Genomic DNA, 144,179 nt, shown 5'->3' on the forward strand with positions numbered 1-144,179 from the left:
GGGTTGTCTAAATTAGTCATGACAAATCTTCCTATGAAAAAACTAAATTGCATTAACATATATATAAATATTTTATATTTTCAATATTTTGTAATCTCAGTAATTATATTTTAACTTTTGCACACAAACGATGCAGTTTAAATAATTTTGTAATCTCCCACAATTAAAATTGAAAAAAATGTGGAAATGCCAAAGATAGAGATTATGTCCCTAAAATAATAATGACAGGAACAATTTTTAAAAGCATATAAGAAAGTGATATTCATGGTATTGAAGTAAGTGACCATTACTATCATTATGCTTCAAATATTTTTTAAAATACAGTTGCTATTTGCAAGTCAAATGTTTAGACTGCAAATAAACCTGTGGCTTAAGAATACTATTAATTAAATTCAATAACTTGAACCATGACTTAAAAAAGAAATGGTAGGGTCTTTATAAAGAAAAATTTACCATCTTTACAAAGGAAAGTCAGAATACTTGTAAGGAAATAAGTGAAGAAATATAATTTACATTCCAAGTTCAGACTTATCATTTGAAATACTATTTGAAGTATCTTTTGGTAGGGCAGAGTTAGAATCTGAACTTTGCTTAGATATGCTGCTAAGATACTATAAAAGTATTCTAAACAGAAGTTTCAAAATCAACAAGATTTAACTCACAAGTTTTCTTTGGCCAACACTCTCTTTGGGTATAATTTGCTGTTACTCCAATCCCATGCTGTACTTAATCATTCATTTTTTTTTTTAAAACTTCCCTATGAATTTAACTGTGTAGTTTCTCTCTAGTGATGGAGATTCCATTGATCATGGGACCTCCTCTTGTTTCCCTTATATTAGACACATATTTTACTATACCATGTCTTTATCAACAGTGGAAACATAGAATCTAGATGAATTTAATATTTTTCTTGAAAAATGACAGGGCTTAGGCAGGCATTGTGTTGGGCGCCAGTAGTCTCAGTGACTTGGGAGACTAAGGCAAGAGAATGGCTTAAGCCCAAGAATTTGAGGTTGCTCTGAGCTGTGATGCCACAGCACTCTACTGAGGGCGACATGGTGAGACTCTGTCTCAAAAAGAAAAAGAAAAAGAAAAATGACAGGGCTTATTTTCCTACGGTAGTACGTTATATCCTCATCTGTTTACCAACAACAAAAAAATGTAACAATGAAGAAAAGTATGTGCCTAAGACATCAATATGACTCAGACCAATAGAGAAAAGTGATTTTGGGGACCCTGGAAAGCCAGAGGCAGAGCACTACACAGGAAGACAGGTGCTCTGTTTGGGACCTTACCTGCTCCAAAGTCAAGATAGCAGCTTCATTACCACTGACTTTTGCGTAATAAATAAAAAAAAAAAAATTTCTAAATTTGTTTTGAAATGAATAGACTGAAAGAAAATTGTTGCTGCAAGTTTCTCCTGAGTATGTGGTTAAGCCTCGGGGATTACAAAATACAGTTTCTAGCATAAAATGTAGTTTTTTACATCTGGCGAGACCTACTATGAATAAAACTTGCCATCACCTATCCTGAAAGAAATTTCCATTGTGTAGCTTGTGGGGCTCAATAAATCTCAGGGGACCCCTGCAGCATGTATTCCTTTTGTATTTGTCATCAACTAATCTTTCTGTATTCTATATTAACTAGGAAACTGGATCCACCATTGCAATATGTGCATACATATTTTTGCATGTGGATTCCTTCACACCACTAGTCCATGTCCACTACTGCAATACCACAATAAGAACCAGAACACGTTTATGAAAACCAGAAATGATGAAAACATAATGAACCAAAAAAAGACATAACTCTTAGTGTTTTCTTGTTGTGAATTATTTAAACCATAGCATTATGAAATACAGTGTTATTTGCTTGGAACAAAATCATTTTAGTGATGTGAATATAAAAAAAAATCAGTTGATTAAAATATACGTTAAATATTATAAGCGAAAACCAACATTTTAAAAAGAAATTTAAACTGAAAATAATTGTGTTTAATTTGGTGAAGATATGCCTGAGTAATTATAGGATATGTCTTAAAAAAAAAAAAAACATAATGTGGAACATTATTCAAGGACATGAAAATACAGTCCATTTATTTTAAACAAAAACTTTTTTTTTCTTTTTTTTTAGAGACAGAGTCTCACTTTGTCACCCTTGGTAGAGGGTGGTGGCATCACAGCTCACAGCAACCTCCGATTCCTGGGCTTAGGTGATTCTCTTGCCTCAGCCTCCTGAGTAGCTGGGAGTACAGGCGCCCACCACAAAGCCTGGCTATTTTTTGTTTGTTTGTTTGTTTGCAGTTTGGCCGGGGCCGGGTTTGAACCCACCACCCTCCGTATATGGGGCCAGCGTCCTGCCCACTGAGCCACAGGTGCTTCCCTTAAACAAAAACTTTTAAAATAAGGAAAAGTCTCAGTTGCCAGGTGCATACATACCTGTTCATATGAACAAAAGATTAGTATACTTACCACTTTAGCCAAGACAGTCTTAAAACAAATTTTTCTTCAACTACAACCATACTTTGTACAAATGATATGACTTTTTGTATTTTATATGATAATACAGCCATTTTTTAATTTTTGCACATACTTTATTTTTTTATTAAATTATAAACACATAGATCATGTATACATTAATGCATTTATGGGGTACAATGTGCTGATATCTATTAGGAACACTTATACCACACTGGTTAATATATCCCTCATCTCGTTTACTTAATTATTGTATTAAGATATTTATACTATATACTAATAGATACGACATGTACCCTTGCATTATACACCATGAGTGTGATCCCTCCATTTGCATATTTTATACTTAAGACTTTTACTGTCTGGCTAAGATTTATTTGTTTATGTTGGAAAGATTTACTTAATAGTGTTTGGTATGTTCAAGCTACCATCAATTGTTCGTTTCTAAACATAAACCTGAAATTAACAACTATTTACAAAATATTTATTTATACAATTAAATTTATGGAAGACCTTCAATTCTGGCCATGGGTGCAAAAGAATAGTTTTTATCCCATCCCTAATAACAAATAGAATAAAATGTAAAAAAATATGAAAATGTATTAGAAGATCTGCTAAAGTCACAGGGAGACCTCAAAGACAAGAAGTCCTGAGGGGAAATCTTGGTTTTTCAGTTGATAATATTAAAGACCTAGGGCCATTCTTCCTTTCTTTCTTCGGGATGCCATGCCATTCTCTTGCTCCATTTCTCTCTTCCTTCCCCTCATCTTTCCTTCTCTCACTCCCTGATCTCTGTTCTCTTCTTTCTCTCCTTCTCATCTCTCCCCCCCAATATAAAATAAACTTAGACTTTTATATTCTTTGAAAGAAAATTAGAAACCTAATCCTGTGATGAAGGAAAACTGTCAAGTAACATGTCAAATCTATTAAGTGTAGAGTATAAACGTCTTAACACAATAATTAAGAAAGTGCAGTGAAGGCTATGTTAACTAGTTTGATGTAAGCATTCCAAATTGTATACAAAAGCAGCACAATTTTGTACCCCATAAATGCATTAATGTATACAGATATGATTTAATTAAAGAAAAGAAAGAAATAAGTTCTTAGGGAGTCTAAAACTGATCCTTAATATAGCTCAAATAATGATTCTCTTGAAGAAATCTGCTTCTAACACTGAAAAAACTAGAAGCTAAAAATCTAGAACTTCAAATTAACACTGTAATTTTCCATCCAGAACAAGCAGATTTAATTTAAACTTTGTTAATCAGAAGATTAAACTAAATGCCAATGAACCAAAAACATGGATATAGAAATAATTCAAATGCAATCTATACATTATTAACATGATATAAGAGCATACAAAAATCCTTTGCAACAGCAACAAAGCAAACAAAAGGTCATGCAAAATAAAACCACTCCTTAAAATAAACCTTTGGACTATACTGAGTTTTCCTAACTACATGTGCTGATGTTCTAACCCTCAGTATCTCAGAATGTCATTATATTTGGAGGTAGAGTTTTTAAAGAGGTAATTAACTTGACATGATGTGGGCCCCAGTTCAATAGGACTGATGGTCTTATAAGAAGGGCAGCATAGGACACAGAAGAAAGACCTTGTGGGGACAGTCATTTGCAAGCCAAGGAGAGAGCCCTCAGAAGAAATCAACCATGTCCTACCTTGTTCTTAGACTCCTGATGTTCAGAAAGAGAAAAAAATGGATTTCTGTTATTTAAGCCAACCAATATGTAGTACTTTATTATAGTAGCCTCAGCAACCAAGAATGTCTGATTCAGAAGAACTCAAAGGAACTGAATTCTAAGGAGAAATGAACCTTTAATAGATCAGCAGGTAGGTGGGAAGCTGTAGCACCTTGCAAAGCATGGAGTAGATGTATAGTCTGGATACAAATGGGTCTGGCCTAGGCAGTGAGACTCTGGGAAAATGAGAAGAACTTGGTTAGTCTTTGAACGACAGTGTGAACTGTCTGGGAATATTTAAGTCTGAGAGAACCAGAAACTAAAGAAATGATCACCAGGCTTAGCAATTCTCTCCCTCTCTCCCCTGTTTTCAACAAAGGACCACCAAAGCTGGTAAATGGTGAGATGGGGGATATCTAGCTCATGTTCACAGTAATTGTGTTCAGGGGCACTGCTGAATGTGATGAATGCTAAGGAGCTTGAGGGAAGTTTCTGGGGTACTGGTAAAAAATAATTTTTATTTGTGAAGGATGTGTGTGTGTTTCCTTTGGAATATTCATAACTTGTGTGCTTTCCTATATGTGTCCCATACATCTAAAAAGTTTATTTAAGAACACAAATATTTAGAAACCAATACATTATTCTCTCAAAATAACCTTACAAAATTTTATATATGTATGTTCTTAATTTTATAAGTATTTTCATTTATTATTTATTTATTTATTTATTGAGACAGAATCTCACTCTGTCACCCTCAGCAGAATGCTGTGGTGTTACAGCTCACAGCAATATCAAACTCTTGAGCTTAAGTGATTCTCTTGCCTCAGCCTCCCAAGTAGTGGGGACTACAGGTGCCCACCACAATGCCTGGCTACTTTTTTGTTGTAGTTGTCATTGTTGTTTAGCTGGCCTTGGTCAGGTTCAAACCCGCCACCCTCGGTGTATGTGGCAGGCACCGTAACCACTGTGCTATGGGCGCTGAGCCAGGATTTTCATTTATATGTTCACCTATTCATCTATTTTATATATGTGCATGCACATACATGTCTATATTTACCATGAAAAACACTAGTTATTAATATTGTTTTGTTCTGCATGGTGAAATTGTCCACAAACTCACAAACATAGTTTCTCTGATTACTGTTAGTGTTATTTAACATACATATTAATAGTTTTGAGTAATTTCAGCATTTTAGATAAATTTACATTGAGAAAAGAAAAAAATACTTTTAAAACAATTCACTGAGGTTCCATAATAAACCAAACAAGGTCAAAAGGCTTTATAGTATGGGGTTAAATTATGGCCTATGTTATTCGTTTCTAATTGTTTTCATCTTTCAGTTAGACCTAAATTTTTACCAATCTCATCCCCTCATATTTTGGAATATGTTGAATATTATATAACCTATATCATAACATTGTTACCAGTATCTTCCTTTAGGAGACTATAAGACTCTTTAAGCAGAAATAATATATAAATATGTATGTACAGTACACAGTTCAGTATACAGTACTTCTTACATGCGTCTGTGTGAATATACTCTCTATATTTGTCGAATATAAAGAAAAGCACCCTGTGTAGTAAGTTCTTACATTATTTTCAGAAGAATGTGAAAGGATGGTAGGAAGTATGGAAAGAAAGGACAGGAAACAGACACAGAAAAGCTTCACTTTTTAGGGCAATGTTATAATTTCTTTCTTTGACACCCATTTGAAAAATTATGAGCTATAAAAATAAACCATTCTAATTGTTTATAAGGTAATCTCAATTCAGTGGATTAGTAGTGCTTGCTGAGCTTTTTTTAGTAGTATATATGTGTGTATGAACATGTCATATATTTTTCATATTTTAATTCACACTATCATAAAGTAAGTTTGAAAGCTACTCCATGTAACTTTTTTTTAAAGATCAAATGACAAATGTCCCTTTTGGGATGTGTATGTTGTGGTCATTTTTAATACTTTTAGTCATATATAATATATCTGGATTTACTAATCCTATTCTTTTTTTGTTGTTTTTGAAGTAGGTCAACTCAGAAACAAGACTCACTGCTTACTGTTAAACAGCATTATTTAATTATGGGGACCAAAGACCCCATTCTTGGCAAGGGAAAAACCCCCCAGAAAAAGGGGAAAATAAAAAGTAAGCTAAACGAGGTGGAACAAAGGAAAGCCAACAAGTTTACCTTTAAACTAGTTGCTACTAAATTTCTTATCTGAGCAAGTTTCCTGCTTTGCCTAGAAACGTAGCCTGTTAGGAATACAGCTTGCAATCACTCCTACTGGGTCTGTGAACACTCTGAAGGAATATTGGCCACAGAGGAAGCTGTGTGCAAGGTCTCACAAGAAACATTAACTAGGCTGTCTCCTGCCCAGTCAACAGTCAAAGCAAATACTCATTGTGGAGATTTGTGTTTGTTTGGGGCAGAGATCAAGGGAACATCTGAGCCCTGAAATATGGGCAGGAGGACTTACGTCCCTTATCACAGAGGAAGACTCTGTGGTGGTGATGGGAGGAAAATTCCTCTTTCCCACCAATTCTTCAGAGGAGATTGAAGCCAGTGGAGTTTTACTCCACAGTGAACTAGCAGGTATTAACACTCCTCTAGGAATCTGTGTGTGTGACCACAGACAGGAGGCTGCCTCCACACCAGGCTTAGGTTCTGGATTTCTCAAGACTGCTCAGGACCCTTAAAGTTAATGATTATAAAACAATAGAAACTGATATGCTTGCTCAGAGAAACTGCTGGCATCTTTGTTCCCTTCCTCAGCTTACCCTCTGGGCTAATGAGCACATAGCCTTTAATAAAAGATGAGTGTAACAAACACTCAGGGCCACCATCAGAATCCCACAAATGGATGGTGGTCCCCCTGTGCTCCCACCTTGGAAAATTCTATTCTGTGTGTCTTGTTCCTTTCTTTCTCATTGTTTCTGAGCTTATGTTTCTTCAGTTGATAGCTGCCAGCTCCACAGGTCTTAACAGACCTTGCCCTTGGGGTGGGACCCAGCATATTACACACACACACATATATTAAACAGGCTTAAACAAAATTAATTTATAAACAAAAGGTGACAGAAAAAAAACATTGTTTTCACTATAAAATAAATACTTCTTTTATATCAGTACCATGCGCTAACCAATTGCCTGACTGGAGCACTTAAAATAAATATTTCTTTTCTTTTTTTTTTTTTTTTTTTTGTAGAGACAGAGTTTCACTTTACGGCCCTCGGTGGAGTGCCATGGCATCACAAAGCTCACAGCAACCTCCAACTCCTGGGCTTAAGCGATTCTCTTGCCTCAGTCTCCCAAGTAACTGGGACTACAGGCGCCTGCCACAACACCCAGCTATTTTTTTGTTGCAGTTTGAACCCGCCACCCTCAGTATATGGGGCCGGCACCTTACCGACTGAGCCACAGGTGCCGCCCTAAAATAAATACTTCTAATGGAACTAAAAACCACATACGCTTTCAAAAATATTCTCTGGTTTGCATACTAAGATTTTTTTCCCTTTCTTTTTATCATTTTCCAGTTTTTCTTCCTTTGAAATTAGAATGTACATATATTTGTCACAAAATAAAGTTAGGTTTAGAAGAAGAAATTCTTTTTATCTATTTGATTTTTTAAGACAATTTACAGTAGTCTACCCCTACCACTATATTCTGAGCTATCCTGTGAGTCCTAGAAATAGAAACATCTTTTATAGATTTATGTGAATTTTCTTCACATAAAAACTATCTACTCTTCACATAAAAACTATCTACTAAAATAAGCTGAATACAAAATTCATGAAAACTTTGAATTATGGAATATTTGGAGCAAAACACTAATTTATTATTTCAAAACCAATGCAATAATTTAAAGCACACCAACTAAATTGTTATGTAGTTGAGAACTTTAGGAAATCTCTCCAAATTAGTAAATGATAACACAGTTTATAGTTGAACTTTTAAATCGTGCACATTTTAATGAGCTCTTCTAACAATACAGAAAATACTTAGGTTAAATTCATGAAGAAACTCAGTTTGCAGAAATAATGTGTGGACAAAAAGAAACCTAGCTTGCAGGGAATTGTGAACTAGAGCACTGACTCATTTCCAGATTTCATGATCAAAAGTTTTAAAGAACCAGTGAGAGTGAAATGTTCACTAGAACTGTCAGATGTATATAAGGAAACAGGACTTAGGATCCTCAAAGTAGTGCGGCGCCTGTGGCTCAGTGGGTAGAGAGGCAGCCCCATATACTGAGGGTGAGGGGTTCAAACCCAGCCCTGGCCAAACTGCAACAAAAAAATAGCCGGGCCTTGTGGCAGGTGCCTGTAGTCCCAGCTACTCAGGAGGCTGAGGCAAGAGAATTGCCTAAGCCCAGGAGTTGGAGGTTGCTGTGAGGTGTGACGCCACAGCACTCTACTGAGGATGATAAAGTGAGACTCTGTCTCTAAAAAAAAAAAAAAAAAAAAAAAAAAAAAGATCCTGAAAGTAAGAAGTTTGGCAACTGTGACACAATTATTTCTTCATTACAAGTCCAATCAATCTTTCTATCATTCAATTACATTTAATAGACAAATATTTCTGGTAAGATATGTTTTATATATATTCTTTACAAAATATGTCATCCTTCTAACTGTCATGTAAAGAAATTCTGAACTAAGGGGAAAAACCTTAATAGTAGGACTTTTAAAAAGGCCCAAGTGAAGTGACTGTGAACATTTGTTTATAAAAGAAATACATCCCAGACAAATGTTGCATATATTCCTGTTACTCTACGTTACAAACGTGCCTTTCTTATCTGATTACATTTAAGATGTCACAGAAATATCAGCATACAGCTCTTGAAACAGTCCCCTAATCATTTTCTTGCAGCATTTTCTTCCAGTACAAAATGCTGGAAATAAATGAAAACAAATCATATCTATCTGAGCAAAGGAAATAGTCTGCATTCACTTAAATATAGCAATTGAAGGACTATTGATTTCCATCAGAAACAAATAAATGTGAATTTCTTAGATAATCTGGTCAGTTCATATAAAATAAATAACAGATATTTTATAGCCACAAAAATGAAAGAATTTATGCATAAAATTCCACTTACATTTTTATCAGAGTACAAAATGTGGCATATAGGCAATGTACTGAATAATTTTCAATCTAAACAATAAACAGAAATGCAATTTAAAAGGTTACTTTTTTAATTTTGCAATTGTTATTTTTAAAAATGGTAATACTCTGTGTTAACAATTGTCTACTGAAATAACATACTGACATATTGCTATTGGAAGTAGTGCGTTTTAATTCTTTTTTAGAAGGAATTTAAAAATATGGATCAGGACCATTTAAAAAAAAATGTTCCTTGCCTGATTTTTTTTTTTTCTTTTTGAGACAGAGTCTCACTTTGTCATCTTCGGTTGAGTGCTGAGGCATGATAGCTCACAGCAACCTCAAACTCTTCGGCTCAAGTGATTCTCTTGCCTAAGCCTTGGGAGTAGCTGGGACTATTGGCGCTCCACAACACCCCTGCTATTTTTAGAGACAAGGTCTGGCTTTTGTTTGGGCTTATCTTGAACCAGGGAGCCTAGGCAATCCACCCTCCTCAGCCTCCCATAGTGCTAGATTTACAGGCATGAGCCACCACACTTGGTTTTTCTTTAATTAAAGCATAATTGACAGAATACTACATGGATTATGACCATTCAGCATCCACCCTACAATCCTGACTTGGCTTCATGTAATTATTACCTATTCCCTACAGTAAAAAATCGCAGGTACAGAAGGTTTGCCAGCCCTAAATAGCTGCTAACGCCTATGAAAGTGGGCTTACAGCATATAAAGCAAATGAGTGGAAAGCAACAGAAGAAAATAAAAAGAATACAGGCTCTGGCAATGACACTTTATATATTGCACCAGTTATGAAAGAAAAACTTGATAAGCTGAGCTTCATTCAAGCTAAAAATTTCTACTCTGTGAAAGACCCTGCTAAGTGCATGAAAAGACTAAGTACATGCTGGGAGAAAATATCTGCAAAAAACCTATCTGTATAAATATATAAGAAACTCTGCAAACTCAACACTAAGAAAAAATAATCCACTTAAAATATGGGCCAAAGGCCTTTAAAGACACCTCACCAAAGATACACAGGTGGAAAATAAGCATACAAAAAATAAGCATACAAAAAGATGCTCCATGTTGTAAGTTATCTGAAAATGCCGGCTGGAATGGCCGCAATCCAGACCACTGACAACTCCGAATGCAGGTGAGGCTGCAGAGAACAGCATTCTTAGTCATTGCTGCTAAGAATGTCTGGTGGTAAATCTGCTTTGAAATCCACTATGGCAGTTTCTTACAAAACTGAATATATTCTTACTGGGGATCCACCCATCATGGTCCTTTCAACACAAAGAGGCTGAAACTCATGTCCACACAAAATTTTGTACATCATTGTTTATAGCAGTTTTAGTCATGTTTGCCAAAACGTGGAAGCAATCAAAACTGGGCATTTTAAATAATTTTATGTGGCAACTCTGGAAATCATCTCCATCTTCCTTCTCAGGTTCAACCTTAGAAGTAAAATGAAAGTTTTGTCTGAATAGCGGTAGTTGACAGACAAGAGATGGCTGAGGTTTGGATTATTCAATGTGTGATAAGAGTTTTTGTTGTTGCTGTTGTTGTTGTTAATTAAATTATTGCCTTAAAGAATCCTCTTTATATTGGCAGTGCCCGTAGCTCCATTGGTAGGGCACCGGCCACATACAATGAACCCAGCCCAGGCCTGCTAAACAATGACAACTGCAACAAAATAATAGCCAGGGGTTATGGCTACTGTGGTCCCAGCTACTTGGGAGTCTGAGGCAAGAGAATCTCTTAAGCTCAAGAGTTTGAGGTTGCTGTGAACTGTGACACCACAGCACTCTACCAAGGATGACATAGTGAGACTCTGTCTTAAAATAATAAAAAAAAAGAATCCTCTTTATAAGTTATGTATAGCAATTCACAAAACACAAACTTGGTGGATTTCAACTTTCTTTATTGAAAGTCCTATTTCAAGTAGCTGTTTAAATGACTATCTAAAAGAAATACATCAGAAAACATCTTTTAAAGTCTATATGTTTGTATCTTTTCAAAATATAATTAAAGGAATATATAAGAGGTATAAGATAGGAGGCCTCCTTAAATTCTAGATAGACAATTAAATTTTAAATAATAGAATTTTTTAAGCACGTTTAGTTGCACAGCAAAAGTGACTTAAAACTACAGAGTTTCCATCTACTCTTCACCACTCTACGCACAGGAAAGAAGGTGTCAGTAAAAACTGTCCCTAAGGAAGCCCAGTTGTTGAATTTACTAGACAAGCCTTTAAACCAGCTATTTTTAGAAATATGTTCAAAGAACAAAAATGACCAAGTGTATAAAAATAAAATAAAGTATGAGAACATTTCATCAAATACATAATATCAATAAAGAGACATATAAGTATTTATTAAAACAAATAGAAATGAATTCTGGAGCAGAAAAGTACAAGAACAGAAATAAAACATTCCCTAGAGAGGCTGAGTATCAGATGTGAACTGACAGAAGAAAAAAAAAAAATCAGTGAATTTGAAGATAGGTCAATTGAGGTTGTCCAGTATGAAGAAGAGAGAGAAAAAAGAACAAAAATTAATACAACCACTGAGTTTGTGGGACAAGCTGCATTCCAACAAAAATGAATAGCCACAGAGACCAACATGAGCCTAATGGTAATGTCAGAAGAGGAGTAAAAAGAGAAAGAGGAAGAAATAATATTTGAAAAAAAAGTGACCATAAACTTCGCAAATTCTATATAAAACATAAAAGAAACTTGGTGAACTTCAAGAAGGATAAATGCAAAATGATCCGCATCTAGATGTTATATAGATATATTATAACCAAACTGTCAATAGCCAGACAAGTAAATATAATAATCCTATGGGACAAAATTTGATGTAATTAAGTATTCATCTATGCACAAAAAAAATGATTCAATTATGAATACCAAAACCACCAAATACCTGACAATAAATTCAATAAAATATGTGGCCAGACTCTGCTTTGAAAATTAAATATTAAAGAGAGATTACCAAATCCCTAAGCCATGTAGTGGAGTATCATGTTAAAGTACCGGAAATCTTTTTTTTTTTTTTTTTTTGTAGAGACAGAGTCTCACTTCATGGCCCCGGTAGAGTGCTGTGGCCTCACACAGCTCACAGCAACCTCCAACTCCTGGGCTTAAGCGATTCTCTTGCCTCAGCCTCCTGAGTAGCTGGGACTACAGGCGCCCGCCACAACGCCCGGCTATTTTTTGGTTGCAGTTTGGCCGGGGCCGGGTTTGAACCCGCCACCCTCGGTATATGGGGCCGGCGCCTTACCAACTGAGCCACAGGCGCCACCCAAAGTACTGGAAATCTTAATGGCATGAAGATGTTATTTACACCTAATTGATATCTATATACAATGTAATACATCTCAAAATTCCAGAAGTTATTTTATTTTGATGAGAATTATTCAAATTGATTATGAAATTCAAGGAAACTGAAAACGACCACGAATAGCCAAAAGTTTTGAAGTAAAACACTCATGGAAGGTTGTTCCATCAGGTAATCAGCACTCATTATAAAGGTATATGGAGGGATTAATGCAATGTGACATAGAAACTAAGAGAGAGATCAGCAAGGGAGTAGAATAGGGAGAATAGAAAAAGGTTCATCCTTGCCTCATCTGAGTAGGCTTATCCCTTGCATTATTATGAAATATATCTTTTTATTTCTGACAATATTTATTCTCTTCAAATAAATTTGTTCTGTGATAATAAAATCAAAACAGCTGTCTTGCTTCAAGTTACTATTCCCTATCTTTATCTGTATTTTTATGTTCAACCTGTCGTTACATTAACAACATATTTTCAATGTTTTTAATAATTTCTACATTACTCCATCTACTTTTCTTCATTTTTTCCCCGACTTCACTTGGTTTGGCTTTTCCCCATATGTGTTTGTATTATTAGAATACAGTTCCCCAATGTATCAGTCTATTTAGAAGTCATGTGTTGTAATTTACAATATGACATTAAAGCAGGATAACTTTACTCTCATTCACTTTGTGTTATTATTTCATGTTTAATTCTCTATATATTATAAATCATAAAAAGCAATATTTTTGTTTAAAGATTCCAGTCATTGTTTTAACTCAAATCGTGACCTAAGATCATTCCTCATGTGATTGACACTTTGATGTGTTGTCTTTTCTCCTCATCTTGAAGAATGTCTTATAGCATTTCTTGTGGTACAGATCTAATTGATATAAATATTCTCAGATTTCAGTTTTAAAGATGTGTTTAAAGAGTGATTTCATGGGATATAGAATACGGAGCAGACTTTTTTCCCCAAGACTTTAAGTATGTCATATATTCTACTTCCATTGTTTCTTATGACAAATTCCTTGAGGACACCTGAGCCTGGTGTTTTTCACCCGACTTGGGAAACTGTCAGCTGTTATTTCTTCAAATAATTTTGTTACTCATTCTTTGACTCTTTCATACTTGTATTTTAATATATTACTGTGAGGCCATTTGATATTGGTCCACAAGTAGTTTCTGTTCTTTTTTCCTTAATATATTTTCATGTTGCTCTTTTGATTGATTGATAATTATTGACCTTTTACACTGCAATATCATATTTGCTAAATATATCATCTATTTTTCTGAGAAAGTTTATTTTACCTACTGGATATTGTATTTAGTTTGGGGGCAATTTTTTGTTTCTGCGACAAAGTTTTGGATATTGATTTTTAAAAAAATTTTAATAATACTTGAAATAGTATACTCATATAATTCAAAGAATTTTCTCAGTCTTTATATGTCTTGCAAAATTATATACAATATCCTACTGAAGAATATTCATTTTGTGTGTAGTCAAATGTGCCAATTTTTTCTCTCATGGTCTCTGGATTTTAAATCATAGTCAGGCTGTCTCCAAGCTAAGTGTATAAAAGTGTTACCTTGTTCTATTTGTTTAGAGATTAGTAGCAGATGAGTTAATCAGTCAAGACCTCTACAGTTCTGATGTGTGGATTAAAAAAATGTGTGAGGAATAATGATATTGATGTATAAAATAGCAGATACTAGAAAATATATGAGAATAATAGTAACAAACAAAAGGAAATTTCATAGTCCAATGGATAAAAAAATAGTAAGAATCAAAAGGAAGGATAGAATAGTATCCTATGGGAGAATCTACCTTGTGGTGTTTTTCTTTGTAAATTCTAGTAATCACGAAAGATCAGACATCAAAATTACAGCCTCATCAAAACATGTGGTATATTTTACTATCTATAACTGAAAATTATATTGAAAGGAATTATCAATGAATGTTTAATTCTGGAAATGCAGGGTTTATACTATTTCCAATGAAATGATTTAGGAGTTTTGTTTTCTGTTAGATTTTAAACATCTTTTTGATTTATCCATGCTGGTGGACCAGTTAATTTGGTTTAATTCTTTCACTTAACATTTATACTGTCATTGAACAAAGGTAAAGATCAATCTGAAGACGGTAAGGAGTTAAAGATGAGCAAAGAATTCTAAGCAAAGATATAGGGAAAGGAGAAAAACAAAAAGTGTAGAACAGGCAAAAAAAAAAATGGGCAATGCTGAAGTTCAGGTTGTGGTCTGGGACCCAAGGTGATACACCCAAATACTATTGTAAGTCAGAGATAAGACAGACCACATACATACAAACTGAATACTAGCTTCAAATCTGCTTGGATTAAGGTGATTTGGGATTGGCATTGCCACTGGTCACCATTTAAATACAAAGGTATACCCAGAATAAATATTTTTTTTTGGAAAACAGAAACTGAGATCATCCAGCACCAGTAGTCATATACTAAATTAAACATTAAAGGTGATCATATGGAAGGAACATGAGTCAGTGGTCCTGGGGATTCTGCATATAAATGTGCTTAAGACATATTTATACAATTGCTTATTTAAATGCTTTTCTCTCTCCATATAGTGTAACACTACAAAAATATACTTTGCTATTAGGTTGTCATAGTCTACATAAATTTTAGCTGCATGCCTGATATATAGCAGTGGCTTAATGATTTTATCCACTATAGTTAAACATAAATTACTTCTTGCTGTGTAAGTATTTAAGATTTTCACCTCACATGACAATTTAAGCCTATAAAAGTGAGCTCACCAATTTCTCATTTTTTAATTTTTTTTTTACTTACAAAAATCAGTACATAATTAATGTGTACAATCTGATGAATCTGAAGATACGTAAATATACCTGGGAAACCATTACTGCAATCTATGCCATAAACCCATTCATCACTTCTTAAGGGTTTCCTCAATTCTCTTAATTGTTAATATTTTCTGATAATACAATATAATCTCTAAGCTTTTAGCAAGTATTTTAAAACGTGTAATACAGTGTTATTAATATAGATACCATTCCATACAGTAGATCTCTAGGACTTATTCATGTTGCTTGATTTTTAATCACTCAAAGCATCCACAAAACCATGCCTCTTTTGAAAATACTGTATTTAGGATTACTCACATTATCTTCTGTAGCTCATTTCTGTATTTTTCTCTCTCTACTTCCCAAGCAGACTCCTCTTTTAATACAAAAAGAAAGAATAATAAATAGCAATATCAAGAAAACCAAAATATGTAAGCCTTTTGGGGAAGTGGGAGATGGAGAAAGATGGGGGATTCAACATTTAGTTTTCACTTTATCAATTCTATTGCAGCTATGAGCAATTCATTTTACTTATGTTTTCTGTAATTAACATCAATCTTTGAAAAACTGGAGTAAAGAGTAGCTTCTGTGGTTTAATTTGGGAGCATGGCCAAGAGACAACAAAGATGTCCCTTCATCTAGAGTCCAGATATCTGAAACTCTCACTTTAGAGAAGATACTTTTTAATGTATTTGACATTCATTGAAAATAGAAATATTTTCAATAAAAGAACTGAGCTGTTGGCTCGGTGCCTGTAGCTCCGTGGTTAGGGCCCTGGCCACGTACACCAAGGCAGGCCAGGTTCAAATGCAGCCTGGGCCTGCCAACGATGACAACTGCATCAAAAAAATAGCTGGGCGTTGTGGCAGGCACCTGTAGTCCCAGCTACTCAGGAGGCTGTGACGCCACGGCACTCTACTGAGGGCAAAATAGTGATATTCTATCTCACAAAAAAAAAAAAAAAAAAAAAAAAAAAAACTGAGCTGGGTGGTGCCTGTGGCTCAAAGGGTTAGGGTACTGGCCCCATATGATGGAGGTGTCAGGTTCAAACCCAGCCCCGACCAAAAACTGCTAAAAAAAAAAAAATTAAAACAATAACAACAACAACAAAAAAAACTGAGCTGTTACCACCTTATTTCTTACCATAGCACTGACAAAGAAAAGTTTAGAGAAACTGCAAACAATTCTACCCACATATTATGTATTTTTTGATGACTCTAGTGGCATCAAATACATAGTGTAATTTTTGTAACCATGAATAATAAAATAATTCCTTCTACTCAATTTTTAAGAATATTTTAGGTATGATTGGGGAATACATATATATAGTGTGTGGAGCAAAATATAAACATTCTGCACAATTAAGCACCCACTTGTTAGTTTGGTGACTGAAAAAGCTGCATATTTATCACTAGACATAGAGTATATATGAGCTCCTAATCTTAAATATATGCTAGGTCGCAGGTTATTTTACATTTATTATTTAATTACGTCTTTAATAATACTCATAAGTTTAAATATAATTTTCTTGAACTATAAAAATATGCTCTTTCAATAATATTACATTTCTTCACCATCTTTACACACACAGATATTGCTGTTTTAGTATTAATATTATCAATTTCCATGATCAGATATATACATATGTAACCATATACATAAGTACATGAAAATCACATATGGGACACATATATAAATTTCAATTTATAGCTAAATACATTTGTGTTTTTTTATATTATTTAATATATATTTTTTCCATGAACATAGGCAGACATTATGTTTTTAACTATTTCAATGTAATTTATATATGTCCATATTTTTCGTAAGTATTTAGTAAGAACTCCTGGCCACCTATCTAGTTTCAATCTAATTTTATAAGGTGGGAAATATGGTCATATTTCCTAGAAATTATGTTTTGAAAAAAATTTGCTAATTCTGAAACTGATATGTCATAGTAACACTACATGGCTCAATGAAGACGCTCAGGTATTTTCAAACAGGTAATTTCTACTCAAATATGTTTTGTTTCTATTCTAATAATGTGTGACAAACAATAAACTATAAGTAACAAAATAACATCTTAAATAAACTGGAATCTTAGGATGCAGATATTCAGACATAAAATTTAGCAGTGAATGTTGCTGATTTTTTTTTTTAATTTACATGCACTAAGGCCATGAATTAAACTAAAACGTCTGTGAACAATTTGAAACAGGTTTTCTGTTTTTATTCTTAAACAAAAGAATAATTTATGTTTTTCTTTTAATTAAAAACATTGGTTCATATCTCATAATTCAATGCATATTTATGACAGATATATCTATCCACTTGCCAAGCTGTGTAAAACATAAAGAATTTCTTCAAACGATGCTTTGACAAAAACTATTCTAAAAGTTTATGAGTTTATTATTCTTATACTTTCCAATTTTTTGAAGACTATATTCTATTATCATGTTTCTTAGTTATTGAAATAGTCATTTCATATAACCTATTCTTGCTTCATATCATCACCTTCCATTACAGTTTTTAAATTTAAAATTAGCTATCCATCTCCTATAGTCATTTTCATGGCTCACACTCTTCACAACACCCAAAGGCCTGCTTACTATTGCAAAACATAATTCAAAAAGTAAGCATCATTAATGATACCTAAACTGTGACCAACACATCTATACTAAAAGGCTATCTTATATGGAATGAAATTTGATAATAGGTAGAATCACTTTGGATGCTATCTAGAAAGAACTAAATTTGAAAATGTGATAAATATCTTGTTACAAGGCAATTTCATTTTTATGTGGTTTTCTTTTAAGGAATTGAGTAGAGCTCAATTTATGGAGCTCTCTTTTATGAAGTGCCATGGTATCATAGCTCACATCAACCTTAAACTCTTGGACTTAACTAATTCTCTTGCCTCAGCCTCCGGAGTAGCTGGGACTACAGGCACCAACCACAATGCCTGGCTATTTTTTAGAGATGGGGATCTCGCTCTAGCTCAGGCTGGTGTTGAACCTGTAAGCTCAAGCAATCCACCTGCCTCTGCCTCTTAGAGTGTTAGGTTATAGGCATGAGTCACCATACCCGACCCTGATAGAATTTTACAAAATTACATATGTAACTTCCATATGGCTCAACAATTGTACTCTTGCATGTTATCTCAAACACTGCACACCAATGTTCTTATCGGCTTCGTTTATAATAGCACAAAAAGTAAATTATCCAAAAGTTTCAACAGGCAAATGGGTAAACAATTATGGAACATCCATACCATGGAATATTATTCATTAATCAAAAATGAATGAATTATTGATTGGCGCAACAATTTTAATTAACTCAAAGTAATTTTTCTGAGTTTTTTTAATCCAATGCCTCCAGGTTGCTTACTATGTAACTTTCTTGAACTGACAAAATTATGGTGATGGAAAGAAATTAGTGGTTGCTAGCAACTGGGAAGGTGTACAGGAGGGAGGTGGATGTTATTGTGAAAGAGAAGTACTGGATTTTTATGGTGATTACTGTGCTCTTCATGTTTATTTCCCCTAAAATATGTTGAATCTTAATCACCAGAGTATTAGTATTAGAATGTGGGGTCTTTGAGAGGTTGTTAGGCTATGAGGGTTCTGTCCTCATGGATGGGATTAGTACCCTAAAAAAAAAGAGCCCAGGGAGCTGCCCCTCTCGCGCGCTGTGTGAGGATGTAGTGTGAAATCAGCAGTCTGCAGCTCAGCAGAGGCTCCTCTCAGCAACTCAACAACCTGACTTCAGACTTCCCAGCCTCCAGACTGTAGGAAATACATTTACTTTGTTTATTAGGTATGGTGTTTTATTAGCTATGGTACTTTATTATTGGTGCTCAAACACATAAAACAGTGAAAAAACTTTTCTGTATGTTAACTGTGGTGGTAAATGAATGAATTCACATGTGAAAAAGTAACATAAAATATACAGGCAGCACAAGATAAGCGGAAAAGTATGGAAAAGATTGATGGATTGCAGGAAAAGGAAAGGAAGAAAGGGAAAAAGAGGAAGAGAACAAAAATGAAAGGGAAATAAAGAAGTGAGGAAAGAAATAAAGATCAAAATAGTATCTTCACAAGGCAACATGTTTTATGAGAATAAATGATAAATTATATCCATTTTATTTCTCTAAGTTTTATAAATTCATTTCTATAGAAACAATCATTCACATTATGTATCTATTTAAGCAAATACATTTTGAATACCTGCATCACTTGAAATAGTTTCTTCAAGAAGGGATTGGAAATACATAGGAATGGTTTCAACTGTATTTTATTAGCAATTAATATTCTGATATTAATTAGAATAATTAAGTCCAATCGATGTGCTCCCATTCCTAAAGCCTCAAAGCAATTTTGCTCCTAAGATTCATTATGAATTTTATGGATACTGCAGGATAGTAAATGAAAAGATGATCCAAAGAGAAACAGGTCCAGGGTTTCTTTTAGGGGCAAGTATCTGTCTCAATGTCTACCCTACAGAGTCATGGGGAATTGTTGACCAGAGAATTCTGAAAGACATAAACACAACACCCTCTTGCATGTCTATATCCACCCAACAATAAAGAAAATAAAATTAAGGGAAAAGACAGACAGGACAAAGAAGGAAAGGCAAGAAAAAGTGAAATAAAAAAAAAGAGATTAAAAAAGAGGAAGGGGGGCGGTGCTTGTAGCTCAAAGGAGTAGGGCGCAGGCTCCATATACCGGAGGTGGCAGGTTCAAACCTGACCCCAGCCAAAAACAGCAAAGAAAAAATAAAATAAAATAAATAAAAAATAAAAAATAGGAAGGGTCCTTAATCTATTAGTTTAGCAGAGACTCCAAAACAGGAGCACAATGATATTTTAGAAAGCCTTTAAATAGGACCAATGATCATAGCTCTTCATCAGTTTGAAAGATGGATTCCTACAAAGTTGGAGAGATAGGAGTTTCCCTCAGGGTCAAATTCTATTCTTGGGCACTTCGCTTTTCATGACTATATACAAGCTCACCCATGTTCTCCAATTCTCTTGACCTTTATAGGAGTTGAAGCCTGCCAATGCCTTCTACCCTCCGTCTATTGCTTTTCGACCTTTCTGGCTTCCTAATTTTGCTGACCATCATAATGTGCTCCAATACCATTGTCCAATGAACTAATAAGGATTTAGTCTCACACTCCTCTTACTGAATTTTGTGAGGAAATTAGAAGATATTGGATGTGTTAATCTTGGAGAAGGAAAAACAGGAAAGCTTTCAAGCTATTCTAATGGGCATAAGCTGAAAAAAGCTGTATGAGCTATGAGCTTTCGATAGGGGGTAGAATTTCTATTTAGCACATATTCTTTTTCTGAGAAGGTATTCTATGAACTTTCTCCAAGAAATATTTTAAAATAAAATTACAACAGAAGATAGGGTAAAACCCATAGTCTTGAACTGCATCTTTGACCAGTGGGTTTCTCTCATGAGAAGATTCTAGTCTAGACCATCAAAAATCTCACATGAAAGCTATAACCTAGCTACAACTTAACAATAGGGGGAAGTGGGAAAGGGGGGGGGTGGGTAGAGGGAGGGGAATCGGTGGGATCACACCTGTGGTGCATATTACAGGGGTATTTGCGAAACTTGGTAAATGTAGAATGTAAATGTTTTGGCACAGTAACTGAGATAACGCCGGAAAGGCTATGTTAACCACTGTGATAAAAATGTGTCAAATGGTTTATGAAGTGAGTGTATGATGCCCCATAATCATATCATTGTATACAGTTATGATTTAATAAAAAAAATTAAAAAAAAAATATCTTAACTAGTTTTGTCCAAAGGTAAGAGTAATATTTAGGTATATTTTAGCTAACGTCACTGCTTCCTTTCCTTTCTTTATTCAATGTATTTATAGCTCACTTTTCTATGTTAAATACTTTTGATTTGCTCAAAAATGTTACTTTAATAAAATCATGATTAGGAGTTCCTTAGTTTGTTAGGGCTGCTATAATAAAATACCTTAGACTAGCTACTTTATAAACAACAGAAATTTATTTCTCACAGTTCTAGAGCCTGGGAAGTCCAAGATGAAAGTGCCAGAAGATTTTGTGCCTGTTTGTTGAGAATTTTGTGCTTCAGAGATGGTGTCTTTGCAGCATCCTCCCGTGATAGAAACAAAAAGATAATTCCATTCCACCTAGCTTACCAGAAGGCCTGAACTCTTAGTGCTTTAGGTTCCAAGACAGGTTTTAGGGAAACGCAGAAGTTTAGAACATAGCAGGGGGATTTTAGATAAATTATAGATAATTTTTCCAACCTTAAGCTAAGTGTAAATTTGAAAGAGAAAGAGAAGAGAGAGAAAGAGAGAGAGAATGAATGAATATGGGTTTTATGAGAAAGATAATAGAAGTAATTCCCAGTCATCTTTCTCCATCATGCTTAGTATTCTGGACACTCTTAAAACTGATTATTTATTTTCTTCGGTGACTCAATTCAGAGGTTTAAATGGGCACTATAGTAAATAAAAGTTTTTATGAAATGATTGTTTGCAGGATGACGAATAAATAATAAATTTCAATTGAGTATCTAAATTTCAGCTTCTATGTCCCAAAACTAGATGTTCTCAACCTTCCTTCCTAGGTCCTGGGTCAGACTATTCCTTTTAGAGAACTTCACCTCATTACTGTGTTTCCCTGTACTGCAGTCTAAAACCAAACCCATAATTTTCTTCAGTATCACTATTGCACCTTAGGATTTCAAGTCTCATTTAGTGGAGGTTGTTTTGTTTTGTTTTGTTTGCTACAAAGTTTTAAAAAGTGATCGAAATTTTTCTTTTACATATACTCTCTCTTTCTCCTGATTCTACTCAATGGAAAACTTTTTGACAGTTCTTTTTAATGTTTTACTCATGAGCTTATCTTTAACCTTTCAATGAATTTGTTAAGTATTAGTTTCCCTCTTAAAAGATATAAGGCTGCTTATTAGTAATCTATTTCTAGTCTTTTTTCTAGGAAATCCATCCAAAACAGAGCTATTATATTACTAGCTTTACAACTTTGTAAATTTGACCCATGTAATAGGACTTTGTGCCTGACGCCGCTTATGAAATCACTAAGTACTATTAATTAAAATAAACTGTATATGCTCTACATTGACTTTATATGATTCTCTATAATATGTTCCTAAACTTCTATTTTCTATCTTCTTGCTAACGTAGCCTGATTATAACTTTAACTCACTATATGTGTATTGCAACCTTAGCTAATCCTATTTATTCCTCATAGAAAATCTTTATTTCTCCTTTAATAAGGCCAACTTCCAGGTTCCATTCTCCCTAAACTCCTCAGTGAAAATTTCCCTGACATCTTGCCTATAAATAATTCATATTTGTGAAATTCTCTGTAGAAATATAAGAAATTGTCCCTCAACATCTAATACATTTATAGTACTATATTTTTATATTTAAAGACAAGAATTTTCCATTTAATCATATATTTTAAAATTATTTTTGATAGTTACATGGTGGCTTATTCAGCTCAGCTAGATCTTGCCAGATATCAATTACTGTATCTAATCTACCATATTTGGCAGCAAAATTGTATATTTTCTTCATTTACTTAATATATGCTGATTTAATTATCATTACAAAGTTTTATTAGCATCTATGCTCCTAACAGCAATTTTTTTTTTGGTCAAATGTATAGTAATTTCCACTTCTGTATGGAAGATTTAAATTTTTTTATAATTTCCCTTCTTTATTTTATAGGAACTCACTTAAAAGACAAGACTATTTCCCTTTTGTAATTGTAAAACTCTTTTCTTCTTTTTTCTTAACAATCGGTATTGAAAAGTGTTTAATATTTGGAGACATTATGTCCTCATTCACCTTGTGAGTGCATCTATTTCTTCTAATGTTTAAAATTCTACTCACTCTCCAGTTTTAATAAATATCCATTTATTTTTATTTAAAATTATTATTGGTATACGATAGTCATATATCTTTATACAGTACATGTGATTTTTTTTCTTTTTTTGCAGTTTTTGGCTGGGGATGGGTTTGAACCCGCCACCTCCAGCATATTGGGCAGCGCCCTACTCCTTTGAGCCACTGGCACCACCCCATGGGATGTTTTCATACAGACATACAAAATGGATTAATGAAAAAGTGTAATTAGGATGTCCATCCCCTGAGCCATTTATCATTTCTTTGTGTCAGGAACATTCCATTTCCACTCTTTTTTATTATTTTCAAGTACACCTTATTATTATTTAACTTCCATGGTTTAATTGTTTTTTTTCTTTACTCCATTTGCAATTAAATTCTTCAGTGATGTAAGAATATAAATTAACACTTAAAAAAATGTCCTCCTAACTCACGCCAGCACCCTTTGTTGAAAAACAAAAATTTACCCATTGTCACTTGGAACGCACATCAAGTTGTTCATTATAACGTGTCTATATCTAAGCAGTCAATTTTTCACGATGACCTATTTATTCTTGAATAAATATTCCCATATTTTACTTAAGATAATTATGTATGTTTTAATGGTTGCCAATCCTAATACCTTCTTTTATTTTTTTTAGTTTTTATCTTATTTGCAACTGTTTTAACTTTGTCAAATACATTTTCAAAAGCTTTCTTTTGATAGCAGAATCCTTTTTTATCAAACTAAGACTATGCAGCATTCAAAAGTGCAAACAGACGAAAACAAAGCTGCTCTGGTTCAATAAGCCTGACGCCCTGATCACAAAGATTATATCACATCACATTTGCAGGATTTTTTTAAGGCCTCTTAGATTCATGCTTAAATTTGTCATTCTAGATTGACATTAATATATTTTTGCCAGATTCTCCCAAAATTGAATTTGGATTTTAGTTGCAATTGCCTTAAATCTATAAATTAAACTGAACGTAACTGACATTTAAAATTACACCTATTATTCATTTCATGCCTCCCAGGTCCCAACTCTCCTTTCCTTGCCCTACTTGTGAAACTACAGTGTTTCTCTCTTGCCAGCAGTCACAATAGTAAGCGTTTTCCGTAAAGGGTGACAGAGGGACCCTGAAGGAGATAAGAAGGGCAGTTTCCTTCCTCTTCCTTGGTGTTTTCCTTGGCTTGCTACGGTGTGTAGCACTGGGCAGTGAACACAGACTGGTGCTCTCCCGTCAGCTTGCCAGTGACTCCTGCCCTAGGCTCTCTGCCTCAACAGACCAGGCTCCCAGATCCCCTTCCACCAGCTCTGAACCACTGAGACCCAACCTTGCCTCCTGACCATCCCTGCCCTCCTTTTCCCCTCTGACCAATCATGGCTACTTACAATGAGCGAAGTGAGGATCCGACTACGAGCTTTGGCATGAGAATTCCTCATGAGGGTTTTATTCTTGCTGTTCAGCTCACAGCTCCTTGTCCATCACCTTCAGTCAGATGGCATCACAGTGTGCACTGTTCTGATTGACAGGTCCAGCCAGAGTCCCCCACCCATCAGCCTCAGGCCAGTGGCACACTGATGAGGAGCTTCTAGTCCCTGTGCAAAGCTCCCTGTTCGCCAGGCTCAATCCACCATGGGGACCCACTCTGCCCCAATCTAGCAGGCTGCAGTAACACACCTGCTAAGGAGTCTGAGTAACAACTTCTGGGAGGAGAACTTATTTCCAACTATCTTCCTTTCTTCAGCTTTAGAGATAATTTTAGAGTGCTTTTAAAAATTGCCCTTACTACCTATTTTCCTGTATGTTGTTAATATTTCTTTTTATTGAACACATCCCTTTCAAATCACTGTGCACTTTTTGTCTCCTAATTACACACTGTTAGAACAATATTTTTTCTCTCCTTTTTGTTTTCTTTCTTGTCTTCCTTTTCTAAATGATACAGTTTACTATTAGTCAAATCATTGTTAATGCATTTTTGTGATTCAACATATTTTTTTTGCTTTTAATTTTTCTTTAATTAGTTCATACTGTTTTATTTTACAAATGTAACACTATTTTATTCCTCTGGTATATGAGGTTATCTCCAATATATCTTTTTATTGGTTTACTTTTGCAAAAGAAGGTTACACTTTGCTTTTTAGTATATTTAACTTACATGATTACATTTTCCTAAACTACTTTCTTACCAGTTTTAATTAATTCATGATGTACTGTATTTCAAAATGTTTATTTGTAAATAATTATTGTTTGCTCTTTTCTTTTTTACTATCCCAGTGTCTGAGAAATAGTTCCTGTTTCAAGGGATAAATACTTTCTGCCTATGTAAATGAGTAAATGGTAGAGAGAAAGACACTTTTATAATTGGAAATGGGAGAAATAACATCTCTCAGAAACACTTGCCCTCTCAAGAGGGCTGTACTACTCAGATGTAAGATCCCCAAAAGCTATTAGGTTTAAATACAGAATTTATTTATTCATAAATGTGTTTGTACAGCCTACTGGAGGGAGTTACCAGGAATCCCTACTCCTACTGTAAGGTTCTCAGTAGAAATTTACTACTATTTTGATTCATCTTCCTATAAATGAAGAATTAAATAAAATGATTCCAGAATGTCCGTTTAAGGCTCTGAAAGGAGCTAGGGGAAAAGTAAATTGATTGACCTTAAGAGTGTTCTCACTACTAACTCTAAATTCATCCCTATTTAACTTATAACTCAAATTTTTTCTAGCTATTTTCTCAATTAAGTTCAGCAGTGTTAACCATGATAGTAGGAACTTACACTCCTTTAGTGCTTATGTGGGACCCTGAGCTTAACACCATTCCTTCTATTTCATATTTTATACACACTAACTCATTTAATTATCTCAACAACACCATTAAATAACATGATTATCCATCTTACATTAAAGATGAAGATATAATTTTCTAAAGTCACCCTGGTCGGCAGTGACAGTCTGATAGTTTATAAAGTTTACATTTAAGGCCTGTACATGTGTCAGCAAGTATCACATTGAACAAGGTTAGAGGCAGAAATATTTCCCCAGTTAAAAGCCTTGCCTTATTATTGTGCTACAGTCTTTTTAACCCTTCAAAATAATTGTGTTTTTTAAGAGACTATTAACAAACTTAAATTTTAGTGAGGACCACTCAAATAAATATCATTAAAAGATTTTGAAAAAAATAACATGATTGCAAAACAATTTGGCCTATATAATAAAAAAAAAACTAAAATATTCATTAGGATCCATATCATTGAAATGATCAATGATCACTACTGCTATATAGTCAGTAGCAAAATTGTTACTTCTATGATGAATTAGTTGTGTGATTGTATAATAGTTAAGGAAAGAAGACGGAGTTATAATTTCAAACAACAGCTTGTTAACTATATATATTTACAATAGTAGATTAAATTATTAACCTATTATGGTAATATTTAATATATAATATACTAATATTACATTATAATATATTAATATACTAATATATATTATGCTAATATAGCAATAGAATTCATAAAATTAGGAACAAAAGGAATAATGCTTAAAATGTTACTGTATAGCTGCTTCTAAGTGATAGTCCAAAATGTTAGTGAAATATGTTTTTTATCTATAAGTAAGAACTGCAAAATTGTTTATTTTGCCATTTTTTTATTTTAATATCCATGATTTATTACTAGGTTATTATATTTTAAAAAGTAAATATAAACCTCAGACTGTATTATAACTTTATCTGTTTGACAATATTAAATATTCTACATATGAAGATATATACCTACGGACATATGTTGCAAAGTTTTTAAGCTTGTTCATATGCAACTACCTGAACAAAAACTAAAATTTCAAAAATTAAAAACTTCCACTTGAAAACATTGTGATAAGGCTTTAACATGTATTGTAGTTGGAGCCAAGAACAATAAAATATTATGATGGCCTGCTCACTTTTGAAAACCACTTATGGTGAAGCAATCTTCAGTCAATTAAGTCTCATTCAGCTTTCAAGTATTACAGAAAAAGATAACTTGTAACTAAAGCATAGAATAGAAATTTGCAATGTATCAAAGGGTGATTAAATTTATATCAGTCAAGCTTGATTTATCCATATCCTTCAACTATCGACATTTTCTAAAATGTAGACAATTGAAGGAAATTTTTTAAATTAATCTGCTTGGATGAAATTGCTTTAATTTTGATCTATATTGCCTTAAAAAAATGAAAATGGAGGAAGTCTATTAAACTATTCAATCCTTTCTAATTTTTTTATAGTTTTTTAGAGCATAAGAAAAAAATAGATCTTCTTTAGTCATGTTTTTTAAAAAAACCCATTTTACCTGTTTTAGTTTAGTCATATATAAATACATTATCATCCATGTCTTTTTTTTGAAATATATTTTAGCAATGGTTCTCTCAGTCTCAGTGTAATTTTTATATTATGGTGTTACTGTATTGCTAGTATTTTTAAAGCCTAAGATAGATTAAATTGACGCATCTGAATCATTTTACTCTCAGTCTTACACCATGATGAAAATGTGATAGAAAGTTCGTATGCTGATGAATTGATACAATTTTTTTATGAGTTCAAGAATATCTATGCCCTTCCACCTTTTGCCATATTAGATTACAGTGTTCCTCCTGACCTCCAAAGGAACAATCTTGGAAGCAGAGAGACACCCTCACCAGAAAAAAAAATCTGCCAGCACTGTAATCTTGGACTTCCACCTCCATGTCTGTGAAAAATGAATTTCTGTTTTTTATAAATTAAAAAACAATAACTCATATTTGCTCCCGAAATGCTAAGACACACAGGCGCCTGCCACATGCCTGGCTAATACATAGGATTTTAAATAGGAAAATTGGCTATATATTTAAAAAATTTGCATTTGAAGATAATATTTTTAAAAGATCTACACACTACAAAATTATCCTTAAGCTTAACTATGAAAACTTAAATTATGAATATGGTTTAATCTCTATTTAATACTTTAAAGATGTTAAATTGGTTTACTATGTCTACTAAAAGAAGTTGATATAAATGAATAATTATTATTTTAAAAAGAAGTTATTTGTTTGTAATTTTATTTTTCTCTGCATATTAAGACAGAGATTTTCCCCTGCACTTGTCAAATACATTGAAATATATATGAACCCTCCACCTGTGGGGTTTAACATTATCCACTGGTACATAGAGTCAGTATCTTGTTAAAGAAAAGGATATCCAGCTGGTGGCCACTACAGAATTAATTGGTTTGTCGACAGGAAGGAACTTAACTCTGTAAAATAAATTAAAGAGGTTACTCTGAACCAATCACGTTTGAGTATGGCCAGGCGTCCTCAAACTGTGGCCCATGGGCCACATGAAGCAGTGTGAATTGTATTTGCTCCTGTTTTTTTTTTTTCTTCAAAATAAGATATGTGCAATGTGCATAGGAATTTGTTCATAGTCTTTTTTTTTTTTTTTTGTAAACTATAGTCCGGCCCCCCAACAGTCTGAAGGACAGTGAATTGGCCCCCTGTTTAAAAAGTTTGAGGACACCTGGCCTAGAGAACCATGCCAAAGAAGACTTGATCAATTGTTCTCTCCACGGTTGGGTTACAGTTTGGTTTTATACAATTTAGGTACACAAGAATTACATATAATAAAGTTACAAATCAATACATGGAAATTGTACTTTAGCCTAAAAAGACAGAATAGGTTCAAAAAAGTGGATTATAGGTTACAGTTGATTTTTATTTATTTATTTATTTTTGCAGTTTTTGGCTGGGGCTGGGTTTGAACCCGCCACCTCTAGCATATGGGACCAGCGCCCTACTCCTTTGAGCCATAGGCACCGCCCTAGGTTATAGTTGATTTTAAAGGTTCTGATTCTTTGATTTGTAATTAATTAAAGAAATGAAGCTTTGTATAGAGGATTGGAATGTTGATCTTAATAAAATAGGTTAACCAGAGACAAACCATTGGATATATATCAGACATATACTGAGACTCCAGTAAGCTGTTAAGTAAATTGATGAACTTCAGGTGTGGTTTAACCTTTGTCTTACATAGCCTTAGGCTTGTTAATGCTTACAAGGGTATATGTGAATCCTAGTAAATGTGGAATGTAAAAGTCTCAGCAAAATAACTAAGAAAATGCTATGAAAGCTATGTTACCTAGTGTGATAAAAATGTGTCAAACGATCTATGAACCAAGTGTATGGTGCCCCATGATCATATTAATGTACACAGCTATGATTTAATAAAAATAAAAAAAGGAAAAAAATGATTTTGTACCTTATTCTTGCAAAGAATAACTCCAAAAGGGACAGGGCCCCTCTTAACCAGGAGAGAAGGAAAGTCAGGTATGTCTCTTTTGGGTTCTGTTGGCCAAGAACAGTTGGGGGTTTATTCAGTCAGAGGGGAGAGAAAAAATTTATTTTAGTTCACAAGATGCTGATGGAGAAAAATCTGTATAGACATTTTGGGACCAGGGTTTACTGAAGGGTTGATTGTTCAGTGAAATAGGAAAAGAACTTTGATTTTTCAATATCCTTACAGTAAGCCAAGCAAAAGGAGCAATTAAAAAAAAATTAAACCTGTTAGAACTTCAAATTACTTTGAACCTTACAGGAATCTGATTATGGAGAAGTCTGTGTTTCCTCTTGACTATCCCTAAATTTTCTCTAAAACTAGGTTCTGATCTTTCTGATTGTTTTATATTTATAGTCACAGTAATTTGATTCTGCCTTTTATAAAATTATATTCAAAATCATAAAGAACAGAGAACAGTGAAAACCTTTTACTAAAAAAAATTGTTTGCACATACTTTTTTGAAAAATTAGTTACCAGGCTTTATTTTGGGAGAAATTTTAGGATTGTAGAAAAATTGAACAAAAATTACCTAGTTTCCATACAGTACCCTCCATTTTCCCTTATTAATTTCTTACATTTTATTTTATTATAATTTATGATGATCCAATGTTGGTACATCATTATTAACTAAAGTTCAAAATTAACTTGCTTCATAAATTCTATGGTGTTTAACAACTACGTGACATGTATCCACTTTTCACTGAAACTAAGACATCCTCCGAAAATAAGACCTACTTACAGGAAAGATAAGATGTCCCCTAAAAATAAGACCTAGTACATCTTTGGGAGCACACCTTAAAATAAGACACTGTCTTATTTTCGGGGAAACATGGTAGTATCATACAAAAGATTTTACCTCCTAAAAGTCCCTTATGCTTCATGTATTCACCCTCCTTCTGACAATATACACCTTATGTTATAAACTACTTGTTTTACAAAAAGAAATGAGAGAACTTCAGGAAGGATATTTACTTCAGGCAATATGGTGTTCCTGGTGTTCATAACCATTCATCACCTGAGAATGGCCTGGATTTCTGGAACATATATCCTTTCAAAGGAACTAAAGCATTGGCAAGAAAATTTTATATATATGGGGCAGAAAAAAAATGAAGGGAGGTACCCAGAAAATTGGGGCATAAACAGAAGGCTTTAGCAATGAAAGCCTGTACCAAAAGAAATGGAGTTAGTTTTCTCAGTTTTGCAGGCTCAAGGGATGCAGGGATCCAAATAAGAGTTTTCATGAAAGTTGAGGAATCTAAAATCTGGAGTCCAGAACTCATTAAACTGGAATCTATATGCTTGTATGTTTATTCAATTTAAAGGCGAATGAAAAATAAACCCCTATTCTGGATTTCTAGAAGATTTGTCTGTCTTAATTTGGCAGAATAAGAAAATGTTTCCTCTTGAAATTTAATGATCACAAGAATAAACTCATACTACTCCAAATAAAGAATTTAGTTGAAAATAGTTTGGTACTGATGCTCTGGACTGAATGTTTATTGTTCCCCAAAATTGATATATAAAAATCCTAATTGCCCTTGTGATGATATCTGGAGATGGGGCCTCTGGGAAGCAGACAGGTCATGAAGGTCATTCATGATGGGAGTAGTGGCTCTATGAGAAGAAACAGCAGTGAGAAGACAGCCTTCTGCAAAAAGGAAAGCAGGCCATTCCCCAGAACCCAACCCGGCTCGCAACCTGATCTTGGATTTTCAGCCTCAAGAACTGTGAGAAATAAATGCTTGTTGGTTGCTTAGGCCAAGCTGTGCGTGGCATTCTGACAAAGACAACTGATGAATATTATGTCCATTTTTCTCTCTCCCTTTCTCCCTTCCTTCTTTTCTTCCTGCCTTCCTTCGCTTCCTCTTTCCTTCCTTTCTTTTCATTCTTCTATTTTTCTCTGAGAGAAATACAAGGTTTTGAATCAGACACAGACTTTTAATTAATCACATATCTTCTTGAATTAATTCAGCACACTTCCATCCCTCACTGTCTAACACAATGAGAGCCAGATGTATGGAGGGTTCTAAAGCAGCAGTGGAGAGTCTTGAAGTTATAATCTTGGAGCTGATACCATAACTGCCTATTCTCCTCCAGAGAAGAACAGGGAGAGAACCTATCTTTCTAATGTAAACAAGTCCTTCATGAAGGTCAATAAGTGCATGTAGAAGAGAGTTCTTGAAAACTTTTAGAAGTTTCTGTTTTTCACTTTCAAGGATTATTTGTGATTTTAATATTCCATAAAACACACTAGTAATTTTTACTCAGAAAGTTCTGATTGAAAGAACATGAAAATACGCATAAAGGATTTGTCTCAATACTAATTTCTTAACATGTTTTCTAGATGCAAAAGAAAATTGTTTTAAAATGAACCTACTCATCTCAGATCTCAAATGATTCCTATATATTAATTTTTGAGAAAGTTGAGATCAAATTCAAAAAAGAAAACAAAGTACACAAGAAAACATTGCACTGTGAATCAGAGCTAACAGACATAGCAGAGAGCAGGGAACTTTCCTGAAAGGAAATTCAAAGATACAAATTATAAAATAATATTTAAGTTATTTACATGCATAAATAATAAAGAGACTTTCAGATGAAACATATTGCTAGAAATTAATAGGGATAGAAAGGGGTACATTGTATTAATGAAATGTAGATTTTTGGAATATGAAGTATAATTTTATTTTATATTGGAAGAAAACGAGCGAGTGGGGGGAAGTTATGAGAAAGAGAGAGAGAAGGGAGCAGAGAGGGAGAGAAGAGAATGGAGGGGAGAGAAAAGTAGCTGGAGACTGATAGGGCATCCCAAAGTGAGAGAGGAAGCATGTAGATTTTTAACCAGCTCCTTTACTGTAGTAGTTTAGCCCAGTGAATGCTTATTACTCAGTCATTTACTATTTCAAGATGGATTTCCTAGTTGGTAGCAATTGAAAAGGTTTGGGTGTTTTGCCCTATATAAGCATTCGAAGACCTTGATTGACACAAAGTTTGCCATCTTAAGAACTGGTCTATCAATGACCTCCCAAGCCTTTATGTCTAGCTGTCATATCAGGAAAACAAGAGATGAAGAAACATTGATTGTTTTATGGGCCAGGATAGGTGTGACAGCCTTTACCCCTGCTCATATGTTATGGCATGAAACTCTGCCATGTGGCAATGTATAACTAAAGAGATGTGATAAACATAGTTTAGCTGTATGTCCTGGAAGAAGAAAACATTAAGTTTGATGATCAGTTAGCAGTATGTGGCCTACGTAATAATGAGAAGTCAGTAGTCAAAACCAAGGCAGTCCCCTTGCGTCAGTCTCCCCCATGTCTGGGATTACAAGTGTCTGCCATGGTGCTGTTTTTTCTAAGTAGATACCAGGCCTCCCTCTTGCTGGTCTTGAACTCTTGACCACAAGCAATCCACCTGCCTCAGCCTCCCACAGTGCTAGGATTACAAGCACGAGTTTTCTATTGCTATAACAAAAGACTCAAGAATAGATTATTTACAAAAAGAGCTTTATTTATCTGGTGGCTCTGGAGGCTAGGAAGCTCAAGGTTGGATGAGCACATTGGGTAAAGGCCTCATGCTGTGTCATACCATGGAGAGAAGGTGTGTGAGCCTAAGAGGCACATGCAAAAGAGAAGAAACAGGAGGGGTGACCTTGCCTTACGACAACCCAATCTTGTAACCATTTCATCTCACCATCTTAGGTGCTAACATGAGGCAAAACAGTACCAATTTCTTGATAACGATCCCTTTTAACCCAAATGCTCTTAAAAGTACACTGTCTCTGAACACTGTAACACTGAGGATCAAACCTCAATGTGAGTTTTGGTGGTGACAAACCACACTCAAGCCGTAACATCTAGTAAAGATAAGGATGTACCTATGTGAAGCCGACATTGCATACCCAAACCTAAATCCAGGGAGAACTCTTGTAGATGTGCACTGGGCAATACATGCAAGAATTGGGATCAGCTCTGCTAGTACCTGTACTTGAGGATTTTTATCATTCCATGCCTTAAGTTTAGGTCTTTCTCCATTTTGAATCAATTTTTGTGAGTGGAGAAAGTTGTGGGACATTCTCATTGGGGTTAGATGACATCTCAGCGTGGTTTATCTCTTCAGTACAACCATATTGGCTACTGATTTAAAGCCAACATTTTATTTGTATGTAAGAGCCGTAATGTGAAAAAAAGATAAGACTAAATGTCTGAAGGCATAATAAAAATGACAGACTCTGCACTCTCTAAAGAATTATCCAGCACTCAGTAAGACACAGGAATACTCACCGATACGTTCTTTGTTTTTAACATAAGAAAACTAAAACAAAATATTACCAAATACTTAAAAGATTTTCCTGGAAAATTGTTTAGATTAGCTGTGTAATATAGATTTAATTTGCATAAATAAAAGCTAGATTTATCTTTTATTAAGACATTACATCTGGTAATTGAGAAGAGAAGAAATGACACAAAGTTGCAATTTCTGATGAAATTCCAGACTAAACCTGATCCCTCAAGAAATTTTGGAGAGTGAATTACACCCCAAAGTTTTATAATTCCAAACCTGTTCATAATTGGCTACAGCCATTCTTAGAGGATAAAGATGGGTGAAAATTCCCAAGAACTTCTAGTTTTTCATATGGGACAGCTGCAGTCCACAAGGGCATTCATGTGAAGGAATTTACAAGGGCAGGCTCTTAGGTATAAAGACCCACAACAGCAATCCCATTACTGGGCTTCTATCCAGAAGGACAAAACCTTTTATTACCAAGACACTTGTACTAGACTGTTTGTTACAGTTCAATTTACAATTGCAAAAATGTGGAAACAGCCTAAATGCCCCTCAATCCAGGAATGGATTGGCAAGCTGTGGTATACTATGGAATACTATTCAAGCATTTAAAAAAATGGAGATTTTGCAGCATTTGTATTAATGTGATGGAGGTGGAACGCATTATTCTTAGTGAAGCATCTATTTGGTTCCAGATGTCTATGTCTCTATTTTTCTGCCAGTACAAATATATTTTTAGTTGTTTTTTAAATGATAAAGGTCTTAAGTACATTTCTAGATATTTTTAGTAGATAAATAACATTATAACTGGGCAGGTACTGTTTAACGGCAGTAATCACATGATCTTTACTGTCTTTTAGATGAGTCTAACTTTTTTGGTAGGTTTGCCAATTTAAACTCTGAAATTTGTACAGACTAGCAACAGAACTAAAGATGCTAGTGTTTAGAGGACTAGACTCCCATTTGCTTCATAGAAAAGATAAATTATAGGTACTAATTATAATATCATAACTGAGCTCTAAATTTAAGGCCACTGAAAAAGTAAAGGCATATGACTATTTTTATAACAAGTACATTTTATTTATTTATTTATTTTTGAGACAAAGTCTCATTTTGCCACCCTCAGTAGAGTGCCATGATGTCATAGCCCACAGTAATCTCAAATTCTTGGGCTGAAGTGATTCTCTTGCCTCAGCCGCCCAAGTGGCAGGGACTACAGGCACCTGCCACAATGCCTGACTATTTTTAGAGACGGGGTCTCGCTCTTGCTCAGACTGGTCTTGAACCTTTGAGCTTAGGTAATCCACCCACTTCAGCCTCCCAGAGTGCTAGGATTATAGGCCTGAGCCACCGTGCCTGTCCAACAAGTACTTTTTAAATTTTGCATTATGTTTTGAATTTTAGTAATCATGTTTTCAGTATAACAGCTTTCTCTTCTTTACTAGTTTTCTGACTAAGAAAAGTGGAATGTATTTAATTTCTGTTTAAGCAGCCTTAATTTGACCTGCTGAATTTTATCAATAACAAAAAATGAACATGAAATACTGAAATTGACCTTATGCTAACAATGAATAATCTTTAAAATACTATGTATAAATCAAATCAATGAAAAAATATTACTTTTTTAAAGCTTCCCTAACAGGAGAAAAGAAAAAAAAAATCAAAAATATTCTTATTCTTAAAAGTAAATAATAGATTTAAATATTTTTGGTTACTAAATGTAAATAGATTATACAATATTTTATTAATAGAAGGAAGAGGAAAACATGAGGAAAAATAAAGAGGCTAAGTTGCAAAGATATATGGCAAATAGACTCCGGGGAATTGATTTTAATCTGAATTTATTTAATGTTCAAAATTAAAATAGACCTTGGACAAGTTGAATTGTTATGGCATTTGATTAGAGAAGATCAGCTCTCTGTGCTTTGCTTTTTTCACTTAATATAATGTTCTCCAGCACCATTGATGTTTTTGCAAATGGCAAGATTTCATTCTTTTTTGTGGCTATGTAATATTCCATTGTGCATATGGACCACAACTTTGTTATTCCTTCATATATCAATGTAAACTTTGGTTTAATTCCAAATCTTGGCTATTGTAAGTAATGCTACAGTAAACATGGGAGTGGAGACAACATTTAGATACACTGAATTTCCCATTTTCAGATATTCAGATCTGATGATTAAGCTCATGAATGCATCCAATAAAAAATGCTATATACCTTATTGCTTAATATCACTTTGGTCTCCTTTGAAGCACTACCCCTGGGGAGCTATGCACCAATGGTAACACTTTTTCCACCCTTCAAAACAATTTTAGAATTATTTTTTGGGAATGGCCATCAGAGCTATTGTCATATTACCCTTGATGTCCTGAACATTATCAAAATGTCTTGTCTTCCTCAATATTTATTATACCTTTAGGTAAAGAAAAAAGTCATTGGAGGCCAGATCAGGTAGGTAAGGAGAGGGTCCAATACATTCATCTGTTTATGAAGGAGATAGTGCCTTAGGAGCTGGTGCATTGTTGTGATGCAAGCACCATGAGCTATTAGCCAAAATTCAGGTTGTTTTCATCTAACTTTTCATGCAGATTTTTCAGCACTTCCAAATAGTAAACTTGGGTAACTATTTTTTTTCAGTTGGTACAAATTTATAATGAATCACCATTCTGACATCAAAGAGGTTGGCAACATTGTTTTGACTCTTGATTCAGACTGACAAGAACATTTTTAGTCAGAGAAAACTGGCTGAATTCCATCCTGCAATTTGACACTCTGTTTCGGGATTATATTAGTAAACCCACGTTTTGTCACTTTTGATAACATGGCCCAGAACAGTCTTGCCTCTCCAAAGGGTCTCGGCAAACCTCAACTCTCCTTGCTTTTGTTGATCAGTGAGCTCCTTCAGGACCATTTTTTGTCCGCATCTTTCTCAAGCCAAGATTTTCATTTAAGACTTTCCTATTTGTCTATCGATGTTTACTTGGTCTTCTATGTCTCTTACAGTCATCCAATGATTTTAAGCTACAATTGGATGACATTCTGCAATGTTTTTGTCAGTTTTGGTCATTACAGGCCACCCTACCCTCTATCAGTGACGCTTTTTCACCCCTAAAAAAAAATTTAATGCCTTTGTACACGTCCATGTTTTTCATGACATCATCCTCATGATTTCACTTCCACTCTTGCCAAGTTTAAGAAGAAATTCAATGTTCATTGCTCTGATTACAAGCTCTGACATTTGTGAAATGCCACACAAAAGCTTGCAACAATAATAATGAACACCACTCAGCAAGACACCACCACACGTCAGCATGAACACAACTGTGGGACACTCATGTAACAAGGCTATGAACAACACTGGGCTGTTTGTACAGTGATGCCAACGTCAGCGCATAGTGGCAAGTTCTTGAACTTAATTTTCTCAGACCTCATATACTCAGCAGTAGCATTATTGGGGCATATGGTAGCCCTAATTTCAGATTTTTCAGGATCCTCCATAGTGTTCTCCACAATGGTTGAGCTAATTTACATTCCCAACAGTGTCCAAGGGGTCTACTTTTTCCCACATCCTTGCCCACACTCATTATTGCCTTTTTGATAAAATCCACTTTAACTGGAGTGAGATGATATCTCATTAGAGTTTTGGTTTGCATTTCTCCAATGTATAGTGATGGTGAGTATTTTCTCACATACACGTTAGCTAATTTGTGTGTCTTCTTTTGAGATGTGTTTATCTCACATGCACTCACTTACATGTGCAAGCTAAATATTAAAAACAATTGATCTCTTGGAGACAGAGAGTAGAATTATCATTACTAGAGGCTGCGAAGGGTGGCAGGGAGGAAGAAATAAAGTGGGGATAGTTAATGAGTGCAAAATATAGTTAGGTAGAACAAACTATATGCGATAGCACAACAAAATGACTGCAATCAATAATAGTTAGGGTATACTTTAAAATAAATAAAAGAGTGGAATCAAAATGTTCTTAACACAAAGAAATGATAAATGCTTGAGGTGATGGCTATCCTAATTACACTGATTTGATTCATTCACATTTTATGTCTGAATCAAGGCATCACATGTACCCAAAAAAAAGATATGTAACTGTTATGTATTCAGAATAATTAAAACTAAAGAAAATAATAAACACATAAGTTCATCATCCAGTAAAAAAAGGAAGAAGGCCATTTAGTTCAGTACTCACCTGGTAAAAGAGTTATCACAATGAAATACCTGAAAGAAGGTTAAATTGAAATTGTTATAAGACAGAGTGAAATTTGAGATGACAGGAAGGTAAAATGAGTAAAATTTTTTGAATGTTTATATCTTTGAAAGTCAGGTAAGTTATTCTTTTCTGAAAACATATTTTATAGACTTTTAAATGTGAAAAAGTATCTGCAAATGATTTGTCCTTTAAATACGTGAAGACTTCCATAAGTAGATTTCTTTGGAACTCAGAAAATATTTCATAATATGCGAAATTACAAAACTATTTTACTTAAGCATTTTTTTGCAATTTTATCTTTAAAGATTTGATGCATTTTTTAAAATTGTGAATATTGTAATTTATTGCACAATATACTTTTATACAAACCTGTATTTGATTTTCTACTTCTCTATGGAATTGAACATTAATAGAATGTTGAGATAAAGAAATTCTGAAATAATTTAAATTTAGAGAACAAAATATTTCATACCATAAATTCTAGAAATAACTGACAATTTAAAATTGTAATCTAAAATTCAAAGTGCCTAAAAATAGAGAAAAAAGTAAAATATAATTCAAATATGGGCTTCTATGCTTCTAATATTTCACCAAAAAATATTAGTTCAATAAGAAAACTGGAACTTTTCTTAACAACAACACAAAAACGTCATTGGGTGAAAAATACTTTAGATCTTTATATTCATTAAAAACTGTGGATCCAAAAATGAAAACATAAAACTGTATTGTTAGCATCAATGTACAAATCAGATAATTTCTATTTGCAAACATCCTGACTTCATAACTCAAAATAAGAATTTAATGAATACTTATATTATCTTAAGACAGACATAATCTATTTTTATGAGCCTTAAAACTGTAGGTTTAAGGTTTTAAAAATGGACCACATTATGTTTTGACTCAATACATCCTGATATATTGATATATTGAGTGTACCTGATATACTCTTGGTAAGAAGGTAAATATGAAAGAGATGTGACATGTATTTATTCAACAAAGTAAAAAATGAGGTAATAATTTCATTTTAGGGCTTAGTAAAGTTATGTTTAATAGCTTTACCAGCTTAGTGTTCCCTAATTCAACATCAATTGTGAATTATAATTGTGCTCCATTATAACCACGAATTATATACAATGTTACATCCTTTTTTCTATCAAGTAGACATATTAACTTGTACTTATTAGATTTATAAATTATTATGTTAGCTTTGTCAATGACACAATTTTTAGTTAGTTAAGCAGTTATAAATGAATTAGAAATTAAAATGTTTCCAAAATTAATTGCTGAGGAAAATCAAGAAAATATACATATTTAGTACACCCTTTTAGCTTTATTCATTATGGCGACTTGTAAACATTATAACCCCAGTTACACTGATACTAGTACTGAAATTCTTTTTTGGGGGGCTTCTTCCATGACTTAGCAATTATGAATTGGGCTGCAACAAACATTCTGGTACACATATCTTTGTTACAATGTATTTTTTGGTCCTCTGGATATATACCTAGTAGAGGAATTGTAGGATTGAATGGCAGGTCTGTTTTTAGTTCTCTAAGTGTTCTCCAAATACCTTTCCAAAAAGAACATATTAGTTTGCATTCCCACTGGCAATGTAGAAGTGTTCCCTTTTCTCCACATCCATGCCAACATCTCTGGTTTTGGGATTTTGTGATGTAGTCCTGAGATTCTTATTTTCAATGTTATTTTCTTTCTTTCTTTTTTTTTTTTTTGTTTATTTTAAAGTTGAAATTATTTATTGGAAGAAATATAAACAAAAGTCGTATAAAAAAGAACATGACAATACATCATAACTGAAGTGTCATTTTCCCTAATTCAATTTAATTAATTCTTAAGTAATCCATTGGTTTATTGTATCTTTGTTAAGCAGAAAAGTCATTGTCTCTGATGATGAGCACAAGACGATTCTGGTAGATGACCCTGGGCTCATAGGTTATGCCATTGCTCAGCTTGAACTTGGGGGCAGCGGATTCCTGGATTCCTCAGAGGACACTCAGGAAGCCCTGTTCATCATACCCTACATCTGCGGAAGAGAAAAGTGAGTGCAGTGGCTCTGCAGCAGAAATGTCAGTGAATGTAAAGATATGGTACCCATCACCAACATTGTAAAAGGAGATGATTCCCATCTCCATATCCAGAAAAATCCCCAGCCGGTGTAATGGGGAGCTCACCCAGAGGGTGGTGAAAGGCATCGTGCTGGCCGTGTAGAGCTCTTTATTGACCAAACCCACAGTCCAGAAGCCCCGATCTGAAGACAGTGTGATGTTCCCTTGCTGACTAACTGATTCTTTGCAAACCCCCACTTCCCCTTATTTGCTTGTACCCACATCTACCTCCCAGTTATGCCAGCCAGAAGTGAACCGAGGGGCACCCAGGACACACAAAGAATAGTTGAATCTCTCTGGATGCTCTTCCCTAGTATGTTGGGAACTCCCACAGTGAAACATTCTCAGGTCATCATAAATGATGAGATTATTGTTGGCTGTGTCCACATCCAAGGTCATATCCACTTGGAACTTCCTCATCCTAGGGTTCATCGGTAATATAGGCACTAGGACCTTGATATTGGACACCAGCTCCCTTAAGAGGCCTGACATCACTTTTCTAAGAGACCTCAGAGCAGAGGGGACACAGCAAACCCTCTCCAAGTGGCTCCTTGTGTAGTGAGTCCATGCATTGGAGGCAGCAAACACAGCCACATTTCAGGTGCATGGGATTTTCAAGATAGTCCTGGAAGACAGGACATCTACTCACTTCTTTAAAGTGTTCAGCCATGACCCTGTCTCTCCTCTGCTAGGCTCCCTATGACTTCCACCTCTGGCCAAGGACAGCTCAGATCTCATTATTTTCTTTTAAATGAAACCTAGACTCCTCAAGGTATCTCTGATTCCCATCCAAAGTTAGGAAAACCGTATATTGGGCTGGAAATAAATTATTATTGCTGAAGAGAAAGGTCCTGTAAATTATATGAAAGCTTAATCTTCCACTGGTCAGGTTCTCATACATGTCACTTCAAATATATATACTGAATTGAAAAATTATTTGAGTCTGCTCAAGACAAAGCAAAACAAAAGCTGTGTGTCCTTAACACACAAAAGAACAGAACACTTCACATTTATGGTACTATATTCAGATTGGGTATATAAGAAATTTAAAACTTGGTTAATTTCTTATGAGTGCTTGTATTTCTCAGCTTAAAATAGTCATGCATGTGTACCCTCAAAAAGGGACTTCACAGTACATCAGACTCCAAATGTTTCTGTTCATTAATTAAAACAAAGGCTTATGTTATGCACTCCAGCTTATGTAAAGGAAAGGTGTTAGAATTCACTTACAAGGTACAGTAAGACATTTCACTGGATGCTGCAGTGATTCGGTTAGTTCCTTATTCAGTTTATTTTATTTTATATGGTGAGTGTTCCTTCCCATTCCTTCCACATGACTTTCGTCAGACAATCAAGTGTGTCTCTTCTGGAAGAAACTTTTTAACAGCTAATATGCAATGTGATGCCTTCTCTTTGATAGCTGAGTGAGTAATTCCAAGAACATAGCAGCCTCCCTAATTGGCACAAGGTGGAACAAATCTCCCTAGAAATTGAAGGTAGATGTCAATTGGGAGTTAAACAAGAAGGAAAAAAAAAGGTAATCATAATTGTTGCTGCAATATATGCTCTGTCTATTCTGTCTACACAGTCACATAATCCGGAGTGTCCACTGATTAAGTTTAGGAAGCAAACTAACAATGTTCAGGTTACAAATTAAATGAATATTAGAAATGAAGTCTATTCTGTCTAACACAAACCAAGTTTTCCTCAACTCCCATGAAGACCTCAACTCCTGAATAATTTCTTCACAAAGTAAGGAAATGTCTATCTCAAACAGTGTCTCCAGTTCTTCCAGAGCCCTTCATGAATATTGTTTGCATAGGGCTATATCATGTTCCTCTAACATTCATATTTGCATTTTCTTTTTTATTGAGAATGAGCTTGAGTCATCTCATGAGCAATGTTAAAAACATTGAAGAACATGGTGGTGCCTGTGGCTCAGTGGGTAGGGTGCTGGCCCCATACACTGAGGGTGATGGTTTTGAACTTGGCCCCAGCCAAACTGCAACAAAAAAATAGCTGGGTATTGTGGCAGGCACCTGTAGTCCCAGCTACTCAGGAGGCTGAGGTAAGAGAATCGCCTAAGCCCAAGAACTAGAGCTTGCTGTGAGCTGTGATGCCACAGCACTCTACCAAGGGTGACATAGTGAGACTCTGTCTATACAAAAAAAAAAAAAAAAAACTTTGAAGAACAGACCCATGGAGATTCCAAGCTCTCATCGTTCAGGCAGAATAAAAAATTACTTCAATGAAAACTACTCAAGAGTAATTCATATATGGTGATTATTCTGGTGATTTCTTATTGCTGATATCAGTATAATAAATTACCGAAAAGATGTATTTCAAGAACTAAAGTTTACTTAAAATAAACGAAGAGAAATGTCTGCTAATATTGACTGAATATATACCAATCAAAAAGCATTCAAACTTTTATCTGCAATTTTTTATCAACCTCCTTTTATTAAGTACAAAGACCTAAGTGTAAATATGAAAATGACTAAAAAGTAGTTAAGTAAAGACAATTTCAATTAAAAAGTTATTTTAAGTATACTAAATATGTCACACAAATATTTTTCTATGAAAGTGTCCATACCTATAATACATTAGTGATAACAAAGCCAGCCAGCCATGTTTAAAAATTGCATCAGATATAACATAAATAAGTAATGTTATTTAATTCTATCCAGCAAAACAAACAATTAAAACTAGGTAGGAATTTTAGCTAAAGACTATAATGTACACAGTATCCTATTGTTGCTGAAACCTGAAGGAGATGTTGGTCTACATGTAATTGCTCATTGTACAAAGATCTAATTACTGAGACAAATAAGATTCCCAAGAAAGAAAGGAGTACATACGACAATATATGTCTTGCTGAGAATACAGGAGAAGCTACCTCAGATCCATCTTTCCCATTAAAGAAAACACGAGGTTTTACTAAGTTATGGTAAAGCTCATAAGAAGCCACTTGCCCTGGAGGCCACTTGAGCAAGATGGTGAATCTTGGCATCAGGACATCTCTCCAGGGGCCTTCAGAATTTCAACTCTTTGTCTTAACAAAAAATCCACCGTTTCTGGGAAACAACTCAAAAATCAAATAGTTATTTAAGGAATATGATTTATAAGGGTAATTGAAATTTATTCAGAGAAAGACTGGTTGCATTATTTTGACTAATCTTACACAAAAAGAAATCTTGTACAGAGAGTGACAAAATATAAAACATAATTGTTTGAAAGCAGTGTAAAGTGACCAAAAGAGGAGAAGAACTGAATGAATTTCAACACTAAAAGAAGGTGATCCCATTAAATCTATAGGGCTTTTCCCCTGGGGGCACTTCCCCCACTACTATAAGGCAGCAGAATTGAGACTACTTAATATTTAAGTTAGAGGAGTTATCAAAGGGATGGAAATATCATTAGGGTAATACAAATCAAATCAGGAGAAGTGGCTTATGTAAACAACAATAGACTATCGAAAGCAAAAAGACTTTCACAGTTATTGCAGTTCTTAAATACGAGTTTTCTCTATGGCTATAACTAGACCAGTGAATATGTTCTCTGTGAATTGACAAATAGTCCCTTTCTCAAATGGGACAGGAAAGGCCAAGAGGGAATACAGGAGATGCTGCCTCAGATCCATCTCTCCCATTAAAGGAAACATGAGATTTTACCAGGTTGTTGTAAAGAGGTGGCCAAGACGCCGAAATGAGGTTCCCCCAAAATGGTACAATCATTTTAGTGAGACATTTTTGCAATTATGAATAATATAAAAGAAACATTTGCATATATGCACAAAGAAATTATAAAGGAACGTTTAGCACCAGAATGTCTTTAATATAAAAGATGAAATAAACACATATACTTGGTATATCTACGTAAGAGAATAGTACCCATCTTTAAATATACATGGAGAAACATGTATAGAATTTGGATGAATCTCATAAACATTATAGAGAGATATAAATAAATTGCAGAATATAATTACCTTTATTTCACTTATATAATATATAAAGAGGAAAATAAATGTATAGACTATTTAAGGATACATGCATATTGAATATGAAAAGATGCATGGGAATTATTAAAAGCAGATTCAGAATAGTGATTCCTTATGATGTTCATGAAGGGAAGATAGCATGAGTAAAAGGCTGTGACAACACTGGAAAGTGAGTACTTCCATGCTTACTATGTGTCAAATGCCTTTAAAACTTTCTTTAAAAAGTACAAAACAAGTAATTTGGCAAAATATGTTACAAAAACTATACTTATTCCACTTGATAGTGCTTTTGTATTTACTCAGAGCTTAGCATTTCTTTGGGATAACTAGTACATGAGTCATAGTTTGTGAGACTCTAAGTATTTTAGTGTGGTTAAGTCCTATAGAGGTCTAAAAATACAGATCAAGATTCGTAGCATATTCTACAGAGAATAGGAGCCATTTAATACAGGAAAAAACGGTCCTAGAAGACGTAATAGCTCCTGAGGGTGTCACTGTACTAAAACATGGCACAAAACTTGCTATAAAACTGACCAGCAAAATGTCATTAGTTACCTTTTTATATGTTTCCAAGGGGACATAGTAAAAGAAGTATTGAGGGGCGGTATCAAGTAATGGTTAAAATGATGGTTCTGGTATCATAGTGCTTGAGTGAGAATCACGGTTCAAACACTTGTTTGCTTTCTGATTTAGAGAAAGTTAATTACATCTTTGAGTCTTAATTCATGATCTATAAAATAGAGTTAATGAAAGTTTGTAAGTCTTAAGTTTATTAAGGGACTTTAGTGACATACGGGACAGAAAAGTCTTAGTGCATTCTGAAAGCACATTAGACTGCTTGATACACACATGCTTATTTTTATTACTAAGAATCTATTAAATTGATCTTTAACATAGTTCTCTTTGGATATTTCACATATTTTCTATTTTAAAGTAAATATAATGTCAACTTAATTAAATACTTATTTTACTAAAAATACAATAACCACCAGTCTTGGGATTGCCCCCAAAGTGTTATTTTCTACCAAGATGCCATCCAACACCTGTGCAAATTCACTAACATTCTGTAAAATAGTATTATTTTGCTATGTCAAAGTCAAATTTCTGGTCTCCTGACTAGAGCAGAAATGAATCAAAAGCCAAGGAGTAAGAACAACTGTATCTGAGTAAATAAAATATGTAATAGATGACCAGGAATGATCGTCCTGACAGTCATGTCCTAAAGGTCCATAGTGTGCAATCAAGAAAGAAGGAGTCAAGCCCATACTTTTATACTATTTATCACTTTAAATACTAACAGACTTGTTTTTCTTATTTCATAGTCCTCATTTAATAATAACTAGTATAAGATAACAACCACCCAGCACATTTATAGCTTTAAGAAGCTTAACAGAGGACTTAGACAGATAGATAGTTACATAGGTCAAAGTAGAGGCCAAGTTTAATTTACATGTGCCTTTACAGAACCCAGCATGAATTACCTGAAATACATTTAGTATAAGCAAATATTTAAGAAATTTGCTTATGGAAGTTTTTTGCTTGAAGAAGTCTTAAAATAAAAGCAGAGACAACAGCAGAGAAAAAAAAATCCAAAGTAATCAATGTTTGAAAAAATAACAATATACCTATTTTTATACCTTGAAGTCACCAAAAGTTTTAAAGGCAAATTATTATGAACAATGATTATACTCATTAAATTATGATTAAGTGGGAGTTAGTGAACTCTGAATTAGGGAGCAGTAGGAGTTGAAGTGTTTTTGAAGGAAATTTATTTCAAGAATTAAAATTAAGTGCTTATGGAGTAAAGTTCTCTGAGGGACCTATAGAGCAGAGCTTTAATATATATCTAATTATTTGATTTGTAGAAATAATAAAATATCTTTAACTAACCATATTACTAAAGTGGTATAACAACTAGCATGGGGGATAGATTAACAAAATTTCTGCAATCTTTCAAGAGATAACAAATATTTTATAGGTCACCATATTCACTTCTTTCAAGCTAGTTCTGCAGTTGCAAACAAATAACAAATGGCTGCCTTTGACCAGAAACATTAAGAAAGGGCTTTACCCTCAAATAGCCTTCACTATTTATTTCTCCTATTTACCTCCCAGTAATTTATATGGTATTCTATAATTTTATGAGAAAGTTAGATTTGTTTTTGTTTTTCTTTTCGGTTCTTTTTTTTTTTTTTGAAGTTTTTGGCTGGGGCCAGGTTTGAACCCACCACCTCCAGCATAAGGGGCTGGCGTCCTACTCCTTTGAGCCACAGGCTCCTCCTGGAATTCAGGTTTTTATTTCAAAATATTTAATAAAATCTTCCTTAAGTATCAGCCTTCCATATGCTTTCTAATACTGCTTATTGATTAGACATTTCTAAGATGTTAAAATCATCTCTGACCAAAGTTTGGCTTAGATTTTAAAAGTTTTAATATTATCCTTCTAATTATTAGATCAGAAAACTTTGGTCAAATTGAAAATCAATTAAATTTCCTGGACCCATCACAGAACTGAGAACTCTGGAGAGAGAGTTGAAACCAGAAAGTCACAGTAAAAATCTAGAGAAAAAGAAAGATCTAAAATCATCTGCTGGGAGGTGGAACAAAATGGTGGCTGAGTAACAGCTTCTCTGTAGCTGGGCATGGTGAGTCTGGGAAGATAAGACTCCAGGCATCTCTGGCTGGTGGGATCTGCCTATAATTATCCCTTTGAAGATACAGGGAGTCAGCAAGGGACTTCTGGACCCCAAGAGGAGGACAAAAACAGTGGAAAACTGCAAGTGGTTGCATGTGTTGATTGACTTAATCCCTCTGGCAGCCGTAAGTACAAGCAGCAGTTGAGACTACAATCTGGAAAGGCCTTACCTATGAACTGTTTTGGTGTTTTTGGACTTGGTACTCAGTTGAACTGCCTTGGGGAGAGATTGAGCAGGAATGCGAGAGAACTTTGGACATTGTCTAGGGCCCCAGACTGAGCCACTGAGCCCAACGGGGCTAATAGTATTCAGCTGTGGGTCACAGGGAGCCATTGTGAAAGAACTGCCCTGGCAAGCTCTGCCCTAAGGGTCTCAGAGCAAGGGTCGGGGGGGGAGCTAGTAACCTAGTGACTGAGCAGCCTAAAGGCAGAGACTGAGCTGCCTTACAGCCTTAACCCTCAGGGGCAGAGTAAGACTGGTTTTGGCACACTGGAGCCTTGGACTGTTGCCCTGGGTAGAGTGCCTGGCATCACAGCTCATACCAACCTCAAACTCCTGGGCTTGGCACTGCCTGGACCTCCATAAGAGCTGCTTCATGATTCCCAACCCACGACCTGTGCTGCTGGGCCTCTGTATGCCCTGACAAGGAACTATGGGAGCCGTGCAACCCTGCATCCTCCCTTCTGTACCTTCCCTGCCTCCACACTGACCCACTCATCTAGCCAGGGACTCTGGTAGCCGCATGCCGTCTGGAGCCCTCCCTGGCTCTGTGAAGAGCCCCTCTCCTGGCCAGAGACTGCTGGAGCCTCGGGCTCTCTGTGCCAAAGTCACTGGGTGCCAGGCACTCCCAGACCCATGTGCACCACCTCCTGCTCTGTTGTTGTATCCGGGTGTGCCACACTCCAGAGTTGCTTCAACAACCAGAACTCCCCACCTGGGTAAACCCCACAGGAACTACACAGGATCATTTCCTACAAAGATCCAGCAACAATAGAGTGATCCCGCTGAGTATAATCTTGGACAGACACCTCCCCAACTCTGAGGACAGCCAGAGGCAAAGGTGAAAAACAATCATGAGGCAAAATCAACAGAAAAACTCTGGCAAAATGAATAATCAGAGTAGATCGACTCCCCCAAGGATCAATGGGGCAGACACAGTACAAAATCCCATGCACAAATAGCTGAGATGTCAGAAATTGAATTCAGAATCTGGATAGCAAATAAGATCAAATTAGAATTCCAAGCAGTAACCCAAAAGATATATCAAGAATTCAATGAATTCAAAGACCAAATGATGAAAGATTTTGGCACACTGAGAAGAGAAGTTGCAACCCTCAAAGATCTGAGAAACACAGTAAAATCCCTCAGTAACAGAATGGAGCAAGCAGAAGAAAGGATTTCTGACATTGAAGACAAAGCTTTCAAACGCTCCAAAACTCTCAAAGAGGAAGAGAAATGGAGGGCAAAAACAGATCACTATCTCAGAGAGCTCTGGGAAAATTCAAAGAAAACCAACATTCATCTTATAGGGATCCCCGAAAGCGATGAAGTGGCTTCACAAGGCACAAAGTCTCTTCTCCATGAGGTTATGAAGGAGAAATTTCCAGACATGCCAAGAGATTCTGAAATTCAGATAGCAGACAGTTTCAGAACTCCAGCACAATTCAACCCAAATAGACATCCCCCAGATGCATCATAATCAATTTCACTAAAGTTAATATGAAAGAGAAAATTCTGAAAGCAACCAGATGAAAGAAAACCATCAACTACAAGGGCAAGAATATTAGAATAACTATAGATCTCTCTGCTGAAAACTTTCAAGCTAGAAGAGGATGGTCATCAACTTTTAATCTCCTAAAACAAATTAACTTTCAACCCAGGATCCTGTACCCAGCTCAACTGAGTTTCATTTATGACAGAGAAATTAAATACTTCAATGAAATTCACATGTTGAAGAAATTTGACATAACTAAACCAGCTCTCCAGGATATACTCAGACCTATCCTCCATAAAGACCAGTGTAATCCTCCACCACAACAGTAAACCCACCCAGAAACTTTTAATCAAATTCCAACCATCACCGTTGCAAAAGGATTAAAAATGTCCACCGAACTCGTGAAAGGCTTATCAATATTCTCAATTAATGTGAATGGTTTAAATTGTCCTCTAAAGAGGCACAGGTTGGCTGACTGGATACAAAAACACAAGCCAGATATCTGCTGCATATAAGAATTGCATCTTACATTAAAAGACAAATATAGACTCAAGATGAAGGGATGGTCATCTATAATCCAGGCAAATGGAAAGCAGAAAAAAGCAGATGTTGAATCCTATTCACAATTGCAATAGACTTTAAACCAACTGAAATAAGGAAGGATAAGGATGAACACTTCATATTTGTTAAATGTAATACTCAATATGATGAGATTTTAATTATTAATATTTATACACCCAAACGGAACACACCTCGATTTATAAGAGAAACTCTAACAGACATGAGCCACTTGATTTCATCCAGTTCCATAGTAGTTGGAGATTTTAACACCCCTTTAGCAGTGCTGGGTAGATCCTCCAAAAAGAAGCTAAGCAAAGAAATTTTAAATTTAAACTTAACCATTCAACACCTGGACTTAACACACATCTACAGAACATTTCATCCCAACAAAACTGAATACACATTCTTCTCATCAGCCCACGGAACATACTCCAAAATCAACCACATCCTAGGCGACAAATCTAACCTCAGCAAATTTAAAAAAATAGAAATTATTCCTTGCATCTTCTCAGACCATTATGGAATAAAAGTTGAACTCAATAACAACAGGAACCTGCATACCCATACAAAAACATGGAAGCTAAACAACCTTATGCTGAAGGATAGATGGGTTATAGATGAGATTAAGAAGGAAATCACCAAATGTTTAGAACAAAACAATCAAGACATGAATTATCAGAACCTCTGGGACACTGCAAAGGCAGTCCTAAGAGGGAAATTTATAGCACTGCAAGCCTTCCTCAAGAAAACGGAAAGAGAGGAAGTTAATAACTTAATGGGACATCTCAAGCAACTGGAGATGGAAGAACACTCCAACCACAAACCCAGCAGAAGAAAAGAAATAACCAAAATCAGAGCAGAATTAAATGTAATTGAAAACAAAAGAATTATAAACAGATCAATAAATCCAAAAGTTGGATTTTGAAAAGATCAATAAAATAGATAAACCTTTGGCCAACCTAACCAGGAAAAAAAGAGTAAAATCTCTAATTTCATCAATCAGAAATGGTAATGATGAAATAACAACAGACCCCTCAGAAATTCAAAAAATCCTTAACGAATACTACAAGAAACTCTACTCTCAGAAATATAAAAATCTGAAAGAAACCGACCAATACCTGGAAGTATGCCACCTACCAAGACTTAGCCAGAATGAAATGGAAATGTTAAACAGGCCTATATCAAGTTCTGAAATAGCATCAACTATACAAAATCTCCCTAAAAAGAAAAGCCCAGGACCAGATAGCTTTACGTCAGAATTCTACCAAACCTTTAAAGAAGAACTAGTACCTATATTACTGAACCTCTTCTAAAATATAGAAAAAGAAGGAATATTACTCAACACATTCTACAAAGCAGACATCACCTTGATCCCCCAACCAGGGAAAGACCCAACAAGAAAAGAAAATTACAGACCAATATCACTCATGAATATTAATGCTAAAATACTCAACAAGATCCTAACAAACAGAATCCAACAACACATCAAAAAATTATACACAATGACTAAGTGGGATTTATCCCAGGGTTTCAAGGCTGGTTCAATATACGTAAATCTATAAATGTAATTCAGCACATAAACAAACTAAAAAATAAGGACCATATGATTCTTTCAATGGATGCAGAAAAAGCTTTTGATAATATCCAGCATCCCTTCATGATCAGAACACTTAAGAAAATTGGTATAGAAGGGACATTTCTTTTTTTTTTTTTTTTTTGTAGAGACAGAGTCTCACTTTATCGCCCTCGGTAGAGTGCCATGGCGTCACACAGCTCACAGCAACCTCCAAATCCTTGGGCTTAGGCAATTCTCTAGACTCAGCCTCCCAAGTAGCTGGGACTACAGGCGCCCGCCACAACGCCTGGCTATTTTTTTTTGTTGTTGTTGCAGTTTGGCCGGGGCTGGGTTTGAACCCGCCACCCTTGGCATATGGGGCCGGTGCCCTACCCGCTGAGCCACAGGCGCCGCCCCAGAAGGGACATTTCTTAAACTAATAGAGGCCATCTACAGCAAACTCACAGCCAATATCATATTGAATGGAGTTAAATTGAAATCATTTCCACTTAGATCAGGAACCAGGCAAGGTTGCCTATTGTCTCCATTGCTCTTAAACATTATAATGGAAGTTTTAGCCATTGCAATTCAGGAAGAAAAAATGATCAAGGGTATCCACATAGGGTCATAAGAGATCAAACTTTTGCTCTTCACAGATGATATGATCGTATATCTGGAAAACACAAGGGTTTCTACTATAAAACTTTTAGAAGTGATCAAGGAATACAGCAATGTCTCAGGCTACAAAATCAACACCCATAAATCTGTAGTCTTTATATATACCAACAATAACCAAGCCGAAAAAAACAGTCAAGGACTCTATTCCTTTCACAGTAGTGCCAAAGAAGATGAAATATTTGGGAGTGTACCTAACAAAGGACATGAAAGATCTCTGCAAAGAGAACTATGAAACTTTAAGAAAAGAAATAGCTGAAGATCTTAACAAATGAAGAAACATACATGCTCATGGCTGGGTAGAATCAATATTGTTAAAATGTCTATACTACCCAAAGCAATATATAATTTTAATGCAATTCCTATTAAACCTCCATTGTCATATTTTAAAGATCTTGAAAAAATAATACTTCCCTTTATATGGAATCAGAAAAAAACCTCAAATAGTCAAAAAATTGCTCAGCAACAAAAACACAGCAGGTGGAATCATGTACCAGATGTGAGACTGTACTATAAATCGATAGTGATCAAAACAGCATGGTATTGGCACAAAAACAGAGAAGTAGATGTCTGGAACAGAATAGAGAATCAAGAGATGGATCCAGCTACTTACCGTTATTTGATCTTTAACAAGCCAATTTAAAACATTCAATGGGGAAAATATTCTCTATTTAACAAATGGTGCTTTGTGAACTGGCTGGCAACCTGTAGAAGATTGAAATGGGACCCACACCTTTCACCATTAACTAAGACTATCACTGGATAAAAGATTTAAACTTAAGACATGAAACTATAAAAATACTTGAAGAAAGTACAGGGAAAACTCTTGAAGGAATCGGCCTGGGTGAATATTTTATGAGGAGGCCTCCCCAGGCAATTGAAGCAGTATCAAAAATACACTACTGGGACCTGATCAAACCAAAATGCTTCTGCACAGCCAAGAACATAGTAAGTAAAGCAAGCAGACAGCCCTCAGAATGGGAGAAAATATTTGCAGGTTATACCTCCAATAATGTAACCAAAATCCGCAGAGAATGCAAACGTATTAGCAATAAAAGAACACGTGATCCCTTCTCAGGGTGGGCAAGGGACTTGAAGAGAAATTTCTTTAAAGAAGACAGATGCATGATCTACAAACACATGAAAAAAAGATTATCATCCTTAATCATCAGAGAAATGCAAATCAAAACTACTTTGCAATATCACCTAACCCCAGTAAGAGTAGCCCTCATAACAAAATCCCAAAACCAGAGTTGTTGGTGTGGATGTGGAGAAAAGGGCACACTTCTACACTGCTGGTGGGAATGCACACTAATACATTCCTTCTGGAAGGATGTTTGGAGAATACTTAGAGACCTAAAAATAGACCTGCCTTTCGATCCTATAATTCCTTTTCTAGGTTTATCCCCAGAAGACCAAAAATCACATTATAACAAAGACATCTGTACCAGAATATTCATTGCAGCCCAATTCATAATTGCTAAGTCATGGAAGAAGCCCAAGTGCCCATCGACCTACGAATGGACTAGCAAATTGTGGTACACGTATACCATGGAATATTATGCAGCCTTAAAGAAAGATGGAGACTTTACCTCTTTCATGTTTACATGGATGGAGCTGGAACATATTCTTCTTAGCAAAGTATCTCTGGAATGGAAGAAAAAGTATCCAATGCACTCAGCCCTACTATGAAGCTAAATTATAGCTTTCACATGAAGGCTATAACCCAACTATAGCACAAGACTATGAGGAAAGGGCCAAGAGAGGGAAGGGAGGGGGTGGTTAGGGTAGAGGGAGGGTTATGAGCAGGGCTATACCTACAGTGCATCTTAGAATGGGTACAGGCCAAACTTACTAAAGGCAGAATAGAAATGTCTACATACAATAACTAAGAAAAAGCCATGAAGGCTACGTTGAACAGTTTGATGAGAATATTTCAGATTGTATATGAAACCAGCACATTATACCCCTTGATTGCACTAATGTACAAAGCTATGATTTAACAATAAAAAATAATAATAATAAAATAAAATCATCTGCTTAGAAAATTCAGAATAAGAGTTGGAGATTTCTCCCCAAGCATGTAGAAAAAAGGAAAATTAAAAGAAAAGAAAAAATTGAAAAAAAATAAAATAACAGAAAGCAATGACAAAAAAGCAGAAATAGCAATAGAGAAAAATTGATAAAACCAAAAGTGAATCATTGGTGAAAATCAGTGTAATTGTTGAGACTCTAGCCACACTAACAAGAATGGGAACAAATAAACACAACAAATTAGCAATATCAGAAAGAGAGGCAGGATCTTCTGATCAATGGAAATTACAAGGACAATAAGGTAATACTAGGCCTAGCTCTATGCCCACATATTTAGTAACATAGATAAAAATGACTGATTCAGTGGAGGATAAAAAATACCAAAGACTAACTCAAGGATAAACAGTAAATCTAAATAGCCCTACATGTATTAAATAGGTTAATTAAGAACAAATTTCCAAATGAAAACATAAGGCACAAATAGTTTCACCAGTGAATTTTCTCCAAAATTTAATGCAAAAGAATGCTTATTATCCATAATGTCTTTCAGAAAATAAAACCAAAGGGAGCAACTTCTAAATTTTTTAATGTGGACAGCATTACCATAATACCAAAATCAGATAAATAAATTACATGAAACTACATACCAATACCTCTCATGATCACAGATGTAAAATCCTTTCAGTGACAAAAAAAATAAATAAATAAAATGAAAAATGTAAAATCCTTAGTGCAACATTAGCAAATAGAATACTGCAATACAACAAAAAAATTAGCTATCACAACCAAGTGGAATCATCATAGGATGTAACACTGTTTATGTTTTCAAAAATGTATCAATCTAATTAATTACAAACTAAGATCAATGATATGATAAATGAGTATATCAATAGATGAAGAAAAATCATTTGAAAAATTAGTGCTCACTATTGATAAAAATAATCTCTCAATAAATGAGGAATATAGTGAGAACTCCTTTAGCCTTACAAACAAAAGTATAAAATGCTACAGTTAGTGTCATATTTAATGGTGATTAAGGTTGGTAATAAGACAAGGATGCCCTTTCTCTTCCTCCTCCTCTTTTTAACATTGTACTCAATGTCTTTGCTAGTGAAATAAGAAAAGAAAAATAAGTTAAAACTATACATATTGAAAGGGACAAAATAAAATTGTCTCCTTGTAAAGATAGTACCCATGTATGATTGTCAAAATGAACCATAGGCTTAAATATAACATGAAAAACTATAAAAGTCCTAAAAGAACATACAGAAGAAAATATATGTGATCTTGTTTAGTGACATAAATTTACACAAATCCAACACACAATCCAAGAAATAAAATACTTTTGAGAGGTATGGTATTAACAAACAAGTCACTCTTTTTTCAGAAGTATTCAAAATGGTACCAATCTTTTATTCCATAGAATCTGTCTACAATTTATTTACTTATGCATGTGTTTATGTTGCTCAATTGTGTTAGTTTATTATCATGTATTCATATAACTTAATAGTACATAGTGACTAACATTTGATGTTAGTACATATAGATTGATCACGTTAAATTCCCTGCTTTGCAGTTGTGATGTAGTGCTCTTCCTCACCTATTTTCATTCTTTTTATTGCATGTGGTAGAATTGATTGACTCTCCCTACCTCTTGGAATGAATTACAGATTGATGCTTTGATTTGAACGATAAAACATAAATTATAAACGGTAAAGCTTCTTAGAAAATCTTGAAACACATTGCACAATTAAGCTTTTTTTCCTCTCACTTTGCAATTGACAACTGGTCACATTTCAAATTATGTCAAGTTCATCTTATACAGTATTAGAATGAAGGCTTGGAAAAGAGCCTTTATCCACTCATGTCAGAAATAGCATACAAAAAGTAAATACTTATTCATTGCTTTAAGGCCCTAACATTTTTCATTGTTTGTTTCTGCAGCATAATATAGTCTATAGTGACTGAGAAACGTATTTTTATTATATCTCATAACTTAAATGCAAGATATTCATTTTTGATAGTTTGGTTTTTGTAATTTTTCATATATTCATTTTTTATATTATCACACTATCATTTTTCTTAATGAGTATCTGAAATAAAAAATATTGGAGATTCCAAAATTAGCCAGACAATTGCTATTAGTTGCATATGAGATTTTTGTTTGTTGATAGAGGATATGAATTTTAATATTTGCAGATTTTAATTCTTAATAGTGTAGAATTCGCTGTACTTTTGCTCAAACCTTTCAACTGCTGTTCATTCTCCACTGGAAAGCCAATGTCCTTACCAAGTGTACCAATATCTATATATCCTTGGCCTTCTTATCTTTCCAGTATCTTCTGCCAATTTGTCTCTCCCTGAAGGGATTTAGACGTGAGGAAAGAGACTGACACGGATTATGTGTAGAACACCGAGGAGCGCTGATGGAGTCCTACTGATCAAACCTCAGGGCCATATTGATTATCATAATGCAGGGAGAAGTGGTTAAAATTTATTATCAAAAAATCAGCAGTAAAAGGAAGGATGTGAAAAACAGTAGAAAACATGTACCAACTTATTCTTTTTTTTTTTTTTTTTGCTGTCTTTTTTGGTTGAATGGAACATTTTTTTTTTATTGTTAAATCATAGCTGTGTACATTAGTGCAATCAAGGGGTTACAATGTGCTGGTTTCATATACAATCTGAAATATTCTCATCAAACTGTTCAACATAGCCTTCATGGCATTTGCTTAGTTATTATATGTAGACATTTGTATTCTGCCTTTAGTAAGTTTCACCTGTACACATTCTAAGATGAATCCTATGTGTGGCCCCACCCATTACCCTCCCTCCACCCTAATCTCTTCCCTCCCTTCCCCTTCCTTGGCCGTTTCCTCATAGTCTTGTGCTATAGTTGGGTTATAGCCTTCATGTGAAAGCTATAATTTAGCTTCATAGTAGGGCTGAGTACATTGGATACTTTTTCTTCCATTCCTGAGAAGAAACCCAAGTGCCCATCGACCCACGAATGGACTAGCAAATTGTGGTACATGTACACCATGGAATATTATGCAGCCTTAAAGAAAGATGGAGACTTTACCTCTTTCATGTTTACATGGATGGAGCTGGAACATATTCTCCAACTTATTCTTGCAAAATCACAAACCTTAAGTAAGTCCTTGCTTCTGAGGTCAAGTGACATTTGGAGTCTGGAGAATCTTTACCATAACCGTTTGGCCTGGTATTGTCACATGAAATGAATGCACTCCCTCTTGGAGGCTAGGCTTCTGGCTGTGCACGCACACTTCTCATATACCATTTTGGAGACTTTCTAGGTCTCTTAGACAGAAAACAAGTTTACGCTAAAGATCACAGTATGCAGAAAACAGATTTAAGTGAAAACATCTTAGTATGAGGGAGTCAGGGCACAGTTTCCCCTACATCTTCCCAGATCACTCTGCTCCAGCCATGAGATCTCCTCATTCTACCATGTATAGGTGACATGCTCCCACACTGAGGCATCTGTGATTGTTGTCCTCTCCTCTGTCACTTTCTTTAGGTTTCTTCTCAAATATGAGGTCTGACAAGTTCACGAAAAAGTTCTCATTGCTGAATATCACTATGGTCATCTTTGAAGTATTCCCCTTGGGAAGCTTTGTGCTGATGCTAGAGCCTAGTCCACCCTTAAAACAATTTTAGAATTCTTTTTTTCTGGAATGGCCATCCAGACTGTCATATTACTCTTAATGTCCCAAATTTCATCAAAATATCTTCCTTTTGATATTTCCTTTATCTTCAGGTAAGCAAAGTGTCATTGAGGGTCAGGTGAGCAGGGAGGGTGTTTTACTACATTTATCTGTTTATTGGCTAAAACTTATCTCACAGACAGTGACATGTGAGCTGGCGCATTATCTGAAGGAAGAGGTTTGCTCAAGGCCAAGAGTTTGAGGGTGCTGTGAGTTATGACACAACACTCTACCCAGAACCACAGACAAAGACTTTGTCTCAAAAAATAATAGTAATAATTATTTATTCCCCTCTGTGTATGATTTTGCAATTCCCTACTACTTGGATCTCAGTTCAAGTTCAGCAGGAGTTGTAGAATTTCTTCTCTCTTGTGTACCAAGAGTATTACAAATTCAAATTCACTGAATCCAGATGAGTTATGATGTACAGAATAATAACTTCCCAGTGGGGGCCACACACTAATCCCTGACATCTGTATTGTACATGACCAGCGATGGTGGATTAAATTGATTGCTCATAAACTGGTCTAAAAAATAGGGAGATTATCTTGCAAGATCTGGATGTGCTTACGTAGAAGAGGGTAGCAGAAGAGAGAACCACAGAAATGGTAACATAAGGACTCAGGTCAATTTTTCTGGCTTGGAGAATGGAAGACTGGGACAATGAACCACAGATTGTGGTCAGTCTCTGGAAGCTGAAAATAGCAATGAAATGTTTCCTCTCTGGAGCCTGCAGGAAGGAATACACCTTGATTTTAAGCCAATGAGAGCCATTTTTAGGTTTCTAAATTCTATAACACAATATATTTGTGTTGTTTTAACCACTATGTTTATGGTAATTTGTTACAATAGCAAGAGAAAACAAAGTTTGTAAGGCTGAGATACTGTTGGAAAGGCTATTTTTTTCCTTCTCAATATTCATCTTAGCTCCCCAGTCCCATAGATTCCCTCAGTGATTGTAGGCATCAGGCAGTGGCTAAGTACTCCTTGTCATTCATTATCTCCCTAAATTTGGGCAACACTTCCAATGAGTTATGCATAATTATTTACATGTTGTTGATCAGGAAATTGAGGCTCCAAACTTGCTTGCCAAAATTCTAACATTCTGCAAAGGCTAGATGGAGGGTTTTAACTGAGATCTTCTAATTCTAAGACAAAGTATCCATTGTATCCATTTTTAACTCTGCAAAATAAAGCAGCAGCTTGTGTGTGTGTGTGTGTAGGGGGAAGTTAAAAAGTAATACTTCCACTTTCTTGCAATATTCTTCTCATATTTGTTATCATCACAATAGCCATGTATTCCTAAGTATTACTAATGTGAAAATTTATAAAGTTGCTATTGTACAACAATGTTAATTTGGTTAAGATTAGTATATTTTTCTTTCATTTTTAATTTCTTAGAGATGTTCACATACAACTTTATTCAAGAGAGAGCTATCTCTGATATCTCTGGTCCTATTTAAATCAGCCTCAAGATTCACTACAGAATTCTTCCTTCTTTTTCTTTCTTTCTTTCTTTTTTTTTTTTTTTAGACAGTCTCACTATGTCACTCTCGTTAGTGTTGTAGCATAGTGTCACAGCTCACAGCACCTCTAACTTTGGGGCTTAAGCTATTCTCTTCCTTCAGCCTCCCAAGTAGCTATTCTTTTGTTGTGGTTATTGTACTTGTCTTTGTTGTTTAGCAGGCTCTGGCCAGGTTAAAACCCCTTTGTTTCAGGGAACCTCTATAATTTATCTAAGAAAGTCACATGTGCAGATAGTGCAGGTGCAGAGATCAAGATATTTTTGCTCTGGGATAGGAGGACAGAATTGTTTCTCATTAGTGATGCTTCATGAAGTCACTTATTTACAGAAATCTGGAACATTTTTGCTTACCTGTACATGGAGGACACGTACACCCTTGGTAAATTATAAATGTCTTCAGGCAGAGATAAGGTGTTAATCAATTTATGTTCTTTAAACCCATCTCAGTCCTTGGATTGATTAGTGTCCATGAAGAGTTTAAAGAATGCATGTTGAAGTCTTGCTCCTGTTTGTCTTTGCTGAACTAGCCTATGAACTTTCCTGACTAAATAGCTTGCTTTTATATATGTTCCTGGCTATGTAGCAGGACAGTGATTACCTGTTCCTCTTGATTACTTGTGTTGTATTTGTGACTATGACAGCTTGACCCGAATTTAACTTACATCATTGAAAGATAATAGCATGAGTTACAGCAATGCTTAAACATAAATACAAAATTAACATTTGTCAAACAACATGAGAAGAAAACAAAAATCTCCATTTCTAATTCATTCCAGTGGAAAGAATCCTTAACTTTTCTTTTTATTCTTTTTCAACATTACCTGGGAGTAGAGATTTCCTAGAGAACAGTGGGAAATTTGTAAAATTATGAAGATTCACTATCAAGTTTTGGCCAGTTCCTATAATATGTATTATTTTTGTCTGAATTGCCCTATAGCTATGAAAAACAGTTGCTCATTTGAAGGCAGACAGTAGTCAGGAATTGATTTTATAATGTGTTAGGAATGCATTAGGAAACTCAGCTTCATTAGTATAATTATGTGAATGTGGTGCATAGCCTTGGGATATTTTACTTTTTCAAAGAAAATAGTCTCTCTAGGAGACTAACACATAAAGCATACAATTTAGTTTAAGTAGTAAATAATTATGAAATATTGAGAGCTGGAAACTTTGGGATATTGATGTAAGAACTGTTCATTGAGAACAATTTTATCTATGTTAATAATATTTTTTTCTAAAATGTAATATATGAAATGTGATGTAAACAACTTTTTGAAACAAGCAATACCAAAGAAAATATAATGTTTAAAATAGTGAAACTGAGGAATTAAACTTAATAAAATCTCACATAGTATTCTTTTCATTATTTATTTCCTCATGAAGTATAAGTTTCATTTAAGGTTAAAATAATGAAACATTTGTTTTATTCACCTCAGTTTCCTCTTGCTATTATATAATTATTAATATATCCTTTAAAAAAGTTATGGTACATCTTCCGTTTACAGTGTGGTTTCAAATTCCTTGTGCAATTTCTTTCTTTTTTGTATTTAATTACCTAAATAAGACATAAGTAATCTCTACTACTAGTAAAAACTTTATATTTTTTCTTGACTTTTATATTGGTCAGTATCATTTTAAGAATAATGGAAAACATTAAGTATGTGTTTATTAGAAATTCTTATGTATTTGCAATAAAAAATAGAGACCTACCCATTACAATTTTTACATGGTTTCAAATAGAGAGATATTAGACTAATCAGGAGAGGAAGGGTAGTAATAAGGGATAAAATGTATACATTTTTAAATGCCTACATTTCATTATTAGATACACTCATATGAAGAAAGACAAATAAAATAAAACAGATGTGTAAGGAATCTTTCGAATGTCAATGTGTATGGCCTAATTTGGATACATGGAATAAAAAGAAACAAAGAAACACATGAACTTTTTTTTTTTTTAAGTCATTCATTGCAGCTCAATTCATAATAGCCAAGTCATGGAAGAAGCCTGAGCGCCCATTGACCCATGAATGGATTAATAAATTGTGGTATATGTATACCTTGGAATACTATGCAGCCTTAAAAAAGATAAGAGACTGTACCTCTTTCATGTTTACATGGAAGGAACTGGAACATATGCTCCTGAGTAAAGTATCTCAAGAATGAAGGAAAAAGTATCCAATGTACTCAGTACTTCCGTGAAACACATGAACTTAAAGGCAGTGTTTGTGCTTCTGTATAAACTGAGGGAAAGAAAACTACTTTGCTGTTAGTTCAGATAAAATGGAAAGGCACAATCACTTTCATGAATCAAATAATTAAAACTATGTCTTATCTATACTCAATTTCTACCACTACACTTTATAAATTGATTTCAAATTCATTCATTTTTTTTATCTTCACCCTACAATATTTCTTAGCTACCATCATTTCTAATCTTGAGTACAAATCTTGAGTAGTAATGTGCCCAATTTGCGGGATCCCCCACATAAATCATCTGGAGACCAAGTCCGATGCAAAAGCAAGAGGTTATTTATTTACAAACTCAAGCCTGAGCTTCCTGGTCCTGGCACAGCAGGAGAGCAGAGAAGCCCTGATCTTGAAAAGGAGGGAGGTTTTAAGGGTACAGAAAGGAAAAAAGGGAGGGGGTGTGAGGTGAGCTGCTGGGGCGAGCTGATAGGGAGTTTAGGGGACTGAGTAGTATTTGTCCTTGGCTGTCTGGGAGAGTGTTGCTATCACTTGGAGCAGACGATGTGCAAGGACACGGATCATGGGGCAATGACGGGGGCAGAAGAGGAAGCAGGTTGCCTAATGCCTTTGGTATGAAGCTGCAAAATGAAGGCTGAGGGACAAGATGAAGTTAGTTTTAACAAAATGGAGTTAACTTGGTCTTTACATACCCCCCTTTTCTTGTGCCTAGAAGATCCAATCATGGGTCTTCAATGCGTTTTACGAGCCCTAGCTCAATGCCATTGCTGGTGCATTCAGTGTTGAGGGGGGTATACTGTGCCCATAAGACCATTAATTGAACAGTATTAATTCTAGCTCAGATGAAAGCCAGTAATTTATTAATTATGCAGGGGCCAAAAGTTAATAGTAGTAATAGGATTACAAGTGGGCCTGCTATGGTTGAAATTAAAGTTGTGAGCCAGGGTGACTTGCTGAACAAAGATTCATACCAGCTCTGAGACTACTCCTGCTCGAGTTTTCTTTTGCGGAGAACTTCTCTTACTAACGCCATGGGCTGTTTGATTACTCCTGAGTGGTCAGTATAAAAACAGCATTTGTCTCCTAGGGCTACGCATAATCCACCTTACTGAAGGAACAGTAAGTCTAGCCCCCGCCTATTTTGGAATACTACTTCAGAGAGGGAAGTTAGGGACTCTTGAAGGTGGGAAATGGAGTTTTCTATTCTTTCTATGTCTAAGTCTATTGCAGCACACAGAGCTCCATAGTTCTTGTCTTGTAGGCCTAAGGAGGAGATTCCTGTGCCTGCTCCTGCTACACTTAGTCCCATGAGCATGGCTAGAGTTATTGCTGTGACTGGTTCTCTCTTGGTTCTTGTAAGTGTGCCTGCAGCTGACTCGTATGCCTGATACAAGTCCTCCTCTGAGTGATAGATCAGCTTGGGGATGAGCTGCACTAAGACACAAAAGCCCCGGGTTAAATCAAGGACTGCCCCATGTAGACACGGGGTGAGCCCTGTTGAGCAAGCCCACCAGGAATTGTTGGTGGGAATTATATATCCAGTCCCATCCCAGGTGAGAGTTTGATTACATAGATGTTGGTATTGGGGGGGGGGGTGTCTGACCTATACAGGTTCCTTGTCCTATAATGGACTGTAGGGTGACTTGGGGCTTAGACTGTTGCCAATGGCAGTCGCGAGCCTGGGAGCTGATCTTAGGTTTGCTTATTAGGGCAATTCCCTCATAGTATGGGGGTCTGGCTTCTACACATAAACAACAGGACTTAGTAAGGTCTGGTCTGGAAATATTTAAGACTTGGTATGTAGCAATGACCAATTTCCAAAGTGGATCGGGATCTGTGATAGGCACAGGTGTGGGGTTTAGAATCAGACTTTGGGAACTGAATGCTTGGTCCGGGGAGTCAGGGGAGTCACAGAGCTTAGCGGTGATTACAGGGGGAGGCTTAAGCACTATATTGGGGCCCACTGTAGCAGGCTTATTATTAATAGGGCTGTATAAGATTTTGAGTTGGAAAACATTAGCTGGCTCTGCACCATGCCCATTGTACAGTCTCACGCCCCACCATTTGCCGAGTTCCCAATCAGCATTCACTTTCCTTTCTCCTTAAAGGTGATAGTAACTGTGTTAGGTTTGAGGCCTCCTGCACAGGTGTGCCTTCTCCAAACACCCTTCCTCTTTACTTGTATCAAGTCTCCTTGTCTTGGGGGGGGGGTTCCACCATAATTGCCTGGTGGAAACACAGTTCCATGAGTTACAGAAATATGAACTTGCTCCTCCACACTTATTAGGAAGGTGACTGGGGCAGACATAAAAGTACTTGGTTAGAGTATTTCCGGACAAATATGACTGCCACCCTGAGGGGCAGGGTCTAATTCCTACCAGATCATATAAGTCGACTAAGAGCTCTGGGAACCAAGTACCCTTAGGATGAACTCCAGAGGTCTGGTTGAGCACTGTCCCTGTGCTAGCATCAGTAACTAGCCACGTTATCTTAATGGGATGATGAGGGCTAGCAGTGAGGGGTATAATCAGCAAGGCAGAATAAGTCAGTAAGTGGTACAAATATGGTGGCATCAGGGATCCTGGCATTTCTGCAGTTTGAGCCTCAGTGGGTTATTAGGGTCCCGTCAGAGTTTCCACTGGGGTGTGGAGTCTTCTTTGATGGCTAACGGGTCAGCTAGGCGAATGTGCATGTGATGTATCCAGGAGGTGATGCTGTCAACCTTGAATGCGGTGGGAGTAACGAGGACCATGGTGTACGGGCATTTCCACCAGGGCTCCAGCATTTCTTGTTGGTGACTTTTCACATGCACCCAGTCTCCAGGCCCGAAAGCGTGTGGGTCAAGGACAGGTCCTGAGCTGTAGAGGGCTATAAGCCTCTCCTAATCAGCTCATTGTGCCTTTTGATAAAAATGTAAAGTTACTGCATAATCTTTCCAAGCTTTAAGATCAGGACCCTTTAAAGTAAGGGCATTGTAATGCAATTTAGGGACTATAGGGGGTTGCTTTCCAAAGAGAATTTCACAGGGAGTTTTTCCTATAAGGTAGGGTGAGTTTCGCACCCTGTACAGGGCAAAGGGGAGGAGAGACACCCAGTCACCGCCTGTCTCCACGATTAATTTAGTCAAGGTCTGTTTTAGGGTGTGGTTCATCTGCTCTACCTGCCCTGAACTTTGAGGTTGATAGGCACAATGCAATTTCCAATTAGTCCCCGGGGCTTCTGCTAGACTCTGCACTACCTGAGAAGTAAAAGCTGGGCCGTTATCTGATCCTATCGATTAGAAATCCCAAACCTTGATAACTAGGATCTATAGAGAACTCAAATTAATCCACATGAAAAAAGCCAACAATCCCATATATCAATGGGCAAGAGACATGAATAGAACCTTCTCTAAAGATGACAGACGAATGGCTAACAAACACATGAGAAAATGTTCATCATCTCTATATATTAGAGAAATGCAAATCAAAACAACCCTGAGATATCATCTAACCCCAGTGAAAATGGCCCACATCACAAAATCTCAAAACTGCAGATGCCGGCGTGGATGTGGAGAGAAGGGAACACTTTTACACTGCTGGTGGGACTGCAAACTAGTACAACCTTTCTGGAAGGAAGTATGGAGAAACCTCAAAGCACTCAAGCTAGACCTCCCATTTGATCCTGCAATCCCATTACTGGGCTTCTACCCAGAAGGAAAAAAAAATCCTTTTATCATAAGGACACTTGTACTAGACTGTTTATTGCAGCTCAATTTACAATTGCCAAAATGTGGAAACAGCCTAAATGCCCACCAACCCAGGAATGGATTAACAAGCTGTGGTATATGTATACCATGGAATACTATTCAGCCATTAAAAATATGGAGACTTTTCATCCTTCGTATTAACCTGGATGGAAGTGGAAGACATTATTCTTAGTAAAGCATCACAAGAATGGAGAAGCATGAATCCTATGTACTCAATTTTGATATGAGGACAATTAATGACAATTAAGGTTGGGGGGGGAAGCAGAAAGAGGGACGGAGGGAGGGGGGTGGGGCCTTGGTGTGTGTCACACTTTATGGGGGCAAGACATGATTGCAAGAGGGACTTTACCTAACAATTGCAGTCAGTGTAACCTGGCTTATTGTACCCTCAATGAATCCCCAACAATAAAAAAAATATATATATAAAGGGAAAAAAATAAAATTGAACAAACTACTAGAACACCAAAAAAAAAAAAAAATGTTATAGTCTGAATATAATGTGTTGAATAAATATATTATTACTATAAAAAAAAAAAAAAGAAATCCCAAACCCAGGCATTATATCTTCCAGTATTTTCTTTGCTACTACCTGCGCAGTCTCATTTCTGGTCGGAAATGCTTCTACCCATCCTGAGAATGTATCTACGAAAACAAGGAGATATTTGTACCCATATTTACCTGGCTTAACTTCAGTAAAGTCCACTTCCCAGTACATACCTGGCTCCGTCCCACGCTCTCTGGACCCTGGATTGTGGGAGCTAGATACACTGTTAGTCACAATACATACTTTGCATGAAGCTACGACTTCATCAATTTTAGTATTCTGGTTTTGTATTTTGATGTTGGCATGGCGCAGCAAGTCTTTCATCTTGCGTGACCCTAGGTGAGTGGATGAATGGATCCTATGGAGGATTTCCTGTCCTAGTTTTGCTGGCACAAGCGCTTTGCCATCACAGGTGACATACCATCCCTTGTACTTCTCGGGGGAGTGGGCTTGTGGGATTTGCTTTATCCATTTTAGGTCCTCCAGAGTATACTCTGGGGATTGTGGAAGTGTTGGGGGTCCAGGGTCTGGCAATGTAGTAATAGGAAGTTTTTGGATAGCCGAAGTGGCTATAGTCTTGGTGACCTGGTCGGCCCGCCGGCTGCCTCTGGCTACAGGGGAGTCGCCCTGTTGATGGCCAGGGCAATGAATGATGGTAGTTTCTGGGGAAGCCATAAGGCCTTTAGGAGGTCGAGTATTTCATTTTTATTTTTGATAGTCTTTCCCTCCGCCATAAGGAGTCCTCTCTGCTGGTAAATTGCCCCGTGTATGTGGGCAGTGGTGAAGGCATATCAGCTATCGGTATAGATGTTAAGGTTTAGGCCTTTCCCCAGGGTCATGGCTTGTGTTAGACCTATGAGCTCAGCCGTTTGTGTTGAAGTCCCAGCTGGGAGGGGCTCTGCCCATACAGTCTCGGTCTCAGACACCACTGCTGCTCCTGCATACCTGCATCCGTCTTGTATGAAGCTGCTCCAATCTGTGTACCAGGTGGCCTCCACATCAGGGAGGGGCTGATACGTAAGGTCCTTGCATACGCTATGAACCTGGGCTAGGATATCAACACAGTCATGGAGGGGGGCGTTTAGGGTCAGATTCACAGTAGGGTTGCCAGATTGAGAGAGGTCTTTGGTAGGAATCGGATTCGTGGGGGGTTCAGCAGAAGGCCCTGGTAGTGGGTGAGTGGGGCATTGCTAACCCATTGATCTGGTGGCTGTTTGAGGACTCCGTCAATGGCATGAGGGGTCATGATCAACAGTTCTTGCCCTAAAGTTAATTTGTCTGCGTCTTTAACCAGCAATGCAGTAGCTGCAATGATGTGTAGGCATGGGGGCCAGCCTACCACTACAGGGTCTAGTTTCTTTGACAGGTAGGTGACCCGCCAGGTCTAGGGACCAAGTGATTGAGCAAGCACCCCTTTTGCTATGCCTTTGTGTTCAAAGATGCATCTGTATCTGTAGATACATACAGATGAAAGGGCTTGGTAATATCTGGGAGTCCTAGGGCCGGGGCCAAGATCAAGGCTCGTGTCAGGGCCTGGAAGGCTCTTTCTTGTTCTGCACTTCACTGGAAAGGCAGGCTGTCCCGGGTGGCTTCATAGAGGAGCTTTGCTATCTCCGCGAACCCCGGAATCCACAGAGGCGGAACCCGGCTTACCGAAGTAACTCTCGCACTCCTCCCTGTGTGGTCTGTGGAGGGATTTTCGGAACTGTTTTTTTCTTGCCTGGGACAGCCACCGCTGGCCATCTTTAAGGATGTACCCCAGATAACTCACAGTTTGTTAACAAATCTGAGCCTTCTTGGCAGAGGTCCGGTACGCCAGAGCTCCTAGTGCAGTCAGGAAGTCCTGGGTGCCTTGGTGGCATTCTGCTTCTGTCTCGGCTGCGATCAGAATGTCATCTACATACTGTAAAAGAGTCAGGTGAGGGTGCTGCTGCTGGTATGCACTCAGTCCTTGTGTGGGGCTTCATTGAAGGTGGTGGGGGAGTTCTTAAACCCTTGTGGCAGACAGGTCCAGGTAAGTTGACCATGGATCCCTTGTTCTTCATCGTTCCACTCAAAAGCAAACATTGCCTGGCACTGGGGGGCTAGCGGGAGGCTGAAGAAAGCATCTTTTAAGTCGAGAACAGTGTACAATACTTTATCAGGGGTGAGAGCACTTAATAGTGTATAAGGGTTTGGGATGGTGGGGTGGATGTCTAGTACCTGCTTTTTGACCTCTCTTAGGTCCTGGACTGATCTATAGTCATTACTCAGTGACTTTTTTACAGGCAACAGGGGAGTGTTTCATGCAGATTGACAGGGCACTAGTATCCTGGTCTTAAAAAGCCTCAGGATGTGAGGTGTGATGCCCTGCTGGACCTCTTGAGACATGGGATACTGCCGTACTCATACGGGTTCAGCCATTAGCTTGAGCTCTATGATGACTGGTGGTTGGTGGGCACCTAGCCCCATTCCTCCAGTCTCAGCCCAGGCAAGTGGGTAGGTTTTCAGCCATACAGTGACATCTGTCGGCTGATGGCCCTCAGGCTGCTGCTGATGCAGTCTGTACTCATCTTCAAGTTGTAGGGTGAGTATTCGTATGGGACTCCCATACTGGTCTGTGACAAGGGGTCCTTCATCTTTGAAGATGATATGAGCACCTACTTTAGTTAGGAGGTCTCACCCAAGGAGAGGGTAGGGGCACTCTGGGATAATCATGAACACGTGAGATACCCAGCCCATGCCTAAGTCCACGGTTCTTTGGGTAGTCCATGAATATTGTTTGATGCCTGTGGCCCCTGGCCTCATGATTTCTTGGCATCCATAGGGCTGTGGTCCCGTGTCAGGATGGAATGCTGGGCTCCAGTATCTACCAGGAAAGTAATTGGGGTCCCTTCCACTCTGAGAGTTACCCGGGGCTCAGGGTGGGATGGCAAGCCCTAACCCCCCCTGCCCTTCGAGTCTGCTCAGTTCTAAGACTGGCACTAAGTGGGGACATGATGGTCTGGGAGGTGGTTTTGGGGGGCACTCCTGGGCCAAGTGTCCATGTTCCTTACAATAGGCACACTGGTCTTTCTGGAGCTCCCACCTGGGGAGCTCTCCTTACCTCCTGCCACCAGTCAGCGCAGCCACCTGTTTCTTGCGTCTGAGGCCACAGCCATGGAGGCCAAGAGGATGCTGGCTAAACACTGGGTCTGTCTTTTAGCCACCTTCGTTTGCTTTCCTTTGGGGGTTTCATGGTTATTGTAGACTCTTTCAGCAACTAGTAGGAGATCCTGCAAAGACTTCTTACCCAGTCTATCTATTCTCTGCCGCTTGCACTTAGTGTCTGGAGCTGACTGATTAACAAAGAACATGACAACTGCTGCTCTATTCTCCTCAGCTTCAAGGTCTAGGGGTGTGACTCCATAATTCTTTCTAAGAAAGCTGCTGGGGATTCTGCCTTTTCCTGCTGTACATTACCTACCCTGGCCAAATTAGTCGGCTTTCTAGCCACTTTACGGAGACCCCTTATTAGAGTCTGGTGGTAGACTTGGAGTCTTACCTGACCTGTTCCCGTATTAAAGTCCAAATCGGGGTGAGTAAGAGGAAAAGCGGCATCGATGAGAGCCTGGTTGGTGGTGGGAATTCCATCTGCGTCCTCAACAGCCTTCCTGGCCTCAGCCAAGATACGGTTCCCTTCCTCATTGGTGAAAAGAACCTGTAACAGTTGGTGACAATTGTCTCAGGTAGGCTGGTGGGTAAAAAGAATTGAATCTAAGAGGTCAATCAAGGCAGTAGGTTTTTCGGAGGACTTAGGGTTCTGCATTTTCCAGTTATAGAGATCACTTGTGGCAAAGGGCCAATAGTGGTTCGGCTGATTAGGGGGGTTTGCTCCATCAGGGGGGCCTGCTGCCAGGAGAGGCAATACTGTGGAGTCTGCCGTCAGATAGCACAGGGCTCTATGGCGGGTGTGAGGTGGGCTCCAGTGGCTACCCTCTGCACCTAGGGCTGGAGTGGCCTCGCTGCCTGGTGGACTCTGAGGACTCTGAGGAACAGGTGCCTCCCGAGATGAGGGTTGGTAGGGAGGGGGGAAGAGCACTTCTGGATCAGTTCCTCCTTGGAGGACAGGGGAAGGGGCAGTGGGTTCAGGGGACTTCTCCTTTTTCTTTTTCAAGGCTAGGAGTTTAGCTACTTCCTTGCCTGATGCAGGAAGGAGGGGTTTTAACCACTATGGCAGGTTCTCCAGGAGGTCCTACCAAGCAGTTTTATATGGGATCTGGTCCAGGGGCCCCGTCCCAGATCGATAGATTACATCTTTGACCTGAAAGATAATGGAGAGATGAAAAGTACCCTGTAGTGGCCATCTGACGTGCTACGCTGGCCATTCATTTCTGCAAAAAAACACAAGTTTACCTCTGGACACATTAAAGCTGTACTCTCGGGCTTTGTCTTTGAAGTCTTGGAAATGATTCAAAGTTAGGGAGAGGGGGGTCATCTGCGTCTGTCCCATGTCGCCCTCCAAATATAATAAAACACAGACACAGACAGAACAAATAACACCCAAGATTCCTGCAGAAGACAGAAGCCTACCCTTGCGGGTTTTCAGGCAAAACTGAAAATGAGACGACAGTGTAACCCTGTCTGGCATTACGACCCACCTTGTCTCTCAACCAGAAGGATCACCTCTTCGTGGTCTTCTTGACCAGGGACTGGGGGTTCCACATACCAGTCCCCCATCCACGGAGCATCCCCTCTTCTACTCTGCCAGGGATTCCACATCCTGACTATAGATTTAACAATTGGAACCAACACAGAACAGGACAAGACAAATGCCAGCACACACACACTCACCTCCAGAGTAGGCACTTAGTGATTTTGGGGGGTTATCCCGGATAAGCCCACAAATGTTGTGCCCAAGTCATGGGATCCCCCACATAAATCACCCGGAGACCAAGTCCAATGCAAAAGCAAGAGGTTGTTTATTTACAAACTCGAGCCTGGGCTTCCTGTTCCTGGCACAGCAGGAGAGCAGAGAAGCCCCAATTCGAAAAGGAGGGAGGTTTTTAAGGTATAGAAAGGAAAAAAGGGAGGGGTGTGAGGTGACCTGTTGGGGAAAGCTGATGGGAGTTTAGGGGACTGTGCAGTATTTATCCTTGGCTATCTGGGATAGAGTTGCTATTGCTTGGAGCAGACATTGTGCAAGGGCACGGATCATGGGGAAAGGATGGGAGCGGGGGAGGAAGCAGGTTGCCTTATGCCTTTGGTATGTGGCTGAGAAACAAGATGAAGTTAGTTTTAACAAAATAGAGTTAACTTGGTGCTTACAGTAACATAGTATCCTAGTGAGATGATTTTCACGGAGAAAAGGAAAAGGCATTTGTACAGCAGATAAGTAAAATTTTATAAAAGGAAGAATATTAGAAATAAAAATGTCAACATTTATTCTTATACATTTTCCCAGGGCAAAACATAAGGGCTCTCTTTCTTCATTCATTCAAAATTAATAGAGATAATGCTATATTTAACCAATTCTAAACATGCATTTTGCTACTTTTTAAACCCCTCTGAACTTGAGAGGTATCTAGTAATTCATGTGGTTGTATTTGACAATGTATCATAACTCAGCGTTTCCATATCACGTTGTGTGACCCATTCTACCTGTTAACATTGAAAGAATGTTAAATGGAAGGGATCATTTTCATAGCGGTCATGTAAATAAACTTTAAATTACAAAAATCATAAATTAGTACTGGTAGGACACTTAACTCTATGTCAAGAAAAATGCAGATAATAATTTTTTCAAGATATTTTTGAAGATTAACAAAGATCACATAGTACAAAGCCTAACAGATAATATTTACCCCAATAAATGTTATCATAGATTTTTTAATTCTATGTTGCATATTTTTTTTTTATTTAGGAACTCATAAGAAATTTAGGTAATTAGTTAATACTGTTCACCTATGTGTCTCTTTAATCCATATATATTAATAGACTTACTTCCAAAGCACAGGTGCAAATGCCCTCCATTTGAGCAGCAGATAATGTAATTAGGGAGCCCAACCAAAAACCAATATTAAGGAAATATAAATGGTGATTTAATTATGTTATAATAATAATCATACCTATTTTAAGGTAACGTAATAAAAATAAAGTTGTTTAACAATATTTTATTTCAATTCATTTTCATTCCAATTCCTTGAGTTAAAACATTCAAAAGTATTATTGAACATAAATTTCATCTTTTAAAAGAAACTGCACACACAAATTCTTGGTCTCTTCCAAGTTTTTAAGCTTTCATTTTAATCTCCAAGACCTTAAACTTTCTATATTTTTTGTAACTTATAAGGTGCTCCAGTGTTATTTTGAGTTAATGTTTGCATTACATAAAATTGGTTACTTCTGTTTTCCAAATGTTGATTTTTTAAGTATAACCTTTTTATCAACTTTGGAAGTTTATTTTAATTTATTGGGAGTTTTAAATACTTTTAATCTTTCTTTAAGGAATGAATCTAAACATTTCCATATGTCACATTTCTATGATGGAACAAGCTAAATTAATCGCGTTTATACACTCAAATTATGCAAAAAACAAATGTGTAAAATTAGGGTAAAAATAAAACAAAAACAAACAGAGAAAGCTCCCTTTTTGTCATTTCTAAGAAAACTTATTTTGCTATATATACTCAGAGCAAAATAAATTTGTTAAGCAAATTTAGCTTTTGTTGTAACTAGGTTCTGTGTTTATCAATTTTGTTATTCAGAATTACTTTGTACCTACGTTGACAAGAGCTCCATTGAGTTGTTAATTATGATGTTACACAACTTCCTGAAAAAATAGTTTTATTCAGATATGGTTCTGCACCAAACATCATGTGGGGGAGCCAGGTTTCCCCAATATTATTCTACTCCTTTAGAGATCATGAATTAAGTTGTGAAAGTACTGTTGAGATTTAGTACTCTTAGTAATCATTATTTTGTTCACTACTAAATTCTTTATGCAAAAGGTCCAAAAATACATTTTTTAAATCAAAATAATAGAGCTAACTTTGTATATCTAAATGACATCTTTTAATAAAGCCCACGGTGGTACCTATTATGCCTTAAAAGAAAGCAGTCAAATCAGGAAAGGTAATATCCTTCTGGGAAAAACAGTTCTTTTATTATTTTGCCACTTCCAAGAGTCCCATTTTTCTTCTTATAATGCAAGTATCAATTACATAAATAATAGGGGTATATGTGTTTGTAGTAAAAGTGAAAATAAAGGAAAGCCATTTGGTATTATAAAGAGCAAAAAAACACTGCATTCAACCTAATAGACTGTTAGCGGAATGAGCACCTTTCTATGTTTCATAAACTTATTTTGGAACTTAGAATTTGGTTCTTCTTTTTAACAAATTTTACACAGGTGTTAGAAAATAACTATAGTAGGTTCAGTGCCTGTAGCTCAGGGATTAGGGTGCCAGTCACATACACCAGAGCTGGCGGGTCTGAATCCAGCCCAGGCCTGCCCAACGACAATGACAGCTACAACCAATAAATAACTGGGTTTTGTGGCAGGCACCTGTAGTCCCAGCACCTTTGGAGGCTGAGGCAAGCGAATTGTTTAAATTTAAGAGTTTGAGGTTGCCGTGAGCTGTGATTCCACAGCACTCTACCTAAGGCAACAGCTTGAGACTGTTTCAAAAATAAGAAAGAAAGAAAGAAAGAAAGAAGAAAAAGAAAAAAGTAAGTATAATAAACTTCATTTTAGTTAATATTATATCTATTGATACACATTAGATTAATGTATTGCATTAACATAATTTTCTGTATTCTTAGTTATAATTTCATTATATTAGATGACTTATGCAATGTTTTAAAATAAACACCCCCTTTTCTTATAATTCTGGGAATCCTGATATAAACATTCCACAGTTGTGGCTAGGGAAGGTGGCTCATGCCTATAATCCTAGCACTCTGTGAGCCCAAGGTGGGAGGATCCCTTGAAAACAGTAGTTTGAGACCAGCCATAGGAAGAGGAAACCCCATCTCTGTTGGACACCTGGAATCCCAGCTACTCAGAAGGCTGAGGAAGGATGATGGCTAGAACCTAGGAGTTTGAGGTTGCTGTGAAGTGAACTAATGTCAAGGCCCTCTAGCTTGGGCAACTGAGTGAGACTCTTTCAAAAAAGAAAAAATGAACAATTACACTCTTAGTTACTTTAAACTTTGTAAATATAAAATGTGCATCTTGTATCCATTTAATAATTTCAACTTAAATTTTTATTGTGTGTATTATTAAAACTCTCCTTCATTTTTGATCCAATTTCATATTATAAATTTTATTTACTTTTCAATTTTGTCATCATTCTATTTAGATACAACTCTACAGGGTGGCGCCTGTGGCTCAAAGGAGTAGGGCACTGGCCCCATATGCCAAAGGTGGCAGGTTCAAACCCAGCCCTGGCCAAAAAAAAAAAAAAAAAAAAGATATGACTCTACATTCCTTATTTTGTTTTGGATTTTATATTTTCTGGTTATAGAGTTATCTGAACTCTTGATTCTTTTCTTTTAGATAAATCATTGTTTTTATGAAGATTTATTATACTTTTAAAAGGAGTAGTCCGTGTCTTTCCAGTTTTCTTATGCCCAGGGAAATGTCTAGTTTTTTTCTCTGTCTCAATACACACTTATTGTCAGTGTGAAAATATTAAGTGTTTTCCTTTTGGCTTCTGTATTTGCTGTTTTCCTCTCTGTCCTTGTCGATGTACAGTGTTACCTCAGACTTTGCTATACTTCTCTGTCTAGCTCCAGCTTTCAAGTTTTCTGATACATCTTCTAGCTTTATTTATAAGAGAAATATAGGAAACTAGTCTGTGGATTACAAATAGGAGTGGGTGGGAAAGGAAAACTGCTGCCAATCTTCAGTCACGTGAGTGGCCTGCAAACGGGCTAGACTTACTCATTATTCTCTACATTTGTTGGTACTATAGATTTCTTTGGAAACACAATTTCCTCATTGCATGTAAGGAAGAAAATTATAGGAAAGACAATGAACATTTCACCTGTGTGTCCAACATTATCATTTTATTTGTTTTGGTTTCTCTGTCAATTTAAATCAATCTGTTTTGTTATCTTAAAGGAAGATAATACCTAGTATTATTTTAAGTATCTTTTCTGCAAGCTTTTCTTGCCATTTTAAGTGATGTAGTACGGGAAAGGAAGTAGACTCTTGTACTAAGTGTGTTACTTTAATTATCAAACCCCACAAAATTTCTGTTTCTAATATTAAAAACATTTATGCTCTATTATTATTTATAACATGCTGATATTTTAAGAAAATGGGCTAATACCAAACAAAGTTTTAAAAATATATGTAAGAGTAACCATTGAATAAACTACAGCCCAGGATTTACTCATTTTCTTACTTTAGGAATTAAAAATCTAAAGAAGTCTAAATTATGGATGCAGGTCCTGTAGCTTTAAACATGTCTTCTGATAATTACTATGAAATCCACTATGTTTTTTTGATTCTTAAAATATCATATATGGTGTGGCAGACCCATGATAAAGATACCTGACTCAAGGGCAGTAAGTCATACCCTTGAGTGCCAGTAGAACTGAAAACTTGCTTCTGCCTAACAAAATGAAAGTAACAGCAGGCCATTCCCTTGATGATATTATATTGTAAAGTTCATGTATGCGATGTCACTTTCATGATTACATTATGCTTATAAAACTCCATCTTAGCAAACTTGAGAAACAAACTAACTTGCTGGCCTTGATGAAACAAAGTATTTTATGAACTCTCTTAAATGATTTCCTCATTCAATTCTCATTATTATTTGTTAGAAATGACTATATAATGTTACTTTTATTTTGCCCTCATTTGCCTCAAGACTTTGCGATATATGAGAAACCCTAATCTATTTAAACAATGAGTGATTTTGCAAGAGACAACTTGTTATAACCCTATTAGTGAATTCAGAAACAGTAGTCTACAGTATTGCAATTAACAGAACCTATAATATAAAATGGACTACATAGAGAAAGGAAATTTTGGCAGGGAAGATCTAGATACTATAAGCCAAAAAAGCAAACTCCCATTTTATTCTGTCGCAAGAGATTTGATTACCCTGCTGCTTGCTGTTTTGTGACTCTGCTGTTCCCAGACTTTGAGAAAATGAGAGAAAGCCCTGGCAAAGCTTTATGTTGATTATTTCATGTGAGCTTTTTTGTGGTTGCTGTTATTAAATTTCCATAGCAATATAGCAAGACCCTGTCTCTCAAAAAAAAGTAGAAAAATTAGCTGTACATGGTCCCTCACGCCTATAGTCTCAGCTACTTGAGAGGCTGAAGCAGGAGAATAACTTTAGCCCAGAATTTTGAAATTGCAAGAGAGCTATGTTGACACCACTATACTCTAACTTGGAACGCTGAGTGACAGAGAAAAACCCTCTTATTCAAACTAAACTAAAATAAAATAAATTCAAAAAGAAAGAAAAGAAGGAAAATAAAATGGCTTCTGAGCAAGATGGTGGCCGAGTAACAGCTTCTGTGCAACTGGGTACAGTGGGATTTGGGAGAGAAGACTCTAGGCATCTCTGGCAGGTGTGAACTGCCCAGAAACTTCCCTTTGGTGACACAGGGACACAGTGAGAGACTTCTGAACCCCACAGGGAGGATAAAAGTGGTGGAAACCTGCAAGTGGTAGGTGTGTTTGTTCAGTCAGAGGCTGCCTGCAGCTATAACCGTAGCAACAGTGAGACTGCAAGCCAGAAAAGCCTTACCTGTGGAATGTTTTGGCTTTTTTGAACTTGGGAACTTGATTCAACTGCCTTGGGAGATTTTGGGCAGGTGTGCAGATGACTTTGGGCATTGTCTGATGCCCCAGACTGAGCTGCTGAGCCAGAAAGGAGCTAATATAATTCAGCTGTGGGCTACCCACACTACCTCTGTGTAGGAGCTGCCGTTTCAGGTCGCAGCATGAGGATAAGCTGGGAGACCTCTGGTGAGTAATCTAGTGACTGGGATGCCCAAAGGCGGGGACTGAGATGCTGGGGAAGAGCAGAGATCTAAGTGTTTGGCAGGTTACAGACTTGGTCCTCAGGGGCATAGAGTGAGACTGGTTTTGGCGTACTGAGTAAGCAGGTAGCCATGCCAGGAGAGATCCCAGGGATAAGTGCTTTCCTTGGAAAGATTCTGCTTAGCTAAGGTTCATAGTTTGGAGTGTCTTTTGGGTGGGCCGAGGAGACATTTGTGCACTCAAGCCTGTGGGGTCTGAGAAATCAGAAAGGCCTCCAGTCTCCATCTCATGCAGCTGTATCAACATTGTGATTAACATCTCAGAAGATCACCTGTTGCCCAGACAATATTCAGCAAAATATATATGCTGTTTTGGTTTTTTGGTTATGGGGTTTTCATTTTTTTTTTTCTTAATTTCAACATTTTTCCTCTACATTTTTCTTTTTTATCTTTTTTCCCCATGATTCTAGTTTAAATACAATCTTCCATTTTTGCCTTCCTTAACAATTAAAACTTCATTTTTTCTAGTGTTTCTGCCCCTATTATTTGTCCCCCCCCCAATTTTATCTTGTAAGGGTTTTTGTTTGTTTGTTTTGGTTTGATTTATCATATTTTTGTCTTTCCTCTTCACCTGATGAAGGTGGGGTACTGTGTCTGATTATGCTGGCAAAGAGCTGGTGACCTCAAGAGAACCACCCAACCCAGCATCCCCAGAGGTTGGGGGTTTTTAAGGTTGGATCAAAGTACCATACTACACAACTATATTACTTCTGTCTCCTTCTTTTGGTGCCTCTCTTCTTTTTGTCAATATTCCTTTTATTTACCCCCTCTTCTTCCTCTTTTTTCTTTCATTTTTAAATATTTTTTCCCTTCTTGCTCTTCAATCTTCTCATCCTTCTGGTCCCTTACCAAAAGGACTCATTAAAACTTTAGGCCAGAGGCACAGAAATTCAAAGAGCAAGAGGAAGTGAAAGGAAAATTAGGGAAAGGAAACAGATATAAGAAAACACTCATGAAGAAGAATCAGCAGAAAAATCCTGGCAACATGAAATACCACTCCTGAGCAACCCATTCAAGAGACCATGAGGTAGCTACTGTAGAGGATTCCATCTATAAAGAAATGTTAGAAATGATAGAAGGAGAATTAGATGATGAAAACAAAGAAGGAAATTCCAGAGAAAGTGGAAAATAACCAAAAGGAAATCCAAAAACAGAATCAAATAAGAGATTAATGGTATGAAGAATATACAAAGCAGTTATAGGAACTAAAGAGCTGAAGGAAATAAATCATTCAATCAGGGAACTTAAAGATGAAATAGAAAGTATCGACAACAGATTAGATCATGCAGAAGAAAGAATCTCAGAGGAAGAGGATAAAGCTCTTGATATAACTCAGATAGTTAAAGATGCAGAAAAGAAGAGTGAGAAAGTAGAATGTTCACTGACAGCATTATGGAATTTTATGAAGCCTTCAAACATATAAGTTGTAGGTATCCCAGAAGGGGAAGAAGAATGTCCCAGGGGAATGGAAGCCATTCTAGAGAATATTATAAATGAAAATTTCCCAAATATCACCAAAGATTCTGACATTCTTTCAGAGGGATATCGGTCCCCTGTTCATCTCAACTCGAATAGACCTCCAAGGCACATTGTGATGAATCTATCTAAAGTCAAGACAAAAGAAAAGATTTTACAAGCTGCCAGGAGTAAGCATCAACTGACCTATAGGGGCAAATCTATCAGAGGTACCGCAGACTTCTGTAATGAAACTTTTCAAGCCAGAAAACAATGGTCATCTACCTTTAATTTATTTAAACAGAATTCTATATCCCACTAAGGTAAGCTTTAAAACTGACAGAGAAATCGAATCTTTTACTGATATGCAAACATTAAGGAAATTTGCCACAATAAGACCATCTCTACAGGAACTTCAACCTGTTCTACTGACCATCACAATGGACGTTCAGCAAAGTAAACACCCAGAAATTAAAGGACAGAACCTAGCTTCCACAATGATGCAAAAGACACAACTAAGCAATGACTTTCATAAAATAAGATGAATAGAATATTCCCACACTTATAAATTATCTCAATAAATGTCAACAGCTTGAATTCTCCACTAAAGAGGCATAGATTGGCTGATTGGATTAAAAAACATAATACATCTATTTGCTGTCTGCAAGGATACACACCTCACATCAAAGAAAAAATTAAAACTTAGAATTAAGAGTTGGAAGTCAATTTTTCAGGCAAATGAATGGAATGGAATTCAGAAAAGAGGAGTTGCAATTTTATTTTCAGATACACGTGGATTTAAAGCAACTAAAGTCAAAAAAGACAATGATGGTCACTTCATATTGATCAAGGGAAAAATACAACAAGAAGACATTTCAATTCTAAATATTTATTCACCCAATTTAAATGCTCCCAGATTCTTGAAACAGACCTTGCTTAGTCTGAGCAATATGATATCCTATAACACCATGATAACAGGGGACTTTCTCACCCCTCTCTCAGAGCTGGACAGATCATTTAAACAGAAATTAAACAAAGATATTAGAGATTTAAATGAGACCCTAGAACAACTGTGCTTGATAGATGTATATTGAACACTCCATCCCAAAGATAAAGAATATAAATTATTCTCATTATCCCATGGAACATTCTCCAAAATTGATCATAACCTAGAACACAAAATAAATCTCAACAGAATCAAAATAATTGAAATTTTACCTTGCATCTTCTCAGACCACAATTCCAACAAAAATGCTCAACCTCACACAAAGGCATGGAAGTTAAACAACCTTATGGTGAATGACAGTTTGGTGCAGGAAGATATAAAAAAGGAAATCATTAATTTCCTTGAATATAACAACAATGAAGATACAAGTTACTAATACATCTGGGATACAGCAAAATCAGTCCTGAGAGGAAAATTTATCACTTTAGAAGCTTACATTCAAAAAACAGAAAGAGAGCACATAACAAACTCACAAGCCAACTTATGGAACTGAAAAAAGAAGAACACTCTAAGTCTAAACCCAGCAGAAGAAAAGAAATTTTCAAAATTAAATCAGAGATTAATGAAATTGAAAACAAAATAATCATTCAGAAAATTAATGAAACAAGGAGTTGGTTTTTTTAAAAAATAAATAAAATGGATAAACCTTTGGCCAGACTAACTAGAAATAGAAAAGTAAAATCTCTAGTAACCTTAATCAGAAATGATAAAGGGGAAATAACACAGATGTCACAGAGATATAAGAGATTATCTCTGAATACTACCAGAAACTCTATACCCAGAAATTTGACAATGTGAAGTAAATGGATCAATATTTAAAATCACACCCTCTCGCTAGACTTAGTCTGAATGAAATAGAGCTCCTGAACAGACCAATTTCAAGCACTGAGATCAAAGAAACAATAAAAAATCTCCCAGGAAAAAAATGCGCTGGTCCTGATGGCTTCACACCAAAATTCTGTCAAACCTTCAAGGAAGAGCTTATTCCCATACTGCAGAATTTATTCCAAAAAATTGAGGAAGAAGGAATCTTCCCCAACACGTTCTATGAAGAAAACATCATCCTGATACCAAAAACCAGGAAAAGACCCAACTAAAAAGGAGAACTTCAGACCAATTTCATTAATGAATATAGATGCAAAAATTCTCAACAAAATCCTAGCCAATAGATTACAGCTTATCATCAAAAAAGTTATACATCATGATCTGGTAGGTTTCATCCCAGGGATACAAGGCTGGTTTAATATATGTAAGTCTATAAACGTCATTCATCATAGCAATAGAAATAAAAACAAAGCCCATATGATTCTCTCAATAGATGCAGAAAAAGTGTTTGATAAAATCCAGCATCCTTTCTAATTAGAACACTGAAAAGTTTAGGCATAGGTGGCACATTTCTTAAATTGATTGAAGCTATCCATGATAAACCCACAGCTAATATTTTACTGAATGGAATTAAACTGAAAGCTTTTTCACTTAGAACTGGAACAAGACAAGGTTGTCCTCTGTCACCTTTACTATTCAACATAGTGCTGGAAGTTCTAGCCAATATGATTAGGCAAGACAAGAAAATAAAGGGCATCCAAATGGGAGCAGAGGAGGCCAAACTCTCCCTCTTTGCTGATGGTATCGTCTTATACCTAGAGAACCCCAAAGACTCAACCACAAGACTCTTGGAATTCATCAAATAATACAGTAATGTCTGAGGATATAAAATCAATGTCCACAAGTCATTTGCCTTTGTATACGCCAACAACAGCCAAGATGAGAGGTTAATTAAGGTCACAACTCCCTTCACCATAGCTTCAAAGAAAATGAAATACCTAGGAATATACCTAACAAAAGAGGTGAAAAACCTCTATAAAGAAAGAAATAAAATCCTAAGAAAGGAAATAGCAGAGGACTTTTAAAAATGGAAGAACATACCATGCTCATGGCTGGGAAGAATAAACATTGTTAAAATGTCTATACTTCCCAGAGCAATCTACCAATTCAATGCCATCCCTATTAAAATACCAATATACTTTTTTCAAGATTTTCAAAAATGATTCTGTGTTTTGTATGAAAAACCCCGTATAGCTAAGGCAGTTCTTAGTAATAAAAACAAAGCTGGGGGTATCACCATATCAGATTTGGGGCTGTACTACAAAGCTATAGTGGTCAAGACAGCATGGTACAGGCACAAAAATAGAGACATAATGGTACAGGCACAAAAATAGAGACATAGACATTTGGAATCAAAAAGAAAACCAGGAAATGAAATCAACAACTTACAACCACCTAATCTTTGATAAACCAAACAAGAACATCTACTAGGGGAAAGACTCCTTATTCAATAAATGGTGCAAGGAGAATAGATATCCACATGTAAAAGACTGAAACTGACCCACACCTTTCTCCACTCACAAAAATTGATTCAAGATGGATAAAGGACTTAAATTTAAGGCATGAAAGAATAAAAATTCTCAAAGAAAGCATAGGAAAAACACTGGAAGATATTGGCCTGGGGAAAGACTTCATGAAGAAGACTGCCATGGCAATTGCAATAACAACAAAAATAAACAAATGGGATTTAATTAAACTGAAAAGCTTCTGTACAGCTAAGGATACAACAACCAAAGCAAATAGACAACCTACACAATGGAAAAGGATATTTGCATATTTTGAATCAGACAAAAGCTTAATAACTAGGATCTATAAGGAACTTAAATTAATCCACATGAAAGAAACCAACAATCCCAAATATCAATGGGGAAGAGAGATGAACAGGACCTCTTCTAAAGAAGATAGGTGAGTGGCTAACAAACATATGAAAAAATGCTCATCATCCCTAATTTTTAGAGAAATGCAAATTAAAAGCAGCCTGAGATACCATCTCACCCCAGTGAGAATGGACCACATCACAAAATCTCAAAACTGCAGATGCTGGCACAGATGTGGAGAGAAAAGAACACTTTTACACTGTTAGTGGGACTACAAACTAATACAACATACTTTTTGGAAGGAAGTATAGAGAACCCTCAAAGAACTCAACCTAGACCTCCCATTTGATCCTGCAATCCCATTACTGGGCATCTATCCAGAAGGACAAAAAACCTTTTATTACAAAGACAATTGTACTAGACTGTCACAGCTCAATTTACAATAGCGAAAATGTGGAAACAGCCTAAATGCCCCTCAGTCCAGGAATGGATTGGCAAACTGTGGTATATGTATACCATGGAATACCACTCAACCATTACAAAAAATGGAGATTATGCAGCATTTGTATTAACGTGGATGGAGGTGGAACACATTATTCTTAGTGAAGCATCACAGGAATGAAGAAGCATGAATCCTATGTATTCAACTTTGATATGAGGACAATTAATGACAATTAATGACACAGTGGGGAGTGGGAAAAGGAGAGAGCAGACAGAGAGAGAAGGAGGGAGGGGGTGAGGGAAAGGAAAGAAAAAAAAATAGTGACTAATTCTTTCTAAATTGAATTGAATTTTGACCAAAATACATTTTTTGAACAATAGTTTTTAATTAAATTTGTTAGTATGTTGTTTATGACATTGCATCCTCGTTTATAAGTGAAATATGTTTGTAATTTCCCTTTATAATAATATTTTTTTCAAATTTTAATATCAAGTATATCCAGATAAAATAGAATAATTTTGTAGTATTTCTTCTTTTTCTATTGTCTATAAGATTTGGCATAATCTGTTTTTTTAAAAAAATCTTCTATTTTTATTTATAAATATTAATTGTCTATTTTTTGAGACTATGGAAATAAAAAAAAAAAAAGAAGTTAACTGATGACTCCATACTGAACCTCAGAGTCAAAGCATTCTATGATAGACATACTTTTATCTGACAATGTAAATGTTACTTTTTTTCATTATTATTATTATTATTGCTCAATACTTTGTTACAGCAATGGTCTGATTTATTTTCCGAATGTATTTATCTTTGTTCATTCTTTACGAGGTTTTGTTTCTAATCCTTATCTTAAACACTGTTATTTGTTATTAAATTATAAGCCTTTTAAATTTTGTGAAGGCAAAAATTGGAAACCAAATAAACACATGTATATGTATAGAGAAAATTTTTAAAAAAGAAAAAAGTAAATAAATAAATTTTGGTAGAGTATAAGAGTTCCCTTTACTCTGCTTGCTCACCAACATCAGTTGTTTTGTCTTTTGTAATAATGGTCATCCTAACTGTGTGAGATGAGTCATCATTGTGGTTGTTTTTTTGTTTGTTTGTTTGTTTTTGAGATAGAGTCTCAAACTGTCACCCTGGATGGAGTGGGCTTAGACAATTCTCTTGCCTCGGCCTCCCAAGTGGCTGGGACTGCAGGCACCGCCACAACGCCTGGCTATTTTTTGGTTGTAGTTGTCATTGGTGTTTGATGGCCTGGGCTTGATTCGAACCTTGGATTTGAAACCGCCAGCTCCAGTGTATGTGGCTGGCACTCTAGCTGATTGAACTACAGGTGCCAAACCAGTCATTGTAGTTTTGATTTGCATTTCCCTGATGTCTTGTGATGTTGAGCCTGTACCTCTTGGTCATATGTGTGTCTTCTAAGAAATGGAATTGCTAAGTCATGGAAAAAGCCCAAGTGCCCATCAATGCATGAATGGATTAATAAACTGTGGTATATGTACTCCATGGAATATTATGCAGCCTTAAAGAAAGATGGAGACTTTACCTCTTTCATGTTTACATGGATGGAGCTGAAACATATTCTTCTTTGTAAAGTATCTCAAGAATGGAAGAAAAAGTATCCGATGTACTCAGCCCTATTATGAAACTAATTTATGGCTTTCACATGAAAGGTATAACCCAGTTATAAGCTAAGAATAGGGGGAAGGAGGAAAGGGAGGGGTGAGAGAGGGGAGGGGGGCAGAGGGAGGGTGATTGGTGGGATTACACCTGTGGTGCATCTTACAAGGGTGCATATGAAACTTAGTAAATGTAGAATATAAATGTCTTAACACAATAACTAAGAAAATGCCAGGAAGGCTATGTTAACCAGTGTGATGAAAATGTGTCAAACGGTCTATAAAATCAGTGTATGGTGCCCCATGATCACATTAATGTATACGGCTATGATTTAATAATAAATAAAAAAAAGAAATACCTATTCATATCCTTTGCCTGTTTTTAAATAGGATTATTTGTTTTTTACTATTGAGTTATGTGAGTTCTTTGAATACTCTAGATATTGATCTCATTTGTCTTGTGTTTTTCTTGCCTGTGATTTTGAAGTCTCTTAGCCTAGACCAGTGCCTTGAAGAAAAAAAAAAAAGAAAGAAAGTGAGAAAGAAAAGAAGGAAAATAAAGCAACAAATTCCCATAGAAAATGGTTTAACTCACAATGGAGCTGACTAGTTTATGAGCTTGTGAGCAAAAGGTACAAAATACCACAGCTATTCTGAGAGAATTATTTAACTATGGCCTATCTAAACTGGAGAAGGGAAATAGTTTTCCTCTCCAATCCTACTCATCTCACAAGATATATTTTTCATATATAATAAAAAAAATCTAGGAGTAGAGTTAGTGTGAATGCTTTCCATAGCAAAATACATCAGGGATCTCATGGTCAGACGCTGATCTCCTTAGTATATGGATTTAGTCCTGCCAGTTGCAAAATCTCATATTTACTCTGAATTCTAGGTAGAAAATAAGAAAGAAATGAAAAAGGCCAAAGAATTCATGTCTGCTGGGTCTAGGCAGATTTCCCACTCAGCTATTTCTGCTTGTGCTTTATAGACTAGAAATTCTTTATATTTCTACCCTACTTAGTAGGGTCCCTGGAAATCTGAGCACTTCAACCTGTAGATAGTATTAGTTTTGTTACCACAGATAAATGTGGGGTCTTGTTAAGGGAAAATGTTGACAATAGTTATTGGATAACACTCTATGCTACAACTTCTAAATTTCATACTTTTTTCCATTATTTTTTGATAATATAAAATTTTCCAATAATTATATTATTTTATAATAAAATAGGTGAATTAGAAAATATCTATAGACTCACTGCTAATAGTCTATCTTATAAATGTGTGCCTTCAGTATATCATTCATCTATGAGAGAGCAGTAGAGAAAGAAATGAGGAGATGAATTTTTAAATGACAGCAATAGAAGCCTTTTCCTTTAGTGCTGTTTTTGGGGGTTTTTTTGCATTTGCAGATAGTGGTCTTTCACGGGTTTTCATTAGGTTTTCTATTCTTTGAACCTAGTTATTTCTAACAATGGTGTCAGATTTTTTTTTTTAATCTCAATTTCAGCACCTCATGGGTTGACCACCACTACTGCCCAACTCTTCAGCTGACATAATCTAGAAATGTTTCTCCAATTCTGTGACTCCCTCAGCACTTTGAATCCAGGGACTTCAACAAATTATTGTCATCCCTTTCTCATGAGGTCTCTTTTCTCCTTACCAAAGCCTAATGTTATAATTTGATTTCTTTCACCTTTACTTGCTTTCCCTTACACCAGGGGTCTCCAGCCTTTTGGCACCTGGGACTTACTTCATGAAAGACTATTTTCCCATGGACCCAGGGGTGGCGTGTGGCTTTGATGTGAGTCTGCAAGCAATTGACTTCTTATGGTCTCTATGTGGTCAAACCTCTCTTCTAAGGATCATCTGTGTTTGCAGCCACCCACCAGTGGTAGCATCACCACCTCGGCTCCACCTCAGATCAGGCCTTAGATTTTCAAAAGAAATGTGTGACCTAGATCTCTCATGTACACAGTTCACAGTAGGATTCAAGTTCCCAGGAGAATCTAATGCCTCTGCCTGATCTGTCAGGAGTTCAGAGCTCAGGTGATGATTTGAGCACTGGGAGCAATTTACTTATCACAAGTCAGTAAATAAGGATGCAGCTTTGTTTGCTTATCCCCTGCTCACCTCCTGCTGTGTGGCCTGGTTCTCAGCAGGCTTACAGATGCTAGGCAGGAGCCAGGGGGCTGGCGACCACAACTTAGAAGAAAATCATTAAATCTATTTTAACTTTTCCTTCCACTTTCCCACATCTTCTGGGCTTCTTCTGTCATCCTGCAACACAGGTAGAGGCAAGTATGCCGATAGACAACTTCATGACCATTCTGGCTGTACTCTTAGAAATATCTAAAATACTTGGCATGTTTCCTTGGTTAGCTGTTGTTAAGATAATCATTTCAAATTGTTCTTATCCACATCAATCTTCAGCTCTTTCTTCTCATTTTCAACTGATTATATAGCATCTTATTTCCCTTAGAAAGTAGAATTAACCCAACTCAACTGAGCTGCTCCCATTCCACTATACTCTAAAGTCTGTTTTATTCAGAGTGCCAGAGATATTCTGAAAAGAGTTCGTAAATTCATATTCAAAACCCTCTAGTCATTCTCATGACAGTGGAAAGATAAATCTTTATTACTGTAGCATTTGACAGCTGCTCTTTGACCCCATCTCTGGTCCTGCACCGCTCATTCTGCTCTAGGCATGCAGACCTTCTCTGTTGTTCCTAACACAAGCCAAGATCACTGTAGCTTCAGAATCTTTCTCCCCACATTCCTTTAAGCCTGAAACATTTTACACAGAGATGTTTTCATTGTAACTACATTTTCTAGTCATTCAGGTCTCTACTTAAATGACATCTTTTCAGGAGACCCTCCTTGAGCAAAATATGACCCTGCCCCTGGTTGCCATTTTTTAGCCTTTTATCCACCTTCATTTTCTTTAAAAATGTTATCACTACTAAAAAAAGTTTTTGTTTATGTTCTTTCTTTTTTCTTCTTTGTTTTTTTTATTTCCTTCCTTCTTTCCTTCCTTCCTTCCTTCCTTCCTTCCTTCTTTCCTTCCTTCCTTCCACCTTCCTTCCCTCCTTCCCTCCCTTCCTTCTTTCTCACCAGTGTGGAAGCTCCATTGGGGCAGGGACTCCATCTTTATTTCTTTTTTATTGGCTCCTTAGTAGTGCTTGACACACAGCTGGCACTCAGTAAATATTTGTCAAATGTCAGATGAACACCAATAACAACAGTGACTAACATCAAAGCCTTGCCACATGTCAGGGACTATTCTAAGTGCCTTACATACATCCTTTCACTTAATTCTCAACACTATTTTTGAGATGACCTATTATTCCTGTTTTATATCTGAGAGGAGGGGATTTAGAGAATTTAAGAAACTTTCCCTTTATTACACACAACATGAATTTGATCTTCTGTTACTTACAAAAACATCTTCATGAAGTTTGTTTAGGAAATTAAACTGTTCTGTGTTGGCTCAGTGAGGAATATGAGTAAAACCAGTTTGTTGGGCTTTTCAGCATAACCCGTAATGAAGACATTTCTTTACAAAAACTACAAGAGAGAAATTTGGAGGAAGACCTTGAAGAGTAAAGTGAATACCGAAACAGGCAATGGGACTGCATCTGTAGCTATGGAAGGCCAAGAAAACTAGCTGTAAAAATATATAAATTACCCTCCCTCTGAGTTTATGTATCCAGTCAGCCAACTGGATACCTAAACTGTATACAGAAGACAACTGAAGCCATTCACATTAATTGAGAGAATTGAAAAGCATGATAGTGTTTAGGGTGTCATGTTTTTCAAATGTCTAGTGTGTATCTTTAGTCCTCTCCCTGCTGTGGAAGTTAGGTTTTGTTCAAAAGTTTCTGGGTGAGTTTACATTGACCATGGAACATTGTGCTGATCATTATGGAGGATGGGACTGAGAATATCCTGGAGAGCTGGTTTAGTTATGGGATATTTCTTCAATATGTGTATGTCAGTAAAGTATTTCATTTCTCCTTCATAGATGAATCTTAGTTTAGCTGGATACAGATTCCTGGGCTGGAATTTATTTTGTTTTAGAAGACCGAAGGTCAATGACGAACCTCTTCTGGCTGGGAAGGTTTCGGCTGAGAGATCTGCAGTCATTCTAATGTTTTTCCTTCTGTATATAATCACCTATGGGGCATTTTTGCCAGAGTACATGTCAAATCTATTAAATGTAGTGTATAAATGTCTTAACACAATAATTAAGAAAGTAAGGTGAAGGCTATGTTAACTGGTTTGATGTAAGCATTCCAAATTGTATATAAAATCAGCACATTGTACCTCAAAATGCATTAATGTATACACCTATGATTTAATTAAAAATATTTAAATTAATTTTTTTCCATAATAAGATATGTTACATGCAGTGAACTACCTTTATCTTTCTCAAAATTTACAAGAAATGTTGCACACAATTGATTTATATTAGCGGTAATTTGAGGGAAATTGAAGTGTGCATTGACAAGTTCGGAATTGAGCAAGTTAGAGAAAAACCTTTTTCATACCCTGTCCACTTGAGGCCTGAGGCCAGTGAGACATATCGCAGGAGGACAAGCTTTGTCTTGGTTTTCCAGGAAAGTGAATAGATTCCTGAAGTGGACCTATGAGTGATGCTACGAAGCCAAATACAGCAGGAGAATTGACTTCGTGGCAGATACAATAATCCTCTTATCACAGATGATTATAGATGAAGTTCTTTCTTGAAGGAAATATGATAGAGAAATCTTACTACATAAGAAAAGCCCAAATAAGGCCTATCAGCCTACAAACGTGTGTACATGAGGAACTGATTATCTTTAAAATTTTAAAACTAATTATTAAAAGTACCTTTGTATTTCATGGTTTTCCTTATATTTATCTGAGGGAAAGATGAATTCAATTATTAAAATGTTGGCAATGTAATCCCTCCTAAGTAAGAGATATCAACTTATGCTATGGGTAACAAGTGAGTGATAGTTACCCAAGCAGTGGTAATTTCTTGGAAGAAAATCATATAAAAATAGAAATGTAAAATGTGAATTTTAAATATAAACTTAATAACATTTATCTTTTAAATGCTTCATTAAATTATATCTAACACATTTATTTTTTATCATAATATAAAAAGCATGTTTTTCAAGTAAGTTATGACAATATTTTTAGGGTTTTCAAGACAGTAATCCAAAGTAACATTTTTTAACGTATGGACCAAACACCTTTTCCTTCATTGTTTTGTTTTTCAATTTCTTAGTTTTCTGTTTTGCATACTGGAAGGATAGAATAAATGAAGATGTATTTATAGAGTAATAAAAAAAAATGATGACTGGCTCTAAGTCCTGCTAAGTACCTCTCATCTACTGTATGTTATAAAATATTATTTATTTTTATTTTTGAGATAGTTTTATTTTTAGATAACAAACAGTAGACAAATCACTTATTTGTCATAATTTATAGATACTTGTTTAACATTATTTAACACCATTATTTTCTTTTATATGTATTCTATGATACTTATATTAAAAAAGTTGGTAACTCCGCACCTACCTCTGTATCATTCTGTTCATCAGATGTAAACCCATGTCATAATCTCAAAAACATATCTGTCAGTTAGTATTGATTTATGTGCTCAGCTTGTTTGTAGTGTTTCAAAGGAATTAGGGTATCACCACAATTCTGCTCACTATCCTGTTTAACAGATGAAAAATAATAGCACAGAGAATTTTGGTAACTTACAAATATAGTGATAATGAGTGATCGCTTGTATCCAAGTTTTTTTTTTTTTTTTTTTTTTTTTTTTTGCAGGTTTTGGCCAGAGCTGGGTTTGAACCCGCCACCTCTGGCATATGGGACTGCTGCCCTACTCCTTTGAGCCACAGGCTCCACCCCAAGTTGTTTTTTTATTCTACAGAAGATCCTCAGGATACAATGCATTTATATTACTTCTGAAACTGTCCCTTTTTTGCAGGTCATAAGTATTTTCAGTTATTTTTATTTTCAGATGATTGCTTCATGAATAATAATTCTGATCATTCATATAATGAGTTATTTTTAGGAAAAACAATCGTTCTTTCTGAGAAATATTTGATGTCATACAGGAAATGGGACTTTCACAAAGCAATTTAATGAGTCTACTTTAATAAAAAATATTTTTATTAATTTTAAAAATTAAAGTTGTATATTTTCAAGGTAAAAAATGATGTAGGTACAAAACCACATTTATGTAGAAGTCAATTTTGACATTGAAAAATACTAAAATGTGATAACATTTTTTATTTCACTACTGAGTGCAGCAAATAAATGTCTCCAACCCTGCATTCCCAATGTTTGGCTAAATTATGTAAGACTTCTAACTTTTGTTTCACTTATTTCTACCCTCCATATTTTCTAGGTGTAGGTAACTTTTATGATCTATGAAAAATTAAGTAAATTAAAAAATATATTAGAACAAAGTTACCTAATAAAGTTTGATCCCTATTACTCATATACTGATAGTTTTTAAAATGAGTTTTATTAGCTAAAGTAAAGTGTATGAATATTTCTAAGTTTTTATAAAAATATTAGGAGTTTAAGGATGATTTATTATGTTGTCTGAAAATGAATAAAGATCTTATGTTGTAGGCAATAAAGTAAATCCTCCTTAATTATCTTCTGATGTCTAATATATCTAACACCAGAAGTATAAAGAATAAAAAAAAACCAGGAGGTGAAATAAAATCCACCTTCCCCAAACTTGAATTGGAAACAGAAGAAATTATATTATTGAGCACTCATATCTATTTAATAGTTTATGTCAATGAATACAAATTTTTGGCTTCAAGGAGAAATTTACAATTTTTAATCTTCACACTTGAAATACACATTTATTTTAATCTTCTCATTTATTTTTAGATAACAAAAAAATTGTTTGTCATAAATTACAGATATTTGTTTAACATTTATTTAGCTTCATTATTTTCTTATATTCTATGACACTTACATTAAAAAGGTTTGTAACTCTACTTCATCCCATGGATGCAAGGCTGGTTTAACATACGCAAGTCCATAAACGTTATCCACCATATTAACAGAGGCAAAAATAAAGATCACATGATCCTCTCAATAGATGCAGAAAAAGCATTTGATAAAATCCAGCATCCTTTTCTAATTAGAACACTGAAGATTATAGGCATAGGTGGCACATTTCTAAAACTGATTGAAGCTATCTATGACAAACCCACAGCCAATATTTTACTGAATGGAGTAAAACTGAAAGCTTTTCCTCTTAGAACTGGAACCAGACAAGGTTGTCCTCTGTCACCTTTACTATTCAACATAGTGCTGGAAGGTCTAGCCAATACAATTAGGCAAGACAAGGAAATAAAGGGAATCCAAATGGGAGCAGAGGAGGTCAAACTCTCCCTCTTTGCTGACGACATGATCTTATACTTAGAGAACCCCAAAGACTCAACCACAAGACTCCTAGAAGTCATCAAAAAATACAGTAATGTTTCAGGATATCAAATCAATGTCTACGAGTCAGTAGCCTTTGTGTACACCAATAACAGTCAAGATGAGAAGCTAATTAAGGACACAACTCCCTTCACCATAGTTTCAAAGAAAATGAAATACCTAGGAATATACCTAACGAAGGAGGTGAAGGACCTCTATAAAGAAAACTATGAAATCCTCAGAAAGGAAATAGCAGACGATATTAACAAATGGAAGAACATACCATGCTCATGGATGGGAAGAATCAACATTGTTAAAATGTCTATACTTCCCAAAGCAATCTACCTATTCAATGCCATTCCTATCAAAGTACCTACATCGTACTTTCAAGATTTGGAAAAAATGATTCTGCGTTTTGTATGGAACCGGAAAAAACCCCGTAGAGCTAAGGCAGTTCTCTGTAACAAAAATAAAGCTGGGGGCATCAGCATACCAGATTTTAGTCTGTACTACAAAGCCATAGTGCTCAAGACAGCATGGTACTGGCATAAAAACAGAGACATAGACACTTGGAATCGAATTGAAAACCAAGAAATGAAACTAACATTTTACAACCACCTAATCTTTGATAAACCAAACAAGAACATACCTTGGGGGAAAGACTCCTATTCAATAAATGGTGTTGGGAGAACTGGATGTCTACATGTAAAAGACTGAAACTGGACCCACACCTTTCCCCACTCACAAAAATTGATTCAAGATGGATAAAGGACTTAAATTTAAGGCATGAAACAATAAAAATCCTCCAAGAAAGCATAGGAAAAACACTGGAAGATATTGGCCTGGGGAAAGACTTCATGAAGAAGACTGCCATGGCAATTGCAACAACAACAAAAAGAAACAAATGGGACTTCATTAAACTGAAAAGCTTCTGTACAGCTAAGGAGACAATAACCAAAGCAAAGAGACAACCTACACAATGGGAAAGGATATTTGCATATTTTCAATCAGACAAAAGCTTGATAACTAGTATCTATAGAGAACTCAAATTAATCCACATGAAAAAAGCCAACAATCCCTTATATCAATGGGCAAGAGACATGAATAGAACTTTCTCTAAAGACGACAGACGAATGGCTAACAAACACATGAAAAAATGTTCATCATGTCTATATATTAGAGAAATGCAAATCAAAACAACCGTGAGATATCATCTAACCCCAGTGAGAATGGCCCACATCACAAAATCTCAAAACTGCAGATGCTGGCGTGGATGTGGAGAGAAGGGAACACTTTTACACTGCTGGTGGGACTGCAAACTAGTACAACCTTTCTGGAAGGAAGTATGGAGAAACCTCAAAGCACTCAAGCTAGACCTCCCATTTGATCCTGCAATACCATTACTGGGCATCTACCCAGAAGGAAAGAAATCCTTTTATCATAAGGACACTTGTACTAGACTGTTTATTGCAGCTCAATTTACAATAGCCAAAATGTGGAAACAGCCTAATTGCCCACCAACCCAGGAATGGATTAACAAGCTGTGGTATATGTATACCATGGAATACTATTCAGCCATTAAAAAAAATGGAGACTTTACATCCTTCGTATTAACCTGGATGGACGTGGAAGACATTATTCTTAGTAAAGCATTACAAGAATGGAGAAGCATGAATCCTATGTACTCAATTTTGATATGAGGACAATTAATGACAATTATGTTTATTGGGGGGGAACAGAAAGAGGGAAGGAGGGAGGTGGGTGGGGCCTTGGTGTGTGTCACACTTTATTGGGGCAAGACATGATTGCAAGAGGGACTTTACCTAACAATTGCAATCAGTGTAACCTGGCTTATTGTACCCTCAATGAATCCCCAACAATAAAAAAAAAAAAAAAAAGGTTTGTAACTCTAAATACACCTATGTAGCATGCTGTTCCTCAGATGTAAATCCATCTTGTAATTTCAAAACCATATCTGCCACTTAGTATTTCTTGTAAATATCAATACTACTACAATACACAAAAGGTGCATTTACCCAGAATGAAGGCCACCTTACCTGGTCTGGTTGTCCTCTCTGAGATTAACGAAACCCTTCACTCCACCCTTCACTCTGCTTTGCCCTTGCTTCAATTCCCAATGATGAACTAAAACCAGGAATTGAAAGAACACGTTTCCTTAGTGAGAATCTAATGGTGTGAGTGTACACCCTTTCCAAACGCGCTTAGTATATATCTAGATATGTGTAAGTGGTTGCACGCTAACAGTTCTGTCAATACACCAAGGTGCCCTCATCTCCCATTTTGGCTCAGAGTAAAATTGAAACCACATTTTGATGAGTTTATAGGCATAAACAGTACAATTTTCTCCTAAATTCTCAAAAGAAATGAAGATATATAGTAAGCGCTGGGTTTTTAAAATATGTCCTATACAGCCTTCCAATTAAATGATTTTTGAATATGCTTTGTTTCTCTAATAGGTGGAATATCCATTCTGAATAATTTCTACTCAGGTAAATCTACTGATATAATTAAATCACATGTTATGAATAATGTGTTAAGAATAGCATCATTATCAGTTATGTCTGTTATTTATCTGACATACAGATTATAGATATTTATAACTGAAACGTGTATGTATGATGAATTTAAATTATAAGTTAGGGAAATAATACATGTTGTTAATAACTATTTTTAGCATGCATAGAGTAAAAAATGTACATACTGGACAACCAGACATAGTATATACAAAAGACCTTAAGGAATTTAGAGAAGGAAAATAACCCTTTTATATATTCATTTTTTTATTATTAAATCATAACTGTGTACATTAATGTGATCATGGGGCACCATACACTGGTTTTATAGACCGTTTGACACATTTTCATCACACTGGTTAACATAGCCTTCCTGGCATTTTCTTAGTTATTGGGTTAAGACATTTATATTCTACATTTACTAAGTTTCACACGTACCCTTGTAAGATGCACCGCAGGTGTAATCCCACCAATCACCGTCCCTCTGCCTATCCTCCCCCTCCCACCGCTCCCTCTCCCCCTTCCCCCTATTCTTAGGTTATAACTGGGTTATAGCTTTCATGTGAAAGCCATAAATGAGTTTCATAGTAGGGCTGAGTACATTGGATACTTTTTCTTCCATTCTTGAGATACTTTACGAAGAAGAATCTTCCAGCTCCATCCATGTAAACATGAAAGAGGTAAAGTCTCCATCTTTCTTTAAGGCTGCATAATATTCTATGGTGTACATATACAATTTATTAATTCATTTGTGGATAGATGGGCATTTGGGCTTTTTCCATGACTTAGCAATTATGAATTGGGTTGCAATAAACATTTTGGTACAAATATCTTTGTCATGATGTGATTTTTGGTCTTTTGGTGTATACCTAGTAGAGAAATTATAGGATTGAATGGCAGATCTATTTTTAGATCTCTAAGTGTTCTCCAAACATTTTTCAAAAAGGAATGTATTAATTTGCATTCCCACCAGCAGTGTAGAAGTGTTCCCTTTTTTCCACATCCACTCCAACATCTCTGGTCTTGTGATTTTGTGATATGGGCTAATCTTACTGGAGTTAGATGATATCTCAGAGTAGTTTTGATTTGCATTTCTCTGATGATTAAAGATGATGAGCATTTTTTCATATGTCTGTAGGCCATGCTCCTTAAGAGTTCTGATCATGAAGGGATGCTGGATATTATCAAAAGCTTTTTCTGCATCAATTGAGAGAATCATATGGTCTTTGTTTTTTTTAATTTGTTTATGTGCTAAGTTATACTTATAGATTTACATATATTGAACCAGCCTTGAGACCCTGGGATAAAACCAACTTGGTCATGTTGTATAATTTGTTTGATGTGTTGTTTGATTCTGTTTGTTAGGATCTTGTTGAATATTTTTGCATCTATATTCATTAGAGATATTGGTCTATAATTTTCTTTTCTTGTTGGGTCTTTTCCTGGTTTGGGGATCAGGGTGATGTTTGCTTCATAGAACATGTTGGGTAGTCTCCTTCTTTCTCTACATTTTGGAACAGGTTGAGTAATATAGGTACTAGTTCCTCTTTAAAGGTTTGGTAGAATTCTGATGTGAAGCCATCTGGTCCCGGGCTTTTCTTTGGTTAATGACAAACTGACAGATCACATGTAAGAAAGCTGTCCTGTTAGATTATAATTCCATATTTATTTGTACTGGTCCTTTTCTCCATTTGGGTATGTTTAGATATGTTTAGATACACAAATGCTTCCATTGTCTTACAATTGCCTCTAATATTTAGTACAGTGACCTGCTATAAAGATTCGTAACCTAGGAACAATACGGGATCATATGGCCTGGGTATGTAGTGGACTACACCATTTAACTTTGTATATTACACTCAGTGATGTTTGCACAACAATTAAAATAAGCTAAGTACACATTTCTCAGAGCATATCCTTGTCACTACTCATTGTCTGCCTGTAGAAACTTGAATATGTTTTGATGAAGTAGTGAGGAAAATAGAATTTTACCTTTGTTGAAGGAGAGGGTCTTTTATAGGGAATGGAAGGAATAAGTGAGACCAGTTCATTGAGAATCACAATTATGGTCCTTGAATAGAAAGTAAACTAATAAAAATAACTTTAAATGAAAAACTAAATTTTATAGAAAGTTTTGTCTTCAGTATTACATGTTGCATTCTAAATTTCTCTTTCACTATCCTTAAAAATAATGTAACTAAAAGATGAAAACTTACATAAGTTAAAAAAATTAATTCCAGAAAACAAACATATTGCTTAAATCTGGTGTTTACATGCAGCTCAGGTAAGAAAGAACTAAATTGATTTTAAACAAGAAAATAATGCTTTGGAGCATAAAAACAGGCATCTTTCTGCTGCTCAGTAAAAAGCATGGAAACTCTGATTACTTTCTTTTTGACCAAGGTTACAGATCAAAAGTTGTATGAATCACCATAATTTTCAGGTCCATAAGAAGGTCTCATCAATCATAATCCCCTAAGACCAGTCATTCTTGAGTATTCAAGACATTGTTTTGGTGTTTTGTATTGACACTGGATAGAGGACTGCAGTTTTCCCAGTAACAGAGTCCAGACTACTCGTTAAGAATTAATTTCTCTGTCAGCCTTATATTTACTATGATCATTCTTAGTTTATTGACTAGTAAACCTTGTATTCAGTACTTTAAATAGATATAAAATGCAGTGTTAGTTAAGTTTTTAAAATAATAATTATATTTTACTATGTTTTCTGCTTATGTTTGTTTTTCTTCCAGAAAAAAACTTTGTCAATAACATCACATAAAACGATGATCAAAGAAAGAGTCCTTGTTTTACATCCATAATGATGTACTTTCTTTTCCTCTGTCGTTTTCAATTCTCCTAACAGTGAAGTCCATAGTACTTGCAGAATAACTTTTTTTTTTTTTGCAAAACTACTTATAATTTTATTTAAACACTTAACTTACCTTACTATAACTGTTTCTCATGGTAATATATGGTCACCAAAATCTCAGTGAAGTCACAGTTAGGTTATATTTAAAGTTGAAGTTCTTGACATTTAACTTGAATTTATTTCTAACAGATTCTATCTAATGTCCCAGTGCAGTTATATGATTAGTGGCTAATATATAAAAATGTCTAGAGTATTAAAAATGTTGGGTAGCATTTCTCATAGTTTATTTTAAAAATATATTGTTCTTGTAGATTTCAGCAAATTTTGCTTGAAACCCTTACATACTCCAGGTGCTCATCAGCGATGTATACCTCAGAGGAAAAAATATGTTAGATTATTTTAATCACCATGAGCAATTCTTGAGTAGTTTATAGCATGCTGACAGAATGTAATAATGGCACATTTTCAAAATCCTGCCTCCTCACCTAAGTTTTTTTATCCCTGCTTTGCTAAGGTTATTTTTTCCTCTTAGGTTTTTTCTTCATTAATCGTTCTTAAAACTGTACGGAGGGATAATGATGTCCGTTTAATATATGCTCAAAATGACTTCCATCACCCTCCTCTTCACTTTTCACCAGTTTATTATTTTAGACTCACTATGCAGTAATGCAAACGAGTTTAAGAACAGATTCTGAAATAGTGTGTCTTTTCACATCAAGTTTGGCCAGCTGTAACAGTGAAGACATTTTTCCCCACGAGGACCCTATTTTCATCTTACTATTGATGAGGACTTGTGGGCCTTACTATTTATCCCACTGCAATCCTAGCTTTTGCTGGAAGCCCAGCATGTATGAATAAAATGCCAGCTGCTGTTAAATTCTTTAACTAGAAATGCTGTTGCCAACCATATGGAGTTCACAACTATGGAGTTGAATTATGTCAGTTTCCATTCTGGCACTTTTTGATTGAAGATGCTCATCGTCAATAGTATCCTTCAAAATCTTGTTGTGACTCATTGCCTATTTCTGTGTCTAATCTTCCAACATTATCTTGTCTAACTTGGAATTAATTTTATATTTTCATAATGTAGAAAGAAAGTTGTAAAATTTAGGAGACTACTAAAGCATGATTTAAGGATTCAGAAATGCTACCAATAGGTCTTGACTCTTTGTATGACACGCTTATCATAAGGGGAAGAGGCAGACTTTGGATATTTGTTTATGGTGTAAAGGAGGTTGTTCATTGCACCTTACTTGATATGGTGTACAATGTCCATTTCTCTCTCTTCTTGTAAAGGAGAAATATCAATATTTTTATATTTATGAGAGCACATTGGTGATATTTAACATTTGTTTAACCATTTATAATTTCAAAGTTATAGAATATGTATCTCATTCATTTCCCAGAATAAAAACATTTTAGGAAATATTGTTTTCTTTATATTGGAGGAATACCAACTTAAATTTACATCGACTTAGAACAAGGAATAACATTAGGATACATAATTTCTACTGTAATTAATAATACTGAACACACTTTTTCTGGCTTTATTAAACATCATAAATATTTGTGGTGTAAAATGTGATGTTTTCATTTAATTAAAATGTCCATCAACTGATACATGATGAGAATATTTAAGCTATACATTGATATTTTCAAGTATACAGTATATTAAGTATAATCACATAATATCCAAAAGTATTATTCTGTCTAAAACTTTGTACCCATTCACCAATATTTTTCTATCACACCTACTCCCACTCCTCCCCACCCCTAATGATCACTATACTAGAATCTGACTCTATAAGTTTAATATTTTTATATAATTGAGCTCATTCAATATGCACCTATTTATTTGTGTTTGGCTTAACTTAGTATAATGTCCTGCAGGCTTATTGAGTTAAATGACAGGATTTTCTTTTTTAAAAAAGGTTGAATAATATTCTACTGTGCATGTGGGCAACTATACATATCACACTTCTTCTCTATCCATTTACCAGTAAATGACACTTAAGGTTAATGCCACACCTTGACAAATGTTAATAATGCTGTAATGAACATTGCAGTGTAGATACCCTTCAATATACTGATTTCAATTTATTTTACTCTATACCCCATAATGGGATTTCCATAATGGCTGTACTACCTTACATTATCACAGAGCACAGGATCTCCTCTTCTCTGCATCTTCTTCAACACTTGTTGCCTTTTGTCGTCTTGATAAAAAGCTATTTTATCAGGAATGATCTTATATCTGATTGTGAATTTAATTTGCATTTTTCTGACAAGTAGCGATGTTGAGCATTTTTTCATATACTTGTTAAGACATTTGTAAGTCTTCCTTTGAGTAATGTCTATTCAAGTCCTTTGTCCATTGTTTTGATTGGGCTAGTTGTCTTCCTGCTTTGAATTGTTTGATTTCCTTATATGCAAGGGCTGTATAGAAAATATCCAGCCATGTAATATTAAAAATAAGACATACATAAATAGCTGGATAGTTTCCAGACAGCTCAAATTTGGCATATAATTCTCTTACCAGATATATAGTTTACAAACATTTCTCTCCCACTGTAGCTTGTTTCTTCACTCTTTGGGTCATTTCCTCTACTGGGCAAAAGGTTTTTAGTTTGATGCTATATCAGTCTATTTTTGCTCTGGTTGTGTGTGCTTTTTCTTTCTGTGTATCCAAAAATTCATTGATGAAAAAAATGTACAGAACATTTATTCTTATGTTTTCTTCAGTAAATTTATAATTTCAGGCCTTTTAAGTTTTTACTTTTAAGATTTAATTCATGTTGGATTGATTTTTGCATTGTAAGATGTGGGTTTCATTTCATTTCATTTTTTTTTTCATGTAAATAGTCAGGTTTCTCCGTACTCTATGTTAAAGAGAGTGTCTCCATTGTGTGTTTTGGCACCATAATCAAAGATTAATGGACCATAAATGTGTGAGCTATCTTTTCCAATCCATATCTTTGTTTATGGCAGCACTATGAGATCTCATATATGTAATTGGAAAATATTTTCAAATATTCAAAAAAATCTTTGAGAAGTCTTTTAACATTTTTGGACAGCATTGCTTGAAGCACAAAATTTTAATTTTCATAAAGTCCAATTATGTCTCTTTAATAATTTATCAGTGTCCCTATGTTTGTGTAGAACAAGGTTTAAAATTATTTATACATCAGTGAATTAAAAACAAAGAAAGAATGAGAGGGAGAAAAGAAGGAAAGAAGATAGGGAGAAAAATATAAGGAGAAGGAAGGCAAGGAAGGAGGGAGAAAGGAAGGGAGGGGAGAGAAAATGAAAGAGGGAAGAGAGAGAAAGAAGAAAAAGGAAGAAAGGACGGAAAAGGAAGTGAGGTAGGGAGGGAAGGTAGGAAGGAAGGAAAGAGAAGAGGAAATTTTGAAAACACCTGTCCAAATAAAGCACAGTTTGAAAATGTTTTTTGTCTTAAGAGGGACTTTACCTAACAAATGCAATCAGTGTAACCTGGCTTGTTGTACCCTCAATGAATCCCCAACAATAAAGTAAAAAAAAAAAAAAAAAGAAAATGTTTTTTGGTATGCAAATGCTATTTGTGGTTTCATACTATGTGATTTATTTATAGTAATTGAGAATTGTCTTATTTTCAACTGAGAATGATAATTGAGAAAAATTGAGGAAATCCTATGTTTTCTTTAGAATTACAAATTTCTGTTCCATTTTATTTTCACATCAATATTTTACATTTTTGATATATTTTGAAAACTATATTTTTATTTGAATATTGAATGTATAACAATAGAAAAATCAATATTAAAAGAACCTTCTAAATGAAATGTTTTAAATTTAAGCATATTAACAAAGGACAAATATTAATGGTTGATAACTATGAAATTCAGTGCATTTCTTATTAATTAGAATCCTGGGAATTATCAGTTTCTTGTTTTAGTAATCTGTATAAAAGTTTTTAAAATAGAGAAAAACAAGTTACTTTTATTATATATTTTTTTTTTTATTAAATCATAACTGTATACAATGATATGATTATGGGGCATCATACACTCACTTCATAAACCATTTGACACATTTTTATCACAGTGGTTAACATAGCCTTTCCGGTGTTATCTCAGTTACTGTGCCAAAACATTTACATTCTACATTTACCAAGTTTCGCAAATACCCCTGTAATATGCACCACAGGTGTGATCCCACCGATTCCCCTCCCTCTACCCACCCCCCCCTTTCCCACTTCTCCCTATTGTTAAGTTGTAGCTGGGTTATAGCTTTCATGTGAGAGTCCCAAATTAGTTTCATAGTAGGGCTGTGTACATTGGGTATTTTTTCTTCCATTCTTGGGATACTTTACTAAGAAGAATATGTTCCAGCTCCATCCATGTAAACATGAAAGAGGTAAAGTCTCCATCTTTCTTTAAGGCTGCATAATATTCCATGGTGTACATATACCACAATTTATTAATCCATTCGTGGATCGATGGGCACTTGGGCTTTTTCCATGACTTAGCTATTATGAATTGGGCTGCAATAAACATTCTGGTACAAATATCTTTCTTATGTTGTGATTTTTGGTCTTCTGGGTATATGCCCAGTAGAGGAATTACAGGATTGAATGGCAGATCTATTTTTAGATCTCTGAGTGTTCTCCATATATCTTTCCAAAAGGAATGAATTAATTTGCATTCCCACCAGCAGTGTAGAAGTGTTCCCTTTTCTCCGCATCCACGCCAACATCTCTGGTCTTGAGATTTTGTGATATAGGCTAGTCTCATTGGAGTTAGATGATATCTCAAAGTAGTTTTGATTTGCATTTCTCTGATGATTAAAGATGATGAGCATTTTTTCATATGTCTGAAGGCCGTGCGCCTGTCTTCTTCAGAGAAGTTTCTCTTCAAATCCCTTGCCCAGCCTGCGATGGGATCCCTTGTTTTTTTCTTGCTGATGCGTTTGAGTTCTCTGTGGATTCTGGTTATTAAACCTTTGTCAGAGATATACCCTGCAAATATCTTCTCCCATTCTGAGGGCTGTCTGCTTGCTCTGCTTACTGTGTTCTTAGCTGTGCAGAAGCTTTTTAGTTTGATCAGGTCCCAGTAGTGTATTTTTGAAGCTGCTTCAATTGCCCGGGGGGTTCTCCTCATGAAATACTCACCCAGACCAATTTCTTCAAGGGTTTTCCCTGCATTCTCCTCTAGTATTTTTATAGTTTCATGTCTTAAGTTTAAATCTTTAATCCAATGAGAGTCTATCTTAGTTAATGGTGAAAGGTGTGGGTCCAATTTCAGTCTTCTGCAGGTTGCCAGCCAGTTCACCCAGCACCATTTGTTAAATAGGGAATCTTTTCCCCACTGAATGTTTTTAATTGGCTTGTCAAAAATCAAATAGCGGTAAGTAGCTGGATTCATCTCTTGGTTCTCTATTCTGTTCCAGATATCTACTTCTCTGTTTTTGTGCCAATACCATGCTGTTTTGATCACTATCGATTTGTAGTAAAGTCTGAGGTCTGGTAGTGTGATTCCTCCTGTTTTGTTTTTATTTCTGAGTAATGTCTTGGCTATTCGAGGTTTTTTCTGATTCCATATAAAACAAAGTAATGTTTTTTCAAGATCTTTAAAATATGACAGTGGAGCTTTAATACGGAGGGCGTTGAAATTATATATTGCTTTGGGTAGTATGGACATTTTGATAATGTTGATTCTTCCTAGCCATGAGCATGGTATGTTTTTCCATTTGTTAATATTTTCAGCTATTTCTTTTCTTAGAGTTTCATAGTTCTCTTTATAGAGATCTTTCACGTCTTTTGTTAGGTAAATTCCCAAATATTTCATCTTCTTTGGCGCAACTGTGAATGGGATAGAGTCCTTAACTGCTTTTTCAATTTGACTGTTGTTGGTGTATATAAAGGCTACCGATTTATGAATGTTGATTTTGTAACCTGAGACACTGCTGTATTCCTTGATCACTTCTAGGAGTTTTGTAGTAGAGTCCCTAGTGTTTTCCAGATACACAATCATATCATCTGTGAAGAGCGAGAGTTTGATCTCTTCTGACCCTATATGGATACCCTTGATCGCCTTTTCTTCCCTAATTGCGGTGGCTAAAACTTCCATTACAATGTTGAAAAGCAATGGAGACAATGGGCAGCCTTGTCTGGTTCCTGATCTGAGTGGAAATGATTCCAATTTAACTCCATTCAATATGATATTGGCTGTGGGTTTGCTGTAGATAGCCTCTATCAGTTTAAGAAAAGTCCCTTCTAGACCAATTTTCTTGAGTGTTCTGATCATGAAGGGATGCTGGATATTATCAAAAGCTTTTTCTGCATCAATTGAGAGAATCATATGGTCATTGTTTTTTAATTTGTTTATGTGCTGAATTACATTTATAGATTTACGTATATTGAACCAGCCTTGAGACCCTGGGATAAAACCAACTTGGTCATGATGTATAATTTGTTTGATGTGTTGCTGGATTCTGTTTGTTAGGATCTTGTTGAATATTTTTGCATCTATATTCATTAGTGATATTGGTCTATAATTTTCTTTTCTTGTTGGGTCTTTTCCTGGTTTGGGGATCAGGGTGATGTTTGCTTCATAGAACGTGTTGGGTAGTCTTCCTTCTTTTTCTACATTTTGGAACAGGTTGAGTAATATAGGTACTAGTTCCTCTTTAAAGGTTTGGTAGAATTCTGACGTGAAACCATCTGGTCCCGGGCTTTTCTTTTTAGGGAGGTTTTGTATAGTTGATGCTATTTCTGAACTTGATATGGGTCTGTTGAACATTTCCACTTGATTCTGGTTAAGTCTTGGAAGTTGGCGTGCTTCCAAGTATCGGTCTATTTCCTTCAGATTTTCATATTTCTGAGAATAAAGTTTCTTGTAATATTCATTAAGGATTTTTTGGATTTCTGATGAGTCTGTGGTTATTTCGTCTTTGTTGTTTCTGATTGATGATATTAGGGATTTTACTCTTTTTTTCCTGATTAGGTTGGCCAGAGGTTTATCTATTTTATTGACCTTTTCAAAAAACCAGCTTTTTGATTTATTGATCTGTTGTATTATTCTTTTGTTTTCAATTTCATTTAATTCTGCTCTAATTTTGGTTATTTCTTTTCTTCTACTGGGTTTGGGGTTGGAATGTTCTTCCTTTTCCAGTTGCGTGAGATGTCCCATTAAGTTGTTAACTTCCTCTCTTTCCGTTCTCTTGAGGAAGGCTTGCAGTGCTATAAATTTCCCTCTTAGAACTGCCTTTGCAGTGTCCCAGAGGTTCTGATAGTTTGTGTCTTCATTGTCATTTTGTTCCAAAAAATTGGCGATTTCTTTCTTAATCTCATGTCTGACCCAGCTATCATTCAGCATAAGGTTATTTAACTTCCATGTTTTTGTATGGGTATGCAGATTCCTGTTGTTACTCAATTCAAGTTTTATTCCATGATGGTCTGAGAAGATGCATGGAATAATTTCTATTCCTTTAAATTTACTGAGGTTAGACTTGTGACCTAAAATGTGATCAATTTTGGAGTAAGTTCCGTGGGCTGATGAGAAGTATGTGTATTCAGTTTTGTTGGGATGAAATGTTCTGTAGATGTCTGCTAAATCTAAATATTGGATGGTTAGGTTTAAATCTAAGATTTCTTTGCTCAGCTTCTTGCTGGAGGATCGATCCAACACTGCCAAGGGAGTGTTGAAATCTCCAATGATTATGGAGCTGGAGGAAATCAAGTTACTCATGTCTGTTAGAGTTTCTCTTATAAATTGAGGTGCATTCTGGTTGGGTGCATAGATATTAATAATTGAGATCTCGTCATATTGAGTATTACCCTTAACAAATATGAAGTGACCATTCTTGTCCTTCCTTACTTTTGATGGTTTAAAGCCTACTGTATCTGCAAATAAAATTGCAACACCTGCTTTTTTCTGATTACCATTTGCCTGAAATATGGATGACCATCCTTTCACCCTGAGTCTGTATTTGTCTTTTAAGTTGAGATGTGACTCTTGTATGCAACAAATATCTGGCTTGAGTTTTTGTATCCAGTCAGCTAACCTATGCCTCTTTAGAGGACAGTTTAAGCCATTCACATTGATGGAGAGTATTGATAAGTCTGGTGGAATTTTGGGTGTCGAGTTTTTCAAAGGTCCAGTGGACATTTTTAATCCTTTCGCCAGTGTGGAAGTTGGAGTTTGATCCGAAGTTTCTGGGTGATTTTACTTTTGTGGTATAGGATTGGGTTGGTGATTGTGGAGGATAGGTCTGAGAACATCCTGAAGAGCTGGTTTACTTATGGCAAACTTTTTCAACATATGAATGTCATTGAAGTATTTAATTTCTCCATCATAGATGAAACTCAATTTAGCTGGATACAAGATCCTGGGTTGAAAGTTTTTTTGCTTTAGGAGATTAAAAGTTGATGACCAGCCTCTTCTTGCTTGAAAAGTTTCAGCAGAGAGATCTGCAGTTATTCTAATATTCTTACCTTTGTACGTTATAGTTTTCTTTCGCCGGGCTGCTTTGAGAATCTTCTCTTTCATATTAACTTTAGTGAAGCTAATTATGATATGTCTGGGAGATGGCTTATTGGGGTTGAATCGTGCTGGGGTTCTGAAGCTGTCTGCTATCTGAATTTCAGATTCTCTGGACACGTCTGGAAAATTTTCTTTCATAATTTCATGTAGAAGGGCCTCTGTGCCCTTGGCAGCCACTTCATCGTTCTCCGGAATTCCTATAACCCTTACATTGTTTTTTTTCGAATTATCTGAGAGTTCTCTGAGTGAGTGATCCGTTTTTGCTCTCCATTTCTCTTCCTCTTTGAGAGATTGGGAGCGTTCGAAGACTTTATCTTCAATGTCAGAAATCCTTTCTTCTGCTTGCTCCATTCTGTTACTGAGGGATTCTACTGTATTTTTCATATCTTTGAGGGCTGTAAGTTCTTGTTTCAGTGTGTCTAAGTCTTTGGTGGTTTTGTCTTTAAATTCGTTAAATTCTTGAGACAATTTTTGAATTTCTCCTCGAATTCCTAATTCCATTTTATTGATCTTGTCTGCAAACCAAATTCTGAATTCGACTTCTGACATCTCAGCCAGTTGTTTATGAATGGGATCTTCAATCACATCTGCTGTATCTTTTCTTGGGGGGGTTGATCTATTCTGGTTATTCATGTTACCAGAGTTTTTCCGCTGATTCCGCCCCATGGTTTACTCCCTTTGGTTTTTCCCCTGGGGTTTTATCGAGGGCCCGTACAGTGTTGTGGCCTGAGAAACTGGGGCCCAGTCTGGTGTGGTGGAGCAAAGTGGTTCTGTCTTGTTTTCAGCTGGTTTCTGTTCAATCCTATTGCAACTTCTACTCTGGCTTGAAGTCTCAGCTGTGTGGAAAAATCAGCAATTAAGTCACCCCGCCTGCCCACCTCTGGCCCCAGTTGGAAAAGGAGAATCAAACCTTCCTACAATCGCACACCCAGGGCACCGCCTGAAGAGTCCTCAGTCTATTAGCCCAGTTCAAAAGGTCCGAATCAACTGTCTCAATCGGCACTTGTCTCGGGTGGAAGGGTTCAAGAGGTCTCTGGGAACTGGATCACAGCGGCCTGGTTACTCCTCTGACACAGTTCACCCCAATGCAGCGTGGAGTCAGGAGGAGCCACCCAGCAAACAGAGCAGTCTAGGAAGGTTGACGTCTCCTTCCCCACTTTGCCCCTCCGTCGGACCCAGTCACTGGTATCTCTGCAGATGGCTAACCCAGTTGCCTGCAGTGAACAGACACTCCAGGGATTTGCACCTGCCTGAATCGCAAGGAAGTCTGCCAGGCCCCCGCAGACTGCCGCTATCTAGCAGGAGGAGATGGGGCCTGACATCTTTGAGTGTTTGATGCAGGTGATGGGAAGGAGGTGTTCACTCAGGCTTAGCCCCGTCCCTGATGGATGCTGCTAACAGAACAGAACAGAACAGACAACTTTGTGAGGTTCTGTCTCTGTTCCTGTCGTCGCCTACAGAAGACGGGCTGTTTTGAGTTCAAACGTCTTTGCTGCTGGAGAATTGCGTCTGAACACCTCTCTGGGTCGGCCCCGCCCTGGAAGCTTCCCGGGTTTGTGAGCCGGGTCACCCGGTGGCCTCCTCTGGTTGCCCAGGGAGACAGGGGGTGTGGCCTCAGAATATCCAGAAGTGAGCGTTCTGCCGTTAAAGAAAAAACGGCTGTTGATCTACCTCCAGGGAACTGCTGCTCTGGTGTGGGCACTCAGGCGACCCTTTTCTCCTCTGTCCCGCGCCCCAGAGTCAGCACTGAGCGGCCGCAGTTTGTGCTGGGTTCACACCCCTTAAGAGATCCCCCAAGAATCAGAACTCTTGGGGGATGGGCCCCCAGACCCCGATTGGGAGTGGGGCGGGGGGAAGCTAGAGTTTCATTCAGTTTTACGCAATACTACGGTCCGGGGAGGGCTCCTGCCCTGCACCGCAGGGAAGTGCCGCCAAGGCTTGATTTCCCCTCAGCAGAGTGCCCTCTCCTCGCTCACGTATCCCAGAGTCAGCGCTGACCTGACGCAGCTCAGGCACTGTGCTCTCCCCTCGAGAAATCACCCAAGGAGCCGAATTCCTGGGGCACAGGCCCTCAGACCCCGAGTGAGAGTAGGGGTTCTCAGCTCTCAGCGGGGAGGCCAGAGTCTTATTCAGTCTTGGGCCCGTATGCCCGGGGAGGGTTGGTGCACTGCACCGCAGGGAAGTGCCGCGAGGCGTGACTCCCCCTCAGCCCGGTGCCCTCTCCTCACTCGCGCGCCTCAGAGTCAATGCTGACCAGTCGCAACTCGGGGACTGTCCACTCCCCTTGAGAAATCACCCAAGGATTCGAACTCCTGGGGGATAGTCCCTCAGACCCCGAGTGAGAGTAGGGGCTCTCAGCTCTCAGCGGGGAGGCTAGAGTCTTATTCAGTCTTGTGCCCGGGGAGGGTTGGTGCACTGCACCGCGGGGAAGTGCCGTGAGGTGTGACTCCCCCTCAGCCCGGTGCCCTCTCCTCACTCGTGCGCCTCAGAGTCAATGCTGACCAGTCGCAACTCGGGGACTGTTCACTCCCCTTGAGAAATCACCCAAGGATCCGAAGTCCTAGGGGACAGGCCTCCAGACCTCAGTGGGCGGGAGGGGAGCGCCGGGGATTCAGGGTTGCCGGCAAAGGATTCCCAAAGTTTTATTCAGCCCTATGTCCGGCAGGAGAACGCCACGGCACCCCAGTAGGGGAGGTAGGTCCAGTTTTTAGAAGGTCTCTCCCGTGGAGTGTAGTGGGAGGGCCTTTAATTTCTGCCTGCTTGTTCAATTTTGGGGCTCTTGAGCCAGTCTCATGGGGGAGGGGGACTCCCGTCCGCTTGGTGGTGGATTTTGTACCTTTTGTTTGCGTCCTTGTGATCACAGCTTGCCTCAGCGGTGTTGATGTGCGTTCTTCAGCCTTCTCTCTTGGTGAGGCTCAAGTCCACCAGGATACTTACTAAATTCCTGTCCCTTAACTCTCCTTCTGGACGGGAGCCTTTGTTGAAAGCTGGCTTCAGTCCGCCATCTTGTCTCCCCCCTCCTATTATATTTTTAAAATACTAGATATTTCTAGAAAGTATCTAGCCATGTCATATTATATTATATTGTATTACACATTGTCACCTTTTTATTGACTAGGCAAGATTTTTTAAGTGAATATGTTAGAAATTTATTTCTCTGGATGCTGACTGTTTACCATGAGTTTTTTAAAGCATATACTACACTATGCTAATTTGGAATCAATAAATAAAATAACATTAAACATGTCTTTTTGCTTCATAATTATTGTGCTTCTTTATATATTTTTATGCACTGTGAATTTCCAAAGCAATATATATGCTGTTTTTCAGGTATCTTTGATCAAATAAATTTTTCTTCTCATGTACCAATTAAAATATCTCGGAAAAATGTGAAAACATAATGTATAAGAAAGGGGCTTATGTCAGGCTATGTTGTTTCTAAACTTGCAGAAAAATCGTTTTTTAGAAAAATATATTTTTGCTTTTTTCAGAAATAAAATTGACTATTATACACAAGATATACAAAGAGAGTTTATCATCATGTGGCTAAATGTGAACATGTTTAAATTGACCTCTGAGACCTCTTGTCTCATAAGGTAGCTGGCGGTATAATATATACAACAGTAATGCAATGTAAAACTATGAAAAAAATTATTTTCATTAAAAACTGTAAAGAAATTATAGGAAGACTGGTTTACTTATGACATTGGATTACACTTTGTTACCAATAACTTTTTTTATCCGTGAAATTGCTAGTGAATTTTAAAACTTCGTAGCCATGTTAATGATGTAATTATTTCCTAGATTCTTATCATGCAGGGGAAGTGATAGGAGAAAGTGTAAGAACAAACTTTATAACCTTGAAACAAGAAGTATTTCAGTAGTGTACAAAATAACTGAGTAAATACATTTCCTAGGAGGTTGGATTTAGGTCCATTAAACTAAGAAAAATATGACCCTGCTTTCCAGATTTTAGATTCTTTTAGCTTTTTAAGGCAATAACAATACCTTCTGAACAAAAGGAGAACCTGGTTTCCTCACTGAATGTATTAAGTTTACAATTAACTGTGAATAAAGGGATCTTAAAGAATTTCAACTTTCATTAAAGGAAAAATTATTCTGGTGGTAGGATATATAATGGTAGATTTTCAAGCTTTTTAAAAGTCTTTCATAGATGCAAACTATATAATGCATTTTACTTATTATTTATATTATACATCTCTTTCACATACATATATACACACAAGTATATATATGCACCCACATAAATATGTCCACAATGTACATAGATTTTATGTATGTACTTCGTTAAAAATGTATCTTGTGTTTCATTGACCTAATTTTTATTCTGTGGAGATAAGTGGAGATTTTGTTCTTAATATATGGTCTTTTGAAAACTTCTATCTCAAAATCACTCTGAACTCCTGAAAACATAATATTAAGACAGAAACATAATCCACTGAGTTTATTCCGAAAGGTACAAAAAAAAATGATGTCACCTTCATTCTGGAGAGATGCACTTTTTTCATGCAAATGACATTGATTTTTTTCTGGCAAACTTTAATAATGTGACTAAACTACACCTTCATATTATTTAATCAGTCAAATCATTATGTACATAATTTATTCATGTGTTAGTTGATTAGTTTTCTAATTATCTTTTTTGTGATTTTTGGCCGGGGCAATTTTAGGTAGGACAATATAATTATACATTTTCTTGATGTTATAGTTAAGAGTGGGCAGGTTAAAAATGCTGATTTTTTTTCTTGGAAAATGAATACAAACAAAATACCTAGTATGTGAAATAAACCAGCAGTGGTGCTGGCATTTTGTGAATGTGTATGAAATGATTGTTGGATCTAGTATTACGTTAAACATCTACATCAGAAGAAAGTCTCGCTGGGAGGGGCTGAGAAAAGAAGGGACTCTGTTACATGAAAACAAATGACAGAACTGAAGGCAATGACCTTCAAACAAGAAAAATTATGTGGACACGAGGAAACCTTTCAGATACATTAAATGAAATTATATAAAGGGAAGATTAGGCTTCAAAGACACAGGGGTGAGAACAAAGAACAAAACAGGAAAATATATAATCATTTCAGGGAACTACCCATCAAAATACTTGTGAGCAGAGATTTTTCAAAAGAACAGTCATTTTAAAAATATGATGTTGTTCAAGTAGTGCAAATGTGGAATATTGCAAAAGTATTCTAGTGTTGGGTTGTGAAATAAATCTTTTGACCTGAGGTGGTTGTTCATAATCTGAGCAGGCCTTTGGTTCACCAAGACAGCAGCACAGACATGAGGAATTTTTCAGTAGGCACCAGAAATTTGGCTTTTAAAAAGGCTTTTTTGATTTCATAAACATGGGAGAGTCAATGAACTGAGTCCTATCTAATGCACGTCTTTATTCAAAATAAACTAAACATAAAATTTAATGATGACAATCTCTTGCTGCTCGTAATAGAACAACATATTGTCATGTACCACATACATGTAACATTTCCTCAACAAAAGACTGAGTATATGACAGTGGTCCCACAGGATTATAATAAAAGTGAAAAAGTTCTATCACCTAGTGACTTTGTAATTGTCATACTGTCATAGTGCAACATACTACTCACATGGTTGGGATGATGCTGGTGTAAACAAACCTATTTCTATGCTGTTAGTCGTATAAAAGCGTAACATAGACAGTTGTGTGTAGGACAGTTGTGTGTGTCATTGATGATGACAATAAATGACTATATTATAGGTTAATGTATTTACTGTTCTATACTTTAAAACATTATTTTAGAGTGCACTCCATTTATATTTTTATTGATTATTTAGTTATTTTTTACTTTTTTTGAGAAGAATCTTTCTCTGTTGCCCCAGTCAGAGATCTGTAGTATCACAGCTCACAGCAACCTTAAACTCCTGGGCTTAAGTGATCCTCTTGAGTGGCTGAGACTACAAGCATGCACCACCACACCCAGCAATTATTTTTCTGCTTTTAGTAAAGACAGGGAGTCACTCTGGCTTAGCCTTTTCTTGAACTCCTGAGCTCAAGCAATCCACCTGTCTCAGTTTCCCAAAGTGCTAGGATTATGGCATGAGCCACCACACTAGCCTATTTATATTTAAAAAAATAATAAAATAAAAGCAGTGTAAAACAATCTGAGGCAGGTTCTTCAGGAGGCGTTCAAAGCATTGTTTTTTTAATTATTAAATCATAGCTGTGTACATTAATGCGATCATGGGGCACCATACACTGGTTTTATAGACCATTTGACACATTTTCATCACACTCAATGCTTGTTATTGACCCTGAAGCTCTGATCTTCCACTGAAACGAGATGTGGGTCTAGAAGACAGCGATACTGATGATTTTGACTCCGTGTAGGTCTAGTAGGTTAATGTGTATATTTGAATTTTGGTTTTTAACAAAAACATTTAAGCCGAAAAAAAGTTTAAAATTAAAAATGAAAAATATTTTTAAAATAAAGATATAAAGAAAAGTATTTTTGTACAGCTATATGATGTGTTTGTGTTTCAAGCTAAATATTATTACAGATCAAAGATATAAAAAAACTTAACACATATAAGGTTAATTTGTTATCAAAGAAAGAAAAATATTTTAATCAAATTAGAGTAGCCTAAATGTACAGTGCTTATAAAGTGTACAATCACGTCTAGTAATGACTAGAGACTCGTATCACTAACCACTTACTCACTGACTCACTCAGATCATTTCAGTCGTACAAGCATCATTCATCCCATGTTCTCCTATCCAGGAAAACCAATTTTTATCTTTTATAATCTGTTTTTACTATACTTTTTCTAGGTTTGGCTATGTTTAGATATATAAATACATACTATCGTGTTATAACTACCTGCATGTTTGTATCATGCTGTACAGCCTAGGAGTAGTAAGCTTCACCATATAGCCCAGGTGTACAGTGGGCTACAGCCCATAGCTTTATATAAGTACACTCTGTGATGTTCATGAAACAAAACTGCCTAACAACACATTTCTCAGAAAGGATCCTCACTGTAAAGCAGTATATGACTACATTTAGTTTCTCAATTTGTTTTTTCATTATTTTAGTTATTAACATTTCAACAAAACTATAACCTCAATTGCATTAATTTATTTTATCTCAATTGACTTTTGTAATCATACTATTAATAGTCTCCAAAGTTAAAAAACATCCAATTTCTTTATTTTTATTTATTTATTTTTTTACTTTATCTGAAATTATACTATAATAAAACCTTAAGCTAACACCAATATCCTCCAGTATTGGCTTAGAATATGGTCTTCTGCCATCAGGCAGATAGAATTTAAATGGTTTCTACGATCTAATATCTTTGTGTTTCAGGATAAAATGGTGTTCTAGTTCAAGCCTCCATTTCTTTAATCATAAAACAGAGATATAAATAAGTACATCAGGTGCAGCGCCTGTGGCTCAGTGAGTAGGGCACCAGCCCCATATACTGATGGTGGCAGGTTCAAACCCAGCCCCAGCCAAACTGCAATAACAACAACAAAAAAATAATAATAATAAGTACATCAGAATGGTGTCATATGAATTAAATGAGATTATGCACTGATGGTATGTGTATGTTACCTTTTAGAGAGAGCCTCTTCATGCATAGGTACATGGTCAAATGGGCTAATAGTCAGACTCAAGACAGAGAAGAAATCAAACACTAGGAGAGTCATGATTAAATTTAATCAAAAGGTCAAGTTGGACTTTTTATGACTCTTCCCTAATTTGGTTCATACATGGAATTGATAATAAATATCTCACTTCCATTTTAGTTGATTTCAATTACCTATAGTGGTGTTAAGTTACTCATCTAGTAAAGGAAATAAGGATATTTAAAATTTTTTAAAAATAAGGATAAAAAATTAAGAATCAAAATCGTCTCTTTTTTCTCTTTTAATTTTTATTCCTTCGTTGTTATATAATCATTTGCATATCTGTGGGGTGCATGTGAGTCTTTGTTACATGCATAGGATGTGAAATGCTTAAGTCAGGCCATTTGGGGTATCCATCTCCTTGATTGTTTAGCATTTATATGTGTTGGTATCATTTCAAGTCTTCCCTTCTAGCTACTTTGAAATGTTCATAATGTTGTTGCTATGAGTAGTCACCCTAATCAGCTATCACACTTTAGAATTTATTTCTTCTATTTAATTCTATATTTTTACTATTGACTAACCTCTCTTGATCTCCTTTTCTTTCCTCCTAACCCTTGTCAGTCTCTAGAAGCTATGGTTCTATTCTCTACATTCATGACATCAAAATTTTTAAGTCCTACATATCAGTGAGAATGTGCAGTATTCTGTGACTTTCTGTGCCTAGCTTATTTCACTTAATATGGTTAATTCCAAGTTGATATTTCTGCCATTGACACAATTCATTCTCTTGTCAGGCCAAATGATATTCCAATATGTATGTATACCATATTTTAAAAGTCAAATTTTAATCAGGCATTTTTGAAATAATTAATACTATTTTATATTATATGTTTTATTTTGTCACTTCATTGCTAAAAAGATTCCCTGGCAATACTTTTGATGGAAAAATATCACACTGACGTTTCTTCTTTTATTTAATTATGCATTGTCAAAGTAGGCAATTTCAGGAAAGCATTAAGGAATATGACAAAGTATTTCAAACTAGATTTCATTGATAATGCAAGTGAAAAGGAAAAGAGATTTCTTTTATAAAATAGAAATTTGTCTTTGAGAAATCATCTGTGGCATGCGTGACTTTAAAGTATTATTATCATTGAATTTTGTGTGAATTGATTAACCTTAAAACTATTCATTTATTCATCTACATGAATGTAGTTTAATAAAAACAATTAATAATTTCTCCAACATTTCTGGACTTTATATTAACATATCTTCAATTATAGATTCTAATTCAAATTTTAAACTTTTGCCTCTGCCTAGGAGAAAAATTATTTGAAATAGTATAGCAAAGGTAGCCAAATCACTTCTAAATATTTATTTTATATAACAGATATTCCGTTTGAGAATCGGATGTTTAATATTAAGAATACCAACAAAGAAAAAATATCAAGGACAGGGGATACATTTCATAGGAGATATAAACATATACTTTTTACGTTCTGAAAAGTAATCAATAGAACACATCAAATGAAAAATAACTAATGGTTTAAAAATGTGTTAGTGTTTCCACATTTTTCCAGATTGCCTTTTATACAAAGTATAAATAAATGTGGTAAACATGCCAAAATTATGTTTAGCTCATCACAGGCATAAATTTGAAGGCATCTGTTGGAACGTTGATTTAGTCATCAAATAATTGCTTACACTTGACCTCTCTGCTTATTCAGTCTCGAATGCCCCTTCCTTTTCATATTTTTTCTTAAGAATATACAGGGTGGTTTAACTATAAATCTTCAAGCACTTTTGGTATGGTCCACATATATTTATTAATCATTGCAATAAATATAATTTTAATTGATAATGTATATTTTAATCAATAGTTCTAGCTATAGAATGTTAACACTACCTTTGGTTAATGGCTAATATACTATGAATTAGATTAAGTTGATAATAAAAATAACATTACCAAAACAAGTCAAAGCCTTTTAAGTGTTAGAAAATATTTTAAACAACTTGATTTTATCAGAGGGAGATAGGAAACACTATCACTAAAAAAAAGAAATAAAAATGATGTACTTAAAATTATCTATTTTTTTAAGGCTAGAGGTCACCTGGTAGTTTTTGTCATGATTGTTTTAGCTTCAGAAGTAAATGAGGACAGGTGGCCCCTATGGCTCAGTGAGTAGGGCGCTGGACCTATGTAACGAGGGTGGCAGTTTCAAACTCTGCCCCAGCCAAAATGCAACAAAAAAATAGCCTGGCGTTGTAGCAGGTGCTGGTAGTCCCGGCTACACGGGAGGCTGAGACAAGTAAATCACCTAAGCCCAGGAGTTGGAGGTTGCTGTGAGCTGTGTGATGGACGGCACTGTACCAAGGGCGATAGTGACACTCTGTCTCTAACAAAAAAAAAAGGGAAGTAAGTGAGGAAGATGAAAACATTTGCTGGTAGGCCTCAGAGATCACTGAGTAGATCAGGGTCAGGGCAGAGATGAAAAATATTGCAGCTTTTTTTCACTGCTGTTGAGGAGCATAGGCCTGGGAAGGAGGTGAGGGGTAGGTGGCTGGGCAGGTAACTTGGTGGAAATGTTGATGGAAATTGGTTGTAGTCTAGCAGGGGTGTGTAGCTTTTTTTTTTTTTTTTTTGCCCTACATTGGAAGAAGAGTTGTCTGGAACCACACATCAGAAACAAAAGCACTAATGGAGGCTGATAAACAACAAAGAAAAGGGCCCTGCATAATTTTCACAATGTATGATAACACAGATGAGCCAACAGTACTCAAATAATCTGCATGTGGCCCACAGGCAGCAGGCTGGACATCCGTGGGGGCATGTGGAAATGTAAGTATTCAGGCCTGTAGCTGGCTGTAAAGTACAAATACTTTATCAACTTGTCCTTCCAGTGCAATGAAGCACAGGGAGAGAATATTTGTCCCAACAGGTTGTCGTATTTCCCTGTCAAGTTCCACCTAACATCAGGATAATTCATGCAATGATGGCACTATCAAAGAGTGATCACATAAATATTTTCTAATTAACTATTTGAAAATACTGAGAATAATATGTAAATGACTTATACTTTATAAACCTTCATATCTTATGTTTATAATTTATGTCACAGACTAAGCATTTTGTGATACAGTTTATTTTAGTTATAGAATTAAAAAAATTGACTTTTGATGTTTACTTTTTTTGACGTTTTCCTATATACTTATAAATCATCACTCATATGTAGGTTCCTGATTTTTTTTTTTTATTGTCTAAAGAGAAGCTCCTGTCAAAGTGTAACAGGCAGTAAATGTGTGTGTCTACGTGTGTGTGTGTGTCTGAATTCGATGAATGAGATGGTGGTAGAAGAAAAAGAGTCGACAAAGGGGATGGGGACTTTTCTATTTTTCTTATTATATGCCAGCCAGAGACTCAAGTGTTAGATTCTCTGTTAGACACATCATGTCAAGTACCAGCAAATTTTATTTTTTCTCTCATTTAATATAAAAAAGAAACAAAAGCAATTACAACTAGGAAAGAACTACCAGCAAAACCTTGATGTTAGCTGTCAAAAGAATGAAAAATTCGGTAGTAGTAGAGTAGACAAATTGTACTTCTCCAGAAAAGCAAAGTTTACAAAGATTCATCTAAGATTGAATAAAGTTCATCTCTGATTAGTTACATTTGCTCCTGGAATCTCAATTCGTTTTCCTACTTACGAAAGAAATGTCAATAAAAGTCACTTTTTAGTGACTATTACAAAATGATGGCTGATTTATTTTTCAGTTAAATGTTTTATCTACTTCAATCTAATTTCTGTCACTGTGAAGATGTGTAATGTCATTGTTGATATTTGTATATATAATGCTGCCAGGATATTCTAGCTAAAAAATTATTTATTAGGTGAAAAGAAAAGTGATCTTTAATGAGGAAAATAAAGTCTATGGGTAGCATAATGTATGATTAAATGTGAAAAGTCAATTATGAATGTACTTTTGAGACTGCAAATTCCCATAGGGTCATGCTAAAAAGGTGACTAGAACAAATAGAATGCATTTTTCTTTGGTATTATTGTTATATTAAAAGGCAATAAACATGGACATTAATTCTAAAAAAATGTACTACTTAATGTTATCCAACCCTCCCACACTTTTTTCTCCTCCTGTGTATTACCATTTCCAAAGATCTATGATTCTATGAGATAAATCCCCCCTTAGTTATACAGATGGACATGTGTTTTGTTAGAAAGGAGGAGAATGCTAGTGTTCATTGAGTACTATCTGCAATCTTCCTCACAATGCAAATTCTGTCACTCAACCTGTCCAGTAACTCAGAAACATTAAAATTGTCTCTATTCTGACAAGTGAGATAGAAGCGATTAACTTATATAGAGGAACATCTAGATTTTCAAACCAGTTCTATTTTAAAACAGTCTAAAATTGGGTACCACAGCAATGTTCTGCTAAATGTCAGAGAGGAAATGTGTCATTCATAGAAGATGAATTTTTCACACAGTGTTTGCTTCCAGTAATGCTTTTAATTTCTTTTCCATAATTGCATACCTTCCTTTTCCTACCCACTACATGTGCTGCTATAGGAATAATACAAATACAACTTAGTGTTGGTCATTCCCTGCCTTTAAACTAAATGATTTATTTCATCCTCATTTACTTCTAACATTTCCACATCAGCCTGGCATTTAATCAATCCATATCTGACCTCTATCTTTCCAAAATGTTAGGCTTTGGTTTCTACTACCCCAACGGACCTTAAGTTTCTTGTATATTAACCCATTGACTCATCCTTTACGCCTTCATTTCATGTCAGTCCCTTTATTCATTCCACTTCTTTTTTGTGCAGTACATTTTCTTAGCTGTGAAAATTTATTAAAATTCTTTTAGACTTGGCAGTGCCTGTGGCTCAAAGGAGTAGGGTGCCGGCCCCCTCTGCCACAGGTGACGGGTTCAAACCCAGCCCCGGCCAAAAACTGAAAAAAAAAAAAAATTCCTTCAGACTTTAAAGACAAATTAAATCCTGCACCCTTAAAGTAAACTTTTTTGATTCCCATAAAGAATGGTTTTTACCACGAAGTAGTTCTAAAGTAGAATGGAGTCTCATTTATCTTGTGTCCATTATTTACCCTCCATCCTTCCAAAACGAAGAGTGGAAAACAAATAATATTTTTCTATAATATCTAGTAATCAAATATTTGACATATTTAATGTGATAAATACCCCATGGGAAAAATTTTTGTACAAATTTATGGGGTGCATGTGAAATGTATCAAATGAAGAGCAATGAATTTGGGATATTCTGGGTTTCCAACACTTGAGTACAATGTATTTTATTAAATGTAGTCATTCTACTCTGCTTCAAACATTGAATTGATTCTTGCAATCTGACTATATGCTTGTACACTGTAACTCACTTCTTTTCATCTTTTCATCTTTTCCTTCCTCCTCCCTCGCTTTTCCCAATTTCTATTATTTATCTTTACACTCTCACCTCCATGAGAGTGTTCAAATTTTTAGCTCCCACACCACATACAATAAGAACATGTGAAATTTGTCTTTTTGTGCCTGATTTATTTCACTTAAGAAAATGACCTGCAGTTCCATCCATGTTGCTGAATATGACATGATGGCATCCATTTTCAATGGCTGCATTGTATTACATTGTGTGTGTGTGTGTGTGTGGGTGTGTGCGCATTTTTTTTTTCATTATATTGATCCATTGGTAGACATTCAGGTTGATTCCATACCTTTGATATTGTGAATAGTACTGCAATAAACAAATAAGTGTGGGTGTCCCTTTGATTATTTGATTTGTTTTTCTTTGGGTAAACACTCGGTAGTGGATTTCTGGATCAACTGGTGCTTCTAGTTTTAGTTTTCCATAGGAATTATAGAACTAATTTTCCATTTAGTTCTGTTTTCTATAATGGCTGTATACGTATTAGTTTTTTTTCCCCATCAACAGTGTAGGAGTTCACTTTTCTCCACATGCTCACCATCTGTTACTTTCGGGTTTTAATAATAGCCATTCAGACTAGAATAATGATGTCTCTTTATAGTTTTCATTTGCATTTCTCTGATAGTGATGTTGAACATTTCTTCACATAGCTGTTAGGACTTGTATGTCTTCTTTTGAGAAATGTGTATTCATATCCTTTGCCCATATTTTAAATGAGCACTTTTTTCTGATATTTGAGTTTTTTGGCTATTGATTTTAGTTGCTATTCTGTATCAATAGTTTGCAAATGTTTCCTCCCATTCAACAGATTGTCTTATTCCATTGATTATTTGTTTTGCTGTACAGCGGATTTTTAGTTTGATTTAGTAGCATTTTCTATTTTTTTTGTTGTTGTTGCATATTCTTTTGGTATAATTTTTCCTAGGTTTTCTTCTAGTATTTCAAGGCTGACATCTAAGACTTTATTCTCTTTGAGTTCAATTTTGTGTATATTCGAGATAAGGGTTCACTGTAATTCATCTGCATGTGGCTAATTTTCTCAGCACCATTTATTGAAAAAGTGTCTTTTACATAGTGAAAGTTCTTGTGTGTTTTGTCAAAGATCTTTGACAAAATAAATGAGGCTTTATTTCTGGGTTCTCTATTCTGTTCCTTTAGTCCACGTGTCTATTTTAAGGCAATATCATGTCATATTGTATAATTGGCTTATAATAAATTTTAAAGTCAGGTAACGTGTTGCCTCCAGCATATGCTGGTATGTAGGATTAGCTTCAGCTATTCTGGCTTTTTTTTGGTTTCCCATGAATTTTAGGACTAACTTTTCTAATACTGTAAAGAATGAAGTGCACATTTTGAAAGAGAATTCAATGAATATCTATATTGCTTTAGGCCATATGATCACTTTAATGATATTAATTCAGATCCAGGAGCATGAGATGTTTTCCACTATGTCATCTTCAATTTATTTATTTATTTTATTTTATTTTAATTTTTTTTTGCAGTTTTGGCCAGGGCCAGGCTTGAACCCACCACCCCTGGTACATGGAGCCGGAGCTCCACTCCTCGAGCCACAGGTAACCCCCATCTTCAATTTCTTTTAGCATTGTTTTATAGTGTTTCTTGTAAAGATCTTTCACCTTCATGGTTAAATTTATTATTTCTACAGTGTTGTTTTTTTATTTTTATTTTTGGTAGCTATTATAAATGAGATTGCCTTTTTGAATGAGATTATTGCCTTTTTCAATGAGATTATTATCAGTACATAGAAATGCTACTTATTTGTGTACATTGCTTTTGTATCCTGAAACGTTACTGACTTTATTTATCAAATTTAAGATTTTATTAATGGAGTCTTTAGGTTTTTAAGATATAAGATCGCACCATCAGCAATGAGGGACCATTTGACTTCCTCTGTTTTCATTTTGATGCCTTTCATTTCTTTCTCTTCCCTCTGTTGCAATGGCAGTACTATGTTGAATAGGAGTGGTGAAGTAGACATCCTTTTCTTGTTCCAGTTCTTAGGGGAACAGCTTTTAACTTTTCCACATTCAGAGTAATGTTACCCATGCAGTTGTCATATATAATCTTTATTATATCGAGTTATGTTCCTTCTATTCTTAGTTTGTACTTTGCGGAGAGCTTTTATCACGAAGTGCTTTTGAATTTCATCAAATGCTTTTCCTGTGTTTATTGAGCTAACCATATGGCTTTTGTCCTTCGTTTTGCTGATGTGCTATATACCACATTTACTGACTTGCATCCTTGGAATAAATCCTGCTTGATCGTGGTGTATTATCTTTTTTGATGTGCTGCTGTATTCAGTTGGCTAGTACTTTGTTGGGGATTTTTGCGTGTATAGTGATAAGTGATATTAGTTCATAGTGTTCCTTCTTGTGTTCTTTGGCTTTGGTATCTGGATGATAATGGTCTCACAGAATGAGGTAAGAATTCTCTTTCATTTTTAGAAATAGTTTTGAAAGAATTCGCATTAATTCTTTTCATATTTAGTAGAGTTCAGGTGTGCCTTTATTGGTCCTGGATTTTTCTTTGTTGGGAGATATTTTATTACAAACTCAATCTCTGCTGCTTATTATTGGTCTGTTCTGGTTTTGTATTTTTCACCAACTTAATTATGATAGGTCTTATGTTTCTAGAAATTTATCCATTTACTCTAGATTTTCCCGTTGTCAGAATATCGTGTTTCATTATAGTCGCATTTTGTATTTCTGTGGTATCAGTTGTAATGCCTCCTTTAAAATTTATGAATCTGTTTATGATTTTTTCTCTTTTCCTGGTTCATCTAGCTAGCAGTTTATCAAATGTTTACCTTTTTCAAGAACCAAGTTCTTGTTTCAATGATCCTTGGTATTGTTTTTTTGGTCTCTATTTCATTTAGTTAAGCTCTGATAATGTTATTTCTCTTCTTTTGCTAGCTTGGGGTTTGGTTTGTTCTTGTTTTTCTAGTTCCTTGAGGTGCTCTATTAGAGTCTTAATTTGTAATATTTGTACTTTTTATTTGTAAGCACTTATTTCCCTGTTAGAACTGTTTTTATTGTATCCCGCAGGCTTTGGGGTATTGTGTTTCTGTTTTCAATTGTTTCAAGAAAAAAACATTTCTTAATGTTTCATTGACTCAATCATCATTCAGAAGCATGGTGATTAATTTCTACATGTTTGTATCTCTTCTTTGCATTGACATTTAGTTTTATTCCCTTGTGATCTGAGAAGATAACAGACATATTTCATTTTCCTTAAATGTGTTGATAGTTTTTTGTGGGGTAGTATAAGGTCTATCCTAAAGAGTGTTCCATGTACTGCTGAAAAGAATGTACAGTCTGTATGGTGGGACAGAACGTTCTCTAAACGTCTGTTATGTCAATATGCTTTAATGTCCAGTTTAAATCCTATTTTAGTTGTAGTTAATTTTTTTTCTAGATGATATATCTAATGCTGTGAGTAGGTGGTAAAATTTCCTACTATTATTATATCATAGTCTACCTCTTTCTTTAGATCTAATAATATTTATTTATAAATATGGGTGTTCCATTGTTGAGTGTGTGTGTATATTTAGAATTGTTATTTACTCTTGCTGGATTGATCTATTTATCTTTCAATAATGGCCTTCTTTGTCCTTGTTTACTATTCTCGACTTACAAAATGTAGTTATATTTTATCGATAGATCTACTCCTACTTGCATTTGGTTTCTATTTGCATAAAATAGATTTTTTAAATCCCTTTACTTTTGCGTCTTTCTGGTAAGGTGAGTGTCTTGTAGTCATATGTAGTAGAATCATGTTTGAGTGGTTTTTAAAAATCCTTTTAGCCATCAGTTCTTTAGCTGTTCTTTTAAGTGAAAAATTTAATCTATTTACCTTCAAAATTATTACTGATATGTGACATTTTGTTTCTATCCTATTGTTGCTTTCTGATTGTTTTATGTATTATTTAGTTCTTTCTTTTTTTTTTATTGATTATCATTGTGACTTGGTAGATTTCTGTGGTGGTATCATTTCAGTCCTCTTTCTCCTTTGTGTGATTACTCTGCTAGTGAGTTTCATACTTTCATGCGTTTTCATGTTGGTAAACTCTGTCTTTTCACTTCCAGTTTATAACTTTCTTGAGCATTTCTTGTAGGGCCATTCTAATGGTAACAAATTCCTTCAGCATTTTTTTTCTTAAAAACATTCTCCTTCATTGGCGGTGCCTGTGGCCCAGTGGGTAGGGCACCAGCCCCATATACCAAGTGTGGCAGGTTCAAACCTGGCCCTGGCCAGACTGTGACAAAAAGTAGACGGGCATTGTGCTGGGCACTTGTAGTCCCAGCTACTTGGGAAGCTGAGGCAAGAGAATTGCCCAAGTCCAGGAATTGGAGGTTGCTGTCACCTGGGATGCCACAACACTCTACTAAGGGCCATAAAGTGAGAACTCTGTCTCAAAAAAAAAAAAAAAATTCTCCTTCATTTAAGAAGGATAATTTTTTCTCACTATACTATTTTTGGTTAGCAGTATTTTCTTTCAGCACTTTGAAAATATCATCCCATTCTCTTCTTGCTGATTAGGTTTCTATTGAAAATTCCACTATCAGTCTAACTGGCTTTACATTATTAGTGAATAGACACTTTCTCTGGCAATTTTTAAGATTCATGCTTCATCTTTCACTGTAGAGAGTTTAATTATAATGTACACTAGAGAAGAACTTTTTGGATTATATCTGCCTGGTAATCATTGAGCCTCCTTCAGACAGTCTTCATCTCTTGTTAACTTGAAAATTTTCCATCTTTTATTTAGTTAAACAGATTTTCAAATGAATTCTGTAGTTCTGTCGATGAGTTTTTCAGTTCTATAATTTCTATTTTGGTTCTTTTTAAAAATGTCTATTTGTTTGATAATTTTCTCACTCAAATCCTGAATTGCTTTTTCTGATTTCTCATTTTATTTTTAAGAATTTCCTTGTATCTCACTGAATACTTTTAAATTCAGCATTTTAAGTTCTTTTCCTGGAATTTTGAAAGTTTCTTTTTGATTAAGGTGTATTATGGAATCAGTATTGTGTTTCTTTGGTGGTCTCATAGTTCCTTGTTTTTTCATGCAACCTAAACCCTTACATCATTATTAGTGCATCTTGTGTCATAGTTACTTCTTCTTATTTTTCAATTTGCTTTCTTTGGGAATAATTTTTCCTAAAGATGTCTCTGTGGTTTGGGTAGTGCACAGCACTTTGGCTTTGATTCTGGGCCTTCACAAAAGTCTAGTTTCCTGTATAGTTTCTTTCATTATTCACAGTATTGGTGCTCTCTGCTTTTTCCTTAAAGTTTTAGGGTGTAATTATTAGTGAAAGTTGTGTTTAGTGGTGGCAGCCATAAGATGTGTCTTTGTACCCCAGGGTGGTAGATGTTGATACCTATGTTGATGGCTCCCAGAGAGCCTATTCTTGGGTCTCCAGATGGTTTTCTCAAATATCAGTAGTGTCAGTGATGGACCAGGGTGGTGAGAAGATTCTCAGGTTCTTGGACAGCCAGTGTGGTCAGGAAAAGGCAAGAGCACTGTGGGAGTACCCTCTGGGTCCTGAGTGATGCATCCTTATTTTGGTGATGTCTTTCATGAGCATTCACCCCTATAGCCCCAGATAGCTTTCATGTCTTTCGTGAGCAGTCACCCTTAAAGCCGTGTCTCCTGTACTGCACTGCCGCATAGAAGGGAGAGTGTTACTGCCTTCAGACATGAGCCCAAACACAGAGACTGTGCTGTAAATAAGGTCATAGTGACCACTCACTACCCACACAGAACCCTGTGGATCATCTGCCCTAGATTCCAGTAGTAGCAGGAGCATGTGTGCAGTGAAAGAGCAGGGGTCCCTTTCTTTACACAAGATCTCAAGCACAGAGACCACTCTGCCAGTGGAATAGAATTTATTCTTTGATGCATAGCCAAGCATACAGTTTGTGCTGTTGTTGAGAACATAGTTACTTCTATATTCCCGATGTGAAGTTTGCAGGCTCTAGAAAGCACATCCTTTGTTTTCCTTTGTCCCTGCATCTACCTCTTAGAATACTGCACCATCCTCTTCCTATGGAGTAGTATTTCCCTTGTGATAGAGTAGAGAGTTGTTGTAGCACATTTGGGTCCAGCCAGTACTATGCTGCTGTGGCTCTCTGAGTCAATGCCGAGTAATGTCAGTGAGAACTTTCAAGACCTGAAGATACAAGGCTGCTGTTCTCAGAGCAAGGTGCAGTCCCATGAAAGATGCACTCCCACAATGGTACCCTTCAACAACCATTCGTGTCTCAGGGGTGGCATTACTGACCCACAGTTGGGGCAGAAGTTGGATAAATTCATAAATTCATATCTCACAGGTATAATGCACACTCTTTGAGCAATGGGTATATTGATAATTTTGATTCACCCTGCACAAAACCAATTCATGTAATTAAAACATCAGTACCCCTATAATATTGTGAAGTTAAAAATATATATACCGGGGCAATGCCTGTGGCTCAAAGGAGTAGGGTGCTGGCCCCATATACCAGAGGTGATGGGTTCAAACTTGGCCCAAGCCAAAGCCAAAAACTGCAAAAAAAAAAAAAAAAAAGAAAGAAAGAAAAAATACACACACACGACCATGGAAGATTGATGCAGAAAGGGATTTCTTTTATCCCCACTGAAGTTAGAGGTGAAACTGCTTTCATAAGAAATTGGACAGGTGCATGCAGGGGACAGCCAGCCCTTGGCTCTTAGGGAGGGCTGAAATCCTGCTAAGGATATACTCACTGCACACCACAGTGTTTATGGCATATTTCTTTCCCTGCATCTAGAGGAAGTGTTTTTGAAGCTATTCCACCCAGAGAATCTCAATCTTTGTGTCTCTACAGTGCTGGATCCCATACAAATGTTGTCCAAGACCCCCTACTTGAATGTAAGCAGCCAAAAAGGGCCAATGTGTCTCAGGGGAACTGCAAAATTTCTGGAATTTTAACACTCAGGCCAGCAGAGTCTACATGAGAAGAGACTGCCTCATCCCAGTGGACCCATTGGTATAAACAAGACCAGATCGTATGAGTTCCTTCATTCAGAGACTTCTCTTCCCTCCCAACTCCCAGTCACTGCTGTCAACACAGCCACACTGTTCACAGAGTGTGCTAGAATCATTCCAGGATGTTTAGGAATAGCTGAACCCTCACTGATGTCATGCCCGCCACTGCCAGGACTTTCAGAGAGCGTGAGGCCCATGCTTCTCCCTTTATGGAATGATAACTTCCAGCAGTGGAATACAGGTAATTGGCAAATCTGTCAGTTTGGGCTGAGAGAAGTTTCATCCCTGCTGTGGGACAGATATTTTCCCCTGCCCTCTGCTACATTATGACCTGGAGGAAAAGAACAGCACCTATCTGAACTGAAAGACATGAGTCCCAGGATAATGGTTTGACAGGGAGGCAGACTGGGAATCTCTGCTTCCCTAATCCATGCCTCTGGTTCAGTCCCCTCTTTGCCAACTTCCCAGTGGAGACCTCAGCACAATGTAACATCATCACTGGTTGTACAGGGTGAACCTGAAAGCTCAGCTTCACCCAGCTTTTCCCTTCCCTCCAAGGATGAACAGGGAATTCAGGTTATATGACATTTCATACACCAGCCACCACCTGTGCAAACAGACCATGCACACACCCACTGGCACCAGCTGCACCTAGCTCTTACACACAAGTGCCATCTGCTGGCCTGGTAGTTGAACTGTAGCTTAATGCTTCCCTTATATAACCAGCATCTGAGAAAGTCACTGCATAAATGCTGTCTGTATCTAAAGAACACAAACAGAGCCTTGGCCCCCCTGGAAGTACTCAAAAAATAAGCTAAATGAATAAACACAAAATACATTACAAGAACTCCCTCAAAGAAAAAAATAAAAACAAAATGAAAAAATGTAAAAGTACTATCCAAATAAAAATCAATTCAAAAATAAAAGTGACAGCTTCCCCAGATGAAAAGGAACCAGCTTAAGAACTCTGGCAGTATGAACAAACAGATTGTGTTGACACCTCTGAAGGATCACAGTAGCTCTGCAGCAATGGATCTCAACCAAAAGGAAAATCCTGGAATGACAGATAAAGATTCAAATATAGCTGGTAAGGAAAAGCAATGAGAACCAAGAGAAAGTTGAAAACATCACAAATCTAAAAATCACTGAAGACATGAATGAAAACTTTACTAAAAAGGTGGATTTTTTTTTAAATAAATGACACAGAAATTCTCAAAGTGAAAGACATACTAATGCCATTACAAAACGTGGTTTAAAACTCACTCTGCAGAGTAGATCAGTGGTTTTCAGCCAGTGTGTTACAACACATTAATGTGCTATGAGAGGATCTTAGGGGTGCCAGGAAAATTTTTAAAGATCATTAATTAAATTCTTTTGGAAATAAATTCAAAACACAATAAGTATATTCATTTTTTACTCTTTTTTTATGAACATAAATTAAGTGAGCCACAGAAGTTTAACTATAGCTTCAAGTGTGCTGTGAGTTAAAAAAAAAAAAAAAAAAAAAAAGATTGAAAGCACTGTGCTAGATCAAGCCAAAGAAAGAACTTAAGAGGTTGAATATGAGATGGGTCTTTTGATTTAACCCAGGAAGACAAAAAGAAAGAAAAAATAATTTAGAAAGTGAATGAAGTCATTGAGAAATATGAGATTATGCAAAATGTCCAAATCTGTGTGTCAGGGGTATTCCTGAGGGAAAAGAAAAAAAAAATGTAAAAGATATGGAAAACTTATTTGAGGGAATAATTGGAAAGAACTTCCCCAGTCTTGCAAGATAGACATCAAGATGGAAGAGGCTTAAGAAGCACCACAGAGATACATTTTAAAAAGATCTGCACGAATACACAGAATCATCAGGCTATCCAAAGTTAGTGTAAAGGAAAAAAAAAATTAAAAGCAGCAAGACACAAACATTTAATGACCTATAAAAGAAATCCCACCAGACTAATTGAAAACTTCTCAGCAGAAATCTTACAGATTAGAGTCTTATCTTCTTTACTTCTCTACATAAGTAAAGCCTATTGGATTCCGTCATTACTAAACTGTTTATACTAAAACTGCCCAAAGGGGATCTACACATGAAAACAAAAGGTAAACACCAGCATGAAAACACATAAAACTCAGAGTCCTACAAAAAGAATTTACAATCTAGATATAAATAAATTTGGTAAAAAATACACAGACAGATACATCATTGGAACAGAACAGAGGATCTAGAAATAAAGTCACACACCTACAACCTAACAATCTTTGAAAAAGCAGACAAAACATTCACTGGGTAAAGGACATTCAATTTAACAAATAGTGCTGGGAAATTTGCTACCTAATAAAATAATTCAGCAAGGTAGCTGAATGTGAACTTCCCATGCAAAATATAATAGCATACATATATGCAAATTAAAAAAATCTAGAAGACATAAAAGAAGAAAAATTCCATTCATAATAAAAAAAGAAAGGAAATGCTTTAGAATAAACTTAAAAGGAAATATTCAAATATATATGTAACACACTTGATAGTCACAAAAGGACTTGGGCAAATACAAATTAATGCCTAGATTCTATTAAGGAAATCTTAATCTCAACATAAAGTCAGTTCTTACTTAATGTTTAAACTTAACATAATCCCTAAGTACTAATTTATAGAGCTGCACTGTGAATACCCATACTGCAGTTCATAAGGATAATAAATGCACAAAAGTAGCTAGAAAAACAACACAAAGGAGGAGCTCATTAGGGGGACCAGATCTTCCTGAATAGTGTGAAGCACCTGTAATTAAAAGTGTAATATTGATGGATACCAGAAGAATACAGTAGGAACTCTGGGACTATATATGGAAATCTCTGTGCCTTGTAAAGGTAATATCTCAAATTACAAAAGCTAAAGTAGCCTTTTAAATAAATGGTGTCAGGATAAGTAGATAACTACCTGGGGAAAAAAAGTGAAGTAAGATTAATTACAGATATAACAAAAGTAAAATAATAAGCACCAAATGTGTTTATTATTAGGCTTCTTAAGAGAAAAATAATCTTATGAAATTCTAAATTATTGGCTATTTCCTCAACAATACAGATGTAGGGAAAAGGCCTCCCAATTATAGTGATAAATATAAATACAATAGAAGAAAATTGATAAATTTGACAATGTGAATATAAAATAACTTTTACAAAGCAAAAACAATGTAAGTTATGTCAAGAACCAGTGAAAAACCAGAAGAAAATATTTGTGAACTTTAGCACAGGTAAGGGCTAATATCCGCAATAGAAAAAAAATAATCGAGAGGAAAAAAAGTGTATATATAAGGGAAATATCAACAAAAGATACAACAAACAATTCAACCCCTCCCCCAAAAAAACAACTGACTCAAACATGTAAAACTTACTTATAATAAGAAAATTGCAAATTAATGCTGTCTAAAATATCACTTCTTACCCATTAGATTGTCAAAAGTGAAAAACTTGACAATCTACTGTTCAGTGAAATTGAGGAAAAAGAAATAATCTCATACAGTTTTTGCACAAATGGCAAAACAGTACAACTCCTGTGGTAGGTAATCCAGTAATATCTAACAAATTCGCAGAGATCATGTACGAGTTTGCTAGGGATGCCATAACAAAATACCACAGAGTGGGTAGCTTAAAAACATTTCTTTTGTCATAGTTATGTAGACGAAATGTCTAAGATCAATGTGTTTTTTTCTACCACCTCTCTTTTTAGCTAAAACATGGCCGTATTTTCATGGTGCTATCACACGGTCCTTTCTCGGTATGCTCTTCATCCCTGTGTGCCCAGAGTTTCTCTGCTCAGGAGGATTAATCAGATTGGATTAGGGCCCATACCTAAGAACCCTATTTTAATTTAATCCCAACTTTTAAGGCCCTGTCTTCAAATACAGTCTCATTCTGAGGTGTTGAGTGTTGGGCTCTAACATATAAATTTTGGGAAATCACAATACAGCCCGTAACAGATAAAATATTTTTCAAACTAACTATCCCAATTCTAGTAATTTATTATGAAAAAATCTCTAGCAATAAAAAATTACTAGGCAAAGCATAGTCACTGCAGAACTATAAGTAATATAGTCAAATATATTTTGACTATATGTCAAATATATTTTAACTATATGTCAAATATTTTGATAAATATTTGAAACTATCTAATACCAGGCTTATAAGATTGCTAGAATAAATTGTGGTATATCAAAGGTGAAGTTCAGTATGGCTATGAAAAAAGACTGAGGAAGAGCTCTGTGAATGATATCAAGTGAGTTTAAGAGATACTAAGTGCAACATGCCAAAAAACCTACATACCATACTAAAGTTTGCGTAAGAAAAAAAAGGGGACATATATAGCATGTATAGGTTGTTAAACAGCCACACACAGACACACACACATTATACACACATACATACATTCATACATGCATATGTGATTATTACAAAAAGAAACATTGGAAAGGGAATCCAGGAAACAATGAGTTCAATATCTAGAAAGGTTGGAAAGATGAGGGTAGAAGGGATATGGGAAAGAATATCACTTCTTTAGGTTTAACTTGTTTATAGTTTTGACTTTGGAATTATGTTGTTGTAAATATTCAAATAATAAAATTAAATCTACAATAATGAGAGCAGAACCAAAATAAGCTGAAACAAAGACACTCGCTCCAGTTATAATAAGAACTTGTTCAGGGCGGTGCCTGTGGCTCAGTGAGCAGGGCTCCGGCCCCATATACCGAGGGTGGCGGGTTCAAACCCGGCCTCGGCCAAACTGCAACAAAAAAATAGCCGGGCATTGTGGCGGGTGCCTGTAGTCCCAGCTACTCGGGAGGCTGAGGCAGGAGAATCGCCTAAGCCCAGGAGTTGGAGGTTGCTGTGAGCTGTGTGACGCCACAGCACTCTACCGAGGGTGATAAAGTGAAACTCTGTCTCTACAAAAAAATTTAAAAAAGAAAAAAAAAAAAGAACTTGTTCTTGGGTCTTTTTTTTTTTATATCCATATTTGAGAAGAAATCAGGACTTCACAGAGGGTGGCTCCTTCCAGAGTCAGAGTAGTGTAGAGACAGGATAACCTGAAATACGCTTTTATATCTAAAAGTAAAAAAAGTGCTAAGGAGAACAAAATACTGGGACTCGTCATAAGAAAAACAAAATAGCTGGCCTCAAATTAAGAGAGAAATTTGAGCATGAAAGTAATGACTTGAATAAAAAAGAGTCTATGAGTCTATACAAATAGCAAATACATAAATGCATAATGGTGCAACATGGAAGAGTACATCTTAAATTGGAATGCTGAGAGCTTCTTGATAAATGTGGGGGAAGTGATGAAGTTGAAAATCATCCTTTTTGCAACCATCAAAAGTAAAGTTTGGCTCAAGAAAAAGTCATAGTAAACAGTGGCTGAAAACTGAGGAGGGGAATTTTGAGAAATGAGACATTTGTGTGATCTTAAAGTGTTTTTGACAGACTTCAAAGAAAAAATAATAGTTACAAAGTGGAATTTATCACCAAAAAAGAGTATCATTTTTAAAAATAGAAATTGGGAGGGTGGCGCCTGTGGCTCAGTCGGTAAGGCCCCGGCCCCATATACCCAGGGTGGCGGGTTCAAACCCTGCCCTGGCGGAACTGCAACAAAAAAAAAATAGCCAGGCGTTGTGGCAGGCGCCTGTAGTCCCAGCTACCCGGGAAGCGGAGGCAAGAGAATCGCTTAAGCCCAGGAGTTGGAGGTTGCTGTGAGCTGTGTGAGGCCACGGCGCTCTACCGAGGGCCATAAAGTGAGACTCTGTCTCTACAAAAAAAAAAAAAAAATAGAAATTGGGAGACCTTTTGAATTTGAAAATGTCAATGTCAAAAAGATGGCAATGGGAATATGTCAGATTATAATACCCTAAAGATATATACCAATTTAGTTTGATATGTGATGTGGTCTAGATACTTCACTAATGGGAAGAAAAGTCTATTAAAATATCAATTAACAAAATTGGAATATAATAATATATTAGATCATTATATGGATGGGAAATATACCAAAGTTGATAACTATACTGAAATTATGTGAGAGATTGTCCTTATTCTTAGGAAACAGAAAATAAAATATTTAGAGACACAGAAACACAATTCTCAAAGGTTCATTTTAGTGTAAACAGAAATTTAAGAGAGTCATATACTAAGGTAGAGAGAAAGAGTGGGAGAAAACAATGTTAAATTAGGAAAAGGAGCCAAATTTTTACCTTAGGTAAATTTGAATATTATTTATCTCTACCAATTTTCTCTAAGTTAAACATTATTTCCAAATAAAACCTTCTAAAAATATGCCATCCCGAATTAGTATATTAGACATAAGGTGATGAAGAAACAAGCTCTTCGCAGAGATCCTAAAAAAGATAAAACTGATTCAGAGGACATATTTCAATGTTATTTATATCATTCAAGAATTTAAAGAGAAAGGGATGGCAGGGTGACTCATGCCTGTAATCATAGCACTCGGGGAGGCCAACATGGGATAACTGAAGCTTGGGAGTTTGAGGTTTCTGTGAGCTAGGTTGATGCTCTGGCGCTCTAACCATAGCAACAGAGTCAGAACAACAAGAAAAATAAACAAATAGGGCCTAATTAAGCTAAAAAGATTCTGGACAACTAAGGACACAGCAAGTAAAGAAAACAAACAAACAAAAAAAAAAACATTCAGAATGGGAAAAGATATTTCCATGGTATGAATCTAACAAAAGGTTGATAACTAGAATCTACAGAGAATTCAAATTAATCAGCAAAAAAACAGCCATCTACCACTGGGCAAGAGATATGAACAGAGCCTTCTCTGAGGAAGACAGACAAATGACTAACAAACATTTGAAAAAATGATCATCAAAGAAATGCAAATCAAAACCTCCCTGAGATATCACTGCCCCAGTGAGAATAGTCCACATCACAAAATTCCAAACCTGCAGATGCTGGTGTGGATGTGGAGAAAAGGTAACACTTTCACACTGTTGGTGGGACTCCAAATAAAACCTCTTTGGAAGGAAGTATGAATAATCCTCCAGGAACACAAATTAGACCTCCCATTTGATCCTTCAATCCCAATTCTAGACATCTACTCAGGAAAAAAGAAAAAGTATTTTATTATAAAGACATTTGCACTAGAATGTTTATTACAGTTGAATTTACAATTGCCAAAATGTGGAAACAACCTAAATGCCCATCACCCCAGGAATGGATTAACACATGGTGGTATATATATATACCATGGAACACTTACTCTTCAGCCATTAAAAAACATGAAGACTTTATACCTTTTGCATTAACCTGGATCCGGTTGGAACACATTCTTCTTAGTAAAATATCACAAGAATGAAGAATCAAGAATCCAATGTATTCAATACTAATATGAAGCCAGTAGATGAGCTAATACATACCCACATAAGAGAAAAACTCAAATCAATTCAAGGTGGGGGGAGTGGATAGGGAGCAGGATCGGGTGTGCTCCCACTTAATTGTCACAATGTTAGGATGTATGGCACACGATTATAAGAGGGACTCTTCCTAACAAATGCAAACATTGTAACCTAATTTTCTGTATCCTCAAATTAACCTGAAACAATAAAAAAATAAATAAATAAATAAGAGAAAGGATTTGGGACCCCCTCACTTTAAAATCCAATCTATATTCTTATTAAATTTCCACGTTTGTACTTAATTCAGATACAGTATCTGAACCTTGCTTTATTTTATATTAAACTGCAGAACAACAAAACTGAAGGACATCTAGAACAATGTCTCAATATGCCGAACAAGAAATCAAGTTTATAGAAGCAAAATTACTTTTCTTTACATCATTCAGGTTTTGCCTGAGGAAATGAAACATTAAAGATTGGCATTGACCACTGATTATAGAAGGATTATGAGGTGCTTTTGTTAACTTGTGTTTTCCTCTCTACTTGAAAGTGTTAGACCTGATTATACCTGAAGGATTTTTAAGAGGAAGTAAATTCAGTATTCACTTATTTCTCTCTCATTCATTCAGCCAATGTGTATGGGTCAGTTTTGTGCTTTGAATGGTTTTAGATGCAAAAGATAGTTTTGCTTTTTGTTTAATTATATTTTAAATAAAAGCTGAAATTCAGTCTTTAGAAGATTATTTCTTACAAATGATACTGGATGTTACTTCTCCAATATTATTAAAATATTCATAAAGTTTATTACTTGTTTTCATTTTCCATTGTACAATTTTCTAATTGTGATTATATTATTTTTAAAACTGCAATTTATAATTATTAAGAATTTTAAATACTATGAAATTTAGAACAAATAAAATTTCAATCTAAGAATATTTTTAAATGCTTCAGTTAAATGATCTTTTTATTGATAATGCATTTAACTTTATTTTATGCTTTTAGATAACAAATTATGTTGCTTACTTTTTATTTTGAAAGGTGAAGATCTCTAGACCAATTTAAAAGAAAAATTGAATTATACTTATCTGAGTTTTTCGTATGTTCTTAAGATAATTCTTTAGTGGAAGCAATCACTAAATTGGCCTTGAAAGAATTAATGGAGTTTAATTTTCCATGGCAGTTTATTCTAGTTATGAAAGTCTGATTAAGTCTTTAACAATAAAATAAATCAAGTAGATCATTAAGTTTTTTATAATTTCTGTGAATTTCACACCTGTGGACTGTCAGCTCTATAATAAATAGTTCCTCCCAAATTTTAAAACATAAAATTATTACCATCCAGGAAATGCCAATGCAATAAAAATAAAATTTTAATTATTTTAATGTTCTAAATGTTCCTACAATGAAAACCTGAGAATTAATAGTTGGAAAAATCATAGGTTTTGAAAGAAATGCAGTATGTAATGCTAGAAGTTAAAGCAGTAATTTAAAGTATGTGCTAGTGACTGAAGTTCTACACAAAAATCTTATGGGGTTTTGTTTTACATTAAAAAAGAATCTTGTGAAGATACTTTGTTATGCACTGAATATTTATGACTTCTCCAAATTTATATCTTATAGTCCTTAATTGGAGATAGGGGCTTTGGGAGGTAATTAGGGTGAGATGAGTTCCTAACAGTGGGTTCCTGATAACAGGACTGGTGGCCTAATAAGAAGGTGAAAGAGATCTTTCTCTCTTTCCCCTTTCCCTCCCCATAGCCCCATGAATGAATGTACTGAGAATGTCCTTGGGAGAACATGCCAAGCAGTGGGCCATCTCTAAGCTAGGAAGAGAACTCTTACCGGGAACTGAATCAGGTTCAACTAAGAACATTCATCTTAGCCGTCTAGCCTCTAGAATTGTGAGACATGAATTCTCTGTTATTTATGCCACCCAGTCTATGGTATTTTATTATGAAAGATCTATCTTCCAAGACAGTCTCCTGCAAAAAAAGTGTGAAAATATTTTACTTTAAGTTCAAATACCAATCTTATGTAACACTTTGATCATACTTCTGAAATTTGGTGCACAAAAAATTTTTAAAAACTCTTAGTGAGAAATTTGGTACATCAGTACATGGTATTTATTTCTGCTAATCTTACCTGTAATCATCAATTGCTCATTAATTTTTTTCTCAAATATTTATTGAAGGCCCATATGCTTACCTGTATTAAAGGCACTAGAAATTAGCAACAAGAGAGAATAGCTCCATGCTTCTAGAGAAGAAAAAACAATAGACAATCACCCAGTAAATTGATACACATGGTGATAAATTCTAGGAGAAAAGTAAAAGAACATGGTAAATTAGGGAATGGCTTTGAGGAAGCTTTTAGGAGGTAAAGGTTATCCTGAAAGTTGGTCAGGAAAGGACTCTATAAAAATGGTCATATTTAAACAGAAGTTTTATGAAAAGTAGATCATCTGCAGAAATAGTTCTACAGGACAGAGAAAACACAAAGTGCGAGGGCCTTGAAGATTTTCTACTAACTGTATTTCTAGATATTTTTAAGCATTTTTGTGTTTTTTTTTAGTGTTTATTGTTTTATTAGGAAATTCAAACAGCATTCGTATGATAATCTAGGCTTTAATTTAATGTGAGGTAACTACATTTTATTCTCTTTAAAAATGACTTTTCAGTGTCTGTGCCAGAATCACAGAGAGCCGAGCAACAGGATCTCAGGTCTTCCCTGACCCAAGGATCAGCACATTCTCCTTTGCAGCAAACTTCCTTCCACATATTACCTACTGAGGAACTGTACAGATAACTTCCACTATTTAGAAAAAGAAATGAGGCTGGTGCCTGTGGCTCAAAGGAGTAGGGTGCCAGCCCATATTCCAGAGGTGGCGGGTTCAAGCCCAGCCTCAGGCAAAAACTGCCAAAAAAAAGAAATGAATTTCCTTCTTAGGATTTTCATAAACATATGACATTACTTGAGAAATTCTAGGGCACAGAGAAGATATAAATGAATCACAAAATTTCGCCCTAGCAAGCACTGCATTATCAAGTATATGCCTTATACACTATGCATTAGGGTGAAACGGTTTAATAAATGGTTTGGATGAAAGTGGCTATGAGATAATAAACTAGGAGCCCTCATTTGATTAAGAGTTAATAAGATACAAACCAAGTCTCTGATAAAACAAGAAGCAGTGGAGAAGCTGGATCAAACTAGCTAGAACCAAGATGGGCAGGCAAAGGACCACAGGTCACCCTCAATGCCCATTAAACCCATCTTACAATTTTTTTTTTTTTTGGCAGTTTTTGGCCAGGGCTGGGTTTGAACCCACCTCCTCTGGTGTATGGGGCTAGCGCCCTGCTCTGTTGAGCCACAGGCGCTGCCCCCATCTCACAATTTATACTGAAAGGAACTCCCACGAATGTCATAGCAGTTTACAAATGCCATAACAACTTCTGGAAGTCATCCTGTATGGTTTAAAAAAAGGAGGGACCATCAGTTCTGAGAATCCCTCTTCCGTTTCCCAAAAATCTTATGAATAATCTTCCTTCTGCTTAACATAAAATCAAATAGCCGGTATAAAGGGAGACCCTGAGAGAGAGCTGCTGCTGTGCCTACGGAGCAAGCCTGCCTCTGTTTCTTTATTATTTCAATAAACTTGTTTTGCTTTACTCTGTGGGCTTGCTCTTGAATTCTTTCCTGTATAAAACCAAGTACTGCTGGGTGTTCAGGCCAGACCCCCATTCATTTGGGGTTCACTTTCCCACACTATCTTCCTGGCACCTTTCCTAGCAGAAAGAGATAATTACTTGGACCCCCAAAATAAGACCATAAGGCCCCATTCAGACCGGATGAACTGATGGTCCTGTGTCAAATCTGGTGGTTGTGCTGTGAATGGCTAACATCTTGATTCGCCCACTGTTACTCATGGGTTTGTAATCTTTGAACTTCTTTCCCTTTCTGGTAACTAAATGCATGCTTATGCTTATAATAACCATATATTTATAATCTTTATTTAAAAATTTATAATCTTTATTTTGGCCACTTGGGAAATTGTCTCTGTTTTATGTAAGGCAAAGAAATTTCTTTATTTCCTTTGAAACTCCACTCTTTTTCACACAGACCCAATCACTCTTAACCCTTTGTTAGAGTTTCACTTCAGATCTTAACCTGCTTGTATTCCCTTGTTGGTTGAGAAGTTCCTATTTGTGTTAAGTGCCCCTGGGATGCCAGAGCTATGTTGTTCCGTGAGTCCAATTTTTTTTTTTTTTTTTTTTTGCATGCCTTTGGGGATCACTGTTGGCCATTGCTCCCGTAGATGTACCAACGTCCTCAGTGAGCTGCCCTGATGCTCTGGAGTTTTTGGCTTCCTGCATAGGATCTCTGGTGGTTAGTTAATTTCCAGATGATCTAAAGTTAATCTGCATTTGGCTCCTGGATTCAGATTTGGTCACTGCATTAGCACCCAAGCCCAGATTTGTTTTCCCACTGCATCTACCACTATAGAGTTAGGGTGTAGATTCTATTTTCTTTTCTGCCTACTTTGAAATTGCAGTTGCTGAGTTACTGGTGTTGAACTAAAATGCACTATAATATCACTAATTCAAGTTTACTCGGAGCAGACAGTTCTAGCAACAGTGTGAACATTGAAAAGTCATTTGAAACTGAAGGAGAAAAAAAGGGGAGTAATTGAAGCTTTTTAAAACTCAAACTGGAAGTTATTTTACCCAAAAATTTTGTCCATAGTATTCATTACATTTATTATTAGGGCAACAAAAGTTTGGCCATGTGAACAAGTCACAACTGGGTCAGAAAGATTTTGGATCCAGCCATCTTTTGCAAACTGGTGAGTTTATATTATTATCTTATGGCTGGAATTTAGAAGCAAAAACTACTCCATTTTTGTGTTCAGATACATATATATGTTTAAATGTATTCATATGTGTATACATGTATTGCATTATATGTTTTGTCTACAGGACAACAAATTGACCAAAAAGATATACTCATAAATCTAAAAGTTTTTCAAGTTCATGTGAATTTAGTAAATTTTTGGTAAGTAAACTAAGATATTTTAAAGATATTATTGGTAAAATACTATGTAAAAATAAAAATGTCTTTAAATTGTTAGTATATAATTTTGCCTGAGCTTACTAGTCAATTCTATGTTTTCAAAATGTGAGAGTTTGACACAAGAATTATAAACATTTTACCAGCTGAAAACAAAGTTATCTATGTTTATATAATTTTTAAAAGTGAAGCTTTTAATTAGATCAAATTAACATTTAATATTTTGGTTTAACAAAAACAGGTAAATCTGAATTATTTCCAAAAAATCCCTGTGTCTGAAGTTCTTACTAAAGTGAATATCTGATATTCAAATGTTATAAAAACGTTTAACAGGAACATCACTTAAAAAATAACTGAGTTCTAAGGAAAATGGTAAAATAAATAAATTATGTAAATATAAATGAAATAAATGCTTATGGCAGACAATTCAAGATTTATTTCTACCTAGGCTTTCACCAAGTCTTAGGTTTCTAAAAATAAACATCTTAATCTATATATATGATTCTCTTTCTATATATAAATATATAAAATTTGTGTTTTTATAAAGGATTATAGAAGAGACATAAAATGTGTTTATTGAAAAATTAATGATTTTGTCTAATTTGAAGGTTATTTAAAAGAGAATAAGAAAGAAAATTGAAACAATATAAAAAAACCCAGTAAGTAAAAGAGTAATTAAAAAGTTATAAATATAAGGATATACTTTTAGTGACTATTAATTCAAAAAGGAAATAAAAGATCTTGCATGGTAAATTTTTGTCCAAAACTAAAATGGCTTTAAGAAGCAAGAAGTTGAGACAAAACAAAAGGTTTAAGCATAAACAAAAACTCTAAGCATGTCATAGAGGGCCTATCAGTTGTGACAAAGTTCATAAAAGAGAATTAATAAAAAAAATGTATAAATGATCAAATTGAGCTATTGAAATCTTTTTTGGTTAAAACAACATTTTCTTAAAAATATTGATTTGCTCTTAATAAAATTATAAACTTTTGGTTGTAATTTTGTCATTTGCTTCTTTTGAAATTTCTCAGAATTACCTCTCAAAAATTCAACTTTTGCTGCTTTTAGCTTTTTCCCCTCTTGAAAAGGCCAAGATGATAACTCTCTCCTTCATCCTTTTTTGTTGGCTCCTATGACATTTTCCCCTCAAGTTCTAAGTCTGTTTTTATGGCTTGATGCTAACAGGTTTAATTTCGAAGGTTTTTATTTCCTCTAATACAATTTTTTTTTTTTTCCTTGAGACAGAGTCTCACACTGTTGCCCTAAGCTAGACTGTAATGATGTCATAGCTCACAGTAACCTGAAACTCCTGGTCTTAAGCAATCCTCTTGCTTCAGCTTCCAGAGTAGCTGGGGCTACAGGTGTGTGCCACTATGTCTAATTGCTTTTTTTTTAGTAGTGATGGAGGTCTTGCTCTTGCACAGGCTGGTCTTGAACTCCTGACCTCAAGCAACCCACCAGCCTTTGCCTCTCAGAGCTAGGAGGATTATAGGTGTTAGCCACCATGCCTGGTAGTATACCTTGATTCTATACTTGGCTTTTCTTGCTGTGTCAGATTATTCAATGTGGTCAGAAAACTTTTTCTGCTGTTCCTGAGAGTCTTTGCTCCCCTACTCAAGATACTAGTTTTTCTTATACACATTCCTCTGTGATACATTGTATGCTCATGACCTTGGATGCTCTTCTTGTATCTAATTAATCCAAGTACCTTTTCATCAAATTTGACTCCCGAGTTGTATAAGTAAGTTTCACATAACAAAAGAAAATCATACTACAGATGGTTTTTCTTTACCTTTTGGTAAAGTGATTTTGTATTTTATAAGATAATTCCTGTGTTGTCCTTGTTAGGTTTTTAATTGCTTGAAAACACCAAACATTGAAAAATTAAGGGTTTTACATCTATGTAACTTTCTGTATTGCCTTTAAGTATTTTGATTAGCATTTTTAGTTGAATAAATTGTCGTTATTTTACAATAACCTGTGATTCTGTTTTGATCAGGTGTTTTGAGCCTTTGACATCTCTGACAAATGTCCTCAAGATCAAACCAAAGCTGTATCTGATATCATTTATTAAACCTCATGCTCTTAACTTAAAGTGTTGACTTATGTGTATCGAACACCAAACTCAGATTAATCAAAGTCCTTTTGTCTGACCTGGAAAAAGACAATGATCAAAATAAACTACTTCCATCAGACAAGAGGCTAGGCTGTATTCAGAGTCCTTAAGACTCATTTAATAATTTTGCTCCTGTCTAAATTCATGTAAATTTGTTCCTAGATGATTAAAATTTTCAGTGTTTCCCTACTCATAAGCTTCTTTTTCTTCTCATTATCTGAACTAGACATGATTTATAAACTTTTTGTTTAAAACGTGATTCATTCTTTAAAATGACCAGAAAAACATTCTAATACAAAAGTCTCTCAATCCCTAGATTTGAATTGATCTGTTTTATATAACAAGATACTCAATATTTATGGATAAGTTAATTTTGTAACCTTGGCTTTGGCATTTTGGTTTTTGCTCATGTCACATAAAGGATTTTATTTTTATTTATTTTTTTTTTGGCCGGGGCTAGGTTTGAACCCGCCATCTCCGGCATATGGGACCGGCGCCCTACTCCTTTAGCCACAAGCACCACCCTCACATAAAGGATTTTAAAGGCTTAATAATGACTAAGATTCCTCTTTATGGGACACAACATTCAGAAATGAGCAACAGAATAAAACATAGACTAGATTACACCTGCCATATAATCCAACAGAGGTAGGTCTAATAAAAAAAATGGTTTGTTAAAAATTCAAATCCATATGCTGTTCATGGATGGTTTCTTAGGTCCTAGACTAAGAGTCTCCAGGGGGCTATGCAGGTTTTGAGTTGGTCATCCACTATCACACGTGGCATCATTCCTTTGGAGTTGTTGGCAAGGCCTACAAAATATGCCCCACAAACTCTCAGAGTGGCTTCTGAGACATCAAGTCATGCCTCCCAAACAAATGGCCAAACTTGTGCTCCTGAAAACACTACAGACCCAATAAGCAGTAATGGTTCCATGGACCTAAAATTGAGCTTAGAGATTCTGCCACAGTAGATTGGCTCTATGGTGCCAGACAGCCATACAGATGTCAGAAGGTGAAGTGATATCAACTGTGCTCCTGAACAGAAACCTAAAAGTCTTGTGACACCATCATACAAAGACACCAATACTAACTAGAGCCATGACAGTGTGAATGGCTTGGGCCAGGCCAGAAACTTATCAATTGGCTGTTATGCCCACTCCTGGAGAGGACAGCCATGGATGGTATTGTAAGTAAGGCTGGAAGCCTGTAGCAGCTTCCCTAATAAGGCCTGGGGAAGAAAATATATCATTAATAACATTACAAGGAACAGATTTGTCCTTGAGAGTTTCTTCAACAGTCAACACCTGTGTTTACACCTATTGTTCCTGGTATTCATGACAAAGGGCAATATCTTTTTAGATTTGCAGTGACAACAGCAGTGGTCAACAGCCAATCTGTTGGTTTTGCAGATGTTTGCCTTTGTCCTGTGGGAGCAAGGTAATATGGAATGTGCTGCCCCTAAGATTGCTGAATTAGACTAGAGGAGGGTTTTGAAGAGTGGCAACTCTACCCATGTAGGTAGCATTAGTTACACCATTTGTCATTGGCAGCTGCCTACATCTCAGAATACATCCCATCTGTCAACTGTCAGTAATTTACTAAAAGACATGTCTTTACATTGATGAGTTAGCACATAAACATTACATGAAGCTGACACACATAAATTTGAGATAGGGTAACTTTATGTGGTTTAAACAAAGGAGGAGCTCTCAGTACTGGGTATTCCCTACCTATTTCCCAGAAGCCTTAAAATAATACTCCCTCCTCTTTACATAAAATTAAACAGACAATATCAAATAAGACCCTGAAAATTCATAAACTGCCACTTTCTGTGGCTCTAGGAAGCAGCCATTTCCTCTTTTTTTTTTTCTATCACACTAAATTTACTTTTTCCATAGTCTGTTAGCTTACTCTTAAATTCTTTCTCCAGAAAAGCAGAGAATCTACTTAGCCTTCAAGCAGACTCCAAAACTGGGGGGGGGGGGAGGGGTCTGTTCTCATGTATCAGCTATAAATATAATATTCTTTTATACCTGAAACTATATATGGGGTAAAATAATTATTGCGTTTTGATGACAATACCACAAATACCCAATTGAAGACATTCCCTGAAGTTGAAATTCATTATTTACATAATCTTTTTTGATCTCTGCAATAATTTTCTTTTAAGTTGACCTGGTAAATATTTAAGTACAAATTAAGAATTGCCAGTGGACTTTTATGCTTTCTTTTTTTACCCAGGAAAGTAAGACGGTAAATATAGATGGCAAGAAATAACTGTAAGAACGTTAAGTTCTTGTAATGTTCCAGATTTAGCTTTTGTGTCACACTTATCTATTTCAGTCCTTAAGAAAACTCCTTCTTTTATTCAGTTTCAAAAGTGAAATGGACAAACAGGTGTGTCCAACCTGTGATCCGTGGTCCACATGAAGATTACATGAGGACTGTTTTGCTCATCTGTGGTGCGGGATGTTGCAAAAATTATGCATGAATTTTTCTTTGCTCACTAGATTTTGTTAGTATTTGTGTATTTAATGTGTGACCCAAGACAACTTTTCTTCCAATGCTCAGCAGAGAAAATAAAGGGTGGATATTTTTAGAAGGATAGATTGATTTCAACTTCTCAGACATGAAAAATAAAAAAAGTTTATTTTCAACCCTTTAAACAATTAGCAAATTTCATTTTGTTTATGAAGTAACAGGATTCGTTATGTTGAGCATCAAATCACAGAGCACTTTCCCTAATAGGGCTTATTTTATTTACTTTATGCAAGTTCTGCATTTTATAGTTGATACTTGAAGTTCTCTCAGTGAATTTCTGTCACTGTATATTAAAGTAACTCATGTTTAACTGAACTTGCTACTAACTCTATAAAGATATTTAATGTACAAAGATGGTCTGAAAATTCTTATCTGCTAAACATAGGTTAGAAAAAACATAATTCATGAAAAATAATCCTATTCTAGAATGCAAATCATTTTCTCTCATTTTCTACATACACATAGATTTTATGGCACATCCATTTGCCATTTTTTCTGTTTTTGTAATATTGCCAGACATTTCAAAGTATAAACACAAAATGTGCTTTGTTAACCATAATTTGATCATGTTTATGCTGTGACCATCAGCTTTAGGAAGTATTTATTAGATATATCATGTAAAAAACCTCTACAAATCTTAGTGGACTAAAAAAAAAAAAAGTTTCTTCTAGTGAATCTAAGAGTCAGCTCAGGCTTGGATCTTGCAGGCTGGACTCTCGGATATTGCAGGCTACACAGGTTGGTGTGGCCTGAACATCCAAGGTAAGTGTGAGCATACATTTTTGTAAATATAATTAGTTGCACTTTTAAAAAAACTTCTAAACTAATAGTAAACGTAAAAATTGATTTAACATACTGATACCAGAATTTCATCCTTCAGTAGGTCCTTGGTCTTGGGGATTCGAAGAATGAACCCACTGATCTGTGGTCCGATCAGGATCTGTGGTAAGATAGGATTTTTATTAGAAGTTAGAAAGGAATACAGAAAAAGTAAAAAGCATCAGAGCTTCTGGAAGGGAGAAGGAACTGAACTAATTGGGGAGTCTCTAGGAGGGCTCTTTATCTAGGGGTATTAGGTTTTGAGAATTATACGTGGCCAGGTATTGGTAAATGAAAAAACATCTTTTCAAAGCTAGTGAGTGCATTAAGGAATGAATGTAGTTCTTCCACCACTAGGGCAAGGTTATCAGGTCCTTACAGTCTTTGTCCCTGAGAAGGGATTAGGGTGTGTGCTCCTAATCAAGGTGGGACCACCCAAAAAACCATCTCAGGCTGTTGTGTTCATGATCTTATCAGAGCTCAGAGGATGTGTTCTGAAAAAGGCAGTCTGCTTGTGCCTAGAAATGGGGGTCCGACCTCTGAGCTCACTAGGCCTAGAGAATGGGGGGCTTCTCTGTCCAGCCCTGAGTTGTGGAGTTCTGTATCAATCTTCCCTCTCCAAATAGAAACTCTAACTGCTGTTAAGGAAAAGGAGCGCTGACTGCTCCAAACTGTTTCTTGCTGAAGATGGATGGTGATATGAGGGGAGCAGTTAGAGGTTCCTCAGAGGAGGTTGATCCAGGGTTCACAGAAAATGGAAATCTAGGTTCTTCTAGCTTGGGGTAAAATGTTAGTGTGTTTTCTTCATGAAATTGCCCAAGCCCAGAAAACCTGGGTCCTTTGTCCAGGCTGGAATGAGGGGACCCTGTATCAATAGAAGGGGACAGTTAGGGTCTCTTCAGATGAGTGGTGATTCAGGGGCCCGCAAAAGAATCAAGTCTGGGCTGGAACCCTTTTCACTGCAGTTTGATGATATTATCTCTGAAAGACATAAATCTGATTAGTACATTAAAAGGCAAGGTTAGAACAGTGAGAGGAGGGGGTTAATAAAGTTTGTGATTTTGAGAAAAAACTTTATTAGCACTTTTCTTGCTATTTTCTAAATAATAATTCAAATCTTCTTTAGGTTCACAAGTGTAGGTGGACTGTAGTTGTGTTCTGACTGTAGTC

The sequence above is a fragment of the Nycticebus coucang genome, chromosome 10 (genome assembly GCF_027406575.1).
Source record: "Nycticebus coucang isolate mNycCou1 chromosome 10, mNycCou1.pri, whole genome shotgun sequence".
Classification (NCBI taxonomy): domain Eukaryota; kingdom Metazoa; phylum Chordata; class Mammalia; order Primates; family Lorisidae; genus Nycticebus; species Nycticebus coucang.